This window comes from Anoplopoma fimbria, chromosome 8 (assembly GCF_027596085.1).
Source record: "Anoplopoma fimbria isolate UVic2021 breed Golden Eagle Sablefish chromosome 8, Afim_UVic_2022, whole genome shotgun sequence".
NCBI classification, from domain to species: Eukaryota; Metazoa; Chordata; class Actinopteri; order Perciformes; family Anoplopomatidae; genus Anoplopoma; species Anoplopoma fimbria.
Genome location: NC_072456.1, coordinates 21,227,566 through 21,346,682, shown reverse-complemented (window position 1 = coordinate 21,346,682; position 119,117 = coordinate 21,227,566). Strand labels below are relative to the sequence as shown.

General features: G+C 39.3%; 6 protein-coding genes across 6 annotated transcripts; 4 read left to right on the top strand and 2 right to left on the bottom strand.

The window, feature by feature from the left end:
• The first annotated feature begins 2,472 nt into the window (after positions 1-2,472).
• Positions 2,473-5,868, top strand: fpgt (fucose-1-phosphate guanylyltransferase). The gene is made up of 4 exons (XM_054602502.1): positions 2,473-2,597; positions 2,688-2,855; positions 2,979-3,071; positions 4,329-5,868. The coding sequence occupies exons 1-4, from the start codon at positions 2,525-2,527 to the stop codon at positions 5,735-5,737; spliced, it is 1,743 nt and encodes a 580-aa protein (XP_054458477.1). The 5' UTR covers positions 2,473-2,524; the 3' UTR covers positions 5,738-5,868.
• A 594-nt stretch (positions 5,869-6,462) lies between these two features.
• Positions 6,463-20,572, top strand: tnni3k (TNNI3 interacting kinase). Its single transcript, XM_054602501.1, has 25 exons — positions 6,463-6,502; positions 6,824-6,932; positions 7,094-7,179; positions 7,361-7,458; positions 7,817-7,927; positions 8,003-8,101; positions 8,208-8,346; positions 8,443-8,587; positions 8,681-8,785; positions 8,926-9,020; positions 9,123-9,272; positions 9,354-9,437; positions 9,525-9,581; positions 11,147-11,239; positions 11,334-11,391; positions 11,482-11,676; positions 12,710-12,814; positions 12,906-12,958; positions 15,260-15,312; positions 15,997-16,129; positions 16,814-16,923; positions 18,565-18,624; positions 18,698-18,867; positions 20,133-20,212; positions 20,493-20,572. The coding sequence occupies exons 1-25, from the start codon at positions 6,463-6,465 to the stop codon at positions 20,570-20,572; spliced, it is 2,508 nt and encodes an 835-aa protein (XP_054458476.1).
• A 1,279-nt stretch (positions 20,573-21,851) lies between these two features.
• erich3 (glutamate-rich 3) lies at positions 21,852-37,223 on the bottom strand. The gene is given in 15 exon segments (XM_054603463.1): positions 21,852-22,121; positions 22,124-25,338; positions 25,432-25,566; positions 26,762-27,136; positions 27,444-27,590; positions 27,680-27,912; positions 29,562-29,748; positions 30,003-30,183; positions 30,671-30,874; positions 31,294-31,452; positions 33,267-33,395; positions 33,581-33,652; positions 33,765-33,890; positions 34,838-34,931; positions 37,204-37,223. Coding segments are annotated over 15 exon segments (5,547 nt in total).
• A 7,613-nt stretch (positions 37,224-44,836) lies between these two features.
• On the top strand, positions 44,837-51,615 carry LOC129094925 (LIM/homeobox protein Lhx8). Its single transcript, XM_054603231.1, has 8 exons — positions 44,837-44,917; positions 46,216-46,341; positions 46,488-46,609; positions 47,408-47,628; positions 48,149-48,252; positions 48,921-49,016; positions 50,033-50,222; positions 51,539-51,615. The coding sequence occupies exons 1-8, from the start codon at positions 44,837-44,839 to the stop codon at positions 51,613-51,615; spliced, it is 1,017 nt and encodes a 338-aa protein (XP_054459206.1).
• Positions 51,616-52,263: 648 nt separating this feature from the next.
• Positions 52,264-86,621, bottom strand: slc44a5b (solute carrier family 44 member 5b). The gene is made up of 22 exons (XM_054602278.1): positions 86,419-86,621; positions 71,482-71,530; positions 67,442-67,515; positions 65,868-65,952; positions 65,471-65,555; positions 65,250-65,363; positions 64,208-64,268; positions 63,998-64,121; positions 62,037-62,120; positions 61,748-61,860; positions 61,422-61,553; positions 61,075-61,174; positions 60,864-60,956; positions 60,255-60,342; positions 59,377-59,639; positions 59,119-59,213; positions 58,928-59,031; positions 58,732-58,805; positions 58,347-58,417; positions 57,759-57,847; positions 56,774-56,858; positions 52,264-55,112 (listed from the first exon to the last, which is right to left on the bottom strand). Exons 1-22 carry the CDS (start codon positions 86,453-86,455, stop codon positions 55,000-55,002), a joined length of 2,133 nt encoding a protein of 710 aa, XP_054458253.1. The 5' UTR covers positions 86,456-86,621; the 3' UTR covers positions 52,264-54,999.
• Positions 86,622-94,620: 7,999 nt separating this feature from the next.
• st6galnac5b (ST6 (alpha-N-acetyl-neuraminyl-2,3-beta-galactosyl-1,3)-N-acetylgalactosaminide alpha-2,6-sialyltransferase 5b) lies at positions 94,621-109,588 on the top strand. The gene is made up of 5 exons (XM_054603286.1): positions 94,621-94,707; positions 95,209-95,412; positions 104,806-105,215; positions 106,984-107,091; positions 109,339-109,588. Exons 1-5 carry the CDS (start codon positions 94,693-94,695, stop codon positions 109,586-109,588), a joined length of 987 nt encoding a protein of 328 aa, XP_054459261.1. The 5' UTR covers positions 94,621-94,692.
• Positions 109,589-119,117: the final 9,529 nt, after the last annotated feature.

Below are 119,117 nucleotides of genomic sequence, written 5' to 3'. Positions count from 1 at the left end.
GGGAGGCAGCCTTGTCTGAGAGCAAAACTTATCAACAATGTTCATATCCAATCACAATGGAAGGAATCCTGTAATTTGCAGAAATCGTCAGATCTCTTCCTTCAAATTTCTAAACAAATTTCACCCCAGCTCACTCGTCTAGTATCTGTTACTGCCTCTTCCTCCTCCTTAGCACCTAGACATTCCCACATATTGTTGTCATGGAGATTCTTTCAATTTTTGACATATGTGAGAGAGAGAGAGTACATTTCGTAATGCTATTTAATTTAATGTCAAGCAAATAATAATTGAGCATCTGTTGCCACGACAGTGTGTGAACAGTGACACCTTTTTAAAAATTATGTTTATTTCTGATAAAAATAGCTAATATCATAGATTAATGATTTTTACAGGCTACATTCAAGGAGTAAAGTGTACTTTCTAATGATTGCATTTGTCATCAATGGATTAGCTTATGTGTATAGCAACTAACAGCCCCTATCAAGAAATTATGATTGATTTTGCTAATTTCCTGACTAGACCTGATTTGTTGACCTAATGATGTAGACATGATTGTGAGGTTAGATCAGTTGGCTGCAAACAATGGGGAAATAAAACCATAAAACAACATTATATAAAACATAAATGGATTACATCAAATCAGTTCATCGAATCCTAAACCAAAGTCCACTAACTGTCTTTTTTCATTGTTGTTTGAAGGGTCAGGATGAACTAACTACATTAGAGGCCCTACACAGTCATTGTTAAACTACAGAGGTTTTCTCACTTAGAAGAATACATTTACAGCAAATATCATTACACCATTAAATGAGGGAAATAGAAAACATGTTTAAAGAATCAAACAAACAAAAAATGATTACAATATGAACATTTTACACTATTTTTGGTGGTTAGTTTCTAATCTTTTTTCTTTGGTTGAACAATTATGGGGGTCATCAGTGGTCTATGTCAATATTACTACTACATATACCGTGATGTAAAAAATGAATAGATATGTAATAGTAAAAGCATAAATAATGAAAATAAATGTATAACAAAATCATTCAATATAAAAATAGAGACTGTCCTTGATAAAACATTTTTTTTTAGAGTCAACACATTTCAACTATTCATCTGATGTTTGTGTATTCTGATTATAATAGAAACTACTCATATGGCAATTATTTAGTCCAATTTGATCAACGCTACAAAAAAAATGCTAAAACACTGACTGAATTATTAGTAATAACCTACAAAATCTTATCTCATTTCTTTGGTTGAACAATTATGAAGATTAAACACTATTAAAAATGTTTAATGAGTCCTTGCATCAGTGGTCTATGTCAATATCACTATTACATATACCGTGATGTAAAAAATGAATAGATATGTAATCGTAAAAGTATAAATAATGAAAATAAATGTATAACAAAATCATTCAATATAAAAATAGAGACTGTCCTTGATAAAACATTTTTTTAGAGTCAACACATTTCATCTATTCATCTGATGTTTGTGTATTCTGATTATAATAGAAACTACTCATATGGCAATTATTTAGTCCAATTTGATCAACTCTACAAAAAAATGCTAAAACACTGACTGAATTATTAGTAATAACCTACAAAATCTTATCTCATTTCTTTGGTTGAACAATTATGAAGATTAAACACTATTAAAATGTTTTAATGAGTCCTTGCATCAGTGGTCCATGTCAATATCACTATTACATATACCGTGATGTAAAAAATGAATAGATATGTAATCGTAAAAGTATAAATAATGAAAATAAATGTATAACAAAATCATTCAATATAAAAATAGAGACTGTCCTTGATAAAACATTTTTTTTAGAGTCAACACATTTCATCTATTCATCTGATGTTTGTGTATTCTGATTATAATAGAAACTACTCATATGGCAATTATTTAGTCCAATTTGATCAACGCTACAAAAAAAATGCTAAAACACTGACTGAATTATTAGTAATAACCTACAAAATCTTATCTCATTTCTTTGGTTGAACAATTATGAAGATTAAACCCTATTAAATGTTTTTAATGAGTCCTTGCATCAGTGGTCCATGTCAATATCACTATTACATATACCGTGATGTAAAAAATGAATAGATATGTAATAGTAAAAGCATAAATAATGAAAATAAATGTATAACAAAATCATTCAATATAAAAATAGAGACTGTCCTTGATAAAACATTTTTTTTTAGAGTCAACACATTTCAACTATTCATCTGATGTTTGTGTATTCTGATTATAATAGAAACTACTCATATGGCAATTATTTAGTCCAATTTGATCCCTCTTTATATGTTTCGATAAAAAAAAATGCTAAAACACTGAAATATTAGTAATCATATATAAAATCATGGTTACAGACCTGCATTTTGTCCCTCACTGCGTGCTCCATGTGATCACCGCTGACGTTGTAAACAACTAACCACGTGACCCGGAAGTAAGCGCCGAAAAGGTTTCTTTACTACCATCTATAACCACACCAGTACTAAACGGATCTGGAAGCGACATTATGAGCCAAGAATGTGTCATAAAGTTACAACTTGCAACAAGAGAAAAGATCAGAAAACTCAACTCTCTGCGTGGTGAGTTTCATATCTGACAGACTCATTTTTAAACCATGCCTGTATTTTATTCCCTCTTATGCATTATCATTCATTCTTATTCGCCTGAAGCTGGAGAGGTGCAGCCCGGGGAGTTTTGGGATGTGGTGGTTGTGACTGCTGCGGATGAGAACCAGAGAGAAGCTTACGAGCTGCAGATCAGAGAGAAGGCTGACAGGAGAGAGCTTCCCCTCGGACTTCACTACAAGGTCTTCTCTGATCCACCTGGATGTAAAATAGGTGAGTCAGTCAGTCAGTCAGGCAGCATGCACTCTCTAGTTTCATTTCACTGTCTGTTGCAGAAGGGATCAACAAAATACTACATTGGTATTATTACTACTAATATGACCTTGTGTTTTGAAGGGAATGGGGGCTCAACTCTGTATGCACTGCAGCAGCTGAATGAGATCTATGGGAAGACTCTGGGAAAGCTGAGAGTCATCCTCATCCATGCAGGTTTGAGATTTCACTGGCTTTTTGTTGCTGTTAGACATTTAAACAAACTACAAATAAGTGATTTGTTTCACTGCTTTTTGTTCAAAGCATGCTGGTAGGGTTGTTACTATTTAGAAACTAGAAAATATATATATTTTTAAATGCACATTACAATTTTCCAGTGCCTGATAGCTCACAGTCAAAACAAAACCAAATAAATTGAATGTACTGGCTTTTTGTTGCTGTTAGACATTTAAAGAAACTACAAGAACATGATTTGTTTCACTGCTTTTTGTTCAAAGCATGCTGGTAGGGTTGTTACTATTTAGAAACTAGAAAATATATATATTTTTAAATGCACATTACAATTTTCCAGAGCCTGATAGCTCACAGTCAAAACAAAACCAAATAAATTGAATGTACTAGTATATAGCCTGAATCAAGTAACCAGAATGTTTTAATAAACCTTAAAAAAATAACTGAACTTATTAATTGATAATCAAAAACTGAGGCCAATTTATTAAATTCATTACTTGACAAATGATTTTAGCTCTACAGATTCATGCTATGAAGACCGCCATACCTTTAATTCAAATAATGGACTACAGAAAAAAGATGGACAGTAACATGTTATATTCTATTAATTATTATTGCTGCATGAAATCTGAAACATTTAAATCCGTTAACAGCCATGAATTGTTAAAGCCAGTTGCCAATGTCAGATACCATGTGGTATTAAACATGGAATAGAATAAGCAGCTTTGCTTTGACATGTTCACACCTGCTTTTTAAACTTCATCACTACTTCTTTCTTGTGAAATAGTCCAAATCACAACACCTCAGTCACGGTTACTGTTGCATCCATGTGAGCTCATTTATTTTCACATTTAAGAATCAAATATATAAATAATAAGAAGTAATTGATGAAATATGGCAACGTAACCGAGTCCAACACAAGGTCAAAAGGGTATCATCATCATGTTATTAACAGATCAAAAAATCCCAATAAATTATCTCAATGATGTGGCTTATGTGAAAATGAATATAGTGAACACAATTGCTCAAACACATGATGATGCCAAAACATGTGAAAAATAAAAATGTTCATAGTTATGTGATTATAGGATCTTCCAAATGTTTGGCGCTTTAAAAGAAAGTGTCTAAAACTGACTTTTCATATTTTTAATCCAAAATTGTGGGGGGTTCATTGCCAATGCTCAGACATTTTAGATACTGCATGTATTGTGTGTGATGTTTTTGACTTTATCATCCTTCTAGGAGGGTTTAGTCAGCGTCTGCCCAGCGCCAGCGCCTTGGGGAAGATCTTCACCGCCGTGCCGCTGGGCGACCCTCTCTACCAGATGCTGGAGCTCAAACTGGCCTTGTACGTGGATTTCCCGTCCCACATGAAGCCCGGCGTACTGGTGACCTGTGCGGACGACATAGAGCTCTACAGCACTGGAGACGATGAGAGTGTTCGGTTTGACAAACCGGGCTTCACAGCTTTGGCTCACCCGTCGCCGCTGTCTATCGGGACGACCCACGGAGTGTTTGTGTTGGATTCAAACAAAAAGTCGACTAACTCTGAAATGGAGAACGTTTCCTGTCTGCGCTTTCTGCACAAGCCGAGCATCGACACAATGCGAAACAGTGGAGCGGTTTGTAAAAGGCAGAGTGGTTGTTTTTCTCTCTCTGACGCAGAGTTTGTCTACACGGACAGCACCTATTATGTCGACTTTGATACTGCAAAGTCTCTTCTCAATCTGCTGAAGGAGCTGGGGCCTCTGGACTGTGAGGTGGACGCATACGGGGACTTCCTCCAAGCACTGGGCCCCGGAGCCACGATAGATTACACCAGCAACACTGCGAATGTCACCAAAGAGGAGAGCAGCCTGGTGGGAATACGCCAAAAGATCTTCCATCTTCTGAAAGGGACTCCCTTGAATGTCATTCTCCTGAATAACTCCAAGTTTTATCACATTGGAACCACATCAGAGTACCTCTTTCACCTCGCTGAGGATGCGGCGCTGAGGAGTGAGCTGGGTCTCCTGTCATCCGCCTTCAGTTTAAATATGAATGAAAACTCAGGATGCTGCGTTATGTACAGCGTCTTAGATCCCAGTTGCTCTGTGGGAGCAGGATCGGTGGTGGAGTACTCCAGACTGGGACCAGGAGCTTCCGTAGATGGGGGCTGCATCGTCAGCAGCTGCTGGGTCAGTGCGGGCCTCTCAGTGCCTGAAGGAGTCTTCATGCATTCTCTGTGTGTGAATTACAAGCTCCAAACCAGGTTCGTTACCGTCGTCTTTGGGATCAATGACGACCTGAAGCGCAGCGTGGAAGCCCCTGCATACATGGAGGAGCTGAATCTCTTTGGCTTCAGCCTGGCAGAGTGTCTGTCCCGCTGGGGGCTGAAAAGTGAAGTCCTGAGGTTCTCCGGCGACGCGTCCGGCTGTAGTTTGTGGAACGCTTGTTTGTTTCCGGTTTGCCCCGATCAACAAAGCTCCTTCTCTCTGTCTCTGGAGATGCTGCAGGCGGCCCTGAGTGGCTCTACGTTCACGTTACCCAAAGACACGACGCTGATGTCTATGCAAGAGTCCTTACAGTGTAAGAACCTGGAGGGGATGCTGAAGTTCAGGAAGGGACTGTATGAAGACATCACACAGAGAAAAATAAACAATCAAAGATAATATTCAAGATTATATGTCAGTTTAAATATGACATTATGCTATAAATCATTGATATATTTTATTATCATACAATGATTTTAAAGACTATGAGCTTTTGTCATCTGATTTATTCTGGTGTAACGTAAAGTGAACCCTTACATTTATAGTTTTTTAAGTTTTACTAATAAAAAAATCTAACTTTCTGGAAGCATTTTACTCATTGCCTCAACCACAGCACTGCTCTACATATACGTGTCCATTGTCTTATAACAGTGTGAGACAAAGGGGACTTCCAAACTCATATTTCTTAATAGGCCTTGGTCACAGTAGAATTTTTGGTCAGGATTAACCAATAACTGGATTAAAATTGCCACATTGGAGTAATGCTGGATTGGAGTCATTGTTACTTAGTTGCACCTGTGATTCTACTGCTAAGACGAGTCAACATATCTGTCAATAAAGAGAAGTATATACTTGTATATATATATATATATATAAAATATAAAATTAAATATAAATTGACACGGATCATGCACACAATCACACTGAAACACGCCTGCTGTTATTTAGAGGGAGCTCAGTTGTCGTGGTTGTTTGGCATTCCACTCAAAGGTGTTTATTTTTAGCCTACAGCCATGATCCCCCCCTCTTTATCTGGACCTGTGCAATTGTGGCAGAGTGAGGGATTGTATTACTGCCTCACAAAACTATACAGCAGATAATAAACGAGAAGAAAGACCTTATCAATGGGAAATTACAAATCAAGACCGTCTCAGACGTGCACAGGTAATGGCTCGGTGTGCTTTTGATTGTGGGGATATGATTTATTACAGATGTACCCGAGGGACTGAGAACGAGGTTTGATTTGAAGAAGAAAAAGAAAGACTGGAGGGTTGGGTGTTAATGTCGGCTGCCATCACAGTCACAAACACTGACAAGTTTCAGAACTTAAAGTCTGACAATTAAATATAGAAGAGTTCAAATACAGTTGTTTGTTTCATACAAGTCTATTTAGGAGGTAAAATATGAGTATGTCTGAATATAAGCAATGGAAATAAAATGTTCTAATTGTTATTCTTTTGTAACCATGATGGTGGGGCTGTGAAGATGAGTGGAAGAAGAAGGTGGGCGAGTCGTACGCCGTGATCGTGGAGAAGTTGGAAGACGACATCCTGCTCAAAGACAATGAGATCGTGGATCTCAAACTTGCTTTCAGGTTGACAAAAAAAACATTTTCTGTTTTTAAAAACTGGAATTTAGTCATTGTATGAAGTCCATTTGAATGAATCAAGTGTATTCTCCTCAGTCGGCTTACGTTTCTGTGTCAGTTGGGTTTCATTTCTCACAAGCAGGTGATGTTGATTTTCTTTGGCTCAGCTCTGATGAAGCGTTTCAGAAGGTGAACTTGAGCTACCGAACGGAGAAGGGGCTGTCGCTGCTGCATCTCTGCTGCGTGTGTGGAGGTATGCATGACCACTAGAGTCTATTAATAACTCCTCAACAAAACAAGGCAGTGTGAGGGAGGATTACTATGAACCAACTGACACTGCTCTCTGGAGATGACCGTTGGTGTCAATCACAATAAACATGTTTTTGTGGAGTGAATTATTTAACCGACACATAATATGACATATTTGTGACCAGGTAACAAGACGCACATCCGAACCCTGATGCTCAAAGGCCTGCGTCCTTCCAGACTGTCCAGGAACGGATTCACTGCTCTCCACCTGGCTGCATATAAGGTGACGACAAGGAGCAAATAATAGAGGATTTAAATATCTTCATCATGTGATCATAGGTGAAATCTGTGTCTTTGTCCTGCTTTTGTTATGTGCTGAAAAGCCTTCCTACCACATGGTGGAGTGCAAGTACCAGTGGTGGAAGAAGTACTCAGAGCTTTTACTAAAGTAAAAGTAGCAATACCACGGTGTAGAAATACTCATCAACATTTTAAAGAACCAAAAGTAAAAATGAGTCATGCAGAATGGCCAATTTCAGAATAAAATATATATGACTGAGTACATCACTTTAATGTTGCAGCTGGTACAGTTGGAGCTGATTTTAATTACTTGATATACCTGTGAATCCTCTGAACCACAGGACAATGCTGAGCTGTTGACCGCACTCCTCCACGGAGGGTCGGACGTGCAGCAGGTGGGCTACGGCGCCCTCACTGCCCTGCATGTTGCCACGTTGGGTGGGCACCACGAGGTGAGACATGGGCCTACAGCTCCAGACTTTTCATTGCTCTTATACACATGGTTATGTGCTATTTCTCTCCACCAGGCAGCAGATATTCTCCTGCAGCACGGAGCCAATGTGAATGTTCAGGATGCTGTGTTTTTCACCCCACTGCACATTGCTTCTTATAACAGCCACGAGCAGGTAAAGTGCTCGTCTTAACCACAGCTGCATTCATATCTGAGAGACATAAAACGCTTTTATAATCTGAATTGACATGCCTCCTCTCATCTCTCCATCTGCCCTTCAGGTGGCAAAGCTGCTGCTCAAGTTTGGGGCCGATGTGAATGCTAGTGGTGAGGTAGGTGACCAGCCGCTGCACCTGGCTGCAGCCAAGGGTTTCCTCAACATCATCAAGCTGCTGATGGGGGAAGGGAGCAAAGCTAACGGTGAGCCTCCAATAGTGCATACTCTAAACATTAAGATTTTCTTGAGTCAGTGTTGAAGCGATTAACTCCCATTAACTGTGCTGCGATTCTCTCCAGTAAACGCTCAGGACAACGAAGACCACGTCCCTCTCCACTTCTGCGCCCGCTTTGGTCACCATGAGATTGTGCGTTTCCTCCTGCAGGGCAACATCGACGTGCAGCCTCACTCTGTCAACATCTACGGAGACACACCGTTGCACTTGTAAAATGGTTCACAGTGGCAGTATCCTTCTAGATGTTTTTAGAAGATGACATGAAGCGGAGATGATGTGCTGTGTTTGATGTGTCTCATCAGGGCCTGCTATAATGGAAAATTTGAGGCAGCAAAGGAGATTATTCAGCTTTCTGGCACAGACAGTCTGTCAAAGGAGAACATATTCAGCGAGACTGCACTTCACAGGTGTTGTCTCACATGCTGTATTTATTCATAGTCTGAAATACAGAGTCACTGATGCATACACACACTGTGCATTGACCCAAAATGCATGCTTTTTGGCACAATTTAATCACCTTTAACGTGTGATTTGTCTTGTGTCACAGTGCATGCACCTATGGTAAAGACCTGCGGATGGTCAAGTTCTTGTTGAGCCAGAATGCTACGAGCATCAACAATCAGGGCAGAGACGGACACACAGGTGACTCTCCTTTAATAACTCCTCTAATCACCTGCAGTTAGATTAAGTGCAGGACCAGTTGGGGTTTTTTCACTACAATTGTATAATCAATACTCTATTTAGCTCTTCACAGTGCCTGTTTTCACGGCCACATCCGCCTGGTGCAGTTCTTGCTGGACAGCGGGGCTGACATGAACCTGGTTGCCTGCGACCCGAGCAGGTCCAGTGGGGAGAAGGACGAGCAGACCTGCCTGATGTGGGCTTATGAAAAAGGTCTGTCTGTATGGTGACGAGCTGTCAGGAAAGATTGAATAAAAAAACCAATATAACATTCTTGAGTTTTTCTCTTATCAGGTCATGATGCCATTGTCACATTACTGAAACACTACAAACGTCCAGATGACTCCCCCTGCAACGAGTACTCACAGCCGGGTGGGGGTGAGTTACCCCTCTACAGATTCTTATCTGGCCTAAATCACACGAATCCTCCCATTTCTCTGTCTGAACATGTCGTCTCTCTTCCAGATGGGTCCTATGTTTCTGTCCCGTCTCCGCTGGGAAAGATCAAAAGCATGACTCAAGGTAGTGAGGTGGAGTGAAGCACAGCAGGTTTTCCCACATTTCACGTCACTTGTCAGCTGACATGACAGCACACACCGTCTGTTGCTAAGGGAGGGGGCTTAGCTGCTGCTAACAACCAGCTGATGTCCTTACTACTGAAACTACAGATCTGTCTCTGACTGTGTGATATTCATACATAATATCTTAGTATCTATTGGTCTGAATTGGAATCAAGGGGTTGAACATGGAAAAAAAAATGATGCCATTTGGCCTAAAGAGTATTCTGAAACAAACAAGCATCTGCCTTCTTTTAGGATTTAGAGGAGAATCATATGTGGAGCAAATCACAGTATTTTCAGAAGGACTGTATTCGACAAATTCTAGATATTCAACCAATCGATTGGTCGATGGGGGTAAAACGAAAAAAATCTGCATGTTACAGAGCACTTCGCATAAATAAATGACAATAAACATAAAATACTATTTGCGGCATATTCAATTATTTCTAACCTAACTATTTTAACAATGATAGCTGACCCAAAGCAGACCAGCGAGCACCTGCCCATTAATATGATTTCCATAAATAGAAAAAGCTCCCGTTAGGCCTGAAGGTACATTTTAAACAAAACAATACGCTATTATTTAGACCAAACATATTGAAATAAGCCAATTTTAATATGTTCATACTCAAAGCCTATCAAGTAGTGATGCACGGTGATGTTTCTTTTTAATATTCGCACTGTTCTGACCTGTAATAAGAGCCAATACACTCCGTCTGTCACAGAAAAATATGAATTAATCAACCAATCCTGACCCGCAAAACTCCAACTTTATGCATTTTAGTAGCACAGTTGTCAGGACTGAAGCATGAAAGACAAGGACAGATACGCTCTCTTTCTCCATCGCTATCAGTAGTGGGACGTTTAAGGCTAAATAATTGTTAAAATGATGTTGTTCTTCATTGTTGAATAGCAGCAAAACAAATAACCCTTTATTAAAGACATGAACTCTGTCTCTCTCTTTCTCTGTCACACACAAACATCCCTCCTACCCCCAAAAAATAATGGATAAAGTGACACCAGCTATTATCAGACCAATGAGGATTCGGTCGGACAAGAGATTATTGACCAACCAACTGATCAGGAGGTGTCAGCCATAATTATCACTACAGCTGTAGTTACTCAAATGTGGTGCACACGCCTTACTTCTAATTAACATCATACACTGAAGACCACGATAGTTTCATGACAATAAAACACTTCTTAACAAAAAAAAATATGCATTATGATGTAACTACTATTAGCGTTAAATATATTACTCCTCGGCATACATGTATTTTGTGCATATTTCTACCCAGTTTTATAAATTATATCCCTGATCTGATTATTATTTGATCTTAGTACACAACAAGTTTAGTTTACAACAATACAACATTTTATAAGAAGGAAAAGTGATTCTCATCTGTGCCGATTGCAGATTACATTGGAGAGGGCATTGAATTAAAAAGAGCAACTTTCTTTGTGAATGCATTGAACTCTCCATTGATGAGATAAAAGTTTTCTAAAAATGTTGCGTTCTGTTTTCAGAGAAGGCAGAAGTTCTGCTGCTCAGGGCCAGCCTCCCATCTCATTTCCATCTTCAGCTGTCTGAGCTGGAGTTCAATGAAATTATTGGATCAGGTAACTATGTTTATACGTTTTCTGTTCCATTTGCTACATGCTTCAGATAATCAGATGATGATTTTACTGATGATTAAATCTGTTTCACAATCAGGCTCCTTTGGAAGAGTCTACAGGGGCAAATGCAGAAACAGAGTTGTTGCCATAAAACGGTACTTCTCCACTTCTACAGATGACATTTAACATTCCATCTTTGTTAAGGAAAAATGTATGAGTTTTTCATTTTCTACTGTTGATCGCAGCTATAGAGCCAACACGTACTGCTCTAAGTCAGACGTGGACATGTTCTGCAGAGAGGTCTCCATCCTCTGTCGCCTCAACCACCCCTGTATCATCCAGTTTGTGGGGGCGTGTCTGGACGACCCCAGCCAGTTTGCCATCGTAACCCAGTACGTCTCTGGAGGCTCCCTGTTCTCGCTGCTGCACGAGCAGAAGAGGTGAGGAAGTTTGCGTTGCACACCAGGAGTTTACAGTATATTATACTGACTGTAGTAGGCCTCACATCGTGTCCTTTGACACACATAAGATACTAAACTTTAGAACAACACGTTGAATGATTGAAGTCACAGCAGGATTCAAGCTAGAAATTAGAAACAATTGTACATCGTCATACAATCCAAGTCTTTTCATGTGTTAGTGCTAAAAGAGCCGATTAATCAAGTCGTCAATGGACAGCAAATGTTATCATGTAAATCAACAACAATTTTGATAATCCAATAATTAAGTGATTTATCAAGCATAAATGTAAAATAATATTTGTTCAGTTTCTCAAATGTATATGCTACTTTTCTCTCTTTTATAGCATTAAAACTTTGATTTTAGATTGTTGATCAGAAAAAAAACAAGCAATTTTAAACCATCAGCTTGGTCTTGGGACATTTTTGACTATTTTCTAATACAAAAAAATGAAAACATAAAAAAATATTGAAAATGAATTAAATTCTTAGGTGCAGCTCTGTAATAAATGCCATCTTTGCCATAAAGAAAAGTAAAAAATAAAGTTTGTATTTATTGCAGGGCCATTGTATTGCAATGCATTCCAATTCAAAGATGTTTCTTTCAAATTTCTATTAAATTCAACAAATGAAGCTTAAAAAAAAAGCTAACAGTTCCAGTAAGTCCCATGCAGTCAGGTGTGTTTACATCAGGTCCGTTTGATTCTTAACACACTTTGACAGTAATTAAATCCTGATGTTGAGACCTAAAAAGAGCTCAAACTACCTTAAGAAATAACTCAGTGTTTTACAAGCACATGTTTGCACAGCACTGCCAACTATTTCAGGTCTCATTATCCTCCTTGGAAGCAGCGAGGATCGTCATTGATCCAGATGAGGTGTTCCGCTAACTGTGTGGCCAGGTGCTGTCTTCATAGACCGTCCTATTGATCCGTGTAAAGTGCTCTGTGTGATTGGCAGGGACCATTGATCCGGCACTAAGTGGCTTCTGCTTTAATGATGTGTCAATGCACAGGCTTATCGACCTGCAGTCCAAGCTCATCATTGCCATCGACGTGGCCAAGGGCATGGAGTACCTGCACAACCTCACCCAGCCCATCATCCACAGGGACCTGAACAGGTGGGTGCCACAGCAGCAGCCCATGAGGTGGGATGTACCTATCAGAATAGAAAACTGTTGTCTTTACTAATGATACATGTGATCCTTCCAGCCACAACATTCTGCTGTATGAGGACGGACATGCAGTGGTGGCTGATTTCGGAGGTGAGATACATTTTGCAGCGTACAAGAAAACTAAAGCCGCATTAACCATTTTTTCAAATGTACATTTGTAAGAGAGAGAGAGAGAGACTATGTTGATTTCATTAGCAATAAAACTCACCCTCACACACTTTAATCAACTCAGGTGTTTTGCAGCTACAGCCACACTTGGTCTGGTATGAGCAGTAGTTTATGATGCTAATGTCCTTCAACCGTTATTATTAAATAATTGACATTACTGAGTCAGTTTACTTGCTTTAAGAGTCTTCGCCATTAGTGCTTCTGTTCTGTTTTGGGGATTCCCTTTGTCCCCTGCTTTCTTGTCAACTGTGACCACAGTGGCCACTGTTCAGCTTAAATTGATATAGCTTCACTTGAATGCAGCTTTAAAGTCATGGCCCAATGTTGTTTCTAGCACAAGAAAACAAAGAAAAAACAGGAAACTAGGAAAGAGAAACTTCCTTCTTCCAACCACTAAGCTTTGTTCTTTATAGTAGACAGAATGTCCATGTGCCGTTAGTAAACAATACAAAGTGAAGTAAACAGCATCAACTAGTTCAACGTCTCACTTTTTTGGTCAATATTATCATATAGTTTTAAAAAATGATTGTGGTTATATGTAATATCTTTGATATCAGCCATCACTACTTTCACCCACTCCTTGGTAAGATTTGAGTGCAATAACCGTAAACACGACAACACAAGTGAATTCAGTTAACTGCAACTTTAGTGTGTGGCTGTGGCACACCAGGTAGAGTGCTTGTACCGTAACCACAAGGTTGGTGGTTCAAACCCCTCTACAGTCAACATGCCGAGGTCTCCTTGAGCAAGACACCAAACCCCCGGCGCTTCTCTGGGATGGGTTAAATGCAGGGAATTGTAATTTCCCCATTGTGGGACTAATAAAGGCTTAATTATTATTATTATTATTATATGAATGGCAAAACAAATGCAACATTGATATGGCTATGAAAAATAAAAAAGTAAACTGGACCCTTTAAACCAAAATAAATTGTCCTTCAAATAAGAAGGATTTGGTATTCATCTTAATTCATTATGTGTTTTTGTCCTTAAGTAGGATTTCTCCACAGTTTTAAGTAACTTATAAGTTAGTGTCTAATGGCCAAAAGGAATATTGCTCAAATTTTGTTTTTAAGTTCAGCTCAGATCTGTGTAGTCTGATGAGTCAAAGTGCACTTTTAGTATATTGGATGTTCGAGCTGGTGACTTGCAGGATCCTACCACAAAGCAGATGGTTCATCAACAGAGCTGGGAGGATTGCCAACAACCCGAGTTGCTGGATCTTCTTTACTGGGGCTAAATACCTGACCTGCATGTACAAACAGACACACACAGTCTCTGTTCTGCTCTCCTTCATATTTCATAAATCTTTCTCTTTTGTTTTTACAACATCATACAAGATCATAACGACACCAAAGTAAAAGCTTTATATTATTAGACATGAAAATAGAATTAGTCTGTTACAGCTAAGCAGATATTTTAGAAAGTAATAAAACGCATATCTCTACATATTACACATTAAACCTGCAAACATTAGTCCATCAAAGATGCAAAATTGTACTTTTCAGTAGAAACCCAGTGCCCTTTTCACTAATTGAGTAAACACAATCATTTTGATGAATACTCTTAGAAGTGAAAGTAAAATTTAATTTCGTAATTCACTTTTTCATATCAAAAATTCTGCTTGACAAAACACTTAATGACCTCTAGCAATATGAGGAAGAAGTGATTAAGAAATCCAAATTTTTTCTGTAAACTAAGTAACTTACACCTGACATTTAGACACTTGAAATTTAAAAACTACAGTAAATTGCTAGATTAGGCTTTATATGGAAATAACTTTGTTGCTAACACACAAGAAAACTAGCAAAATAGAAGTTAATGTTATCTTACCGAGGCATGTAAAGTGTAACAAATTAAGATTAAAAACATTTCTGGGGTTCTCCTGGCTTCTTTGCATAACTTCCGGTTAATTTTAGTAACTGTAATGTCTAATAAAAGGTATGAAATCATAGTGTTAAAACTTAAGTCAATAGTTTAATTATTATTAGTTTATATTTTAAAACATTTCGTTGAGGTAGTTAACTCCAGACTCAGTGGATTTTCTTTTTTAGTCTCGCAGCAATGTTTCTGTTGGTTTCTCTTCTGCTAGTTTCTTGTAATGTAAGATTTTTTTTCAGCTCAATGTGAGTAAGTCTATATGAAAGTCCAGCTAAACTACTTAACTGCAACATAATGTATCTTTTTTTTTTTATTATTGCACGACATACTCTTCCTTTTCAGAATCTAGATTCCTACAGTCTGTGGACGAGGACAACATGACCAAGCAGCCGGGGGTCAGTGAAGTTTTCGTTTTATTTTATGACACACACAAAACCTTTTGGAATTAGTTTTTCCCCTCTCTTTCGCCAAATACGCTCACACCATCCTGCAGCATCCAATAAGAAAAAATAAGGCAGGAGATCAAGCAGGAGCTTCTGCTGGCACCTGTCATCAATTACCCACCGGCAAAAAAAAACTGCCTTCATGCAGATTTTGTCTTGATGTGCTGACTCATCACTACCCAGAGTGCTTGGCCTGCAGTTTGGTGTTAAGTGTGTTACATCTCTTGAGGACTGCCTGTTGTGAGGAACTACTTGCCCTTGCTGGGACACAGTGTTTATGTCAGTAATTGGGCCTCATTTTGTGTGTCTCTGTTTGTGTGAGTGTGTGTGTGTGTGTGTGTGTGTGTGTGTGTGTGTGTGTGTGTGTGTGTGTGTGTGTGTGTGTGTGTGTGTGTGTGTGTGTGTCGTGTGTGTGTGTGTGTGTGTGTGTGTGTGTGTGTGTGTGTGTGTGTGTCTGTGTGTGTCTGTGTTTGTGTGAGTGTGTGTGTGTGTGTGTGTGTGTGTGTGTGTGTGTGTGATGGCCTAAAAAACTAAATCTCTCTAAGGCAAAAGAGATTCACTTAAATTTAGAGCCTAACTGCATTAATCCAGTGTGTTTGTGCATATACGTGTGTGTCTGTGTGTGTGTTTGTACAGAACCTGCGTTGGATGGCTCCCGAGGTGTTCACCCAGTGCACCCGCTACTCCGTGAAGGCGGACATGTTCAGCTACGCCCTCTGTCTGTGGGAGCTGCTTACTGGAGAGATTCCATTCGCTCACTTGAAACCAGGTATTTTGGCTTAAATGATGATAGTTTATGTGAATACCAGAGTTCAAACCGGAACAAAATCCCCCCAAAAAGACCTCTGACATCAAACACCTTTTTCAAAGCTGAATTTTTTTTTTACAACACTCTATTGATGCGTGTATTATGCAAAAAGGGCACCAATCAATAGCAGAAAGGTAAACAAACAGTAAGAATAAAGAAAGAGAAAGCACAATAGCCCATACACAATATTAAGATTAAGAAACAAAGATTTCAAAACATAAGCAAATAAAATATATGAGACATTTTGACATAGCATAGCAGGGGTAGCTAATACAATAGCACCGGAATCTTCACTCTAATAAGCCTCAATTTTAGTTTTCGGAGAATCCACTCAACATCACCCAAAACCACAAGTGTCAAGCTCATGGTGGCACTAACATCGTCTGTCCACCATGGACGTCTCTACAAAATCTCTGTTGATCATGTTGTAGATTTTGAGATATTTCAATCTGGACCAAAGTGCTGGACCGACAGTTTCTCTCCAGAGAGCTAGCATGGCTGCAAATTTTTTGATTTTAAAATGTCGAAATATATTGAAAATACAAACAAACTATTACAAGAAAAGTAAAATAAAACACAAACATAGAACAAAAAAATGCTGTTTTACTAATCTAAACTAGATTCAAGACGTTCTTCTGTCCACAGCTGCTGCAGCAGCAGACATGGCCTACCACCACATCCGGCCTCCTGTTGGCTACTCCATCCCCAAACCCATCTCTGCTCTTCTGATGAGAGGCTGGAACGCCTGCCCAGAGGTAAACGACATGATTACACCTCTGAGCTCTGATCAAATTATTGTTCCCAATTCATTTACAGTACACACAAAAAAAAACCACTATGAGATCAACCAGGTGTTACTTTGTAGCTTCAATCTGCAAAATAATCTCACCATTAGCATCCTTTTACTGTCATTAGCTATTACGACATACTGAGGCTCAGAGAGACAACTGATGCTGAGTGAGCTGCTTCTGCAAACGCGTCCCCAGACGATACATTATTGCACGGCTGTTCACATATATGAGCACACATGGCCTGTACGATCCTCCCCTCAGTGCTGCGATGTTCACAATTAGCCAGGCATGTTTTTGTTCTCTGAGCCTCATTAAGTCACATTATAACACGGCCGAGCATGCTGGTACATTTCTCCCCCTCTGTGGCACGTCTCCTTCCTGTTTGTCAGTTAGAAGATTGCCAACCGGTTGCTTGCTCCCTGCTGTGTTCGCCTTGTCCCAGTGCAACTTCGTCAAGACACTTTTAATAAGAGTGTGATCCTAATAGGACGTCACAAAGTTTCATGTGCATGCGTCTTCCATTTCTGTTCTGTGTTTACAGTTGATTGCACGAGAGAAGCAGAATTTACAACAATGCTCTCAGATGTTAGACACAAATATAATATGAAATTGCATAATGTTCTTAATAGGCTTAAGAAAATCACCACATACATGATCATAATAACTTTCAAGACCATTAAAATTCAGTGCAAGTGTTCTCTCTGTAGAGTGCTGCAGGAATCTTAGTTTTCAAACATGGAAATTAGTTATAAATTTTGCACTTCTGGTTCGTTCATCTCGAAGTTAATGTGTTATTTGAATGGGTTTTTCGGTTAGATTCCTCTAATAAGATATGTGGTTAACACAAGATTAAGATATTTGAACGTTTTGTTCTACAACATAAATTACCTTAGTAAACAACCCACTTGTGAATATTGAAGCTTTTATGAGTCTTAAAACAGGCGGTTGCTAACAATAGGCTGAATGAGACGACTAAATGTCATCACGCCGAACACTAGTCCGCCTTTAGCTTTTGTATCCTAAAGTTGTGTTCATTTGTGACGATTATCTTGCTAAACAAAATGTGCAAGTATCATATTTGCCAGAGAGCTTATTTTCCACAAACGTATGGAAAAATTCCTTTGTTCGATGCTAACTTCCAGGTTGGCCTACAAAAATACGTCATCACTGCAGCTTTCAATAGAGCAGTAAGTAATTGATTACTAACATATAATATGTGAACAAAACAGTAAGAGAAAAGTATTTACTGAAATCATAAGTAAAATGTGTTTTCATCTTGACTGTGCTGTTCTTGTATTCTTGTTGTTCTTTGGTCTTGTGTATTAAAGCAGCATGCACAGACAGACCTTTGCCTCTATCTGAGGATGTATAATTGAACAGCTCCGGGGGGGCAGTGTTTGTTCTTTTACAGTGAGGCAAGAGATCTAAGGACTGCTTTTGAAGCAGAGTTCACCTTTGCCTCATGTGTGGGTGGACTGAAAATGAGTCCATCATACTGGACAGAGTCTGAGAGAATACAAGTGTGTCTGTCTGTTGTGGGAAACAAATGATGCGTTTGATTGTTAAAAAATCGCATTTAATTATAACCTGATTTTTCAAATTCAGGACAGGCCCGAGTTCTCCGAAGTGGTTTCCAACCTGGAGGAATGCTTGTGCAATGTTGAGGTATTTATTATACCACATATTCCTAAATGTTTAACACTGCAGTGCATTGATTATAATGTTGTTTGTGCGGCAGCTGATGTCTCCAGCCTCCAGTAACAGTAGTGGCTCCCTGTCGCCCTCCTCCTCCTATGACTATCTGCTTGGGCGAGGAGGACCCGGTCGGAGCCACGTGGCCGCCCTGCGCTCCCGCTTCGAGCTGGAGTACGCACTCAACTCTCGCGCCTACGCTTTTTGGACTCAGAGGTTAGAGAGCTCAGGGCTCACACTGAAGGTGGAGAGGGCGAGAATAGTCTACTGCACAATGGCAACATTCACTATGAACCAAGAACCCACCCAGTCTGAGCCGAACCAGAGTTCAAAACAACATAATTACCTTGTGTTTTGATTGACACAACAGTTGGCTTTTAGCTATGATGTTTTTTTTCTTGTTTAAGAATATTTACAGTACAACAATATCTGAGATACTTTCCTTCAGTAAATAAAACGTCACTGTAGTTGACCTCTAAACTCTCCCTCTAAGAATCTCTCAGAGCTTTGATTAGTTGAAAATGTTTGATGTTGTCTCTGCAGCCCAAAAAACTCAGATTAAACTAAATATATAGTTATTATGGTCGTCATTTTAGAGGGAACACAAATGTTAAAAATGATTTCGTTAATGATCTTTACAATTAACAGGTGGATAAGACATAAAAATGGCCTTAAAAATTGTTTTAAAAGTTATAACCAAGAAATCTCAAGTTGTTTTCCACCAGGGGGAGGTCAATTAAATGTTTCGGCTTAAAACTTTGCTAACAGGAATTCCCAAAAACATTTTGTCTGAGCTTGCTATAATTTGGACAAGCTTTTGGAGAAAAGACTCCCTCTGAATTGTTTGGCCTGTAACACGTAGACCAGTTAAGATACTTACTGCGACAGTGAGGATTGGAGTTGCCGGGATACTGAACAGGAAACAAAAGGAAAGCAAATGCAATAAAACATGCATGGCATTCTGAGCGAGGAGGAAGGCCTCTTTAAGTCGCCTGGCTTTCAGTGTCTGTGCTGAGTGTGTGTGTCTCAGTGTGTGTGTGTGTGTGTGTGACTGCGCTTGGTAACAGTCGCTATGAAACCTAGAAACAAGATGTGGGGTTATTGTGGTGTGGCAATTACTTTTTCAGTAATTCCCTAGTGCTCTATCAAAAGTTAGACACAACCTTTTTAGGTCTTTACACCCGAGTTTATATTTTACAGGTCATGAATATATTGTACAAAATGTTATAAATATCAAATGCTAGGCAACATGAATGGTATGCAGATTGTGTCATCAATTTTGTATCATGACCTCCTGAAGAGAAAGTGAGAGCAGCCTGGTATTATGTCGGCCATTACATATTGAATTTCTCATGATTCTGTTCTGGCTCCATCTCATCTGTCTCTCTCCATGTAAATTGAGGCTGTTTATATTTCTGGGCTGGTGTTGTTTCGCATTAGATTAATGAGGAGGAGTTGATTTTATGTGTTTTATTTTTCAGTGAGAGGCGTCGTGCTTCCGGAGGCCTTTCACTGGAGGAACTCAGGAGGAACATGCAGTTTTCTCCTATTGATCGAAATGGTTTGTTTGCAGAATACATGTATAGTAGTGTCACCTTCAGATGTGCTTTAAATGACTTGTTCTCATGCAATGTTGATATTTTTTTAACTGATGTCATTTTTTATTTTATCATCTATACAATTTCTGTTTCATTTCAGTGCCATTTATGGTACTTTTTCATTTTTAAACCTTTTTGCAAAGTGTGATAGTGGAATAATACTAATGTTGTTTGGTCAATATTATTATCATAAACAAAACTGGCCATAAATGGTGAGTCACAGTTGATTTGTCTCTTTTTCAGGGTACGTGTCTGATCCCATGAGCACCATGAGGTTCTGCTCTTCTTACAGCAGCAATGGCAGCTTTGAGGACAGTAACTAAACCCAACTATGAACATATTAATGCCTGTTATTGACAGTTAATTTTAATTACAACTGTATAAATAGATAATAGAAGTAGTAGATATTGCCTACTAACTTGCAAACCAATATGTTTGTTGTAGCATACTGTATTTGTATGAGTTGGTTATGAATTTACAGTACATTCTTATTTCCCAATATCTAGGCTTGAATTATAAGAGGTTTGTTTATAACATACATTATGTAAATGTTTTTTTAATATTTTGTTGAGGCTTTTGTTTTGTAAATACTGTATTTGTGACAAGCAAAATCAGTTTTCGCATACATGTTTTGCATAAAACTGAAATCCAAGTTCCCAGTCAATGTGTGCATTATTTCGTCTTTATTCAGTAAAAAAAATAAAAGAAGCAGAAAGTTGCCTTTCATTTCACTTGTTTTATTGTTTTGAGTGGCCAAATCACACAACCGTTCAGTCACTGACAGATGAAATGATGAAGCCTACCCAAACTAGCCATTAAAATCAGATGAAGTAAATACAAATAAATATTAAGAATCTTTTTTCTTTTTTAAATAAGAGGTAGTGTTAGCAGCAATAATGACACAACTCAGTGCCTACATTTGACATTTCATAAAGTTTCATTTTACTTATTAGTAACCCAATTATTAATGAATTATTCAGGTTGCATTTTTATCTAAATGAACAGATCTAAACAGATAACTTTGTAAAAGCACTAAAATTGTAATTAACACAGACACAGTGCAATCACAGATCTCTGATCAAAGCCGAAGAACCGTAACATCAGTGGAAATGTAAAGTGTACTTGGGACAAACTAAGCTGTGGGAGTCCAACAACTATGAATTATTCACTAGTTTGTCAGCGTGAGTGGATGAGTATCTGTTTACGAGTAATAGGTGATAGCAGCTGCACTCGATACCTCACACAAACTCCTAACTCTTTGTTACCAACAATAGGAAGAGAAGGTCCATTGTAAACATTTCTATACCGCGATCAAAACTCATCATGCTGCTTCTTCTTTTTGGTGATTGAAGGATGAAGACTGTTTAAGAAGCCTTTGTGATGCAAACACAGAAACCACAAGACACTTGAGAGCTTCTGTCTAAACTAAAATCATCTTGTGTTCACTTTTGGAAAACTGACTAATAAACCAAATTCTATTTTTTTCTTTTTTAATTATCTGATTTTATAATCAAACTTCTTTCGTATATTTTTCCTTGTAAACTAAATGAAGTAAAGTAAAGCATCACTGTACCTTAGTGCCACTCTGAACTGTTTGCAGCTCTAATGTCCACTCTCTGTCCTCGCAGCGGTCAGCAGAGGATATGAACTTCGACCGAACATTGTTTCATCCACTGAGAAAGTGCTGAGTCGGTCTTTACTGAGCGTGTGTTTGATGTCTTTGATCAGCTGCCCGTCTCTTTTGTCTCCGTTGATGCTGGCGTCTGACGTTTTCGGTTGCATGTCTTTATGCTGGGACTCCTCCTGGCTTCCATCGTCGGACTTGGACGTCGTGAAATCTGTTATTTCCGTAACTTCTCGACTCTGGTCGTCACTTTTTCCTGCGTTTCTTCACTGTCGTTCGGTTCATCCGCTTTCAATCTTGAGAGCCCTTCTGGACCCGTCGAATGTTTGTGATGCTCGTCTGTTTTGGACGACGGTAGAAGATCTTTCACCTCTTCAATCGTTGTTGGTTTTTCTGCACCATTATCAGTTGTTATCTCCTCAGTTTGGTTCTCAGAGACACTCTCAGGTCTTCCGCTGGTTACTGAATGATGAGTACCTGCAATGCTTTCCACTTCAGTTTTAGAAATGTCAGTTCTCTCAGAGTTGTCCTGCATTAAACCCTCTTGCACCTTGTCTTCTTCCAGAGATCCCCTGCTTCCTTTGTGCTCTGACCTCACGTCTTGCCTGCTCACAGACTCCTTATCATTTTGTTCACTCTCTGTTTCTGGGATCACGTCTTTCACCTCAGGCTCCTCCTCCACTTGCAGTTTGTCTTTCTCGCGCTGTTCGCTGTCTTCGGAGTGATTGCTCTCGAGTTTTGACACCACAGTTTCCACAAGTGTGTCCTCTTGTTCTAAGTTCTCAGACACCTTCGCCATCTTAAGTGGACTCGCTGATCTCGTCAGCTCTGTAGATTGCGTCGCTTCTTCGTTAGAGTTGGACACAGTGTCTGAAGTCGAGTCCTTCAAGTCTTCTAAAGGCTCAACGAACGTCTCAAAGTACTTTGACGTTTGATGCATGGTCACCCAGTTTGTGACCAGATCTGTGTTGTCTTCTCTCGCCAAGGCCTCTGGAGTGTCGTTACCTACTGCGACGCTCTCTTCGGTGTCCTCGTTGTTTTGTGGGAGCTGTGACGACGGCGCTTGAGGTTTGAGCAGCACGCTCGCTCCTTCCTCCGAGGCCTTGCTCGCCTCCTCCGTGTCCGCTCCGTTTTCTCCATCGGCGGCACAGAGGTCAGCTGCAGCAGCGTTTTCATCAGCGTGGGGTTGTTTGTCGGTCACAGAGTCAGACGGCGCCGTGGACTCGTCTAACTTGCGAGGTGTATCGTCTGAATCCACCGCGTTGGGGGATGAAGATGGTGCCTGATCGACTGCAGAAGCAGCTATGACCTCACTGACGTTACTCTGGACGTTATCGCTCTGTGTCATCAAATCTGAACCTCTGTTATCATTTTCAGGGTCAGAATTGTTGCCATTTCCATCTTGTTTTGTTTCACCGTCCTTGCTGTCATCTGATTTAGATTCCTCTTTTACTTTCGTGCCAGATGTCTCCGGCTCTGAGTCATTTTTAGTGGATCCATCTTGCTTTTCCGCACCATCGTTCCCATCCTCTACCTCAACGACATCAGCTTCAGGAGCCTCATCAGCTTTGCCATCTTCATGTTTTTCAGCAATATCTCCAGACTCCACAGTTACTTCTTTAACCTCGGAGCTCTCACCTTCTGTGGGTTCCTCTGTTTTTCTCCCTTCTTCGGTATTCACCTCTGTTTTCACGTCGTCCTTGCCCTCAGTTTGAGCCTCTCCCTCATCTTCATCAGCTTTGTTCTCTGCTCTGGTAGAAATTTCTCCATTTTCAACATCAAGTTCTCCCTTGTCACTCTTGTCACTTCCTCCTTCAGTTTCTTTCATAACATCTTCAGCCTCCACTGCATTGTTTGGCTTCTCTTCAGCCGTTTTAGTCCCCTGTGCCACATTTGCTGCTTCACTGACAGTAAAATCCTCTGACTCAGCAATATTTTCCTCAGATATTTTCACATTATCCTTATCCAAGTCTGCTTCTTCACTTTTCTCGGATTCCTCTGGAATCTCTGACATTTCTTCTCCTTCTACAGTTTTATCAGTTACAACTTTCTTCTCTTCAGATTCTTCACCATCTCCATTCTCCCCAACGTTCTCATCTTTGTCCTCATTCTGATCTTTCTCTTCCTTTTCTGCTTCATCATCCTTTTCTGCATCAGCAGCCATGTTCACCATTTCACACTCGTTAGTTTTATCAGTTGCTGCTCCCGTTTCTTCAGAGTCCTCCTCGTCATTTTTATTCTTGGCACATTCAGCATCCTCGTCCATCTCTGTCTTTTCTGATTTGTCTTCCTTCTCTTCATTTGCAACCTTCACTTCTTCTTCACTGTGGGGTTCCTCTGCTTGTTCTCCGTCAGCATTTCCTTCAGTGTTTGAGTCACTTTTAGTCAACTCGGAAATGCTTTCATTGTTTTCTATTCTTTCTTCTGTCTTACTCTCATTATTCTTTTCTTCTTCTGTCTTTTCTTCATCATGCTTTTCGCTTTCCTCTCTATTTTCACCCTCTGCTTTCTCATCTGGATTTGTTTCCTCATTACCTTCCTCTTCACATTTCTCCTCTATTTCATCATCTATTTCCACAGATGATTTTTCTATCTGCTCTTCTCCCAGCTCACTCCCGTGGTGTTGATTATCATCTTTACTATCCTCTACTTCTGACACTTCCTCCTCTTTAATATCATCTTTGCCGCTCTCATCCTTTGCATTGCCCTCACTTGTATCTGCTGTTTTTTCAACTGTGGTGTCTGCGCTCCCCTCCAACGAGCTGCTTGAATTCTCTGCTGTGACTTCTGTCTCTGATGCTGCGTCTCTGTCCTTGCAGTCTCCCTGCTGCCTCTTCTCTGCCTCTGTTATAGGTGCCTCTTCATAGTTGAGGGCCTCTCGCTCCTTTGAGGGCTCTGCTTTCATCTCCATTGTCTCGCTCGCTGTCATCGCCTCCTCCTCCGCCTTATCAGGAGCTGCTGTCTCATCAGTCTTTTTAATCAGCTCTGATACCGATGACTCATCCTCCTCGACGCTTTTTGTTCCTTGCCCCGTCACGTCAGCCTCCCCTGCAGTTTTCTCCTCATTTTCTTCGTCTTTCTCTGCAGCCTCACCATCAGTGGATTTACCTGCAGCATCTTCTTGAAGAATATCTTCTGAAGTCTTGTCTTCAGTCATTTCCTCTTCAGATACAGGATGCAGGGATGTATCTTCTGTGTCCTCTGGTTTATCATTCTCTGCTGTGTTTTTGTCTTCGTCTGATGAAGCCTTTTCATCTTCCTCTATTTTGACCTTCTCTTCTTTAGTGCTCTCACTGCTCTCCAAGGGCTCTTGTTCAGTTTCGTTCTCCCGATCTTTTGGTTCAGACGTCTCGTCGTGATCCTTTTCCACTTCAGCTTCACCAACAACACCTTCCTCACACTTTGTCACCTCTTCAAGGGTCTGTTGCTCTTCTGTAACTGTCACAGATTCCACTGCAACTGCATCTGCAAATACAATGGAGAGAATGTTTAGGAAAGTCAGTTTTTTTACTGCAGGAGTTGTCTTCATTCATTTGAATGCTGATAAAAGTCTAGTACCCTGGCTATCCTGTTCAGGGCCTTTATCTGTGGACTCCTCATCCTCCTCAGTGCTGGTGTCGCTCAGTTCGGGCTCCGAACTGCAGTGGGACTCCTTCAGTATGGCTTCTGCCAGCTTCTCCTGCACAGATTTGGCTTGAGAGAGAAAAAGAGACATTAATATAAGTTCATTTTAAAGCAAGCTCCATATGGACTTTTGCGAATCACTCATGGTGACAAACAATGTTCGATTGTTATAAGGCAATGAATAAGGAAATATTTGAACAAAGTAAATTAAATGGGAGAACTGAGCCAATGAAGAAACATAAAGCCATAAATGAAAAAAATGTCTTTAATCTTTCCAGGTGCAAACAGAACATGCAAAATGATAGATAGATAGACATGAAATTGACAGAAAGAAAAAACAACAACACATAAACAAGCATGATTCAGTACACAACCAAAATGGAAACACAATGCTCTTAAAATACCTATTTTATGTAATTTTACGATGGGAACTCTTGATGATAAAAGATTAAAACAACGAAAGAAACTTTGGCACTAAAATGTGTTTTGCAAACCGATTCTTGGAGCACAGTTCGGTTGAGGAAATCTACCGAAATCTACAGTACAGATATTAAGAAAAAGAAGAACTCTGCTAGAAAGAATTTGTTTGGTTACACTCACGACTTTAAGTGGGACTTAAACCAATTGAACTTAAAGTGTGTACAGTATAAAATAATTTGTATTTTTACATCTGTGGCAGCTTTATCCTCCTTTTCTGATTGCATTTTCACCTCCCACAGGCTTTTCCCTTTGTTTTCCGAGCTGTATCTTGAAATTTGTATTCATTTGACATAATTATTCCTTTAACCAGAACTACAAAGTGCAACTTTAAGACAAATAAAAAGCAAGCATAAGTTAGAACAGGCTTTCTTAAAGTGATAAAAATACAATTCAAATATAGTAACAGGTGAGAATTTCTTATTGAGATCCAAACATCAGGAAAGTTATTGCAAATAAAAATGAACTTTGACATTAAAAAATGAATTAGACAGAAAATCATCACACACAATCAAAAGAAAAACAAGCAAAGAAATACACACAGTAATTTTTCCACTATCAAATTTTACAACGTCACAATCTTACTTTGATCTCACAAACTGACAACACAGTACTGTGATAGTTATTTAGTTGTTGTCAGGTCTGAATTTCTATATTTACCTTTACACACCACTTTAAGTGGACGCCCTTGTTGTGATAATAGTGGAAAAACCTCCATAAAAGATGGACTGATCCATTTCTCACTCAGATGAAAGCTCCAGAGTAATACCTGTTGGTCTGTACTCACCTCTCTCCTGTTCCTCCTCCTGTTTGTTCTCATCTACCGTTTTCTCCACCTCTTTGTCTCCTGAGGTGTCGTCACTCTGTTTATTCTCGTTCCCTGAGGGGACGCTGGTTTCGTAGACCTCCATCTCTGTGCTGCTCATAGCACTGTCCTGTATGTCTGAGTCTTTAGGCACAGCAGACTCGGCCTCAGTGGCAGCGGCTTCTTCTGGATTTGGTTCGTCTTCTTTCTCATCTGGTGGAACAACAGTCTCCTCCTGATCGACCTCTTTGGGTTGCTCCGCTTTCTCTTCCTCTCTGGAGTCTTTGGTGGCTTCAGCATCACTCTCCTCCCGGTCGCTGCCTGAGGAGCTAGAGCCTGAATGAGACTTTATGTCCTCTGTGCAAGAAAGAACAAAAAAAGAAAAATCCTCTTTGAGCTTCTCTCAAAGTAGGGACATGCATGATTAACCCTTTAAAAAGATGGTCTACTACTTTACAGATGACGCTGTAATTTATCTATATACATTTCAACATTTCATTGAAATCTAAGCTGCAGAAATGATTGTTTGAATGCCCTATAAAAGATGGTTCTGATTCTGTTTTGCCTTGAAAGCAGTTGTTAAAATGAATGAATAGAGTGTGATTAAATAGCACTTCATTATCAGTAATTTCACTCATGTGTTCAAACAAGAGATTCAACCCACCATCTTTCTCGTCGTCTTCAGACTCAGAGGCGTCTCTCTCTTTAACCTGCCTTTCATTTTCACCAGACGGAGACAAGGTTTTCTTTTCTTTTGCATCGACGTCTTCTGGAGGGCCCTCGTCGTCTGCTTCAAAGTCTTCCTCATAATCTGAGGTGGAAGACATGCATATAGTTCATTATTTATTTCTTATTGGCGCAGTGGTGCTTTTTTGTACTCATGTGTTTCAGACATTATACCATCTCTGACTTTGTCCTCCTTAGCTGCTGTTTCTTCTTGGATTTGGGTCTCGGTGTCCTGGGGTTGGCTGGTTTCACACTCTGAATGGGATGCAGCGTCGTCTCCAGTCCTCTCTGTCTCCATCTCTGGAGCGTCTTTATGGCTGGAGACTGACTCCTCTCTGCCTTCATCTTCTTTGACCCTCTTTGGTGGAGGAGTGGGCTTCTTGTCTAATCCCATTGCTATAATGCACCTGGAAAAAATAGCATGATGTACTGTAAGAACTTAGTTTAGAGGAATAGTTCAACATAGTATTCATTTGGAGTCGTGTTTCATGCCACCTGACTCTGTTATACTCACTCTCCTGTTATTTCTGTTTTCATTATATAGACAACAAGTCCTGAAGTGCGCTAATAAATGCTGCACTATATTCACTAGCTAGCTTGCTTAAGTACATCTGCTGTTAGCTTATTTGTAGAGCTTTTTTGTCACTCCGTTTCACTCAGCTGTTAATATACAGTGGGTACCCATTTTTCACCCTTTGTTTCATTGCAGCCATTTGCTAAAATCAAAAAGTTCATTTTTTTTCGCATTAGTACACTGTTTGACAGAAAAAAACAGAAATGTAGAAATTTTTGCAAATTTATTAAAAAAGAAAAACATCACATATCACATGGTCATAAGTATTCAGACCCTTTGCTTTGAGTAGAAGCACCCTTTTGAGCTAATACAGCCATGAGTCTTCTTGGGAATGATGCAACAAGTTTCTCACACCTGGATTTGGGGATCCTCTGTTCTTCCTTGCAGATCCTCTCCAGTTCTGTCAGGTCAGGTGGACAGCCATTTTCAGGTCTCTCCAGAGATGCTTAGGTTCTGGCTGGGCCAGTCAAGAATGGTCACAGACTTGTTCCGAAGCCACTTTATTTTAGCTGTGTGCTTCGGGTCATTGTCTTGTTGGAAGGTGAACCTTCGGCCCAGTCTGAGGTCCTGAGCACTCTGGAGGAGGTTTTCTTCCAGGATATCTCTGTACTTGGCCGCATTCATCTTTCCTTCAATTGCAACCAGTCGTCCTGTCCCTGCAGCTGAAAAACACTCCCATAGCATGATGCTGCCACCACCATGTTTCACTGTTGGGATTGTATTGGGCAGGTATGAGCAGTGCCTGGTTTTCACACATACCGCTTAAATTAGCTTTAGACCAGAGAATCTTATATAGTTTGGGAGTCCTCCATGTGTTTTTTGGCAAACTCTTTTCATATGTTTGCACTGAGGAGAGGCTTTACTTTAAAGCCCCGACTGAGGGCTTAGTTGACTTTATTTCTCCCATCTCCCTACTGCATCTCTGGAGCTGGAGCTCAGCCAATTTCAGTTGGGTTCACATACACGAGTTTGGCTGGAATTTTAAGGAAGAGTTCTGGTCATCCCATACTTCTTCCATTTAAGGATTATAGAAGGAACCTTGAGTGCTGCAGAAATATTGTTCACTTGTTTGTTTAATCCACACAAAAACGTAAAAACGAGTTGTGGTTTTACAGGAGGGTTATATGCAGGACAATTTCTAGGATGGGGTCAGTAACGTGTCGTCACATACCAGGACATAACCCCCATGTTAAATAGTGAGCTTTAATAGTTTTTTAATTTTTTTTTTGATTTCTTATTCTATGACAAAAAACCTAGTGCCTACACTACCCACAGTGCAACTTGACTGCTGACAGTTCACTTGCAAACTTCAAGCAGAGATGAGCAGCAGTCTTCAGAGGTCATTTTCAAACCTTTGAATCCTCAAAAGATTTTACGCAACCTTTCTTTACCTTAGCAGTAGTACTCCCCAATACATATAAACATACTTTGATGTGTTAAATCAGTGGATTTCTGCTTTAAACACACAGCAGGAGACCTTACTTGTAACAGGGAGAGGCTCCCTCTACGCTGCAGAAACCAAAGTGTCCGTGTCTGCCACCGAGTCTGGAGCCCTTCCTGTGTTTGAACTCGCAGCAGGAGCTCAGCCGCTCCACCTGCAGCCCGTTCAGGAAGAAGGTCAAGCTGAAGGGGAAACCTCGGTGTCGCCTTGAAATGAACTGGAAAGTCTCTGAGGGAAAGATTGAGGATGTAGACGAGAGTTAGACGTAAAGTTCAAATTAATCAAATCAGTGACCTTGGTGTCGCAGATCAACCCTAAACCATCTTAAATGATGTGAGGCATCTATACATATCCCTACAAATAGTTCATTTAAAAAATATTGTAACACAACTTTATGAAAGATAAAAAAAAGAACTACATTTAAAGTTAATTTATAAAATGGCAGAAATCTAAGAGACACAATCACAGATCCTCACACTGACCTCCCTCACGGAGCTTGCCCTTGAAAACACACAGGTTCTCTCCTCCACAGTGCTGCTGAAACACTTTGACCTCGTCCCCCATGTCCGTCAGGTCGTGGGAGAGATGCACCGCTTTACCAAAGTACATCATGTTCACACACACTCTGCTCTGGTGCACAGAGCTCCTCAGCATGGTGGGGTCCTGGATGGGGGGAAAAAACAGCAGGTTGGGGTCAGTATGATATCAATTGAATCCAGATTAGGGAATTGTTTTAATTTCCCTAATACCAAATCTGATGTGACTGATCTATACAGGTAGGTGTTATCGGTGTCTGGACGAAACCTACGCTCTAATCTCTATAAATTAATATCATGCAAATGATTGCATAATATATGAATTCATGTTTTTTGTTATTTGGTTGTCTAACGTCTGATATTTTTCTCCTGATTAATTACAATATGACCAGTTAAATACATTTAGGTCAGGAAGAGATTCATCATGTTGTTAAATTGATACTTCATTTGATTTTAGTTAATTTGTTTAACTAAAATCAAAAGAAGAAATCAATGCATCTCCTAGAATTTCTTTTTAATAAAAACATCTATTTAATCAATCCAAAAGGGCTGCAGATGGTAAGCTTGTTGTGGAATGTTTTGTTGCCAGGGAAAACATAAAGAGAGATTAAGACCTCATTGACGTCAGCTCCGCTGGAGGTAAGACGCAGTCTGCGGCCTCTGAGTGTGCCGCTCTGATTGACCTTTGCCCCCCTCTCTTTCCTCTTCGTGGCCGGAGGCACCGGGGTGACAAAGTTGTTGATGACTGGGAGGCAGTAGGGAGAGATGCCACGGGAGACCTCCGTCGTGTTCAAACGTCTCCGGGACGTCTTTTCCATCTTTGAGAGAGGTTAACAAAGTGAAAGACTTCAGTTTTTTTTTTTTACTGTTTTTGCAGCAGGGTAATGTCATTTTAAATGTTTCTAAAATCAGACAAAAGTTTATTGGAGTGTTTCTCCACAAGCAATGTGGAAACACTGACATAGGGTAATGTTGTTTTCTAGTATTAACACCTGAACACATTGAACATCTGTTCAATATAATGTATGATACAGTTTAGCATTTTTACCCTCCCTTTACAACTGCAGAGTTTTCAAACAATGTTACCAAAGGAAGATAATATTGATCTCACCCCAGATCTAAACCAAAAATTGATATAATTTTGTCCGTATAGAAAAATCTGTCCTACATGCTCTCTATACAAGTAGGCACATCAATGGGTGAATGAATGAATGAATCTCATGAGTCATGGTCTCACAGTGGAGTTGAACGGCAGGTCGTTCTCATTGGAGGACTCGAGGACTCTGTGAGGGGAGCTGCGTCTGAGCGAGGTCGTGGTGCTGTTACTGTGGATCGGCTTCAGGCGCACCGGCCTCTGCATCTTCACTGGAGCCGTGTTGGGTCGAGACGAGCCCGGCTGCAGCACCAGTAACACACACACAGTCAGCATTCTGCTTATTACAAACTCTGTTTATGTATCGCTATGGAAACCAATAGAGTACAGTGTAAAATTAGAGTTAATGAAGTGAAAGGAAGGCCGTGAATTCAAGACATTACTGAGAGGAATAAATGTGTCCGATCTGTGGTGCAATAATGCTGTTCTATAAAATATTTGTACATTTTCATAATATATTCAAATATATTTAGATTGTATGTTTATTCTTGACTTTGGAAAACGCAGTTGATAAAACAATGTCACCGTAAAGTCTGATTAGTAGCCTACTTGTTCTGGAGCATTCTATCATATCATATGTTGCTGATTTTTGATTTTAAGTTGTGTGTGGTTAAATGCAGCTTATTTGCCTGGTGCTATTATAGTTTTATTTGCTTTATTTAAATTAATCTTTGCTAGAGAGAATGTAAAAAATACAGTACGTGTTGGAGGAAGAGGCCTTTTGTTATCCTACATTTTGATATTTCTCACTGTATATTTTCATGATTCCTTCATACAGCTCACCCTTTTGGATTTTCCAGTGTGTGTGTTTGTGGTAAACTGCTGGTTTTTGACACAAACTATACATGCAACAACATAATGTTACACACAGTATGTTGTGGTATTTTGAATTAAATGTTATCTGCTCTATTATATCTTATATATACTTATTTACACTATGCATAAATGTCCCCTTCCTTTTATATATCAACTCATTATAAATGACACAATAGATGTGTGCAAATGCAAATCAATAATGTCTTTACATTTCCCCCAACATATCATTGTTGGTGTATTTCTAACAAGTCTCTACCTGCTGAAGTGTGAGATGTTTGCAGACATAAGACGGGGGATTTCACAGGGTAAACACAGAAATCAAGGGCAGGATTATCAGCTCTATTAGCTCTCTGTGACTTTTTATGTTTCAAAGATAACACACCACTTAAAACACACTCGTCCGCACACACTGCTGACAGCAGCTGAGCCAGCTTTTCAAACACAAGTAACAGTGTAAACATGCAACTATCAGCATGCACAGATAATGATTTTTATTACAGACATTCCTCACCTGAAGGAATGTCTTGGACTTAAATTTAGCTTTTTGGTTGAAGGGATGATGCATCATTGCAAAGTTAACACTACACCGACCGGGCAAATGCTACAATTGAAGGAATAGTTCAACATTGCCTAGATGAGAGGACAAATACATGTCCGTATAGTAGATAATTCTGACCTGGAGTCAGCTGGCGCTTAGCTTAGCAAAAATGGAAACTAGGAAACAGCTAGTCTGGTTCTGTCTTTACACTTTGTTTTTATTAAGTATTAAACCAACAAGATGAAACGTGTAAATTAATGATGTTTAAAGGTGCTAAAGGGCTGATTTTGTTACCTTTGGTGAGCGCTAGGCTAACTGTGCTAACAGCTGTCAGGTTTTATCAAAAGTTGGATGGATGATGACATTTTTAACTTTGTTTTTTAGCTAATAAAAATATATCGTACTAATGAAGACGCTACAATTAAAGTGGAACCTCATATTTTTATCTTGAAAAAAATAGATGTGATTGATCTATCTAAAACTGATTGGCATTATAAAAGGTCTTTAAATAAAGGTTGAAGTTTTGAACTCAGACATTATATCTCACAGACCATGTCAGGGCATTTAAACACCTTCTTTGCATGACAGACATGCTGTGATTAAAGGTCAGATTTCAAAGGCACTTGATTAAGAACTTGGGTCAGATTATTAAACGTGATGTTACAGCAATACACGATCAATCTACTGGTGCACCAAGACTCACGGACTCTGAGGATTCAGAGTGCTCTCCCTCTGGACCAGAGTGTTGTTTTCGGATGCACCTGGCACCCGAGGGCGGCCGTGGAGACAAGATGCGGATGATCTCTTCTTCGTACCTTTTAGAGCGGTCCACCTTCCAAACAACACCATTCATTGATATTGTTGCCATTTTTTTTGTCGCTATATATTTATATATGATTTATTCAAAATGGCACTGTAAATCATGGTAAATGCTAATTATGTTACTTTTTGTTTCATATGATTCGAGAGTCATTAGTTTACAAAATAGGGCAACACATTTAAATGTAAATGATGTACTTTGATCTTATGCACTCTTTCCCTCCTTGCAAACTCCTCCAGTTTCCTTTTGATCTCTATCTGATGGACACGCTGTATGAGAGGGACACAGAACACATTTGCATAATTTATTATTCAAGGAGAAGCACAGATTCGCTGACATTGTTTTTACTTTTTTGTCTCTGGTACAGTATGTTCCTCCCACCTCCATCTCCAGCACCTTGTGGAAAATGGCCTGGGCGAGGCATTCTCGAATGTGTCTCTGGTGGGTTCTCTGGATCAGCTTGTGTCTGTACTCCTTGTCTGGGACGATACGCCCACTCCTGGTGATCTGAGAACAACGATAGTGTCAGCAGAGTTCAAGCTACGATATGGGTCTTTGAAGACAGTTAACAATGTTTCTGTCACCAACAGCTGATTGTTCAGGGATACAACATCATTAAAGGCCCTGAAAATGTATTCATCATCAGCTTCTTGCTATGAGTAATGAAGTCCTACACAGACACAATTTCACACAGAAAAATCTTTGTACACTGTTCACAGGTTTGACGTTTGCATAAAAAAGATGATATCATGCACTTCAGGCCGAGGTCGGAAAAAGTTTTGCCATAGTTTTGCTGGTCTCAAGCCTTTAAACTAAAGTCCCAAGACTTAAACTTTGAGTTTCGAGTCCTAAAAAAGTCATAATGTGCTGTTCAACAAATGTCTGTTTCTAAACGTGTATGTTTTGCACACTGGAATACATTTTTTGTTGACCACTTTCTTGTGCAATTACATTTTTGGCTCTAATGATGATAATTTATCTCAATTGGCGCTAACTAACCTAATGTTAGCTCTTCTTGGTTTTGTGCTTCAACTTCATTTGATGCTGTCGGATTGGTTCAAACTCAGTGGTTCTGAGGTATTGAGTGTCGACTTTCAGGAAATTAATTTCATGAAAAACATGCATTTTAATCAGTGTTGATTAAAATGCAGTGTTGGATTTTGTCAAGTCTAGTCTAAGGAAGTCTTCTGACTCGAGTCTAAGTCTGACTTCAGGATTTAGCGGCATTTGAATCAGAAACTGAAGACAGTTATTGGTTGGTTGTCTCAGAAGTAGGTTAGACCACTTTTGTGGCCTGTTTTAACTATATTATGATAATTATCATCATCATCATCATCAGAACCATGATTTCATGAATACTAAATAAGGTCATACATCCATACTGACATCAATTTAACTGTTGTTGTGTTTTTGTACTTTTTATCTACCTTAATATCATCAACCTGTAAACGTACCAGTCCTGCTCTCTGCAGGTGTCTCCTGATCCGAGTGTTGCTGAAGTATCCAGCCAGATGTCTGTCTGTGAGACTGTTGTAGGCAGAAATAAGTCTACAGAAATGAGACCAATAAGAAAGAGACACTCAATTAATCCCAGCCAAAGAAACGTAATTAAAAAAGGCTTAACTTAATGACACCCAGACTTTAAGTTCTGTCCTCCTCTAGAGTAACTGGAGAGTTCTAGATTACAGTTAACAGAAAAACAGAATCTCAATCAAATGGTTTATTGGGGCACAACACCGTGTTTGTTTGTGGGTTGTTGTTTCTTGTCATCATTAATGAGACATCAGGTCGTCTGCAGCCCGGATCGTCTGAAAGTGTTTTTTCCAACACAGATTTTATTTCCTCCAGCGTTTGTGTACGAGACAACAGGATCTTACAACTATAGGTTCTATTACCGGCGTCTCATTACATACAGGAGTTGGAGGGGATGGCACACTTAACCCTGTCTGCCTCCTCTTTGTGCACCTGGCCTGTTTGTCTCCGGTGCATTTCAGCTTTGTCTGCAGATTTCTCTTTGAACCACAACATGGTGGTTGAACTATCAAGTGCCATTTTTTTTTTTTACAAGACTTTCTCTGACCAATTGATGCTTTGAGGAGACATGTGGCACAACAATATATCATTCTAATAAGTCACAGCATTGATCCTTTAGTTGGCCTATTTGTACACTAGCCTAACAGTAGCATCAGCATATATTGAGTAAACACAACAAGTGGTCCATTATGCCTCTTTAGTGACCATAATGCTGTATATTGTACTTCTGGAATACATTATCATGCATCATATATCTGGAGCAAACTCCTGAAAACTGCAATTCCAATCCAACCCAGTTTTTCTAAACTAAGGCTGAATACTTTTAATTTCTTAGACTGCATTGTAACTTTTATTCTTGTATTTTATAAGTCTTATTCTATTTAAGCTTATTTAAATGACCTTTTCCTGACTTGGCTCTTTAATGGCTGTTTTTAATTGCATTTGAATGTTCTTTTTTAATGGGTTTCTTTTGCTTTTTATCTCAAAGCTTTTGATGTTTTACGTAAAACACTAAATTGCCTTTATGCTAAAATGTGTATAAATAATCAAGGACTAAAGTCGAATTTTACGCTTGAAAAATACTTTAAAGTCTGGCAAAAAAAAAAAAAAAAAAAAAAAATTGACTTGAGTACAAGTACTGTTTTAGTATTAGTATAACACATACTTAGAAGTTTAAGTACTAATAATGCAAGAGAATGACCCCCATCAGTGTGTTATATTACTCTAATGTTGCAGTTTTATCAACTTCATAAAGTTTAGTCCATAATAATCATATTTTATAAATTGTTTTGAATGTAAAATCTTAATCTGTAATGCCACTATAGCTGTCAGAAATGTGTGTTGGAGTAAAAAGTGTAGTATTTCCATCTGAATTGTGGTAGAGTGGAAGTTTGAAGTAGCACTTCATTAAAAAACTAAACATTAAGTAGTTTGAATGTTTACTTAAGTACTTGAGTAAATTGAATGTTTAGGGGCGGCTGTGGCACATGAGGTAGAGCGCTTGTCCCGTAACCACAAGGTTGTTGGTTCAAACCCCTCTACTGTCAACATGCCGAGGTGTCCCTGAGCAAGACACCTAACCCCAAGTTGCTCCCCGGGCGCTTCATTGCAGCCCACTGCTCCTCCGGGATGGGTTAAATGCAGAGAAATAACTTCCCCATTGTGGGACTAATAAAGGCTTAATCATTATTATTATTATTATTATTATTATTATTAGTATTATTATTATTATTATTAAATGTACTTATCTACATTCCAATACTGGTAACAGAGTCAACTTGCATTTTATGTAAATAAAGAATACAAATGTTTTATGACAAAAATAATGTTTTCATCACTCTCCATTTTCTGTTACTGCTTGTCTTTTCAGGTTGTGTTCTATGTCACTTGTTCACCTGAGGCACTATTTTTTTTTTTTTTTTTACAAAACTGTTAAAACGTTTTGGATCATTTGTTAGTTTTTAGTTACTTTATTAGTACAGTATGGCCCAGCATAAAAGTAGAAGTAATGACTATGTAGCTAGACATTATACTCTCATACTGCTTAGACTCATTTTGTGAAACACTGTTGTTTAAAAGTAGTATTATCATAATTTTAGAGCCAATTAAAAGTAGTTAATTTTGGCTCTGTAGTGACTTTATTACTCAATATTTTTCTCCAAATATGTACTTGTATCAATGAGTTTGTTTACCTGTTTTCAAGTAATTGCATAAATAAGAATGACAAGATAAAACAAAAAAAGAAATTTTAAGAGTATATAAATATTCAACATTAAAATGAACCTACCCTGGGTTGAGGTGACTCATGGTTTTCAGCTCGAGCTCTCTGTGAAAAACAAACAAACAGTACCTCAGGTAAGAATGGCCGTGGGACTCTCTGGAAGACACCTGTGCCGTTTTAAAGTCAAAGTAACCCTGCAGGGTTGTTATAAAAGTGTCTCAGTTTATTTCCAGTGGAGAGGGACTGAAGCTGCACTTCTCCCAGAGCGGAACTGATGACACTCACCGGTTGCCATGGGAGATCCACGTGACGATGCTGCCAATGGGGCTGGTTTCCACTTACAGAGAGAGTCCTACTAACATCTAAACCAGGATGATACCAGATAATACCATGATACAGCCTCTCACACACTCTGAAGTACATGTTTTTAGACAGATTTATTACCAAGTTTACTTAAATGTATTTATGATCATCTGATAAGTAGCCTAGCTGGTCCACTTCTTCAATATTCCCCTGTGTAGTAAAATGCTATAAAGCTGTAATCAGTGGCTTTTGTCATTAAAGGGTAAAAATACTTAAAAGTAAAAGTCCTGCATTCAAAAAAGCAAAGTACATAAATATTGTCAGCTTAATGTACACAGAGTATCAAAGTAAAGTACTTGACCTGTCAGTGATATATTATTATATGGAATTATTGTAAATACTGATGCAGCATCTTACTTTTATAGTTGAGGTGCAGCTAGATACTGTAGATTAAGTTAAGTAACATGCTGTGGGACTATTTAAGGATTATCTTATTTTATCGTATGTTTTTATAGTGTAACATCTTAATCTGTAAAGTAACCAGTTACTGCAGCTGTTAGATTGATTTAGTGGCATAAAGAATAACAAAAGTTCCCTATGATGTAGTGGAGTAGAAGTGTAAAGTATTGCAGATAATGAAATAAGTACAATAACCTCAAAAAAATTGTACTTAGGTATTTTCCACCGTTTGATTCAATTAAAAAATTAAAGCAGGCAGAAAACTGACTACTATTAAATACCTAGGGATCTGTATTCCAGTGGAAAAAGTGTGTGTGTGCGTGTGTGTGTGTGTGTGTGTGTGTGTGTGTGTGTGTGTGTGTGTGTGTGTGTGTGTGTGTGTGTGTGTGTGTGAGTAATCTTAGAGATGTGTGTGTGTGTGTGTGTGTGTGTGTGTGTGTGTGTGTGTGTGTGTGTGTGTGTGTGGGAGTAATCTTAGAGATGTGTGTGTGTGTGTGTGTGTGTGTGTGTGTGTGTGTGTGTGTGTGTGTGTGTGTGTGTGTGTGTGTGTGGGAGTAATCTTAGAGATGTGTGTGTGTGTGTGTGTGTGTGTGTGTGTGTGTGTGTGTGTGTGTATGTATATATTTTTTTGCTTTGACTGCAGGTCCTCTGTGGCCCTCTTGTGGAGATGTTGAGAACTTGTTTTTAACAGGTCGCACCACCGTTTTCACATTTTCTATTAGTGTATGGACAATACACAAGCCACGTCTATCTTTAACTCATTAGAACTACATTAACTCTATGCAATAGATCATCATCGGTGTTTTAAATGATCACATGTTCTGTTTTTATATATATATGAAACATAAGTGTGATGGCTTTGCTATCTTCGGTCCATCTTCCATTGTCTCACTGCCCTGATATTATGTTGGAAGTATCTCACAATATGCCGAACATAGTCTTTGAATTTTATGGCATAAACTGCTCGTTTTCATAATTAATTGAAGTGTTATGTTCTAGAGTCTCAGCATGCGTCAAAGTTTGGAGGTCTTATCACTTGATGATCACTGATGAGCACATTGGGAAAGAAGAGAAGAGGATTGTTCTGTGCTTTGTCTTCTGGTGGACATCCTGTTCTGAATATGCAACAGCATATATTATGTGTTATGTGTTTTATATATATATATATATATATATATATATATATATATATTGTTTGACCCCACATGTTCAGGGTCTTTCTATATATATGCTGGAGGTTGAACTATATGTATATGTCCTGGTTCAAAAGTGTCAGTATGCAAACATTTAATATTTTGACATTTTGGGCAGATTCAAAATGTAACCCTAAATCATGCACAAGTTGGATCACAATAACACAAATAATATAACCAGCACTTAGCTTTTTTTTCTGATCAAATCCATAGTGCTAAAAGCAAATGTGCCAAAAGCAGATTCATTCCAGGATAAGAGGCTGTCTGCTACATGTTGTTTGATCATTTATGCATTTACTTATGCAAAGTATTTATTTGGTGCTAAATGGCTGTGTGTACCACACAATAATGCTTTGAATTACTTATTTTTATTGCATGTGCATTAATGTACAGGTTAAATATAAGTTCTGAAATCCAGAGGTGTTACAGCCGTTATTAAGTCATGGCCATGACCACATTGACCCATATGTGTCAACGTGAGGAGACACACAGAGCACATAGATGGTTGATATGTTTATTTGGTAGTTCCTTAAAGATAAAAGCCTTGTGATTTAGTTAAACTTTACCCGTAACTTTTGGGAACTTTTATTAATTCTGATTGGGATACATCAAGCAATACGGTGTGGAAACTGAAGATCGGAGTACAGCATGTAAACAGAAATACGGGTCACTGTTGTGCTAATAATCATCATCAATCATCATAATAAAGAACATTTATTAATGTTACCCTCCTTCAAGGTTACAACCATCTTCTATAATTTTATTTTTTCAGCATATTTTGAAAATACTAACACATAAAAGCAAGAGGAACAGATACAGTAAAGTAAGAGCTAATTTAATACAATTAGTTGCTGCTCATTTCCACTCACCACAATCGCTTTATCGCTCTTTAACGCCGACACACACCTGTGGATGTCTGAGACGACCAGGCTGCACAACCAAAAAGAAAAAAGAAGCAGAGAGTCAGATGAGAGGGCAGAGGAGGGATGTTTACATGAAAATAAATGTTCATTTACTGTTAAATTAGTGATAAAATGAGCATCTGTTTACATAGAGGAGGGTGAATCAATGTGCATGTTGTTTGTGTAGCCACAAAGGTTTTAGTAATAAGACATTTCACAGCATTTGTGTGGAGAAAAGCACAGTTTGAATCTTTATTTATAAAAAATCTTACGGCTTGAGCTAAAGAACTATGAGAGAAAGTGTTAATATTCAAATAAGATACGAAATACACACAATTATAATCATTTATTGCAATGTCCTTATATATATCCATCTGACTACTACTACAACTACTGCTGTTGTCAGTGGTATAAAAAAAGAGTAGATGACAGCAGGTTGATGTAACAGTGTGTACTGCCAAATCAAGATACACATGAGGTACTGTGTGAATGATAAATGTGTGTGTTGTGAAATGTAATAAGACCCTATAAAATGTGTTTTTAGACCAAAGTGATATAAGACCTTATCAAAGTCGAGCTAAAATATCTGTTGCATGTCAGAGTATTTCATCAATCATCAGAGCAGCGTAGAACATGCTCTTCAGAGATGAATCACTACTACAGCAGGTCTCCCTCACACTACGCAGTGGACACGAACGAGGAAGAACAGCCAGGTAGATCAACATTCACTACCTGTATAGCAGGTGGAACTGAGATGGATACGCCGCAATAAACACAGTAATCAAGGCAGACATTTTTCCCCCCCGGCATTAAATTGCCTAATACTAATACTAAGTCTTAAAATAACAATTAGCGTAGAAATGGAAGAGGGGTGATTATAAATTCCATTCAGGAAAGGGGTCTCGGCTGTAAGCTGGGAGGTGACAGGGAGATGTTGGGGAGTCATGCGGCTCTGAGTTGGGGGGGGGGGGGGGGCTGCAGTTTTTGCAATCAGCGTTAAATAGAGCAGTTTTGTGCCTGTGTGATTGTCAAGTGGGCCATTACTCGTTGATAAGAGCACTTTTTCCTTGTCGCCCTGATTGGGCTGAGCATGCTGCTCCCTCTCGCACGCTGTCCCAACGCAATCAGGCCCCTCTTTCACTGCACTGCCATTTTCTACTGCTGTGATTTCCACCCAATCCCCCATCGGCCCCCAGCCAACGCATGCTCAACCCACCCCCCCCCCCCCCATCCCTCCTCCAGCACCCCCACCCACCCCCCTTCAGATTCGATGAGTACCCATTTACAGCAAGGAGAAAAGGTCATGCCAAACTCGTTGTGTCAATTGTAAACCACCCCAATTCGGACTGATTTCAATGAAATAAATGAGTAGGTGCAGCCACCGGAGAAAGCAAAGGTCCATGTGGAAGTAGCGAATTAGGAGATTTTGTCAGAGGCTCACCGAGGCCAAACGCTCAACGCTTCTCTGTCACATTCCTTGTTCTTTATGTATTTGAGCGAGCGGTGCATCTTTTTAAATGTAACTTTTACAAACAATTTCTCACTTGAGATATAGAAACATGCACAACAGTGACAATTTTGCATCCAGTTAGATTGACAATAAAACCTTAAAAGTTATCCCTTGTTTGGTGAAAAAGATGGATTTCACCATTAGATATTTGTGAGAGCGTACTGTACTTTGCTCTACTTCTTAATTTGATAATTGCCGTTATCATCTTCTTTGTTTAAGCATTTATGGTACTTTGTTGACCCTTGTGTTTTGTTGATACTGGCTTTACTTCCTCTTTGTTTGGGGTCTCAGAGGCTCTACTGCTCACAAGAACAATCATTTTTATTTTAAATATGTAGTTTATTTTTTTGACCTTTTTAAAACCCTTGATTAAGAAAAATATCTTCTTGATTTCTCTTCCTTTTGCCACAAACAGGACTGATGAAGAGGACAAAATACAGAAATTTCCATATTACACCAAATAAGGAACTATTACATGTTTTATATTATATACGGGTTTGCAAAAGAAACCTTCAGAGACAAATAAAAGTTTGGGGTCAATTAGACCCGAGAGAGGTCTGACCTGTCTTTTTCTGTAAAGGAGGTATCTGATTTCAAATAAAAATGTTGTTTATTTGAAATTCTCATGAAATAAGGGAGAGCCATGTAAGTAAGTAATATTAAGTATGTTTTGGATGTGTTAAGTGATTTCCAGGACTCAAAAAATAACATCAGGGCAAAGAAAAGTGCTTCAAAATGTTGTTTTTAAAAACATAGCAATTTTAAATTCTCTATCTTTCTAGGGAGATTTCTAATAATGGAAATATTAGAAAAATAAATAAAATCATAATTCTCCAAAGCTGTGTCTGCATATTCCTAAAGCCCATTTTACCATCGTCTTGCATGCCATCGCAATCACTGACCTACTTTCTACGTCTCATACTTATTGATGGAGTACTTGTAGATCTTACTGTATATATATCGCAGCAGAACAAGGTTGTAAGAATTGTTGATAGATGAGACATTGTTTTTGTCCGGTCCATATCGCGGAAAAACATTTAGGTATTGAGCCATGCAACCGTTACATACTCAGATGTTCATCTTCCACAACATATGTGGTCATATCAGACATTCTACAGATGGAGCATTGGAGCGGTAAAGACTTTAATGTCTGAGAGAGGATTAGTCTTCTCATGATGAGGTAGGTATTATTTGTTTTGATATCGTTATACTTCTCAGGAGGTCTAGCTGGCATTACGCCTCTCCTCTCACCTTTGACCTCTCCAATAAAGAAAGGACTTTTTTATATCTTAAAGTGTTCAAGGAGCTCTGCTGTTATAAGGATAGAGGGAGGAGTGGATGTCTCACAGGAGGCTTTTGGTGAAATGTCTGCTCTGCAATGTTTGAGATATGTTGTCTGATAAAGAGCATTCATCTCCACCAGGTGGAACAGGACACATCTCGATGGAGGCACGCTAACTTCTTTATCCCTCTGAGATGGAGCGATAACGGCCGCAGACTCATGCCGGTGCAGGTCGGACTGTTATCCCGTCAGAGGATAGAAAATAGCCTTTTTACTGTTTGTGTGTGTGTGTGTGTGTGTGTGTGTGTGTGGCGGTTGGGATGGTAGGGTGTGTGTGTGTGTGTGTGTGTGTGTGTGTGGGTGTGTGTTTGGTGATGATGGGTGGGATTGCGTGAGCGCCTGGGTTGAATGAGTTTGTGAAAAAGATAACAAAGAGTAAGCAACTGTGTGTTTTCTTTCAAGTAACCCAAAGGGTTTTATATTTACAAGACTCCTGTACTCCTAATCCCTCTAAAGTATCTGCTTGACCCCCCCCTTTAAAGAGAACGTAGACCTAAAACGTTCCCCTGTCACCGCTTGGATGCAGATTACCAGTTAACAAGATTTGCATACAGATTTAAAGCAGGTGGGCGGCCTGATTTTCTGTTTCGGGATGATGCAAAATCACTTTGAGGGCTAAACAGCAGCGATGGAAAGTACTTGAGTACATTTACTGAAGTACACTTAAACCTTGTATTTAGCTGACATTGACTTTACTTCCTCGTTGTTTGGGTTCTTGCAGACCACCGCTGTATTAGTGGACTTATAATAACTGTAAAATCAAAGTTTCCCTGATTTTTTTCTTTTCGGCAGACTTTGATCCATTATGTTGAATATATTATTAAACTGGGCTTGGGCATTTGAAAAACAAAGCTGAAATAAAACATAATTTTGCAACATAAATCATGCAGATTTATTTTCAGATTTTATTATAATGTTTGATTTTTCTTCTTGTGAATAATGGAATATTTTTTTCTCTTCAGGCATCCTTAAGTTACTCATATAGAAGTTTGCAAATACACATTTCTTCGCTCTTATAGGTCTAAGAGCGCTTAGATTGGAACTATACTGCCATAACAGGTTGATCTGGCCATGCATGGTCTGAAACTGTAAATGAAAAACATACATTTTTAGTAGCCTAGAGGTACTTTAAGTTCTGCTGAGAACTGGCAGATTTACAGTGAGTGCTGTAAGCCTTCAATAAACAGATCACATGTTGCTCAAAGAAACAGTGTAATGTTCATGTGCTTATTATATACAGTCTTTGCTAATTACAAGTAGTAGAAGAAGAATTCCCATAATAGGCCTATTTCCTTACGTAAAGTAAAAGTCCTGCAGTACATTTTTTACTTAAGTAAAAGCACAGAAGTATTATCAGCCAAATCCATTAAAAAATAAAAGTATTATCCTGGATGATTATGGTTAGTGTAGTGAGCATGGTGTAACTTGTAGTGGTGGAGCTCATTTTGAGTATTTTACATCATATTGTGTAGTTAAATGCATAAGAATGCACCATATTCTATTAGATAATCATGTTTTGAAAGTAAAAAATAGAAAAACATAAGCTAAGTGATTAAAGCTGTCAGATGAATAAATAGTTAAAATGACAACTTTGCCCTAAGAAATGTATAGAGTAGTACATGTATACTTAAAGCCAATAAAATACTCAAGTACAGTAGGCGACAATACTATACAATTACAATTATGTACAGGGCTTTGGTAAATACTTTCACCACTTGTTGTTATTATTAAATTATTTATGCTGCCTCTGTGTCATTTCAGGAATTTAACCTAAAGGCAAAAAAAATGGATCCATACAGATCCATAAGAATAAAACACACAATAAGTTTATTTCCCAAAGGGGGAGGCGCGGCCACAAAGGGCAGGAAAATAGGGAATTATGATCCGCCCTCTGAGAAACAGCTCACAGAGGAATCCTGGAGGAGAAAGAAAGAATAACAGCACTTTATACTTTGGAACTGGGGGAAGCCTGACAGTCCTGGACAAAGACATGCGCTGGAAAAGTGAAGTCAAAGTCGAGTGCTGCGTCGTTAACGAGTCTGCAAACGGATCTCTGCTGTCCAGCCATGAGGTGAGTAATGCAAAGGAGAGGCCGGCCGGTTGATCCTCATCAGCAGGCCGGTCGGTAGGTGTGAGTCGGGTCGAGTCGGAGATTAAATACATTCTAATCGAAATTGCTTTGCCAATTAAATCAAAGTGGGCTTCTGCCTGTCGTTACAGCCGGGCCCTCCTGCAGGCTGACAGCTCTCACTAGTTCCACAATTTTGAAGAAAATGTCAAAGAAAATTACCCCTCCCTGAATTCTGCAATTAAACAACTCAAGTAGTTAATGAGACCTCTTCACCTTTCGGTGGCCCCGGGTAGACGTGTGTGGCGAACTTAGCCCCCTTTTTTTAATTGCTGTTATTAAAAAAATCAATCCCACCCCCCACACACACACACACACACACACACACACACACACACACACACACACACACACACACACACACTCCGAGAGACCTCGAGCTGTTTTTGTTTCTGATTGACACGTGAAATTGGTGTGTCTGGTGTGTTTAAACACAGTCAGTTTTTTCTGGCTCACAAATGCAGATCTGGAGAACATAATGCACAGAGGATGCGCATTAGCTCCAGTGTTTGTCTGTTTGTGTGCGTAATGGCTATCCTTCACTTTTTTTTTTTTTTTTTTTTAAATGTCATTTGTGGGTAATCATCGTTGTCATGGTGAAAAGTGAAAGGCATGATATTTATGGGAAGGTGCGGGGGGGCATTTAAGGCAGCTGCGAGCGGCCGACGGACCTGCTGCATCCTCTCCCCGTCATGAGAGACGAAGAGCTGCTCGGACAATGCACTGAGGACAGGAGGGACATCATGGTAGGGAGGACCTGTGAGGGATGAGAACACCTCATGGAAAACAGATCCAGAGTGAACTTATTTGGACGGATAAAAGTTTTTAATATTCTTGATTGTGGACAACAAATATGGGCAAATATGAGGAATATTTCTGCTCCATTTAAACCAACTACAAATCTGCACTTTAGATCAGCTAACTTTATTTTTGTTTGTTAGGCAATGAGTGAGAAAAAAAAAAAAAAATTAGATTTTTGTTTTTAGAATTGTCATTGTGTTATGGTGATAATTGCTGCTGATATTTTCTTTATTTTGTCACATTTTAAGATAAGATAAAAGCAAATTTAGTTGATCCAAAAAAACTAGAATATTTTTTTTTTTTTTACAGTTTGTGATGAAGTTGGCGGGCAGAGTTTAAACACGTTATGCTGGCTGTAGGTTACCGTACATGTACCGTAAATGCGGGTAAAAGGCGCTCCTGTGAGGCGGCTCCTGTAACCGCAGGTCTGATCCCCGCAGGGCGCTCCGGTGGAGGTTCTGGATGAGGACGCGTCGTCGCTGCAGCCGATGGCATCTGCGCCTCTGTTAGGCAGGACGGTGTGTGCGAGCTGCGACGAGGAAATTGTGGATAAATATTTATTAAAGGTAAACACTTTTTCAAACATTTTTTTTTTTTTTTTTTTGGATTATGATTTTTTTTTTTTTTTTTTTTTATTTTTGTGTTGCGTTTGTATCTCTGTGTGTAACTAGTATTCATGCTTTGTCTTGATTGACTCCTCTCTCTGCTGTAGGTTAACGACCTGTGCTGGCATGTGCGCTGCCTCTCGTGCAGCGTGTGCCAAACCTCACTTGGCAGCCACACGAGCTGCTACATCAAAGAGAAGGAGGTTTTCTGTAAACTGGATTACTTTAGGTATGTGCACCGATTGTTATCAGAGCCGAGGCTACCTGAACCAAATGATTAAAACCAAATAAACTATGTATTCTGATGCGTGTTGAGGAATATTAATTATTATAATAATAATAATAATAAAAAGACACAGGGCCATGACCTTTTCATTTGAATTCCAGACTAAAAACTTGCTGAGCCAGGTTAAAAACTCTTTGACTCATTTAATTTAACATTACATTACAGTCATTTAGCAGACGCTTTTATCCAAAGCGACTTACAGGAAGTGTATTCAACATAGGTATTCAAGAGAACTACTAGTCACCAGAAGTCATAAGTGCATCTCCTTTCTTAAACAAGCATCTTAAAGCATAAACCAGAGCAAAAGTATAGTGCAGAGGCAAATTACTACGCAAACAATAATTGCAACAGACTAATACGAATACAATAAGTGCTACAAACTACTACGAATAGGATAAGTGCAGTAAACGAATACGAATTCAATAAGTGCAGCGGACTGATACGAATACAGTAAGTGCAACAACTAATAGGAATGCAATAAGTGCTACGAGGAAGGCTCAGGGTAGTGCTTCTTGAAACTAACAGGGACTACTTTATCTCAAAATGTAACAGGGGCAGCTGTGTGTCGGAGTGTTACATCAGTGGTCCATGCAGGTTACATTCTAGTTCATTCTGCTGGATACAAAAAAAAATAATAATTAAAGATGCCAAAAAAAGAGCCAACTCTTCATCATTAGACTGTGAACGCCGTCGGGCAGCTCCTACACGCGGGTGTCTAATCTGCATCCCCTTCACCTGCAGAAGATACGGCACCTGGTGCGCTTGCTGCGGTCGGAACATCCACTCCACCGACTGGGTCCGCCGGGCGAAGGGCAACGTGTACCACCTGGCCTGCTTCGCCTGCTTCTCCTGCAAGAGGCAGCTGTCCACCGGGGAGGAGTTCGCTCTGGTGGAGGAGAAGGTGCTCTGCAGGGTCCACTACGACTGCATGCTGGACAACCTCAAGCGGGCCGTGGAGAAAGGTGAGCCGGCTCGGACAGAGGTGTCTGCTGGAGCACTCGGTCCTTGCTGTGGATTTTTTTTTTAATTTTTTTTTATTTTATTTTTTTACTTTAAGCCGTTTAGCACTGGAGGCCGGAGGAGTAACTTAAGTGACCTACAGGGCTTTTCAGCAGATCTGTTACATTTTGACATAAAAAAAAAAAAAAAAAAAAAGACACAATATTTCTCTAAAAAATGTGATAATAATATGTTTATCACAAAATTCGGATTTGTAAAAATCCCTCAGGTCAAAATTACATTTATTTAAAGGCCTAATCTGAACATACAGCAGTTTTATCAACATGTAGGCCCTTTATCATGTCCTGAGAATTGTTTGAAATTAAATTGAATTTGTCCCCAGCCATTTTTAATGGCTTGGTTTATTTTTATTTAACAGGTTTAAAATACTGTATTTCAACAATAATACAAATGTCTTAATGATCTGCTGAATATTTCAAGATGTTTTAATCTAAATATGAATATCTGCTTTTTTTTTTGCAGGAAACAATGTAAACATGGAGGGGGCTGTACCCACTGAACAGGAGATTAACCAGCCTAAACCCTCCAAGAGAGCACGGACCAGCTTCACTGCTGACCAGCTGCAGGTGAACCTCCATCCTCACATTAAACTGACAGATAAATTATACATAATATAATTATTCTTTCATTTATGGCCTAAAGAACTGAGCCTAAAAACATTACCCCCATCCTGTTCTTTTATTTTTATCATAATTACAAATGTGTGTAGTTAAGATTTAACATACAGAGTAAAAACTAAAATAAGGTGTACATTTTAATAAACATGATAAATGTTGTACGGCATTTATTTTAATTAAACAGATGTGGTGCAGGTAGAATGGTACAATCAAGGATGCTGATTTTTAAATCATAGCACTTTTTTTTCACAGTTGTTCCCCACTCAATAATTATAATTATGTTTCATTGTTAAATAATATATATAATAATCATATAATTCCATTGTTCAGGGAATTATAGTTCCCTGAACTATAATAATAATAATATAATTCCCTGAATTATATTATTTACCTATAATTATATAATTTAGTGTGAAAATATTTTTTGTTTTTATTCACATTTGCCTTTTTAAATATATATTTCAAAAACATGATTTGTTAACAGCAGTGCTTCTGATACAGATAAACAAAATGCTGGTCCGATCTCCACACAGCAGTTGAACATGCATTTCCTCACATGACAACAAAGTAAACCTGTGTGATATTTAAACACATTTCTTTTACCTCTGCACATGCAGGTGATGCAGGGCCAGTTTGCTCAGGACAACAATCCAGACGCCCAAACACTGCAGAAGCTGGCGGAGCAGACGGGCCTCAGCAGAAGAGTCATACAGGTCAGTGAAGGGAATGGATGGAGGAATACAGTATGATGCTTCTACTTAGAGAGAAGCAACACTTAACATGTAACCACTAACTGCTGGGTGAACATGCACAAAACCAAAAGAAAAACATAAATTATAGCATTAAATATACCTTTTTTATGCTTTCAAATAATACCGGTTTGTGTAAAATGATACTGAATAGAAGAATAAAGAAAAAAGCGCTACACGGCTTCAGTTTATCCTAAAGTCTTTTTCCCTCATCGCCTATGCTTTCTTCAACTTATTTAAATATTTTGCATATGAATAGTCAGCTTTGCAAATCATCCATTATATGTTGTATTATTGGTTTATGATTATTGATGCATTATTGTGCATTTTACTAGCTGCTTGAGGTGAAGCTAGTTTTACATATTTTAAATTATGTTTGACAGTTTGATTCACAACAGTGCATTGTATTCAATAATATGATCATGTTTTTAAAATATAAAATATAATTTGACAAAGTATAGTGACACAAGTAGTACAGTACAAAGTACTGAATTATCCTCTGAAATGTAGTGGGGTAGTAGTACAAAGCAGCATTTAATTGCAATACTCAAATGCAGTAATACCTGGAAATCAAGTACAGTAGTTCAGCGTATGTATAATCATGTATATGAGAACCAGAACATATTTTATTATAGAAAAACTTTTTTGAAAAAAAGATGTGTTCAATGAGTAGGTCATAACTAAACCACTAAATGGGAGTGTTTCATTGTAACTAATTGCAAACTATTTGCAAAGTAATTTTTGGGGTTTACAGAACTGTGGTTTCCAACGCTAACAATGTTTTGATAGTGACGATGGTTTAACTCACCCGGCGCAGGAGTGACTCCTCGACTGTCACGGCATGAGATTTCTTGGCAGAGAGATAAAAGTTATACCGGCGACCATAATTACCCACAATAATCATCTTTGGGTTTTGTGACAATGGATGCTTCTTTCATGGCTTGTTATTTTATAAATTCATCCCTCATCGTCCCGTTCAGGTCTGGTTCCAAAACTGCAGAGCACGCCACAAGAAGCACGTGAGCCCCAACCACACCTCCACCACCCCCATGAGCTCACTGCAGTCCAGCCGGCTCTCCCAGCCCACCCTGACCCCCGAAGAGCTGCAGTACACGGCGTACGGAGGCTCGGAGGGATCAATGCTCTCTGCACTACACTCCTTCATAGACAGTGAGCACCACCAGCCTTTTGATGATCTAAAGACTGTTTACTGCGCCTACTATAAGAACTATATGTCCAATTCCTATTTTAACATTTGAAATTATTATATTGTTATGGCTTATTTAAATGAAAGTATTTCCCATTATCTCCTTGTTTATGTGAGTTAGTGATTGAACCTTTGGCTCTGAAGTGAGTGGCATATAGTCAAAGAAACCAATAAGCGTAGTTCATTTGCTGATGATTTGAGGTTATTTAAGTAACATTTAAAAAGTTGATTCAAAAGTTTGAGAGCGTGAAATATATTTCGAAAATATCATGTTATAACAGGGGTCAGCAACCTTTTTGATATGAGTGAGCCATATCAACAGTAGGGTTAACATTAAGTCTAATTATGACAAAGCATCAAAATTTAAATCCTTAATTGATCTGTAATTTCATTCCATCCATATAGGCAACGTGCATAATCAGGTCATTGTAATTATATGTGAGAGAACTTTACATTCATAGGGTTGAACTCATCATCCCTATGAACCTTCCACCAATCTTGTTCATCAGGAAAAAACTTGAGAAATTTTAGGCGACAGGTAGTTGCCAACAAGAGAGCATAGGGCGGGTCCTGGTGGAATGAAGGTGGTGGAAAAAAAACAAAGAAATTACTGAAACATAACAGGCCGTGCAACTGCCAGTGGCTGGTAAAGAAGTAACTTGGCATGCAGATGAATGCAATTTAACATTTCCCAAAAACTCATATGCACAATTATTGCTAGTGTGCAGCTAAGCTACTGCGTGCCAGCGGTGGCAGGCGTGCATGTAAGGTTGCCGACCCCTGGGTTAAAGGATGAACATAGGAAAATATGTCCATCCGTAAGGTCACAGTGCGCATCACTGCTCATCAAATGTACCCGGCTCTTGTTGTATTTTTTTCCCCAGCAAATCAGTTTTGCTGCTAATATAATAATAATGATAATTATAATTTGGCACTTTCTGTATTTTTAAGGAAAATCCTTTAACAAGTAACCAGGGGTTTTAAGAGGAAAAATAGAAGCTTTAACAAAGTGGTCATTACAACTATTTATTTTTGGTGAAAATATAGATGCTTTTAAATAACATTACTTTCAAATAATCAGGATTTTTATATTGCTGTGATTAATCTATAATAACCTCTATCAAATAATATATTTGATAAGACAAAAGTAGCTTCAAGACAATACTAAAGCTTTTACTAATGTCCAAATAAAAAATAAAAAATATATATATATATATATATATATATATATATTTATGGAAAGTGTAATGACTCCAGCTCTCTCTGTGCTTGCCCGCAGTACACTCCCCTCCATCCATGTTTCAACCGCTGCTGCCGGCCCACGCCATGACCTCCCTGCCTGTGTCTCACGCCTGAGCTGCTCTCACACACACACACACACACACACACACACACACACACACACACACACACACACACGCACGCAGCAGCCTCAGTCATCCACCAGCCGTCGCCGTCATTAGCTGCCGCTGTATTCAGGTCTTCATGGTAAATATAAATTAATTTTAAGTGAACCATAAAACGTTTCCTTTTGTTGAACTGCCAGTAATTCATTACATGTTGACATTCTTTAAAAAACCACTGTTGAGCATATTATGGATGACTAAAACTTGTACTGTATAATGTGAAAAAGGAAAAGGTTTCAGTGTACATCATTGGATTGTGACATATGACATCATAGGTTTATATTTGTTTGTGTAGTTGGTGACTCAGTTTGACCGTGCTACTCTCAGTGAAAGACACCAAAATGAAACAAAATGTCATATCATTATGAAGGTGAACTTGAAATTGTTTATATAGCAGTGTTTGGATATTGCAATTTAATTTATTTATTGTATGTGAAGTCTGTTTTGAAAATAAATGTCTAATTTCACAAATCCATGCTGAATGAATGAAAACTCATATTCTACTGGTCACATTCGGTGACAGATGACATGCTGCAGCGTTTAGAGCTGATTGTGCATATTCAAAATTTGGGAACAAAGAAAATGCATTGTAAAAAAAATATTTATTGATAAAAAACAGAAGTAACAAAACATTTACTATTTAAAGGCAATAGATTCTGTTAAAAACACATTCAAACTCTAATATATAAATAAAGATATAACAGAGGCCTTTATACTGCCAGCTTTCTGCACAAATAAACCTCAATAAATAAAACGGATTGGGGCATCGACAGGTTTGAGCACTGCATCTTTAGAACTTAACTTTTAAGAGTTTGCGGTGAGAAAACTGACGCACATTCTAACGAGGAGAGCAGATTTACTTGTGTCTACTTGTTGACTGTGGTTGACCAAAAGAATCTAATTTCCAGACATGCGAGAGAGGAGGGGGGGGAGGCAATATGAAAACTGTTTTTACTTCACTTATCAGATCTCAGGTATCCACCCTCATTGGAATGAAACTAAAACCTGAGCAGCGTGAACATAAAGATACACAATTTAACTGGCGTAGCTATTCAGTATAAAAAAAAGATGTAAATAAGATGTGAAACCCACTCGTAATATGCCACAGCGAGAGCTACATGCATCATTTCTCTCCTTTCAGATACATAACCAGAGTTGTTTTGGTTTTTGCTGAATGGTTACGTTGTACGTGTCCCGGCGTGTTCAGCTCAAACGGCGGCAGAAGGTGTGTTCGCCTGGCAGTGCTGTCACTCTGAGGCACCATGAGGGCTCGTTCTCAGGTTGGACAAACACGACACAAAGACTCACAAGCATGAGTCACATCTCGCAGATCTAAAAAGCGAACATCATTTCAAGTGATGCATGGATCCATTTAGGTAAAAGGAAGACATCACCAGAAGTTTAATGTCTGTGAAGCACAAGGACACCGTTTGTGAAACTGCCAGCAGCTGTGTCACTCAATTATTTCATCAGTTTCCTAGATTTTGAATGAAGGACAAAAGATAACCCACAGGATTGCATCAATAAATCAAAAGATGCCGCATCTTCCACACTACTGGCTCACCAGTAATACAAACATTCACACTGACGTCAGTTGTTTGCATGTATGCTCTGTCTGAAGCCAGAAATGTGCTTTAACGTTAGAAAGCAACAATGTTAAATGGTTAATGAAAACATTTTTTTTTATCTAAGGAACAGAAAAGGTTCTGGACGACTAATACTTTAGTAACTCAACAATACCTTCCAGGACCAGCCCCACTTTGGATCAACACGATGAGCCATAGCGATGAAACAATTTAACACTGTTTAAAATGAAGTTTATGAATTCAACGAGAAAATGTTGGTGTTATTTGTTCAATAATCTTCAGAATTAAGGTTATACTCTTCAAAGATTTATCTTGGCAGAAGCAAAGACTGAAGCTTCTTCCTTCAAAGGGAGCACAGAGGTTGTTTATGCTGGGTAATAAATATGAAAATGATCATAGAAACATCTCAAACTCTATTGCAGCTTAGACAAACGTCTCTGCTTTGAAGACCCTTATTTATTTGTTTGAATGGCTAAATGAAATGCTTGTTTTTAGCTCATGCAGTCAGTTGTATATTTTTTGCCAGATGTTGCTTTCCTTCATCACAGCTGACCGAGTAAAGAAGCCTCATATTTAACCGTATTATTGGTACAAACATACAAAGGGACTGCAGAAACGTGGATTATGCTCTAAGCGTAATTTTAGTTCTATCAAAATTCGCCACCTTTAAAAAGGAGGTGACTCTTTGATACTGAAAAGATACATTTTTGGGAGAGTATAACTTTAAGAGCACTCAATGTAATGGTAAGCATGAGTAACACGTCAAGGGTGTTTTCTTTGCTGGTTGGATTCACAAACTGTAGCTGAGAATAAAACTTGTGACTTTATGGTTATGTGACTTGCTTCCAAACCACCAAACACAGAACATTCCTTCTACTTCACCTTCATTCGTAGCCCTAACATCTGGAAAAGCCACCACAGGCTACAGATTATCCTCTTAACAAGTTCTATAAAAATGTCAAAAATTAAAAGCATCTTCAAATGTAAATTATGTAGCTGCAGGATGCAATTAGACACTCAATGAGGAATTTCTAAGAAAAAGGCACTTGAAGAGTGAAGCACTTTGAACTGCTGTACCATTATGTCCTTGGCAGTTAAATATGAACACAGCGGACGCAAATATGTTTCTCAGTGTGAGACAATATGAGGTCACAAAATGTGGTAACACATTACAGAGGTGAGCTGATGTTTGACCATTTCATGGAAAAACTAGTTCAATCAGCAGTTGCATTCACACCTCAACAACAGCACACTTATGACTTCTGGTAATGACTAGCGCCACTAAGTGGTGAAAACCGGCAACTACAAGATATTACATGTAAAAAAAAAAAAAAAAAACAGCTGACATTTACCACAATCTCAATAAAGAAAGAAATCACTCATTCCAATAGGAACGAGTGAACTATGACTGCGGCTGTAAAAAAGTATGCATATAAATATATATATCTGTTATAACTATGACATGAAAAAATATATTAACAAGAACTTGGCGTGACATTTTACACCATCCAATAAAAATACTTTGTATACAAACTGATTTAGCTATGAATACCAACCATATATCAAGTCCATAAATCATTAGTATGTGGGTGAATCTAATTATTAAAGTAAGTTTGTCCATTATAGTGTACATTTGCAACTCGTGTACACTTAAATTACATTTGGCAAAATGCTTACTGCCACATGGGCTTGTACCACGCTTTGGTAAATGACCTTGAGTTGTTCTGCTTCCCCCACCTTTGGTCTTTTCAGTTTTTCTTGCCGGCCGGCTGAAGGTTTCTCTTGTTGAGGATACGCTTCAAGGTTTGGCTCATGTAGAAGGGCCGGTCGGGAGAGCCGTCGTTCGCCTCCAGGTCCCACACTAGGAGGCAGCAGTAGCAACAAGTTTAAATCTGAGATGGAAATCGCACTGGACAATACTTACTTAAACATTTATGTTTATTCAAAAAAATTATTCACATTTTCATTGGATCTCATTGATAAAAAAAATGCTCCTATACAAAAAGAACACTGAATAACCTCCAGATAGATGCGTGTAGTATACTTAGTATTAAAACAGCAATACATCCGAACCATCCAATAAAAAAATTACCAAAAATGGCTTTGACATCCTTATATAAACTGTATCGCAAAAGGTTCCTGGTGTTAGGTCTAAAACCACAGATTAAGAGGAACATTTTTTTTCACAACTAGGCACATAAACTAGTGGCTGCATTCAGAAGTGTCCTGAAAACTGTCAGGTTCTGTTGAAGTTTTAAGCAAAAACCATAAAATGTATCTTGAAGTCTTGACCTCCCACAAAGTCGGTGTCTGGTTTACAGTACGTTTATGAGCATGATGGAAACTTTGAAATGATTGCAACCTTTTTTTCTTAATGATGTAAAATGAGAGAAACCTGTTTTGCTGAGTGCAGAATTACACACTATTTTTGGATCTGTGTGTTTGTGTTAGTATAAATACTGTGGATCAAAGCAACCTATAAAACCAATGGTAAACATCAACAGCCAGCAAAGTAATCATGCTCGACAGAAGAAATAAATCACATGGTTCTTTTCCCCATATGTGAAAGTGCATACAAAACATGATTTTACACTAGAAGACCAAAGTGCGACAAGAGGGTGTTCCATAACTCCTCCTCTTTTTTCATTGTGAAGCCTTATGCCATAGTCCATCAGTGGCATCTGTACATCTTAAGGTCCTTAAGTTTGTTTATGCAAAAAATGCTCTTATCATATTAATCTAAGTCTGTGCGTCCGTCCTGCGAGTTGACATGTACCCTCTCAGTAAGGCAGAGGTCAGCAGAGAAAACAGAGAAGAAAAAAGAAAACAAGCGTGGCAGAAAAAAAGGCAAGTATCTGAGTTGGCTCTAGAGGAAGTAAACTGGTCTTTTCTAGTCCCCAGTGTCTTTACTGGGAGGAACTGAAGTCAGTGCATGTCCTTTCATGTCAAGACCATCCCTGACCAAGCTGGGATGCGTCCAGTTTTGATGTTTAGCCCTACAGTACTCGCTGTCAAACGTCCGGACCCTCACACATACAGCAGATATGGAGAAGTGAGTGAGAGAGTCAACAGTTCAATTCAAAATGGACGCACGTCGCTCAGGATGCGGCGCATAATTTGGCACCCTCTTCTCCTTTGCGCAGGATCTTGTGCAGGCCAGGAGACATGTAGTAAGGCCTGGAGGGAGAACCATCGTTCCTCTCCAGGTCTTCACCTGAGACCGGGTGTCAGCACAGCAGAGGACAGGGGGGCAGCAGGAATAGCAGACAGAGTGATAGTCAGAAAGAGAAAGCAAAGCAAAGACTTAGCAGAGATAAATATTCAAAAAAGGGCCATGCAGGAATTAGAGAGCTGAATGAGAAGGAATCTGCTTCAGTTGTCATTTAGGGTCGGTTTTAAAGAAGGAAGGAGTTAAACTCAGGTGCTGATAGGCTACCTCAACATTGTAGCAGCGCTCATTACAAGAAGTCATATTTTCACATTGTGTCATGTAAATTACAAAAGAAAAAACAGCATACTTACAAAAGCAGAGGAACAACGTGTCCACACACATCGCGTAGACGTTAAAAAAGCCATGTGCAATCATGTAGGATCCAAATATCACCGTCTGAAAGAATCAACAGGTCGAGGTCAGCATGCTACACGGTCAACATTTATTTTGAAAGCCTGTTTCATTTCGGACAACAAAAACATCGAGAGTAATATGAACCACTGAGTCATGAATCCTTCAAAAGAACTTATTACCAAATGTAACAATGCAATCTGATTTGAAATGGTGTTAAATACAGTTTAACTTCTTTCCATAATTAAGAAAAAAATATGTAACCCAGTGACCATAGTAATCTATGCCAGACGTTTGCAGAGACAAACTTCATCCCTCACACTTTACTTTACACCAGAAAGTGTGTGTTCTCTCTGTTCTGGGGACAGGTGAGGTGTAAGACATGATTTTATGGAGGATGAGGAAATAAATCAGATCCCACTGCCTGGGCCTACCTGTCTACCTACCTTCATGAAAATGAGCAGAGTCGCCAAGATAGAAACTACTTATTATAAATACGTTCTAAATTGTTCAATTTAATCAGTGCCATGCGTTGCAAAAATGTGACGAATGTAAAAGCATAAGATAAGCTTTATAATTAATAATGCTATTTTTTTTATTAAATAATTTTTATCATCATGCAATATCAAGTGACAAAATCAGAAGAATTTTAATACATTTGCCAAACTAATGCTATCTCTACAGTTATCTAAACCAAACACATTTAACAGGTGAAGGCTGAGCTAGAGACATAACATAGAGGAGAAGATTTCCGCTTTATCAAAAGGAAGGTTTTGAATAAAACTAAACACCTCCGAGTGTCTGGATAAAATCTTTTGTGTGCACAGTGAATAGTCCAGGTCAGAATACAAACCTTCCTCTACCTCCCAAATAAACTTGATTCAGTCTTAGTTGTTATTGCTGGGACAATTACTCGTTAAAAAGCCCAAGTTTAAACTTCCTTACCAGAAGGGGGACCCAGGAGTAATTTAGGGACGGCACCTCCTGTTGAATGATTGGTATTTTACGTGTGAAGAAGAAAAATGCAAGAACACCTGGAAAACATGAAAAAAAGAGTGGCAATATCAATTTTTGTCATGTCTTGAAATGGTTAATTTATAAACCTCTTTATGACCAAACATAAATACATAAGTCATTCTTGGACTAATCAACCAGGACGGTATCCGTCAGCAAGCAGAACAAATCATGCTAAAAATATTTTTAAAAAATTGGTTGAAAGGGGAAAAATGAAAGCACAGATACTTGTTCTGCTACATTTAGATCAATAAATCAGACATTAGTGAAACCTAAGGACAAATAGCTCAATATTTTCTGGGATTAATTTGACATCCCGTTAATAAATGTAAGAGATTTAATAATTTAACACAGACCAGAAGAACGGCCTTTGCATCAATAAATTTCAACTTGAGTGGAAATAGAGTATGTGCACAGCAGAAAAAACTGGGAGTAAGACGATTCATCATCCACCAAATATTCAGGAGGAAATCTCATCTAGTCTGTCATTTCACAGACTGCGTGTGATATGAAACTCACCAACACTTCCTGAAATAAGCAGTTTCCCCAAGAAGAGCAGAAAGTCTGTCACCTTGTCCAGGACAGCCACCCTACAGAGGAGGCAGAGAAAAGCCAGGAGGAGGAGAGACAAAGACACCAGAGAAACAGAGAGAGAGCAATGTCACACACTGAGACATAGAACAAGGAAATACCATTCAATACACGATGAGGAGGCTAATAAGGAAAGATTTTCTGCTTGAAACACACATGTCATGATTGTTTCACAGATATACATAAAGAAATTTACAAATCTTTTTTTCTTAGCCTTGCATAGTTAATGTGTGTGTCTCAGCTGCAAGTAATCTGTACTCTGACCTTTTTTTAAACGCACGGATCTGACATAGAACTAAAAGAAAGGCCTTACCGAATAACGTTCCTCATCAAGAGGAAGAAAGCATCCTTGGAAGAGGTGCAGAAGTTCTTTCCATATATTGCTATCTGTTGGCGATAGAAAAGTAAAGAGTATTGAAGCACCGAGGAACAAGCCAAGCAAACTAACAACTGAACTACAAACAGATATTTGCAACAAATAAGTCCAAAGCAGGGGTTTCTGAACTCACCATAATGTATGCGTTTCTGTTTATAAACCTGATGAAATGTTCCAGGCACCAGAAGCAGCATTTGAGGCAGCAAATCACGAACCGAGTACATGCGTTTTGGGAACCTGGGGGAAACATCATAAACCATCAACGTCATGTTTAAAATAACCATTCAATTGTATGAGGTTTGTGTTTTAAGAGTCACAGTTTACCTTTCAGTTTGTGGTCAAGGTACTCGAAAACAATTCGGATCATCTGCACCACAGTGAGGATCAGAGAACCGAAGGCAAGAGAACCTGTGTGGTAACTGTGACACGAGAAACCAAATGGTTTAACAGACATTTGAACATTTGCGTAAGGTTCTTAGCCTATCCAATAGATGCTCTCATTTAGAAAAAGCAGTGTCCCAAATTCATACCAAACTATTTAGGGCTAAAGAAGTACATTTGTAGCCTGGTACAGCTCCTTACCGTATGGCTCGGCTAAAAGAGGAGTAGAGGGGGCATGTAGGGATGTCCTTCGGCTTCTTCAGGGCCCAGTAATAGGATGCGAAGGCCCCGGCCAGGGTGCACTGGCCCAGCGCGATGGTAAAGTTGACCAGCCAGAGGAACACAAACAGGTTACACAGGTGGAGGACCAGGATGTAGCGGTGGTACACACTTTCCCCACCGTAGAAGGCAAACAAGCACTGTGACCCGGGGCACGCTTTGGTGATGTTGGACTGACTGAAGGTCTGAAAGAAAGCAACAGATTTGTTTTTTGATGTGTAGTCGGACAAGAGTACTGTGATCTCGCATATGCTTCAATATTTCTGTTACTCGGAATTCATAGCAAGACAAACTACTCAATCACAGAAAAAGAAAGTCGTGCCACTTTTCTATTCTTGGCTTTTTTCTCCACTATACTTCACTTTTGAATGTTTATGAATAATTGTCGCTAATGTATGAGGTAGTGCTGCATTTGTTTAAGGTTGTGTGATCACATAGCATATAAAAGCTTTTCGATTTCAAATTAGCTTAAACAAACCGGGGGGGGGGGGGGGGGAGCAGGCTGGATGATGAATAACATTTGTCAAATAATCGGTCTTAGCTTTCAGCTACTAATGTGAACTCTATTTACATTAGAGCATTAGAGATTGATTCTAAGAACTCACTGCCAGCTATCAGATTTTACTTGTAGGCAATAAGAAAAGCTATTACTTTCACTATGTTTGATGACAGTCTGATCACAAAGTATTCACAGAGCAAGGAGTGGTAGAGAAATGACGAGGATACAAAAATGAAGAATGAGTGACCCCAGTATTTCTCCATGAAATGGACTTCATTGTGTAAGAGAGTAGAGGACTAACCTTTGGACTGCATGTGAGGTTGGCATACTTGCAGTTTTCATCAGCAGGTGTGACCTTGTACACTGCATTACCCGATGATGCTAAGAAGCTGAGGACAAACTAGTTAAGGGCAACACAAGGGGATATCTTATCCGCACAGCAATCACTGACTGCTGATAAAATAAGAGTCAGTTTTGTTATAATACTCCAAATGTAACTGAACATACACAAACAAAACCGGCTGTATTTTATCCACTTACACAAGGTCATCTCGTCCATCCAGGCATGACAATGCTAGGTCTGCGTTAAATGATTCACTGAGAGACAAGGGCACAAGCTTTCTCCCATTTTGCTCTTGCTTAGAAAAACAAAAAACCCAAGTGAAAGTAGCACTATCCATTTTCCATTACTATAAAATTCAATTCAATTCAGTTTTGGTAGCCTGTCATCAGTGTGAATGGGTGAATGATATGTAATAGTACAGCATAGGTTATTATATAAGATCTTGTGGATAATGTTAATGAACTTGATGTAGTGTGTTTCTACAGTAAAACCACTGCAGACTATATTAACGTAGCATAATTCTCTGAGTGAAACAGTTCATCAATGTTCCTGCAGCTAGAAGGATACACTGCTGTGACGGCCCAGTAGGCGATGCAGATGGCCAGAAGGAAAAAGGTGATGATGGGGTAGAAGAGAGTGGACATGATGTAGCTGATGGCCCTAGAAACAAAAAAAGATCAAACATCTTCTTGAATCGTGTTCTATTATAAGAAATAAAAATGTCAAACACTATTTCATTTTTAAGGAGTCAACGGAGATTCAATCTATCGGTACTTACTTGCTTCCCTCTTTCAGTAAAGCAATGGCGATGCGCAGCCTCGTCCTCAGAAATATCAGCATAACCACAACGATGGCCTCAATCACAGAAAGAGAGATCACTACAATAGAAAAGATATGTTTCATTAGTAGTCAGTGCAACAAATATGTTTTAACATGTCAATTAAGCATTAAAAAAGTTACATATTTGTAAAAAACAATGACTATAGGGATGGAAAATGTTATTCATATGATTGTGGTTGATCAAAACTCAGCAGGACGAGCATTGCCCTGAGGTCATAAGTGTTTGGTTTTACATATTCAAATAGAAAGAGTGAAGCAAATGCATGGGAGTGCATAAAAACATACTGAAGACGAGCCACGTTTGGCTGAGCTGAAGATAAATGCTGAAGTCTGTGTGGAAGCCGATATCAGAGATGGTAACATTAGCACCTGGCCTCCCGCTCAGAGTGCTGTACTCCCAGTAGCAGTGCCAGATACCTGAGAGAAACAGAGGGAAAGATGCAACAGATGAGGTAAGACCAATCTAAATCTGCCACGGTTTGCCATGACAACAGCACTGCTCATGTCACGATAGGCGAGGAAGTGAAATGTAAAAAACATCTCCAAACATGTGCACAAAGTCTACAGTAGCCACTGGTAATGTGAGGCAACCGTCTATGGTGAATACTCACCGAAGCCGACCGCAGTGATGACACCAACGATGATGAGCCACAGGAGCACACCAGCAGTGTAGCGCAGCAGCAGGATGAAGACCAGACTGACCACCATGGTTATCACCAGACCACTGCAACAACACAGACATATATGTACTGGGTACTGACCAGTATTTGACAGGCAGGACAGTAGGAATTATTTGCAAGTAAGAGTTACAGGGAAAGAATTCATAATAAGTTTCAGCATGTATTTCACTGATGGGTCAGAGGAGCACATAATCCATTCAGAGAGTGAAAACATTCTTACACGAGGATCCAGTCCCAGGAATTTGCATAATCCTCAAAGATCTTCATGCCAACTTCTTTGGCATTCAGCAGACTGGAGATACCTCTGTGATGGAGTAACAAGGTGAGATGGGAAGAAGTGGGAAAGAGAAGAGATGCAAAAAAAAGGGAATTTAATAAGGACCAAGAGAACGACTGTGGCAGGTTTGTGATACTGCTACTAAAAATGTGTTTACTACTACTCATCTTTGATGCTCTTACGATGAAACAAAGATGGATACAGTTTAAAAATGGCTTTTGATATTCTCAGCTTTACGAGTTAATTATTGGGTTATGAGGGTCTGGAGAGAAATATTCTAACTTTAATATCAAACAGCCACAAAACATTATTAGTGTTACTGAAGCGCTATGGTGCAATAGTTCCTTTGGTATTATGGTAAATGGTATAGCAGGGTGTTACTGAATGTGATACAGAGGGGCAAATAGTGGAAGAGCACTTATTAATGGATGTGTCAGATCAGGAACCCAGTTATTTATATTCAGAGTACAGGTTAAGTGTTCGATAACAAACTAAGTGCATCCAAAACTCAGCATAACAGACTCAAGATAAATTGTATTGGTTTTTTTTATCTGTTTTACTTAAAAAACTCAAATGACTCAATCCTTTTTGATATTTTAACTTAACCTTTCCCTGTGCAAAAAAACAAATCTTAACCAAAGACAAATGTTTGAGCATAAAACCAAACACGTGTCTCGTCAGTGCATTTAAAAGAACTCTGGTAATGAAGATCAGAAACAGACTTTGATGTTGAGATCTCCACAGGGAGAATTTAACTACAAGACTGGTAACACAGTCAGAACATTGCTACTGCAAAAATGTTGACCGCAGAGACACTGCCCTATGACTCAGATAAATATCTGAAGTACAGACAGAGGAGGGAGAGAGGACAAGCTCACATTGCTACGGGACAAACACAACGCTGAAAGTTGTTCTGAAACCAAGCATTAAATGAAGAGCTGTTGTTCAGCTCCCTAAAGGTCACTGAAACCATGTTTATCGACACAAGTTTGGATCATATCCAGGACTGTTATGCAAACCTGGATTCATATCTAGATCCAGGGAGAAAACCAAATGACCACCAGGGGGCACCACATCACTCTCCATGTTATCTGACACCAAAAGTAGTAGATGACTGGATGTTTTGAGGTGGATATATATGCCACAAACAATCGTATGAATCTGTCCTAATTCCTGTCCACCGCTGCAGGTGGAGGGAAGCAGGAACGGTTTGTTTATAATGAAGAGGCGGGGTTAGTCTACAAAAAGCTACTGGCTACAGCGGAGGCAAAGTTAAAAAAGCCATAATAAATCATTTTTTTGAAACCTTTCCACTCCTTGCTGCATGGCCGTTACTTGGCTACGAAAAGAAAAAGCATTAAAAGCACATTATCTTTAAAGTTCAATCAGGGCAAACACAAGTTGGTCACAGCAAACACAGAATCATGTATGTTTTAATATCAGCTCACTGGTTTAAATACATGATTTCTCTGCTTATCCAACGTTTGAAGCTATCCCAGCCATTAACACGGTGATGGCGTAGATCTACAAAGCAGCTATCGAAGCTCGTAGGTACACCTGAAGTTCTAATCTTGAACTTGCGGGTCAGATGCATTTTCATGCAATAGACATGCAAAACGACTTTGAATGTGTTTGGACACATTCCTGGGCATCAGTGACATGCCCACTTGTCCTACCCTGTAATATCTGTCCAGAGCTCTCTGGGTGCAGAGCGGGCAGCCCTATTGACAGTACAACAGTTTTAAAACACTTAATTTTACAAGGGGAAAATATTTATATGTATTCTTTTACTATAGTTAAAATGCCAATTATCAATCTAATGTAAAGTACTTTTATGTTTTTTCATAACTTAACTGGTTGAACAACAAGGATAAAGATTCACATTGCAGGGAAGCAGATCTTACTTGGCAGCATCTTTGAGGTCGTTGACACTTCTCCTGTTATTGTCACCGTCTTTGAAGATGGTCTGATTGGCTACAGTTAAAATTCCATTTCTTGTAATGAAATCAGGGAAGCACCGCTGAAGGACTGAAACACATTTCTTTAGTGGCCCGGCAAACAGATAGTGAGCTATTGTGTGTTGTTGTGATTACACTTATTCAGGTTTTACTTACAGGGTCGGCTTGGCACGATCATAGATGGGCAGTCTTCATCGCGTATGACTTCTGCAACTGACTGAAAGGGAAATAAAGGAGATGGCACAACAATTGAAAACAAGATATTTATCATAGTAGTTATTATCGTTAGAGACGGAGTGGAGCACCTTTACCATTTAATGAACTGATCTTTCTGTTTTTTTTATCGGAATCCATCTTTAGGTTTCTGTAATTTTCGAAAATCTTGTGTGCCTGGCTGCCATTTTTGTTCGGGTAAACAATGACTTAAATTCACACTTAACAATAACATAAACAACATAAATTCACAGTTTCGTCTTGTATGTTTTACAAAAATTTAAATAATACCAATTTTCAGAATTACAATCTCACTTCATGCAGTGAGCCTTGGTATCAATATTATCATTATTCCTGAAGACCAAATTTGGATTGAATCCTTTCTGATGTAACGCTGTCATACTTGGGATGATGTGGGAAGGGAAATCAGTGATTCAGTTCTAACAGTATGGCTGAGCTGTTAGGTGCTCCCACACGCCACCTCACTTTCTGGTCCTTACACACCACCGCGCCTACGTCACCGTCACTGAACTGCTGCCAGCCGACAAAACGGGGCTGTGATGTGCATCAGCGGCCGCTAGCTCACTTCCGGCCGTCTCTCAGGGCACATCCAAATGAGCTTATCATTAAAAACCAATCTACAGATAAAAGTGATGAAATCTCATGATGGATTACTTTTTTGTGTTGAGAAGCTTTTCTTGTACAATTAGATTTTCCAAAAGTGGGTCTAAAGCAGAAGAAGGTGTAAACTCTTTTAATTTAGAACCCCTTTCTGCCTGAATCAAATTCTGAGGATGAACATTTCCGAGACCTGCCCAAAAGAAATGACAAACTATAATACACACATACCTGGGTGTCACACATGAACTGGTCTCCAAAACAATAGCGAGTGAGCACTGATTCCAGACGTGACATAGGGTTTAATAAATATATTTTCATCTAATTTGCAAACACACAAAATAGACCGCTAACCACTGTCTCTCACCTTACTGCCAATCTCAAAGCCCGGCTTGCAGAATTGCTTGTAGTATTCCCAGGTTTTGGTATTCCTTGCATCCAGTAGAGTTGAAAACCTGTCAGGGCACTTGGAGACGCAGAGCTGGGGGGAGACAACACATCCTCTTAATGAGAAAGCCCATCAATCTTGCATAATCAAGCGTGGAGGACAGGTTGGTGAGGAACACAGAGCTTCGTTCAGTCTCTTACCTGGGTTGTAGGGCACTGGAGGTTAATCAAAACTGCAGGATTGGCACATTTCAACAGGTTGAAGTAGAATAATATGGCTTTGTTTCTGTGGAGACAATTGGTGACGATAACAAGAGGAGTCTGATTAGAAGGATTCAAAAGACGGAGAATCCAGTCCATTACTGCAATGTCTTATCAGCAAGTATTTAAACACACACTCACTCAGAGAGAGAGGGAGAGAGAGGGAGAGAGGGAGAGAGGGAGCCTTGCAGTACAGCCTGCCATAATTAATCACAAACTATCACTGTGCATTGTGGTGAAATCCTTATGTAAATTTAAAGATAACGACGGGAAGCTGACAAATTGGGGAACATAATTATTCCAGTGTACAGTCATTTAAATATATTTTTCCACTCACGCATTGGGGGTGTTCTGTTGGCCACAGAACTGGCCGTGGCTGTCGGTTGGATAGACGACCTTCCTGGGGTCGCCATGGATCCAGGCTGAAAACACAGCACAGCACAATTTCAACACGTTGAACCACACTAGACACATACTCCTGAAAGTGTCATCGTTCTACCTACTGAGGAACACAAGGCTCTCTTTGGTCTTAAATGACACATGCTATCAGTTTGGAATGTGTGTGTGTGGAGTAAGTGTGAGAGCTTGTGTTTTTTTTTATGTATCAGCTACCTTAAGACATGTTTTTCATTATTATTAGGTACAGCGGGGTCAAAGAGGGTCCTATATGAATCAAAAGGAATCAGATCTATAAGTGCACCAGGCCAGGGCCACATCTTTTAGTGGACTAACCAAGAACAATAAGCAACACAATTTAAAGACAACAACAGAAATTTATTTGGGATGTAATTATGTTAATGAAGAAGACACATCTACACAGATGAAAAAATAAACAAATCAACCCATCTAATTTGTTTTGCTATGTTTTTCTACCCTGAAATTCAATTTACTAAGCAATTCTTGTGTTTCATTTGTTTGCCCAACCTTAACAACAACAGGCCTTTTACCTTACCAGTCAATGATTTCTGAATGTGAAGCAGTACAACAAAGACAGTCTAAAAGTCTTTGACACATCAAGGATGATGAAACTTTACAAATGATACAGATAGAACAGTTCTTCAGCTGATTTCCGACAATGGAAGTGTGTATTTGACATCACATCTATTGTCGTGGCTCCTGCTCTTTTTAAATCAATGGGTAAACAGTGACTCCTTCCTATGCCCAGATTGAGATGTGACTCCACTGACAACAAGCTGACAATAGACGGCACTTTGGTGACAGCATTGGGATTTCATTTCCTCCCTATTGATGTTTATCATATGTATAAAAGAGAGTGAACAGAAATGTGCAGTCAGGTGTGCTGGATAAAACAGGATATGTGTTCTGCATGAGAAAGCAGTAAAGAAAAGTGGCAGATTGTGGAAAAATGATACAGTGAAATAAAAAGTAGAGAGAGGAAAAAGCCAAGAAGATTAAATGGAAAAGGAAAACTTGAGGCAAGACAGAAAGAAAGATAAGCCTATTGAGAAGATTCACTGTACTGGATGCAGACAAAGTGGACTTTGTCACACTCAAGTGGACTAGACAGAAAATGTGAATGAAATGAGAGCCAGAGAGACTCAGTGGTCATTCAGTTAAAAAAAAAAAAACATACAAGCTGCGTGTTGTGGTGAATCTCCCACTTATTAAAAAGACTAGCCCATTCTCTGGGGGAGCTGCATTTCTCAACTCCCACGCAAGTTCAACAATCAGACATCTTGTCAAATAGTACCACCATGAAATTATGAATAAATCAAACAAAGAAAAAAAAAAACATTTTATTTTCTCCTTAAGTGCATCCTGTTGAGTAGAGCAAGCCCATTTAGTTTGTGGTAAATTAAGACAAATTATTGTCACAGGCAGACTCTTTCACCATATCAAATCCTGTTTGTGTGTGTGTGGTTGTGTGTCATTGCAATGTGTCAAACTTACCCACAGTGCCCAGAGCGATGTAGCCAAGGATGACAACGATGAAGATAACACAGCAAACCACATCAGTGCAGCTCCTGGGAGGGGAAAAAAAAAGTGTGAAAAAAAAAAAAAAAAAGATGAGTGACACCGTAAAGATTGAAGAAAAAAAAAATATGGCTTTTTATAAATGTTTGTTTTTTTTTGAATGCCTTTGTCCAAATCATTAACGTGAGAAAAAGACATGTACACTTGTATGTTGATTGTGTGTTTAACCATTTCGTTGGTGGTAATCATGACAGAGCTGCTGTATGGCAGGTGAGTATGTGAACCAGGTATAACTAAGTGTCATCTGTATACTCTGTTTACAGAGAAACTGTAGTGGAGGTCTGCTGACTTTCTAATGAGACTCTGAATCTCCCCCAGAGTTAACTGTCCCACAGGCACAGACAGCTATTTGAAATGTGCCTCTCTCACAGCATCCTCTGCTTGCTAGTTTTAAGCAGCGTCTCAGAGTCTCTCTCTCTCTCGCTCTTCTTCTTCTTTGCTGTCTCTCTCTCACAACAAGCTTTCTTCCCCTCCTTTCCACTCTGAGAGAAGCTGTCAGTCCAGCCTCTTCTTAGCCCTCTTTTCAAAACTATTCATACTAGGAGTACTGAGCCCAGCCTTGAATAAAGCCAAGCTCAATCCACTGTGCCCAGTAGTCCCATACAAAAGGACATGCATAGGCTCCCTCTAACACCATACGCGGCACAAATTGACTTGAGATCCTCATCTCCTCCAGCTTTCAACCCTTCTCCTCTTTCATCCAGAGGAGTGAAGCCAATGTCAAAAGGAGCCCTGTGCTCAGAGATGTGACAGTGTTTCCTCTGTGTATTTCTTTGAAGAGTGGATTGTCCTTGTTTTGTATGCAGCATGGTTACATGGTTCTATACAGGGTACTCTTAAGCCTCCAAATACAATTTCATGATCAAGCAGCAGACAGTGAAGAGAGACCAGAGCACCGATGCACACAGATCAACCCATGCAAAGAGGGATAAATATAGCTTAAAATAAACTCTTATTCATGTATATTACAGTAAGATGGAAACATGAAACAAACATGACTATTTAAACTGTCTGCTCAAGAGTAGCCTCTTAGAATCAGTTAATAAATAACCAATTAGGGTGAGCTTTGTAATTAAAGCTTGCATTGCAAATGATCCCAGCCTGTTTATAAGTTTAAGAGCTACTTTTTATGGTCCTGCGTTAATAACTGCAGTAAAAGTTGCAATCTATGTTAACAGGCTGCTGTGGTAGACTGGTTTGCTCTGAGCTTTGCAATATAGAAGGGTTGGGAGTGTTTTCTGTCCCAGCAGGGCTGCTAATTCTCCTCGTTTCTCATTTCAAAATAGGATGACTCCATTATCACTGCTCTCATCTGAATTACAGAATTAGTATGGATACCTGCAAATTCAAAATATGATATCTCGACTCACAGACTTATGCTTTCTATCTCCAGGCAAACATCCCAACATGAGCTGAAACCACCAATAACTGACACTGGAAGACAAAAGACTAAACAAGCAGTTGGTTGCCATATGAAATGAGGCTTAGGGACTTGGTGTAAACCATTTTTTTGTTTGTTTGTTTCTTGGAAAAGCACAGTAATTATTTTTGGGAGATAATAAAGAAACAAAGGCCGCAAGTGGGCACGGCTATGCCCGGGGAAGACAGCTACAGTTTTACACCGGCAGTGAATATGAGGAGTATAATAACCACCTGACACACTACAAGCAAAGCTGTTGCTGATATTGTGCATATTATTAACAAAGAGAGACAAGGGAGTACTATTTCATCACATTCAAAAAAAATAAAAAAAGAACAAGGGGAAAGGCTGTCAGGGTTGCCATGGCAATGGTTGCATTCCTTGTCTTTGAATCCCTCTCCATCCTTTTGCTGGAAGATAAGTTAGATATCACTCAGCAACACATCATAGATGATTAAAGGGGGAGATCTGAGGGGTGGGGGTTTAAATCCCACATTGCCTCTCCTACGCCGTTATATGTTACTGTAGATCCGTCTGCATTATTAAGACAAAGTGCACACAGCACCAGGGTGCTAATACAAAGTCACCCTTTGAAGCACGAAAAAAAGGTGAGTGTTGAAGGGAAGCCGACGAAGTGAGGGGAGTGAAAACAGCTCTGCTTCATTTTCTTATCTCAGAAAAGCAGGCCAAATCCAAAACTGCAAATCTATTTGGACCCCGACCTGGCCCCCTTCAGATCTGAAGTGGGACCAAAGGGACCAAAGCATTGCCCTGCTTGAGTACTGAACTGGGAACGCAGTGCTGCTTTGAAAGAAAAAAACCCATCAGTAATGGAAGTTATGTCAAAGCAATTAAGAAACTTTTGTGTAAGTGTTATACATTTGCTGGACTGATATTCTGAGAGAGCCAAGGTGACACAGATGGCAGCAGAGCCACAGATTAGCATGGGTTCCATTGTGGTGTTAATCTGCCAGCCTGCCATGCTTCGTAACAGACATTGACAGGAAAGGACATTTGGAGGGTCAGATTTGTACACTACAGGGATATTTCTCACGGTCATTAAGTCAAGAGGGATTTCTCTGACAAACACAAGCCTCCTTTAAGTAAGTTGTCTCACATGCTTTGGTGGCCGGAAGCAACTGATTTGTAGTTCAATTGGTTTGCGAGTTACTACATTGTAATATACGGTTGTGCAGTTGTGGCTCCTCTGTGGATATTTTGGACACAGATTATATGTGTGTATTTTTATTGTCCCAGTTTGAATGAACACTACTCTGTGTCCACTTCTGTGTGTCCTTTAGAGGACTGCTCAATAACCACAGATATGGCTACTTCATTTAGGCAGCGAGCTTGCATGAAAAAACAAGACGACCACAGAGTCGGTTCTCTCCCAGTTCTCATTAAGAAAAGCCTCTGAGCCACAGAAACATCAAAGTATCCATGGTGCCTTCACCCAGCTGTAGCAGTGAAATGGGCTGGAGAGGGTGGGATAAAGAGACACAGGAGGACTGAAACATGCTTTCACAGCAGCCTGCCAAACTGACGTTGAGCATAAAAGAGATAAGAGCCTACATTACCTCAGAAAATGATTAAATCATCAAAAAAACAAACTGTGGTGACACCCTCGAAGGGGTTTTTGGCTTTATTTCAAAACTCTGCTCTTCATTGTGCAAGGAAATCAGGCTGTCATAAAATGTAGATTTCATTTTAAATAATTCTCAATCTTCAGTTTTTAGTTCTGCAATTCTTAACGAAGATCACATCTGTAAAACACCATCATTGTCAATCTTTTTTGGCATATGTGAGCTCACTTTCTAAGTGCCTAAAGTATCAAACAAGTTGCCGTGTGAATCAATTTATGACATCTTTATTAATCCATTTTCAATATATTATATAGAAATGTTGGCTTCGTAGAGTAGAATTGTAGCCCTTATGAGGCAGATAGTAGGCTGCGTTCATCAGCTGCATCAGATGCTATCGTGCTTCGGGTTGAAAAACCTGCAGACATCTTGATGCAATAGCCGCGGTGATGTGTGGACTACATCTGTTTGTGTGTATCTGGCTGGTTAATAGTGTGTGTCATTGGGCTAACTCCAGCCACCAGCTTGACTTATGGCCATTGATCTGTGTGGTGGAGTGGAGAGAGCTGCCAACACTCGGCCTCAATCTTTATTAACATGGCATGACAAATGATCAATCTATCAGCGCTCCGACTTGGGCGTGTACCAAAAACATTATACAATGGACAAAAATCTATATACACGGAAGACAGTGACAAGTAGTTAAAGGGTCAGACCACGAGTATATTCTAACATTTTCTTACAAAGTCATAGCGATATGTACATATACACATATAGTTTTAAATGTATTTAAGTTTTGAGGTATCTGTCTGGGATTTCTGCCGACATGTCTCTATTTGTAATGCAGTGACTTAAATGTTCATTGAAAGTATTATTAGTTATTATTATACTGCTACATTGTTAGATGCAACAACTGTCAATCAAAAGGTGGTGGTGATGTTGAGTATGTGCAGTACCTGTTATGAACCGGCCCTCTGAAGTTTGGGTCAAACTTGCGCGGCTCACCTGGAAGAAAAGCAGAGTAAGGTGAGACTAGAATGTAATAGAACAAATATAAAAATTGACAACATATACTTTACTAGTAAAGTGCATCAGTAAAGTTAGCCTGCTGTGATATTCAAATGGACAGGACAAACTAACAAGGCCATTCCACAGCGCATGTCTCATAGCAGGACTGCGGTGAGGATCATGATAAGGTAAAGCAATACAAGCCAAAACAATGTAGCTAACACAGAAATATAATGAATAATTTTAACAACTCTAAGGCCTGAGCCAAACAGCGTATATGGGTCACAGTGAGGATTCCCCAATTGACCCGGCAAAGTGAATACTGAACCACTGTAGCAAGCACCATCAGTCACCCGAGGGGATAACTCCGACGGCATGCTCTCGCAGGTATGAGGAAGCATTTGCATTCATCACTGGCTTCTTCTTCGGTGCCCAGGTAGTCTCTGGCCCAGCTGAAACTAAGTATGACGTGACTGAGGGCCCATTAATCACCACACATGGAGCGTAATATCTCCAAGCAGCTGGGGCAGATTTAGGGGCAGCATGAGTGGGACTATCTCCCATCTGCCCATTCTCCAAAATGATCCGGTCGAGAGACGATCAACTCAGCCCTGTTTCTAAAAGTGTGAGGAATGAATGTACTGTAAAACTGTCCTAAATCTAACAGGCACATAACCCTTTTATTTCTATCAGCAAAGACGATTAAAAGACCAAAGCCAACAGCAAATTTATCCTAATAACAAGTATTGGCTGTTATTGATGTGGATCATGCTTCCATCCCTTAAGGCTCCGTAATTATCCAAAAACTATTAAAAGCACATTAAAAAGCCATACTGTTGGACTGGGTGATATAATATTCCACTACAATCAACTTGGCCAGTGTAGTTTGTCTGGAAAAAGTCCACAACTGTAGTTTTGATCCTGAATATGCTTATAAAGTTGTGTGTGCACTGGTTGTAAAACCGTGAATACATTTTTTTTGGTGCATCACAACCCCACCCGACATGATTCTTGTCAGTAACTGCACTCCCGGCATTAAAATGATCACATTTTTGGAAAAGTAAAAGCTATTTTAGAGAGAAACAGACAGAAGGGTCTGAAATATGCGTTTGAAGGATGGATCCAGGATGTGAATTCATGTTAAAAAGATAAAGATAAAAGCTAAAGCCTACAGATCACAGTGTAAAAATGAACCACCACACCATCTGGCAATCGAGCCAGAAGACAATAAAATTAAGGAACAACACTGTTAAAGCCATTGAGTTTATTCACTTTTATCATTAAAAAGCGAAGGCAGCATGTATAAATTCAGTGTACCTTCAGTAGCTTGCGTAGCATAGAGCTGCTACAGCCCGTGTGCTAACATACTTTGTTAGCTCCACAGGTTTTTACGTAGCAACGAAATGTTTTAGAAATGTATATATCTCCTTTCAACCTCTCCGGCTAACGAGTATCAGTATTGCACATGCTCCAGGCACAACGTTTAACTATGAATTGTTAGAAATCCTCAGAATCAGCCGGAAATTGAAGCTACTTTTGCCAAGTGAGCAACTTTCATAGGATTGAACGGGGCCCTATCTTTAAATATACTGTAGCTAATGTCTTAGATATTATTATCGGATATTTATTTTATTGTTGGTTAACAAAATTTGGCATTGGATGGAAATCATACACACCTCATCCTCTCTCGCTTCCTTGCACACATAAAATCAACACTGACCAAACACAAAAGTCACATTGCATAATTGACTTTCCGTTAATTGGATAAGGTGAACATTATTATTTCATCACTTTACTGGAAAAAGTATACTTCTTTTTAAGAAAGAAAACTACAAAACAAAACATGATGCCGTTTCTTGTAACAACATCATGTGCACGTTGCATCTCGAGGTGCAACGTGCACTTGTCTCTGCCAAATAGTGAATTTATTGTGATGTCAATACCATTCATACTTCCACTAAATGTCTTGTTGGTCTGCAGTACAACACTGTATTGGCTTTCCTTCGTCAGCCCATAAAAGGTCATTAAATAGCCAAATACAGTAAATGCAAAAAACACAGCAACATCTCTTTCATTTTATGTGTCCGACAATTTTAACAGAGACATTGGTTTTAAATCAATTATGACATTGTGAGAGCACGTAACATCCATCTGTTTGTAATGAAAGAACTGCGGCTAATCATTGTATATGAAATTAAAAGAATTGAGGTCAACCAAAAGTAGATAAAACATCATTATCATAGATGGAGTAAAAGAGTTAAACCTAAAGAAAACTTCTCTACTGTTCAAAGATTATTTTATAATTGTATAATGCCTGGACTGGAAACAACTTCAAAATGAGAAACGCTATAATACAATATATATATATGCAAAGAAAAACCCACAACAAAGTCACTGCCTAGAATAACTGAATCAGCACAGTAAAGCCTGGAGGCTGCTTCTCACAAACCGCCAGCTACACATCCCATAGTGACTGAGTAAAGTTACAACAATCATCTGTCTATAGTGGAATTCCTTTGTGTTGTGGCAAACAAGGTTTATAAAGCCTAAATTTCGGCATAACGTTAAGGCGGATGTTACAAACGTGTGCATGTGTGAAAGCAGACGTTCTTGCCTGCCTTTCCCCACTGGGACCTTTTATACCAGCCTCCATACAGCAGCGGCAGTCTAAAGGACAGAGATGCGAAATAGCTGGGCCAAAAGTAAAATTAATGTCAGGAAAAGTGACAACAGTTTCGCTCACCAAATGACCCTGGAGCCCTTAAGCTGCAGAGTCAGCAGCAAAAACAAACGCACTGGTCTGGAAATGCACTTGAATCTAGGTGAGTAATTGTCACATTTCTGTTTTTGTTCATTCTCACAAAGTGCATCCTGGAGAGCGGCAAGAATCGTAGCAGATGGAGGACTGCATGTGTCAAAGGTCACAGTTGGCTGGTCTCATGGACCGCATGGCGCTATGTGCAGCTATTAGATCGTGAGGAAATTCCTTACATGCACTGTAGGTGTGATTGAGACCGTTTTAGCTCTTTGTCATGGCAGCAGATTGAGCGGCTAGCCTTGATATGAGAGGCTCCATGTGCTTTTTTTCTTTTGTCCTTGCTGTTAAAAACCCTACGAGTGTGCCCAGCCATCTGTTTGGCCGTCACTGAAAGCCACTCACTTTAGTTGCGTTTCAGGTCTAAAAATGTGAGATATTCTGGGTTAAGTGTGTGAATTCCTAAGCCAAGGACACAATGTCACAGGACCAGGTGCTCACTGCAGCACTTGCAGAGCACTAGCACTGAATTTAAGAGGATGCTACGCTGTATTTCAAATGACCTACAATGTTGAGAGCTCAAAGACGTTTGCATAAATGATGCGTCATACATATAATCCTGTATAATGACACATATTCAGAAATTGAAACATTTTTTTTTCAATAGTTTCATACAACATGGGATAATGAACCATGCTGCTAACAAACCAACGACCACAGGGCAATTGAAGTGCGTCAAATTTCAAGAACCATGGTGGAGCAACCCAAACTTACATTCAATTTAACCATGTGAACTAAAATCAGCCCTATACCACTTTCATTTTAATTTGTTACATTTGATTACCTTTTGTATCGAAAAATTGAAGAAATAAATAACTGTGTAGTTCTATGATATTTTATGAGACGGTTAACATCCGTGAAAAACTCAAAACGTTACGTCAGTGAGCTATTCCACTGTGTTGTGTCGGAAGTTGCCTCCGATTGCTTTTATATCCCGGCGGTTGTTGCTACACCCACACGGCCAGCAGGTTGCATCACATTAACTCACATCAGAGCTAATTAGAGATACAGCTGCTGGGGGTGAACAAGATACTTAGCTGGGTACTAGAACGTAAGCTGAATTCACATGGATTTGAAAAAAAATAAATCATTTCATAGATCCTCATCGGTTGTGTAAATAATCAAAACATAAAAGGTCCCCACAGTGCGGAAGAAATTGTGACACAAACAAGTTGGGTCCATATGGTGAGTGCAAGTTGAATCACACTGAGATCAAGGAGAGCCAGTGGTGAGGAGACAGATTGTGGTGCAGTGACTGAGAGTGTTTTTTTTCCAGAGTCATGTGTGGTTTCGTGATCAGCTCACTGTTTGGAGTCGAGGAGCCTGACAGCGTGTCCAGCAAGAGGACCAGCAGGCCAGCAGCATGGTCGCCCGCCAATGGTCAACTGACGAACAATGAGGGCAGTCGTTATGGTGTTCAAAACCCAGAATAAGGAACGGTCGATGCAGTATGACGGAGGGAAGTCAAAAACAAACATGTGATTGTTGCGTACACCCCGACGGCAAAAACATATTAGTTTAGTGTACATCATACTAAAGGATTGACATGCCCCTGTGCTCTAACACAATAACATTCAGGTGATAGAGATTGTGCTTATTCAGCACAGCTAAAATTAGCTGCTGCTCCAACTCACTATATCAGTGTGACTCCTTACACCCAGGCTGTTGTACTTTTCTCTGTCCCACAAGACAGATTTCAATGAAGGGGTTTGAAAGAGAGCGGTGAAAATCATCAGTGATCGCCTGGATACAAGCAGACTCTGCATTAGATGACGGCTGTTTAGACTGCACTGCGGTGTGCCGGTGCAGGAGACGAGGGTGGTGCACTGGATGTGTTGTGCTGCTGGCTGTAGTCAGGCTGAGAGAGGGTCTGTGGTCAACGACATTCGGAAAAAGCCTGGGAGGCATGCTACACTGGGACGGTTAAAAGTCACCGTTAGCTCCACTTACTGCTGGTCCTCTCTATTGACATTGTGTTGAATAATGCCACGTGTCCTGCTGTGACCGAAATATTTACCCGTAACACAACAATCATGGTGGTAATCAAAGGCTCCGAGGCAATGAGGCTGGACGGGGTGAGGAATTACACATCAGGATCAGACAAAAGGCATTTGGCAGTAATCCTCGCTCTGAAATCCTATTTGCATTTACAGCGAGTCTGCCATAGCAACAAGATCTATGGATCAGTTTACGGTGATGATGAGCTTACACTATACTCTAAGGCCACGTCCACACTAGCCCGTTTTCAAATGTATCCGCATATCTTTTTCTCCGTTTGCACCGAGCGTCCACACTACACAGCGTTTTAGGGCACCGAAAACGAATAAGTTTGAAAACGCCGCGTTTTCATGATCGTGTGGATGACTGAAAACGAAGAAGTCCGAAAACGATGACGTAGGCACCGGCGTTCGCTATTTGATTGGTTCTTAGCAGTTATGACGTGTCATTCCCTAATTCGTCACCCCCTTACCACGTGACCCTTTTCCGGAAGAGCAGCCTTGATACCGATCGAATACCAGGTTAATTCAACATGGATAATGTGGTATTTGTTACAAATGTTTGTACATAGACGTTCAAACATGTAGGGACTTAGGACCCAGGGGAGCACAGGTCACCCATGGCAACCCGGAGGGGTTCAAGGTCTTTGTCTTCAGCTGGAATCAGCTGATATGGAGAGATTAGAGGGGCGTGTCCCGCGGTGTTATGATTGATTATTATCAGCCCTACAGAACGGACTTCTGACGGACTTGTGTTGACCAGATGTATGGACCCATAATCTAGTAAACTTCGTTTAATGACTGTTCATTTAAAGTACATGTGCTGTCTGTGTGGGAGAGATAGAGTTAGACCTGCAGTGTTGTAACTAAGCTTGAAAAATAAAACTTCCACGAAATGTGTCTGTTTGAGTTCATGGAGGAAGATTTTAGAGGAAGTTCTTGAGTATCAAGCACGACGAGTATCAAGAGTAGTGTAATCGTATTATCTGTAACCAAGCAACCAATGTACTTCCTGTTTACACCGGCATGCGCATGCCCACTGTACGTGAATAGTCACGTGATATTCGTTTTCAGGGGAGCAAGTCTGGACGCACATCATTTCGAAAACGATGCTGAAACGCATGTGTGGACGGAGATCTTAAAACCCCGTTTTCATTTGAAAACGAGTGAAAACGGGTTAATGTGGACATGGCCTAAGTCTGTGACACACAAATATTTTGTGATAAAGTGCCTTCTTCAGACAGAGGTTTAATAAAAGCTCTCCAAAAAGACGGAAAGGCAGTGTGAGAACGCCTCAATTTGAAGTCAGTACCTCCTGTCAGACGGATTCTAAAGCATGTGCTGGGATTGACTGCTGAGAATCAACTTCAGAGTGCCTGTGCAGGGGGAAAAAGAAAAAGCCAGATGTAACAACCCAGCCTGGAGAGATAAAGCTCCAGCGGAAAGTCACAGAAGCAGTTCATCGCCTTGTATTTTACAATTTGGGAGGAGATTAAACTGCACACTTATCTCCTGCAGCTCACTTTATCATACGGTTAGGTACGGCTCAGGGATTATGTGCACATCTACTGAGTCACGTATATATTTATACTTCCTGTAGCAAACATCACCGTGAGATCTATTAATGTGAGAAGAAACCAGTAATTTAAATGGAATCAACACAGTAAATATAGAAATCTTGAAATCCAAGTCAAGAATTGAAAGCACATAAAGCACATTATCGTCAAATATAAAACGGTAGGAGTGTTAATCATACAGTACAGTACAGTGCTGTAATCACACCCTCCAGAGTGAAACTTTCTTCACTTACTCTATCCCGTTTCCACAACCTCCCCCCCCCTTCCGTAAACACGTCCAGTACACAGACACATCATCACGGGCAGACACAGGCACCAGTGTGCCCAGGCCCCACCTTCCAACACAGGCCTCTTTCATACCGTGGTCAGGCAAACAGCTCGAACACTGCAGGTGCTCTACATGGGCTGGGTCAGAGGGGCCATTTGGGAAGGACTTTTGTTGTTTTCACTCTGCTGATTCACAAACATTCCTTAGACCTGGAGAGAGCGGAGTGCTGTGAGTGTGCATTCCTGTCAGAGCTACATTGGGCTGAGATCCAGCTACAAATAAACAAAACAAAAAAAAGTAAAAATAGAAATAGAAATGTTAAAAATTCAGCATAATGATGTTTCTCTGCAGGGTAGGCACACCCTGTAGGCTTGAATGCTGTATACAGTATGTTCATTCATAATTGATGCAAGCACTGGCTTCTGCCAATCCAGAAAGGAAAGCAACATCAGTAATGCTCTAGGCTTTTACTCTAGTAAAAAAATTTTTTTTAGCAGTGTTCAGGTCTGTCCTGAAATACGAGTGTTATTAAGAGAGCTTGTCATAAAGATAAAAGGGGGCCAGTAAAGCTGTGATAGGATAAGAGACTGGGAGGAGGTCATAGGTTAGTCTGTCGGGTAGAGAGTCACTGTCAGTGTTTAACAGTTCAATCAGGGAAAAACACACACACACACACACACACACACACACACACACACACACACACACACACACACACACACACACACACACACACACACACACACACACACACACACACACACACACACACACACTCAAATATGGATAGAGAGGGTCATGCTGGGTGGCAAAAATGTTCTGTCAAGGTTTCACTTGCGTCAGGCTATCCTTAACTCACACTGAAAAAAATACACACATTGAGTTTTGGGAACCGCAAAATTTTTCAAGGAGGTCTCACACACTCGCCAGAAAAGAAAGAAGAAAAAAAAAAGACGTGTTGAAACAATCAAAGCAGTTAAAAAGCTCCAGGTGGCTCCCCATTTTCATAATATTAAAAATGAAGAGAGATAATGCACACAAACACTCTCCATGTAGCACCATCACTCTCTGGCTTCCATTGGCCCTTTGTATCCTAAAAAAAAACATTCCTGCAGCCCCCCCCCCACCCCCCACCCCACCCCCACTGGACAACAGTACAACCTTTCAAGTGCTTGTCTCCCCTATTTGAAACAAGACAACGACTTAGCAGAGTCCCCCGGGGAATCCTCTCAACTATTAGAAGATTGCTCAAGGAATACTCGGCATATCTGGTTTGGTAGCCCACTGGGTTGACTCCTATCAGTGCATGAACAGTCTTTACAGTGCATATTTTCAGAGGCAAGAGACAAGACACAGTGCTATCTGACATTCCCCTCAAATGCAGAGGATAGTGGGATCCGGGTTGGGATTTGACCCCCAGGAGGGGAGTTAGCATCCGAGTGTGTCAGACGCTGACAGCGAGCCTGCTGCTCTGCGCGGAGAAGTGGCGGTATTGTGGCTTTGTGACCTTGGTTACTTCTGTGGGAGCCTCCAGGCATTTCAGTGGCAGCCCTGTATCCCTGTGAAACGACGCTCGCTCCTGCTACTGTAGATCAGTGACAGGCTCAGCCGGCTTCAGCCTGGATTTATAAAGACTTAAACATAAGAGGATATTCCTCTTCTTGATATCCACACTGGCAAAACAATCCACCGTTACAAATAATCACACTTATAGACACCAACATACGTATGCGTCTGCACGCCACTACAAAACCACACATCCTTTCTCATGCTCAGTATTCAAGACCTGTCTTGAAACCTTAATGAATTACTCTTTTTCTCGTATACCACTTCCTCATAAGTGTTGATATCCTGAAAAACCACAACAGAATAAGGCAGATCGCTCTGTTAGTATCACAAAAGTATGTTCAAATTAATCTGCACTGAAAACTGAGTACTGTAAATAATCTCCCCCTGTAGCCAGATTCATTTGCATGTTTTAGAAAAATAACATTTTCAAGCCTCTGTACTGATCTAAACGACTAATTACACTGAGGGTATTTTTTTTTTGCCGTGTTTGTTAACACTGAAAAATCCTCATCTCCCTTTGAACATATACTGTACGTTTTATGTTTTATGTTAAGCATCTGGGCCCAGATTCGTAATGGTAGGGATAATGAAACTTTGCTATTGCACATTTCATGGTAAATGCGTATACTTCAACAACCCCGTTTTTGTTTTATCAATTGCTTACTCTATGTGTCAACGGCTGACAAAAACTAGCAAAAAGCTGAAGGTCATCATGTGTGAGCAACATTTCCCAATAAGGAAATTCACAACAACAAAGTGAATCTCTCACTGACTGTCAATGATGTGGCTTTATAGAAGTGCATATATGTGTGTGTCACAGCACACCACATCACAGATCTGGATTCTTTGCTAGAAATGTTAATGCACTTATGTAATTTAATGACTCAATGCCACTAGTTATAAAATGAAGATTTCATAAACCAAGTGATGCTCTTCTTAAGGCAGCAGTAAAGCCAATGTCTTCATTTGGTCAATATAAAAAGGCAGGGTTTGTTATCGTGAGAAACTAGCAAGAGTACGCTAGATTTTTAAAAATCCTCCATCTAAAAAACACAGCGCAGTGTTGCCAACTTCTTTCTGATGAAAGTACTTATCAACGATATCTCTACAAGTTGCTAAATCTAACAACTAAGTGGCCAAGTTGTCACCGCTGACAGCTCGTCCCTTCAGGCTTCCCTCCAAAGCCACTTCCCCAAAATGATCATAGTGAACACAAACAACAAACATGGCTATTGTTAGTATGTGACAAGTTATGAGCACGCAAGCAGACAGGCTTTCTTTTTTTTAATTTTAAAAGTCTTATCAAAAAAGAAATGGTTGATGAAGATTACCAACCATGCATTTAACATCACTTTACTGTCTGCGTGTTCTCTCACAAGGAATCCTCTAAACCTCTGCCTTTCAGCACTCATCACACATCAAACTCAGATTAAACTACAACAACACCAAAACCCTGATACATCAAAGCAAACCCCTAGGGTGCAACGCAAGGCCCTCACCTGGGCAAAAACAGCATGTTTGCAACACCCGAACACCATGTCTCTTCTGTTTTGAGGATAATGATTCATTTGTTTTGATCAAGCTAGCCGCATCATTTAGCAGATTAAAGCTATCAAAAGTCATTTCGAGGCGCGCTGTACACCCGAGACTCAAAACCTAGGTGTCTAGCATGAAGGCATTATCTCTCACTCGTTTTACAGTGTATCTTTGTCTTGTGTTCCATAAATCACTGCCAATGTCACCTGGCCTTCTAGTCATAAACAAACACTAACTGTATTTGTACTGCCAATGAGACATTTTAAAGTCTCCTTGCTGTCGCCAACAAAGACGCTTCGCGGCTAAATGTCCCATTTTTTGGCGGACTTGAACAAATCCCCATCCGGTGCTGTGCCGAAGTGAATCTGAAATTATTTATTGACTCACTCTATCATTAGTGTGAATAATATACTTCAAACTTCCAGGCACTGACATTGCTATCTATTGAGAGGAGACACATGAAATTAGTAGCAGAAGAACATAACCTTGTTAAAAATAACGAGCAGATATGCCGTAGAGAGTAATAAAATGTGAGGGAGCACTATGTAGTGAGCGTCGGTCTCCATTTGAGATGAGTATTTGCAGAGGACGGTGACACTTAAAAAGCCCATGATGGTACTTAGTCCTGGGTACAAAATGGGCCATTTGTGCCTCAACCTTCTCTGACTGCAATTTCACAGGAAGAGGCTGTGAATGTTTGATTTTAAACCGAGGCTCTCAGCTTTCTGTCATTGACTCAGTATAAAAAATGCAGCGTTTAGGGGAGCTGCCCATGCGAGAAATTTGTTAATTAACAGTGTGCCCGACTCAACACTTTCTGTGCTGAATGGAACTCATATCTAAATTGTTACTTACAAACCTGTCACAGAATGATTATGAGCTATTTTCTTCTTTTATGACTGACTGAACATTTCAGCAGTACAGAATGAGCCCAGCGAACCCATGCTACATAGTTAGAAACGTTATATAATATACTAGCACTTCAATCTGGCTCAAACGGCTGAATGTTAATGATGGGATGGCAGGTAGTTCAAGCAGCTGCTTAAAAACATGACTAAACTTATTACATTACATTACAGTCATTTAGCAGACGCTTTTATCCAATCAATCAGGTTGCCATCGTTACATATCAATTCACCCATTCACACACTGATGACAGGCTACCATGCAAGGTGCCACCATCAGACTCTAACTAACATTCATGCAACATCCAGTCCACACCGATGGCAAGCCTTCAGGAGCAACTTGGGGTTAAGCGTCTTGCCCAAGGACACATCGCTGCTTAAAAATTGGAGTTCAACAGCCTGCTCTCCACTACACCACAGCCGCCCCACTTATGAGTGCTCACAAGGTTTTTGCTGCTTTTTTATGACAGAAAGGAATTTTTGTTCATCACAGTCAATCATCCCACCTTAGCGACATCTACTTCAGTTAGTGATTCCACCATTTCACAGAAATATACCCATCACCTTCGAGAGAGTGGGAGGTGATGCGTGAGAACACTAGCAATACTTCAAAAGAAAAAAAAAAAAGCCTTGTGTTTACTGTTCATTTAGGAACAGGTGTCTGTGGTTTTTCTATTTCCTCTTGCATGGCACTTTATTGTCACTGCAATATGGCAAGTCTAGAAAGAAACCCTTTTGCTTTGATTCAGCTGCACTGACTTCAGAATCAACTGACACAGGTTAGCAAGTTGGACAAGATAAATCCCAGCAGCTGAAATGAAAATAATATACTGGATAGAATCATTCACTTCCACTTGGAATAAAAGCAGTAAACTACTAAAGAAAGCCAGCAATGGTGGTTACATCACAGGCAACCGTAAAAAAAACATTTTTGTTCCCATGCACTTAACATTTAGTGAAATATAAGTTTCTAATTCAATTTGTCAAACACTATGGGGTAGAGTATGCTGATGAGAAATTTGCCTCGTCGTTCTATGCTAAGCTCTGAGGCCAACATTTTCTGAATTGCTCTTTTGCCGAGCTAGCTGTTGGAAAGAAAGCACCAGGGAGCCAATAACATAAAGCAGCTGACCTAAACACAGTGAGGCCCCATAACTCCATCCAATGCTCCACTAGCCAGGTCGCTGGATGCTGTTAGGCAAAATTAAGTTCCTTAATTAAAACGCCTAAATATATTCCATGTAATTATCAGGAGGGTAGCACTTGACTTGACCCAATATAAGTTAATGCATTAATATGTATTATATTAGCCTCTGTAATAATGCATATAACAAAAAATAATGATACGCAGGCTCTACTTTGTGTTTCACACCTAATCTGCGCTGAGCTGTTTACTTTACACTTCACACATCATCTCTAGAGTGAGGGTTATGGTGATATGGTTTGAAGGCCCCGATGGTGAGCTGCATGTCTGCCGAGAGCAGTGAGAATCAACTACAGATGACAGGTTGCGGTAGTGATTGGCAGAGTGCTGGAGTCATGGAGTCTGAGGGACATTTGGGGTCAGCATGTAGGAGACACAGTAGTTTTTCCATCAAGAGCAGTCAGGAGCAGACTTTGCAATTCCCAAGTCACTCTAAAACTGTCGAGCTGCTGTATCTAACACTCCCTGACAGTCATTTTGGTTCTATTACATACAACTTGGAGTTGGATGATACCTGTTTGTAAATGATAATGATGTGGAAGGCTCTGCAGACAATGAGAAGCATGACATGAAAAAGTTAATAATTATACAAATTGAAGCGTTATAACTGGGGTTGGACTGATTAGCTGATCATGTTTTTGGGTGAATCTGAGAAACTAGATGAGTGTAGACATGATTAAAGACCCTCCTTGAAAATAACCATATAAAAATATCTTTATATTTTTTTTGCAAAGACATTTTTCATTGAAAGGAGACATTCATTCCCCTGTCAGTGTGTGGTGGATCACTTAGTCTGGATTTCAATAGCTAGTTGGTTTCACATGATAGCCTTGTAGTAGCCTGAGAACAGTGGTACACTGACAATTAAATTGTGAAAGAAGTATGAAATATGTATTTTTTCAATGATTAAATGGAAGATTACTAAATATAGAGAACAATATCTTTATCCGTTGAAGAATTATTACTAACATCAATCCTCGAAAAGTCACCAGTGTGGTAAAACATCACCAGTGTAAGTGATCCTTTGTCTCTGTGGATTATCTTGCTTTGATAAACAACATGATTACTAAGGCAGGCTAATGGACAGAAAATCTGCTCATGTATTACACATATCCTGGAGCATCAAAAATGCCCCCCGGAGACAATAAATCCTTTGTTATCATCAGCATTCACAGAGGACCCTGCTTTAAATCTTCATTACCAACAGAACTACCAGGCCTATATTTGTGACGATGTTGTATAATGTATAATCTAGGCGAGAAGAGGCAGAGAAAAAGTGGAGAAAAATACTTATTGTTAACAGTCTACTGCAATTGTTTTATTTATGTAAAAAATACCATGTAAAAAACATCACATTACAGGAGTTAACTGATCCAAGGTATAATCTTGAGCCAAAATAAGAAACACTCTGAAAGGGCCATTAGAGTAACCTATTCATGAAAAAAAAAACAGTTAAAGTTGCTGCATATTTGACGTCAACCTTTAAATAGACAACTGAATGAATGTGTACAGCAAGGGGTTATTAAAAGATTAACTAGTCTATTAATCGACTTCTAAAGAGATGAATCGACATCTTTTTTTGTATTGTATTTTTCGGGTTACACAAGGATATGAATAATACTTGAGATGGATTTAAAAAGACGTTAGGATACTTTTTTTTTTACACGTAAATATCCGTTTAATACATTATTCTACAGTTAATGCTCATGGATGACAAATCAATTAATCATTTGAAGTCTTTCAAGCTAAATTGCCCTAATTCTAGTTTCTCAATGTTGAGGATAAACCTTAGCTAGCTTCTTTTCTTTGTCCTATTTGGGGTCTGGTGTTAGGAAAAAAAACAAAGATAGAACAATACATCTGGTAATCCCAAAAATAATAGATTAGATTATGGAGATAATGTTAAGGTGAATGTATGTTGTCATACTGTCATCCTATTGTTACAAGGGACATATATCTGCGTTTACGACAAAGATGAAGTGATGACACTGTGCAATAATAATAATAGTTATAAGTTATTCTGTCTGTATATATAATATTTCAGTTATTGTGGATTCTTTACTGTTTTTATGCTTATGCTCATTTTTTACTGTGTACCTTGTTTGCACTATACTCTATGCTGTTGTAATCCTGTAAATTTCCCCGCTGCGGGACTAATAAAGGATTATCTTATCTTATCTTATCTTATCTTATCTTATCTTATCTTATCTTATCTATATCCTTCATTCCTGCTGCTGTCAGGCTGCACATCTGTCTGCCATCCCAGTAGACCACAAAACAAAACACATGCCGCTGTAATCCTGTAAATTCCCCACTGCAGGACTAATAAAGGATTATTTTATTTTATCTTATCTTATTTTGTCTTATCTTATCTTATCTTATCTATATCCTTCATTCCTGCTGCTGTCAGGCTGCACATCTGTCTGCCATCCCAGTAGACCACAAAACAAAACAGATGCCATTGTAATCCTGTAAATTTCTAATAAAGGATTATTTTATCTTATCTTATCTTATTTTGTCTTATCTTATCTTATCTTATCTTACAAGTGGAGGAGGAAAGTGATGAGAATCTTATTGTCTCCTATTGGGAGGACTTATTACCTTAACGTTATATATATCACTGCAGTTAGCCAGGTAAATACACACACACACACACACACACACACACACACACACACACACACACATACATACATACATACATACATACATATATATATATATATATATATATATATATTTATATTTAGCAGATTTACGACACCCACAAAAAATACGTTAGGCAGACGTTACTTATTCGAACGCAAACAGCCGTTTAAAACACGAGACAGCCGTTGACGTTACTGCGCATTCCATGTCAACCGTTAACCGTTAACCGTTGGAATAAAAGCAACGGACAACGTCAGGAGACCAACGTCTCTGTAAATCACAGCGTCACTCGGGCTGAACTACACACCGTTACATCACGTTGTCATGTCTAAAACACACGTTAGCGTTGACAACAAAGACCTCACCATAGTAAGAGGAGGGGGTGTCCGTCTTTCTAGCCATGGCACTTGGTAGGACAGATGCAACGTCGTCTTGGTTTTGGAGACCGCATAAGAGAGTCGACGTGAACCGCGGTGGTTGTGGTGCCTTTCGGCGGTCCCGTCGAGAGATAAACACACAGGAGGAGGAGGAACCCTGGAGAAGGTCTCGGGCTCTTGGAAGGGATGCTTCGGCCACGCAGCGGAGCGTCAGTCGTGTTTACAGCGCGACGTCATTAATTATTCCAGAACCGTCTTAAAGGGGACGTGCACCGTTCACTGCGCTGTCTCCCTTTGTTAGGATGTGTTGTGTGCAGTTCATCCACTGACGTGAATATATGTAGGATTTATACAGATACTTAAGCACAGAAGGCTTAGTAGACTGTCTGGGTCTGCAATAAGAGTGGTGTATTCCAGGATGCTTCATTTAGTTGATAAATAATGATACATAATGATCAATAATACAGATAATATTGCAGGCACTGACGTTTCCAGTCACAGGGAGGCGCCTGGTGGAGAAACACTGCCCTCAGCTGGGCTTTCTGTGTCATTGCACATATAAGATAAGATTAATTATTATTATTATTATTATTATTATTATTATTATTATTATTATTATTATTATTATTATTATTATTATTATTATTATTATTATTATTATTATTTATTGATCCCCATGGGGGAATATTCACATACTATACAACTTGCAGCAGATACAACTACACAGACACAGAGAATAAATACACATACTATACAACTACACAGACACAGAGAATAAATACACATACTATACAACTACACAGACAATAAATACACATACTATACAACTACACAGACACAGACAATAAATACACATACTATACAACTACACAGACAATAAATACACATACTATACAACTACACAGACAATAAATACACATACTATACAACTACACAGACAATAAATACACATACTATACAACTACACAGACAATAAATACACATACTATACAACTACACAGACACAGACAATAAATACACATACTATACAACAAAATAAAGATAGAATACACATACTATACAACAAAATAAAGATAGAATAAGATAAGATAAGATAATCCTTTACAGCAGCATAGAGCAGTGGTTCTCAAATGGGGGTACGTGAAGGCACTCCAGGGGGTACTTGAGATTTCTAAAGAATATATTTAAAATTAGCATCCATTCAAAAATCCTTTCAAAATAGTTATTTAATAAATATTCAATAAAATATACATTACATTACAGTCATTTAGCAGACGCTTTTATCCAAAGCGACTTACAATCAGTAGTATATTACATATCATTCACCCATTCACACACTGATGACAGGCTACCATGCAAGGTGCCACCATCAGACTCTAACTAACATTCATGCAACATAAGTGTAAGTTCATGAACTGAATTCAATGCCACAATGCAATCTTCAGTGTTGACAGTTTAATAAATCAGACACTGATGGCAGAGCGCTGTGTGTTACATCTTTTTTTTTCAACCAAAAATGCTTTGCGCTGGTTAGGGGGTACTTGGCTGAAAAAATATTTCACAGGGGGTACATCACTGAAAAAAGGTTGAGAACCACTGGCATAGAGGATAGTGCAAACAAGAGACATAGTAAAAAAAAACAAGATCAAAATAAGTATTATAAATAAGCAAATGAGCAATAAAAACACAGTAAAGAATCCACAGTAACTGAAATATTATATATACAGACAGAAACTATTATAACTATTGTATTGCACAGTGTATTAGTATTGCAGAGGTTTTTAGTGTCATGTGGTCTACTGGGAGCAGAGCTGGTTGTGCAACCTGACAGCAGCAGGAAGGAAGGACCGGTATATTGGTCTCTTTCTGCCTCCCCCTTTATTTTTAGTATTACATTACATTACATTACAGTCATTTAGCAGACGCTTTTATCCAATAAGTGTATTCAACATAGGTATTCAAGAGAACTACTAGTCTCCAGAAGTCATAAGTGCATCTCATTTCTTAAACAAGCATCTAAGAGCATAAACCAGAGCAAAAGTACAGTGCAGAAACAAACTAATACAAATACAATAAGTACAACAAACTAATACGAATACAATAAGTGCAACAAACTAATACGAATACAATAAGTACAACAAAGTACAAAACAATAATATGAATACAATAAGTGCAGAAACAAACTAATACGAATACAATAAGTGCAGAAACAATCTAATACGAATACAATAAGTGCAGAAACAAACTAATACGAATACAATAAGTGCAACAAACTAGTACATATACAATAGTACTGACATTAATGCATGTTTTTTTTATCTCTTTTATATGTTGCTCAAAATAGTTTCCACTTGTTCTAGCTGATTAGTTGGATGTTGGGCGAAGATATGCGGGAATTATATAAGGTCAAGAATTCTAATAATGATAAAAGAGTAAATACTCCCAAACAGAGGCAATAAAACTAACAGGAGGGTCAGAGAGACGTCAATCAACCACATTACACGCCCACCTGTGTGTGTGGTCCAGATACTTTATGTAGAGGTAAAGAAAATATTACACACATACATATACATACTCACATACTCATTCAAACACAGCTGGCCATTGTTGGGTAATTTAAACAGTAGACTACATCACAGTATATGAGTTATGTGTTTTTACATGTACAAATTTGTTCTCCACATAAGTGTAGATAAATGCAATGGAGGAAATAAAAAAAAATCCTCACTTGAAATGGAGTTAAAGTATTGAAAAAATACACTCAATTATAAAAAAAACTGTCAATAATAGTACTAAATTAAATAAAGTAGACTACGACACTTCAATATGTACTTTCCATATTAGTAGACACACATTGGTTATGGGTTTTGAGAGTAGTGACTACGACCAGGACGTGGCAGCAGAGACTGAAAATGATGCACAGTAACCGGGGGATCCAAGAGCTGCAGGGCTCAATTTTCTTTTACTATCAGCAAAATAAGACCAAGAAAGAAGAATGTTTTATCTGCGACAGCTCCAACCGAAGGGACTCAGCTTGGATGTTCCCTGAATAATAATTGCACATCGCCAAGCGTTATCCCTTTTTAATGACAGAATATGTAAAACATTAAATATTTCATGCATTTTAATATTAGATTAGATTAGAAATGGGACAGGTAATTTGTACTACACACTGAAATCAAAAAGTGATGTCTCTCTCTTTCAGTGCTCTGAGGATAAAAGTAATGGAAGCTCAGGTAGCCAAAGGCCAGGCATTAAGAAAGGATTGACTTCCCCGGGACCGATCATATGTTGATGTCAGAGGATCAGTGCCAGTAGCACACGGAGAGAATCAGGATCACGTTATAGCCAAGTGCAATACGATAAATGAAGTGCCATTTTTCTTGATGACACAGGCTTAGGACAGTGGTTTTCAACCTTTTATGGCCTGGAACTGTTCTTACTGATTTACATCCTACAGAGACCTGCCGGTGTGTCTGGTTGTGTTATAAAAAAAGGAAAATGACACTGAAACAAAAACCATGCTATAGATGTAGAAATGTAAAGGATTGTTTATCGGTCCTGCTCTATGTTTCTCAGATAATTTGTAATCTATCTTTTGAACTTCTGTTCATCAACATCTGATGCAGTTGGGTTTGATGCTATAAATAGAATGAAACCACAGCCAGATGGACCCTATTTGGAAACATACTGCCTGCTTTTGTGTGCATTCTTACAGCTTTAGAAGTGAATAATAACAATAATAATAAAACATTTTAATCATGTGCACCTTTCATGGCACTCAAGGTTACCTTACATAACATAAAACCAGTAATGTTAACAAAGAGCAACAAAGAACATGCAATAAAACATACAAAAATCAAAAAAAGCATTACTCAGCAAATGGTATTGATGTGTTATGTCTCCATGTGTGTTATTTACTTATGTCTGAGCTGATTTGGGCTGAACCATAATGCTATAACATGTCACAAGGTCAAGCAAAGCCTTTGCTAATTGCCAGCAGTGGGAAGGTTCACAAATCCTGCAAGGACCGAACAAGGACAGTGACACATTCCATAGCTGAACTGTGTTCCCCTCTGGGAATAACTGTATTTTTGCCGCATTTCTCCTTTTCCAGTTTGGAAAGTGAGTTTTTATAATAAGAGGCAGAAGGAGATGCTCTCAACACAATCACTCTTTGTCTATTTCATTCAGCGCTTACAATTGCTGCAATAGCAATCAACCCCGCTGACTCCTAAAAAATGTAAATCCCCCCCCCCCAAGTCCCACCATTAAAAGAAAGCAATCCGGTAACTCTGTGCAGCAGGCGCATCACTGCAAAAACGAGCAACAGAGATACACACGGTGATTGGAGGTATTTTTCTCCCCCAATCACTTGGATAAACACAACACTTCTCAGAAACGTTGGATAACAGGAAATTGCATCTGTGATTGGTGGGGATGCCAGTCGATGAGTCGATGATCCGTCTGTAAGCAGAGACAATTTGCAAAGAGAATGAAGATGTTTTATCTCCTGGGCCTGAAAATGAAGGACATAAAGCTTGTATCTATCCCCCCGATTCCCTCTTTTTTAAAAGATGTCTCACAGCTGAAGTGCACAGTATTTGTCTGGATCGGAGGATACAATAACATTCACCACACCACCACCTCCACCTCTGTTTTCTGCAATCGATTGGAGTGTTGTATTGGTATTACAGTTGCAATGATGCATACTGTTTAATAAGTTAATATTGCCTGTTTAATAGAAATAGGTCCAGCGCTGTTTTGCTTATATTGACACTCCCCTTTCCCTCACATGACTACATATCACTCTGCAATTAGAACGTTATAATCCACTGAAGGTTAATTTACATAATTGCTCTTTTTAAGGTATTTCTACTCTGCCAACGGTTTATAATTTTGTATATTTTTCCATAAAACTAACTGAGAGAAAAGTCACTCTCAGTATAAGCCTTTATTTTATGTGCCAAAACACACTGAACCAAACTTCCAATTGTCGAGCCTCTGACACATACAGTGCAGACATGGTTTTAGTATAACATATGTTGCACCCACTGTTATACTCTTTACACTTTAACACAAGCAGCATTGTAAGTTAGTAACATACTCAAAGTCCCTTGACTTTCAGTCTCCGCTTAGCTTCATCCGGAAGCGTCTACTCTTGAAATTGGGGACATTAAAATGAGTAAAAACTGTTTTTGGTGCAAACAATGCAGATTATTTCACACTTGTATTGATTGTGGCCCAGCATAGGCATAGACGTCTTGGAGTTAACTCAAGAAAGTTTTCTTCCATAAACATTTGTCTTGCTCATGCGTGGGTGTTTTGAGATGTGTTCAGGACCTCGGGACAACCTTTAATCAAAACACACAGAGCGTGAGCCACCCAATCCTCTGAATTCAATATCATTTGCATTATGAGGTGCTGCTCCTCAGTGATATAGATAATTTGGTGACTAGAATTAGTCTACCAATGACATGACCATATGGAACACTGAGACATGGGGAATGTTACATACTGCATATGTTTTGGAAATAGTGTTTCCAGCATTGTAGTTTCATATGAAGATGTACCTTAACAGATCTAAAACAGAGAGCAGTGAGTCATTAGATATTGTCATAATTTTCTCAGCTACAAACTCAGCGACTGTAACAGGAGCCCTAAAGAAATGACGGTCTCAGTTTTAGCAACCCCACACACAAGTGAATATGTTAGACTTAAATTAAAATGGTATCGATCGCTGTCAAACCAACAAATGAGCTCACTCTATAATTCTATTTCTCAGTTGGCTGGTTCTATTTCAGCTGATGCCCTCAGAAGCTTGGATCAGTTGATAACCTTTAACTGTTTCAGAGGATTAATGAAAGACGAAAGGTGGTCAAAACATTTGATCTAGCTCTAGGTCTCTTTTATAAGAAGCTACATGAACATTTAATTTTTTTATCCCCCTTTCAAATGGCCGTGTGATAGTTAAGTGTCATTTATTTCTTTGTTTGTATTTCTCTGTCTGATGCATTCTCTTATTTTGAAGCAGTTTTTACTTTGCATGAGACAAATATTCATTGTTTCCATGTATGTGGTTTAATTACATGTACTGATGTTGATAGCCTTTTTTTTTGGCTTGTGATGCGGACACTACTTGTCTATCAGCTGTAAAAAAAACATCCAAAAAGTGGCAATCATTTCAAATGTTTTATTTTTTATATAATATAATATAATATATAATATAATATAATATAATATTATATTATATTATATTATATTATATTATATTATATTATATTATATTATATTATATTATATTATAAAACTGTAGCCGATGGTATCATAACTCATTATACCATGCATGGCGTTGTGTTGTCTTGTAGTATTCTATATGAATCCCTGAACAAATAGGAAGCTAATTAGTCTGAAAATGTGCTGTTTGCACAGTAGCTTATAGGCTACACTGATTTTTCTTACAGCATCTGGACTGGCTGCAATATTCTGTATTGCTTTTGGGATGGATTACTTATTAATTCCCACAAAGCCAACAGATCCATTTCAGTTTGTAAAGTGAATCTTACTGAGGAATGACTAGAACTTGAAAGACAAATTAGAAAACTAACACAATGATACCAGCTCAGAGGGCGTCTATAAAAAGATTCATTCCCTATATCCCAGCTCCTCCTCACTTGATTACAGCCTCCAGCAAGTTTCCCACGAGGAGCTTTAGCTGCTCAGGTTGCCGTGACAAACGAGTAAAATACTTCCCTGTCCTTAAATGGGATGTCCCCAAATCAGCTTGAATGAAAAATAAATGGTGATGCATTAACACCCTTTGAAGAACTATATATTCTTATCATAACTTATGGCAGGATGCAATAAAAACAAGATGAGACAGCTCCATCAAATGTTTCCTCAATATCTCAAGCACATTTTATGAAACACTGTCACCACGCAGAACAACAAGACTTCACCTGACCTACAAAAGTAACTCACTAAAAACACTTAACTCATGTTGACATTTAAAATGAATATCATCAGCCAGTGAATCACTGCCTGCAAAGAGAAATGTCCTCTCATCTAAGAAATGGTGACGATAAGAGAGAGTCCACTGAAGTTGTGTTTCTGTATATGAGTTCCTATAGCAATTAGCATCAAATATGATTAAATAAACAAATAACCTTCATCAGAACATGTGTTTTAACAAAGTCTCTCTGTCAACGGGTAGCATTGTAGTCCTAAGCACACATTACACTATTTTTCCTACACTTAAACTGAAAATAAACATGAAAGCTGTGGTTCCATTGTACTGTAAAAGAAAAAATATCTGATTGGAATAAATTCATGTAATTTAAGAACTTTGGTAGAAATATAGGAAAAACAAAAATGCTAAATATTTTATCTACCTCATATCTGGTGAAGCATAAGAAGCATGCATTGCTTCCAACACACAGACTGTATGGTCATAAGAATGATGATTATACACCTGTCATCTCCGTGTAAAATAGAAATGTTCAACTTGATTGAAGAATGGGCAGCAGAGTGGGAGAAACTCTGATGAATGTCAACAAAGCACTTATACACCAACATGTGCTATGTTGTGAAGTTTGAATAGACACGGAATTTGGATGTGAGGACGTACACAATGGGCATATTGATTTACACATCACAGAATAATACATTTCATAAAAAATAAAAAATAAACATTTTGAGACTGAATGCATCACAGAATAATACATTTCATAAAAAAATAAGATTTTCTTTTGAGACTGAATGCATCACTGGGCCATTTGAAAATTGCTATGATTCTTTACGAAAGAAATGGAAGCTTAAACGTGAAAATGAGCTATTTCACAAAGTGTGTTGACAATAATGACTGTTGTTTGATAAGTGTGCCAAGAAAAAGCAGTAAAGGAACAATTTAGTATAAAAACAGAGATACAAATATATAATAAAGCCACTGTGAACACACATTTGAGAACCACTCAGACCTCCCTTGATATTGACCATAATAATTACTGCGTTGCACATTCACATAATGTTAAGTGTGTAATTAACCATCCCATGAACCCCCGGTGAACCCTGAGACTGAGGTGTGCTGGGAAGCGGAGTTCTTTAGGACCATGAGGAGCCGCAGAGTCGAGAGAGGAGTAGTGGAGCGTCGTTCTCTGTCGCTGCCGCTCGCCGACCTGCTGATGCTCAAGTGTTGCATGCTGAAGAGAGCTTTTTTTAAAGAGGATGATAGGATGAAGGTTGGAATCCCGAGGGGAAATAAAGATGAAGATAAGAGTGGTAATTATGAATGAGACATCACTGTTATGTTCATTTGTGGGGGAGATTTGGTGTTTTCTCATGAGTTACAGGCTGTGCTGTCATGATGCACTCTACTATGACCTAATTTGAATTGTGATCAATTAAAGAATCTTAAATTGATCTGATTATCTATAAGACAATCCTGTAGGAGCGCACACCTCTAAAGATCTTCTTTTTTTTCTCCAAGAGGGGGAAGGTAATTATGAAACATGTTTGATTTCAGCTGCTATTTCTGCACTGTTGACAGAGAGTGGCACAGCTGACGTTTCCATCTGCAGCCTTGCATGAGGAAAAGAGCAGCTGCAATTACTGCGTTGCCCCTGCTTTGAAGGCTGACATTTAATTAGCAGTGATCTTCTTGATCAAAAATAAATAAAAATGTAACTCTTGTCCTGAAGCAGATTGTCTAAATCAAATGGTCTGACTTGATTTTTATGGTCTTCATTTATAACTTTACATCTCTCATGCGTGTTTCTCCAGTGCCAAGGGGTTAGTGGCATCATCCTCGTCACCATGGTTACCAGTCTCATGTTGGTGTACAACAACAGCGGCTCCGGGGACAGATCCCCTTCTTCATCATCCCAACGTCTAGATGCTCCTGCTCCATCCACGAGAAAGCCGGAGAGACCGCAGCGTCTCCCAGCACCAACACTCGAGGGGTACACAGGTGTCATGGATCATAAGGTAAATATGCACCATCTGTGCACTGTGATCTGTCCCCTTATGCCATTTCATCATTCACTGCACAGTGATGATGTCTAATGTAAAAGCTGAGGAGGCCAGATGGAAGAGGCGCATTCATTTGAGTAAACAGGACGTAAATGCCAGTTTATTGTTTTTGTCTTCCTTGAAAAGAACCAAAATCTCTTCAACTTCCAAATAAATAAATGATGCAGGAAAGTGGTGCAGGTTGGTTCACCCACCAGCACAGAGATATATAAGGGTAAACCTCAGCTTGGTTGTGTGTTCCATCAAACCCAATGACAGTGTTTGCAGTGAGGGATCAGGTTTGTATCAGTGCAATAGGTGCCTGCATGGAGACGGGAGAGGGATTTGGGGGAATAGCATACTGGCAGGTGAAAAGTGGCTTTTAAGACTTTTGGACGAGTGACAAGGGCACATGGGACTTTGTCGTAAACAAACCGAGGAGGAAAAGCTGCAGCAAAAAGAAGCAGCAGAGTCACTTTAAATATCTTTATATTCTGGGATGTGAGGCGGACATTCCTTGCTATCCTTTAACATGACGGTTGTACCCTTATTCTCTTGCAATTCTACATCAAGGAATTTGGCATTGGGATATATTGTGTGTGACATGTGTTGTGTCGAGCACCCAACCCCTTGAAAAGAACACTGATTGTTTTGGCACTTTTGCCACATATATAATACAAAGTGCACTTAATCTTTATTCAACTCATCCAACGGAGAGACGAGCATGTAAATGTCAGATTCAGTTATGCACAGCAAATGGCTGATTGAAGCTCCTGGTTCTGCCCTGGTTACAGTGAGAACTGAAAAATCCCCCTCTGTGTGTTTGACATGTCCTTAACAACCTCACAGCTGAATGCGACAACCAGGTGTTTTAGTTTGAGTAATACAATGATTATTGGCATTTTTAAAAAACATTTTATTTATTATGTCTTTGAGGCAAGAAACAGTAAAGCTCTCTGAATGTGATTAATGGAATTGTGTATCCATTTTTATTAATGTGGAAAAGCTACAGGATGAAATAGGAGTTTATTTCAGCTTTATTGTCCCCTGTAAGGCTATAATAATATCAATTAATCTCTTCAACACTGAAGTCAGAAACTGAACTTGCTGTGGTAGAACACTCTCTAAATGATCTCTGTACTTTGCTCTGTTTGTTGGTTCATAATTGATGTTCCCGCCATGTAATATTTAGTGACAAAAGCACCTAAAAAAAGGATGGATTCTACCAGAACGGCTACTCAAGACATCACCGCTGTAATCTTTTGGTACAGTTATTATAATGCAGAGGCCTATCATTCAGAAACCAGCACAGTGGTACAGACGGATCATTCAGACGTCGTCGTGTCTCCCCCTCAGTGAGAGAAGATATGCAGCGACAGCAGAGTGGGAAGCACATTGCTCAGGCAGCTCTGGACAGGAGAGGATTTGGAAGGGAAAAAAAGTGTTACATTTCACCTTTCAGTGATTAATGATCAGTGATAGGAGAGTGTGAGAGCGATGAAGGTTTCATCCAGCTGAGGCTTCCTGGACTTCTTGACTGAGCCAGATTCTATGTTCAGGACTCTTCTGCCATGTCGGATCCCTTTAAAGTCAATGAAAAGATTTTTACAGTGGCTCCTAAGAGAAATGAGCGTTTGGAGTTTTTTTTTTTATAGGCACTACATTATTCAGAAATCTTTCATGTTCGTCCATTTCCTCCTGGCTGACAGCTGATTCATGATGGATCCACACTGCGACATTTTCAGTCTACTTAGTGTCACTATGTTCCCACTTCCCGTGGGGCTTCCAGCTCTCTCTCTCTCTCTGCTGCTGCTGCTGCTACTGCTGCTGCTGCTGCACCCTCCGACAGACGGAGCCGGGGAATGACTAACCATGAGCAGACCTGCTGTAGGATCTGTGGAGTGGGTGGATCCGTCTGAATTATTTCATTCAGGGTCATCTGAGGTCCACTGCTGCTGCTGCTGCTGGAGTGAATCTTGGCTTTGACTCTTACAGGGTTTACACACACAATCACACGGCTCTGGCACACGCATGCAGACAACCTGCATGCAAATGCCCAGACGTGTTGTTAAAATTTGATGCCCTCATCAGAGCCAGGGAGGCTTTAAAAATTGCGAGGGGAGCTCTATCTAATGTGCCTGCTGGAATCTGTTTATCGTCCGTATTAACTTGTGCATATCTTGATGAATGGGCTGGGATTTCACAGAGGTTTGGTGATGGACTGTAGTTTCTTTCGCTGATTTACGTGTGCAAAACACCCAGCACACATAAATTGCTAACAACGTACTGCTTCATACGGCAGAGGGTTAAAGGTGAAACATTTGGCTTTTCCTTCAGCTCCTTCAGCAGAGCAGCACTGATGACAGACATTTATATACTGTGAGATCAGACTTCAAAGTTCTGGTGCACATTTACTGTATGTGGGATATTTTGAGCGACTTGCTAGGAGTCTCAGTGTTCTTTATCTTTCTCTCTGTGTGCCTTCTGCAATCTCTGCAGGTTTTTGTGAGATGTTCTCCTCTAGCATGTATTTCTTCCCTTTGACAAGCTACAGTAATTAGAGCCGCAGAGTTGAATAGACTCTTTTAAACACACACACACACACACACATTTAAGTTTGAACACCTAGACAGCCTCTCCGTTCTTCTGCTTGGCTCCTCATCTCTCCTCGCTCTCTGATGTTTTGCCAATTCCAGTTAAAGAGATGTTGACCTTTGAAGAACTGTCAGCAGAATCAATCTACATTGGCCTTTATACGCACTAATCACAAAGCCTGTGTGAAAGCATGAATGTGGATTGTGTGCCTGTGCCAGTTCATGATGTACCTACTTATTATGGGCAATACCTCTCTGTGCCTCTTACAGCCTACAATAAAGTCAGCCCTGGAGAAATAGGTGTCATTAGAAAGTCAATTATGCAAAAAGATTCTCCCATCTATGCTGACCCCGTTCTATGTAAGATTTGCTATACAATTGGTATGTTAATGGGAAGCTTGCTTAATGGATGAGGTTCCAGGATATGCAAATGTTAGCACTACTGGAAAGACAGAATCAGGTGTCGTCTTCAGACTTATATTACGTAGCCCAGTTTGTAGTCCTGCTTCTACACTTATAAACTACACCTCCTTTAAACATGTAATATTTATCCGGGTGATGACATCCAACCCATGGGTCTTAGCATTTAGGCCTGATATTAAAATGCTTTCCTTGTTCTCGATTGTGCCTGCATTGTGATCAGATCTTTCTGACCATTTCCAAATTGGCTCTGGCTGATCCGATGGTGTTGCGATCCCAGCCAGTTTTTCCTAAGGTGAATGACAAGAGCTGACAGGAAGTCATGATTATTGACGTCTTTCCGGTCATGGTGGAAACCAGCCAGACATTATTTCACTTCTCCCCATCAATTTGCTGCTAATGAGGTTCCATACTCTGAAGTTCAGCCATCCCCCTTATCTCAGACCGAGAATGACTGGAGGAAGAAGAAGAAGACAGGCGCTTTGATTTTCTCGCCTTTATTCCCTCAAATCGAGAACAGAGCAGGAGGAGCTTAATGAGATGTCAACTGTCAGGAGGGTTTCTGTGTAATTAATTGCTCTGTGAGAAAAGAAAGCCGCTCTGATCATTAAACCCTCACTCCACACAACCGGTGCCACTTAATCCACCTCTGCTCTCCGTTGAGCCATTAGCCTAATTCTGCACGCTTCAGAAAGTGTACAGTTACTGTTAAAGTAACGATCAACATCTAAATAATTAATATAATACAGCGGAGTCTTCTTGATCGCACACCACTGCTAACTTCAGAGGATGTTTGGCTTTAAGTGATACAGTTGGAGATATTCTATATTTGTTTCATTGTCAACAAATCCCATAATAGTAGTGTACGTGTAATTGGTCAAAAAAAAATCTGCCAGGTAACATTAGCTCACATATCATCTGAACCATAAAATGTACCAGCTTCCAAATGAAAATTTTCAGCCAGTTCAGTTAGCATCTTTTCTGATTTAGCAGGCTAACACTCAAAAACTATGGACGACTGCTTTCGGTCGGTGTCAACTATGACCAATTCATTGCTGCAAACCATTTCTGACGTCTGTTGTCTTCTTAAGGTAGTCTACAAAATAAAATGCTACGGGCTCATTTTTTGTTGTCACACTCACTGCACAACACACTCATCAAGTTAGAGAGTGGGCCTAAACTTGTAACTCATAATGGCGGCGGCCAACAGCCAGCAACAGCCCACGTACATCAACCTTTCAGAGAGAAACACTCAGAAGCACAGCAAATCAGCAGCCTAAAATAGTCCCCAACAATGCACTTGAGTAACATTTCCGAAACACTTAAAAATGAAAGATTGTTGTTATTTTTGTTGTTGCAATGACATGATAAAACCAAACCAAACCCATCATCATTTTTGCATCATCACTGCAGGTAAGATCCCCCAGCAGACAGTATTTTCATCCATCTATATATTTGAGATTTTATGCAAATTGAACCAATGCATTGTGGGATTGTAGTTTACATAAAGGGGCCCTTTTTTATTTGCTAATCACTCCTTTTTGGCCTCTAAATAGCTCTATTGTTCTAAGTATTAGAACTGTAGGTTTGTACTCTCCACCCCTCTTAAACTGAAGGGGTGCAGGCAGAGACTGGTAGATGGAGGCTCTGGTGTAATATCAGAGGCTGACTGATGGGGTTTGCTTTGAAACCAATTATGAGTCTGGGATCCCCTGAGAAGTGGATAAACAGGATCATACTGATGAGTCTGTATGGGCGGTAGCTGACTGGGATTGGAACCAGAGCCACAATCCTAACTGCTTCTTCTTCCTCTTCTTCCTCTTCTTCTTCTTCTGCTTTCTCTTCCTCTCTCCCTCTCTTATTAACCACTTTATTTAATTTATATACAGATGAAGGATCTCAACATACAACAACATGCATGGAAAAAAATCTCGCAATAGGTCTTCATTATGAAATTAAACAATAGGAAATACAATCTAGAAAATGATATTACAAAAATAAATGACATAGACAGACATAAACTAATACGTTGATATTCATTTACAGGACCTAAATACATACACGTCAGGGGCAATATTAAAGTCTCCATTTTTTTTAAATCCTTTAAAAAAAATAATAGGATATGAAAAGTTTACATATTTTTCTAAAACTAGCAGAATTGACTCTTTTGATTAATTCGATTTTCTCTAGTTTTAAATGAAACATGACATCTTTCAACTACTTGGCATTAGAAGGGGGCTTTGGATTTTTCCATTTAAATAGGATAACATGATGGGCTAACATGCAGTTATATGCAACAGCACAAGTAAATGGTCCAAATCGTAATTCCATTGTACTTTAAATATATCCATAGATTAGAGATTCAACTCAACAATCCATCTGTGAATTCAGGAGATCTTGCCCTTAGTTTCTGTATTTAATGATAGCAAAGTGTAGCGTTTAATGGGGGCTCATGTGAGAAAGTTTGAATTGTGTGTTGATGAAACCCCTCAGTTGTGCGAGGTGCAAAAACTGCAGTTCCATAAACTGGAGACCATTTTTGATATGTGATAAGATCTGCTCGATAAGCAACCAGTTAAAATCTCCCCCTATTATAAGAGAGTGAGAATCTGAAATGAGTATTTCGAATTAAGGAAAATTAAGGCATATATAACATTTTCATCATCCCAGTTGGGAGAATAAATACTTGCTTGTGTCGTAGGTTTGTTAAGGAGTTCCCAGAGGCAAATCAGAAACAATTTTGCCTGCATGTCTTTATGAATAACTGACTGTGCCTCTGGCCTTAGAATCAAAAAGTAAACTTTCCCTTCCCAACAATTCCCCATAATTATACATCCTTCTAACATATCTTTACATAAATGCTAGGCCTACATTAAGTTGAAGGTGGGCTGAAGTTTGGTTCATTTATGAGTATCATATGCCCCTTTAATATGCAATGACATTTCCTATTGCTTGGGGTTAATACTATAAAAAAGTGGAGATATATGGCGCCAGAGTAAACAGTATGGTTGCTTTAGGTACAAAGTATATATAGAATCTTTACTTAATCTTCCTTAAACATAGATTATAAAAATACTGATTGCATAATAAAGCCCTGTTTTTTATTAACAGTTAATTTCTGGAGTCCATCTACACCTAAAATGGCACCTGTCAGATTTTGAAATTAATTTATGAGTTAAGCTTGTTGTTGACTTGATCCAGCATATCCCTAATAACTGGAGCAAACCAAAAGTCTTCATTGCCCTGCTGCTCTCTTTAATTGGTAATCACATCAGAGTTCACTGGATGGCCTTGTGAAGTTGAATAATCCAGGAAAATGTTATTTTATGAGGTTATGCATCATTGATCAAGGCAGACAACCCTCTCTCTGCATGATGAAGTGCAGACTGAGTGTGTCTGTGGGAGTCAGTGAGTGTTCAAGTGCTAATTGGTTCACAAGTTAAAGGACCTCTGTGTTAATTCAAGGATAATTATGAGTAAAAAATCAACCTGTAATATGCGATGCAGCACACTCATTCTTTTATTCATTCATTCAAAAGTGCGTGGGTCTCATCTTCAGCAGCTTCCCGTCCAAAATATATCCTCCATCTGATTCTGAAAGCCCCTCTCAATGTGATACACCACGGTCCATAAGTGGCTATTTCCCAGATTCATCAAGCTGTCAGAAGCTTGGGGAGCCAGCACTGGAGCTTCAGCATCACTGTCAAGGACACTTTTAGCATTTCACAAGCACTTTAAACCACAACACTGTCCGTGTAACCTTCAATTGCCTTTTTCCTAGTTTAACAGATTCCCTGACTTTTAAAATGATTAAAAGCTGCTTTGGCGTTATTGTTTGGACGGTGCCGAAGGGGAAAATGCACTTTTATCTTTTGTATGTAAAAGAAAAACAGCTAAAAGGGCCGGGATATTTTTCCCCCCTAGCTAAGGCAGCGAGGGTGTTGAGGGTGTGCAGTGAAGCGCTTAATTTGCTCCAGCCAACTTGTTATTGAGGGAGGAGGTCTGTGTACACACACGCACACACGCACACACGCACACACGCACACACGCACACACACACACACACACACACACACACACATACACATACACACACATTGCAGGACATGGTTTGTTTTCAGCAATGTGTAGGGGAATGGAAAATACCTCTTCCTCACTGTGATTGTGCACGTGTGTGTAGAAGGGATTACTACTGGTTTTGGATTTTGACACTTTTTAGACGGATGCAGACTCTCGCCGGAGAAATGTGATTGTATGACATTTCTGGGTCGACTTTGCACAAATGACATCCACAGATGCCACCACCTGTACACACATATACAGACACACACACACACACACACACACACACACACACACACACACACACACACACACACACACACACACACACACACACACACACACACACACATACTAGGCAATCAGTCAGTGTGGGGTCGCAGAGATAGTGGGAGAGTGTTATAAATATAGCAGGGGGAGCAGCAAAGCCTGTGGCGCTGGTAATATCACCTGTATTGCAGGCACAAACACACACACACACACACACACACACACACACACACACACACACACACACACACACACACACACACACACACACACACACACACACACACACACACACACACACACACACACACTCCCACTTCAGGACTTGATGGAGGGTGAAGCTCAGAGCACAGTTCAGAATGCCAATGTAGCTCTCTATTAAGGTTCAGAATAATTCATGTGAAGAGTTTCTTTTTTTTTTTGCTGTCGGATCACTCAATACGAGCTCGCCCTTTTTCAACTTGGAAAAAACACAAATACCTGGTCAATATAAAGCCAACCAACACAACAGCACTGCAATGCACCTGGACAAAGCTTATTGCGGAGTCAGTAATCGCATACTATGCAATACTTACATACTACAATATGTGTACTATCATTTATCTTTAGTTAATTACATAATAGTAGGTTTCCTTTCCGACGCACTGAATTGCAATTATCACCTCACTTCCTGAGAGCCTTTTTGCCACTTTGAGACACGTAACCATGGTTATCCGTTTCAACCTCACGTGACAGAATGGGGAATTGTGAGAATTTATTCTGTGTGAACCAATTTAAAAAATGTATTATGCATAAAGTAGAATATTATACTCACACCTACATTCCTGTGTTGAGACATACTCAAAGACAGTTTCAGCTAAGCAATGTATGTGCTGGCCAGTACTGTACAGTTACTCCTTCCATTGCTCTGATTTGGTGCTTGACTGAATAAATACACCGGCTTATGTGTATTCATGATGTTTAGAATAGCCTCTGCTCTACTGTCAACCTGCAGTGCATTTGAATAATAGGATACCTGAAAGAACAGACCATTACCAGTCGAGCTGCTCGACTCTACCAGTTACACTATATGCAGGTCCTGTGTGAATACAGATGGCAGCATAATCATGGTATTAAAGGGCAGGAAATCAACTTTAAGTGTGGACTGTTTCCTGTTGAAGTTGTGTGTTATATCCACATTAACCTGTGGATATAACACTAAAAAGCCTAAATTCCAAAGTTTTGATTACGTTATCAGAGATGCTTTATATCAATCTTGGTGGAAGTGCTGTTGTCATGGCTGCGTTTCCACATGTGCTTTCTTACTGTGCTGAACTCTTTCAGGGTTATTTGATTTTTCCTCCCTGCAAGTGAGACTTCCCCTTAAAGGCTACATAGTGCATACTTTTTGCCTGTTGCTACTTTTACTTTTGATACTTTTTCTATTTTACATTTACTACTACTTTGGTGATCCACTTATTTTTCCTCTTGCACAGAGGTTTTCAAATTGGGAGGTAAATATTAAATTACTTATCAAAATAAGATTGCATAGACCCACAGTCTTAGACTTTGAAAACCCCTGCTCTATCACAGTTTAAATTTTTTGGGTTTCGAGGGAAATGTCTCAAATAGATTTCCATGAAATATCTGGACAGACAGTCCTGATCCCCTTTGGATGAATTATAACTTAAGTGAGCCCTCTACTTTTCCTTTAGTGCAATTAACATGTCAATTTTATGACCAAATATTTCCTGAATCAACAACAATCCCTCAGCTTTATTTTGTGACTAGTGCAAATGCTAGCATGCTAATGCGCTTAATTAAGACGGTTAACATTTGTATGGTAATACATTCTCGTGGTGAGCTAGTTAGCATGTAGTCTTGTCTTTTTATTACCTCTGAAAAATACGTCATGCTGTCATTTTTTAAAAGGCTTTTGCTGACAGAAAAACAGAGCTGATTCCATAGAGGACATGTAATGGCTTGATAAGACTATACTCTTGATTGGAAAAACAATCTGACCTTTAACCTTTCATCTGTACAGCCTCTGAAGATGCACTGCAGGACTTGTGCCCTGGTGACCAGCTCCGGCCAGCTGACTGGGAACAGGAGAGGTGAAGAAATCGACCGCTCTGAGTGCGTCATCCGTATGAACGACGCTCCCAGCATAAACTACCAGCGTGACGTCGGGCGACGCACAAGCCTGCGTGTCGTAGCGCATTCCAGCCTGCAGAGGGTGCTGAGGAGCCGGCAGGAGCTGCTCAACGCGAGCCAGGACACGGTGTTCATCTTCTGGGGACCCAGCAGCTGCATGAGACAGGATGGGAAAGGCCACGTTTACAACAACCTCAGGGTTTTGAACCATCTACTGCCCAAACTTAAAGTCTACGTCATCTCTCGGGTCAAAATGCTGAAGTTTGATGAACTATTTAAAACGGAAACGGGGATTGACAGGTAGATGTTCACAGAATCAGTCCTGTATTTGAGGGGTTTTTTTCTCCGACTTTTTCAACAAATCAGTGTGTGTGAAAAGAAAAGAAAGCAAGAGAGCAAAACACACAAAAAGTGTTTTCAGCTTATGGGTTATAGTCACTTGAAATAGAATTTTCAGTGAGGGAAGAGTCTTCTGAAAAGCCTCTAATATAGCCTTTAATATACTACCTCACAAAAGAATAAGTCAGAGCTCTAAACACTCACTGCATTATTAATAGGATTAAGATTAAAACTTGTCTATTATCTCTGCAAGGAGTTTAAATTCACAGTTGACCCCCTAATGCCAGGCTTAGGGAGAGGATTGTAAAGCACATTCTTTTGTGGTGCCATGTTGCAGGACTTTTACAGAAGTGGCTCAACATCAAGAAGGAAACACACACATTTTGTTTCAATGTGTCAAGATGTGTTATGTTTCCCAAGTGATGACAAGCAGAAAATATTATGATGAGTAAACATAAATCACTATCTTGGAGAAAGAGCTGACACATTATTAATTGAAAGTGACAAATTAAAATCTAGGTAGCTGCATCACAAAATAACTCATTTTTAACAATTACAAATGTTGTGTGGTATGTAAACAGAGCAGTGATAATGTGGAGTTGCTGGATGTCGAGCCCTAATGGACTCATCCTGCCGCTCCACATCTTTAAGTGCCACAGCTGACAAACTGTTGTTGCTTCAACGGGAAATCAGTAATGCTACTTGTTTTGTTTTTTTGACTGAATTCAGCTTAGGTACTAATTTTTTCTTAAACTTTTCTTAAAGTAAGGACCTTTTATCCAAATATTATATTGTATCAGGATTTTTGTGGCCTCGATGCAGAGACATAAAAACATGTACATGTTTTTGGTTTCAACAAAACAAATATAATTGCCATAAATGAAAGGAAATTGGCATACAAAACAGGGTTTTGATATATTGAGATCACCCTAGGCAAATTTCTTTCTTTTTATTCTAAATATGAAACAGATGCAAGTTTGTGATAGCCATATCACTCTTTACATGTGGTGAATTGTTTTGGTCAGTGATTGTATGCATAACTCCGGTGTAGACGGCTTTCTTACAATGCGTGGCTCTCTTTTCCTTTGTTATCATCAAAAAGACAAAACCTAATATAGGTTATATTAATCCATTTATTTACTCAGGCTGTAAACACCATAACACTGACTCACAGTCAATAATCATGTGTATTATAATAATCAAATGAGTCTACACATATATAGGCTCATGGATTCTCACAGCGTCACTCATTGGTCAACATTTAAATGGCTCCACCAACATGTACTGTAGAAAAATGGCTGACAATGATCTTACAAAATAAGAGCTAAATATAAAGACATTTTGCCAACATCACTCCATAAACTCATTTGCATGTGAAGAATAAGCTAACAGGAAGATAAGAGGATGTTGCATTTTGATTTAGAATCCAATCCCTCAGCCCACAAGTATAGTCTGTGTCAGAATAAATCTATTTTTTATGATGTTTCTTTTATTGTTGTGTACAAAGCGTAGAATCAAAGAAAGTCTTTCTTTAATCTGTCTTTTTGCCTTCGTCTGTTTATTTTCTGAAAAGATGATTCATCAGATAAATTCTAGAATTATGGATTCAAGGCTTTAATCTGTTATCATTTGATCAGTTAGTCTCTTGGAAGGAGTCAGTACGACAAATATACTTACTCTATATGAGTGTAGATTTTCATAAATATGTTGATTTTCTCTTTTCTTCCAGGAGGAGTTCCAACTCCTGGCTTAGTACCGGCTGGTTCACCATGGCCATAGCCGTGGAGCTGTGTGACAGGATCAACGTGTACGGCATGGTGCCTCCTGATTTCTGCAGGTAGACTCAGATTATTTTCTAATCCGAGAATATAAGTGTTCAGCAATTTGAACTCAACTTTTCACACTAGTGGGAAGCTAAAAAATACCAAAATATCAAACCATTTACTATTTGTAAATTTAGCAGCTTGCTTTGTAGGCCAGTCTATAATTTTATACCAAAGGGATGAGATTAAATTCTGATCATTTACTTAAAAATATGTGTAAAAAATCCAAAACAAAGAGCTGAAAAACCCCAAAGCAGAAAGAAACATCAGAGTCTGGTGATAAATATTTTGCGTCTCACCACAAGTGACACCTTTCACAAAAATAAAGTAATTAGTTTTATTGGCAATATTAAAATATTGATTATGCAGCTTTAACTTTATTATCCAAAAGGGAAATTGGTCTTGCAGTAAGGTGAAAAATAGATAGTAAAATAGTTTAAACATGTAATATGAATATGTAAAATCACAATAACATATTTAATTTGCATTAAATATAATTCAGTCAAAGTTACAGTTTAACATTAAGTCATACGAGTACATCAGGCCATTATCATCCAGTTATATTATTCTTACCAGTGACTTTAAGTATTTAGCGTTAAGCGTGTTCTTAAGAAGCAGACAATTAAATGTCCCGGAACATGACTGAACATTCATGAGTCGTAATGTATGGTAATGTTTTTAAAAGTGGTGGAGCCTGCGAAAGCTTTGTTTTAATTATTTTCTCATTAATTGTTTTTGACATTTAATCTGAGAAAACACAAAATCATTAACCACCTGTGAAAAACAAACTGAGCAATGTCCCGTTTCATTGTCAGTTTCCTAGCAACGGTGTTCACATGCCCTCAACGCCAAGAATATTGTGTCTTGGACTTTTCATACTACCTCACAAGGTAAATGGTAAATGGACTGTACTTGTATAGCGCTTTTCTAGTCTTCCGACCACTCAAAGCGCTTTTACATTACTAATCATTCACCCTTTCATACCCATTCATACACTGATGACAGGGGCTACCATGCAAGGTGCCACCTGCCCATCAGGGTCTCTCTAATCATTCACACCCATTCATACACCGATGGCACAGCCTTCGGGAGCAACTCAGGGTTAAGTGTCTTGCCCAAGGACACATCGACATGGACTCGAACCGCCGATCCTCTGATTGGAGGACGACCCTGCTCTCCACTGAGCCACAGCCACAGGTTCATTTGAAGGCATCATGATAAAATATATAACTCAATTTCATGTACACATTTTTCACATATTTCACCCACATTTCACAAATGTATTATTAAATATTATATTGACTAATACAGGGAAACAAAGTCAAGAAACTCCACCACACAACCAATCAAGTAAAAGCATATATAAGTATATTAGGGATTTTTGACTAATTCATTTGAAAGACAGTAGCATTATGCACAAACACTTCTGTTCAGTTGTTCTCTGAAACATCTTGTTTGATTTTTTTAAATGATACATCCACGACACCAACGAATTCCTCGTCCACTGGACTTTTTATTTTTTCACTTCCTGTTTGAGCAACTGGGGCAACGAGTGCAAGAAGGTGGATTCGGTTCGCTCTCTTCTGCAGCAGAACTTCAAACTCCACTCTGAGTGCTGAAAACATGGGTGTGCTTCCACATAAAAATCTTGTCTAGTACATCTTTAATGGGGTCTTCAACTTGTGATGACAATCGTTCATTTACACCCTGCGGTTACATCATCAAGAGTCTCTTATTGCCACGCAGTCAGGCTGGTGGATGACTGTGATTTTAGCACCAGTGGAAATGTTCATCTTGACAATTTAACAGGAAAAACAACACATTTCAGCGAATAGGTTAGAAATGCAAAGTATAGTCATTTGATATGGCTTCAGGTTCACTGGATGTAGGAGAATCATTTGGCTGATAATGTTCTCACATGGATCTACAACAGCATAAAGGACAGTTTGACACATTTAGATATTCAGAGAGAAAAGCAGGCTGGATTGAAACGACTCTCAGTCTTCAGCTGAGCTTGGCGTGAGCGTGAATATCAGAGGAATAAGACGGTGAATAATGAACACATCTGTGAGCCCAGATTCTTATGATCTTGTTTTTTTTCCCTTTGTTCCTCTCTTTGTTTCTCCCCCACTGTGACTCGCCTCCTCTCCCTCCTCCCCCACCCTGGTCTCATAATTATCCCTGCGCTGTTTCCCACATCCCTCCCTTCCAATTTTGACTTTCATGCCTTTTCACGCTTTGCTTGCTCTCCTCGGCTCTAGATCCTCCTCTCATCCCTCTCTGCCATATCATTACTATGAGCCCCGGGGGCCCGACGAGTGCTCCATGTATCTCTCCCACGAGAGGAGCCGGCGAGGAAGCCACCACCGCTTCATCACGGAGAAGGCCGTGTTCGCAAACTGGGCTCGAACCCTCAACATCCACTTTCACCAGCCGGACTGGAAGCCAGCCGCTGTCACTGTCACCGCCAGCGTGAACAGCTCCCAAGCACCGTCTCCAGCTGGAACCTGAGATTCACTCCAGAGACAATCCCCCAGTGGTGTTGAAGAATATGTGTGTGGACGGTTTTCCAGACTCCCTCTCAGGAGGATGTGAATGCATGAGACAGCAGAATGGGACAGAACAGACGACTGTTGTGTGGCTGTTAGCCGACTGCCTAAGCAGCTTGGCAGAATGGGATCATTGCATAATAGCAGCACAAAGCCCCGACAATGATTTGGTAGTGTAACTATAATTGGATGAATTTCATACTGGAATCAAAGCCATGGAGGTTGGCTCAAGGGTTTTTTGTTGTGTGTTGTTGTTTTTTTACTGCGTAGAGCTGCTTTAACAACACTGTAGCTGTCAGAGAGGAGACAGACAATGAAGCAGTACACCGCTGCATCATCTGCAGAAGGACCGATCTATTTCAATAACTGAGGACACTGAGGTCATGTCCTCATTATTTCTGCAGAATAAGGCAGTTTTAAAGATCTGAGTTCTCAATTACACACAAATTAACGACATTGTCATATTTTTGGAGGTTCATTTTCTTTAACACTTTTATCCCCTTTCAACAAAACAATATTCACAAATCAGAAAAACAATGAGACAAAAAGTGTTACAGTTACAGTTGCATACTCCTCATATTTAGTTGTAATATACAACCTATTCCTACTCTATTTGTCAATGACAGAACAAACCCATCATGTTGCAGTAGGGTACATATATTACGTGCGTATACTGCAATAAATTCAAGGATCCTTGAGGTCAGAAGAAATAAATTGAACAACACAAAAAGGCAAAAAAAGGAGAGGTAGAAGTGTTTATGTCTATGTTGTTGGTTAGGAGAGATTATCCACCAAACCAGTGAAGGCACATCGGCCCACCATCTTTATCTTTCTTATAACAGGCAGCTTTCAATGCCAACAATGAAGCTAATGCAGTCAAATGATTTGAAGTAATGCAAGTGCTCTGAAGGTACACCGAATATTGCAGTGAATTGATTGGGTCCATTGTAATAGTATTATCAATTAATGTATTGTTTCTTTTAATGACTTGATTCATTGTTTGTCAGAAAATTGTGAAAAAATACTTTTATACATTCTTAATACCTATACAGTAAGGTCCTCACATGCCTTGTTTTGATCTGACAACACAAGGATTCAGTTTATAATTATATAACACTGAGAAAAGCAACACATTGTCACATTGGAAAAGAGGGAACCAGTGAATGTTTGTCATTTTTTGCTTAATAAATGACTCACACAATTATATTGATCATCAAAGTTTCGGCAATTATTTTTCTGTCGATTGACTTCTCACTTAACAGACTTATAGTTTAGTTTTATAACAAATATATGAAAACATTTAAAATATGGATGTGCAACAATGATTTAAAGAGATGCATGACCAGAACATATGGTCCATTGTTGCTGATGACTGGTGATCAATGAAATTGAGATCTAGTTTTTTAGACCAAAAAAATGAAAATTACAGTAAAGGAATGTATAATTCCTGCATCAGTTGTACTGTATATTCCTGAATTAAGCTATAACCAGCATCTTCTAGGGATATGCAAAGCAATTAGACAATAATCAGTCATTTTTATCATTGTTAGTGACATCATTTAGACTCTTGACATCAGTAGTTCTAAAATCCTGGTGACAGAATCCAGGTGGTATAATGTTGCATAAAAATAACATTAAATCCCTGAAAAAATTTAGCAAACTATCACTCAACTCAAGTTCAGGTCAGACACACATTTGGCAACTTTAAAAGTACGAACGTTTAAGTGTTAAAGATGTGAATGTAAAGCACCAGAACTAGACATGTTGTTCACATAATCAAGATTTTGTGTGGTAATTTGATCATAATTCAGATGGATTTAACAACCAAGTGTGAATGGAATCCTTCTTAACTCATATCTAGACTCGATCTAGATTAAAGGGACGTGTTAATAAGTCATTATTTGGTTCTCCCACTCTGTATAACAGATGGCCACCCAGATAGGGACCATGTGTCTGATACTGGAGGCCACGATTTGTCCTGCTACTAAAGCCAAATGTCGGAACAAACCCTTAAGGGAACTTTCTCTGTAAAACTTACAAAATGATTACATCAGAGTGTAACAAGCAGCCTCTTCGGTCACGACCCACAGGCCTCCTCCTCTTCAGCATACAGAGGGGAGCTGCTTGTTAGCGAGGGATTACACTGTACTATCCAACCGTATCTCTGGGGTAAGGGGAGCAGAAAGACTATTGCAGGATTCAAGAAGTGCCGTCTAGCAGAGGGGCCTTAAAAGACATTGACTGCTGCCTGTTTGTGTACTCAGGTGGAATCTTAATGTTGTAATTCTCTCAGGTGCTCTGAGAAAAGCCCATGCAGTGCTTGAGTGTCATGCTAACTGGCTGCTCCTGAGTTCTGCGCTGTGTGCTCTGCACACCAATTACCAACTCCTCAGGTAGAAAGGTTGGATCTCAAAGGCTTCAAAGGACAAGCTGGCAGCAAATGAGCCTGCTGTCGCTGTCTTAAACACATGCTCGGGGGGGGGGACATCAGGATTTCCATTGACCTTGGAAACCTGCGGAGACGAAGGTGGTTGAAGCCAGGGGGTTGTAACGGGCATTTTAAAAAAGTCTGCCTACTAGCAACTCTTCATGCTAAGCTAAGCTAACCAGCTGCTGGCTTCATCCAACATTGACTCCATGCAAATATGAGCATGGAGTCAATGTTCTTATTTAACTGAAAATATCTGAGAAAGAATGTTACGGTTCATTAAATCCACATTTTTAATGCTGGTTTTAATGATTTAATATGTTTTGCAGCATAAAGAAGTACTTGCATTTCACTTTTTAGATCGTTATAACATTCAATGTATTCAGCAAAATACATTTGGGATTACTTAATAAAAAAGTGTGATCCTTGTACTGAAGAGCATGATATGATATTAATAGAAATGATGTATCAAAGCAAGTCTCAGAAATGCAGTTTTAAGTTAGAAAACCCTTATTTCTTTCTTCAAGTATTAATTGCAACCTGTCTGATTTCTTAATTTCCATTTCCAATGTTTTACACTTTGACACATCCCTGAGTGTTTGGCTGTGACGCGCTGTAAACAGAGCAGCAGGATGAACTCACACTTTCATCTCCTCAGCAGCGTTAATGACACACATCACACATACAGGAAGCGGGCTCTGAAGCAATAGTGACGCTTTATCAGTGAGCCTGATAAATACTATCGTGTTTTAGAGATAATTATTCATGAATGAGCTCTTTCTGAATCATAACATTTCACCAAGTAATCCCAAAGTATTTTTTTTTTTTTATAGCCAGAATCCAATAAAACAAATGATCAAACTGAATTTTTCTTTTTTTAAACAGACCTGTGATGTGAGTCTGCACTGACACCTGGTGGCCTTGTGTGTCTCAGCCTTTTCTTTTCAGGCTCGAACAACCTGGAACCACTGATTTGGAAAATGTTATCAAGTGTACAATAGATATGTAACATAAGAGGTGCAGCAGTTTAGTAATGTGTAATAGTATAGGAGGTATAGGAGGTTTAAACAGAGATGATGAGTAAGCTACAGAGGTCTGGCAAACTCACTTCTTTCTAACTCCAAACCACCAGACTTTATTTTCAATTTCATGATGCCTTAATTTCATGATGCCTTAAGTGACATCACTTTAGGCAACTGAACGGACTTCAGGCAATTTACAACCAATTTAATGTGTAAAATTGGTGTTCCCTTTAAAAAGGCCCTACTGTATGTGAAATATTTAAAAATGTCTGACATTAGTGACTACTAGTGGTAATTTAAAAAAAGTAGTACTAGTATATAAAACATCCCCTCAAAGTAAAACAAAGATGTGTTTTGACCATTTGCCAATTGTTTTGTTTTCAGTGGAAGTAAGCTTTGAGTGTTTTACTTACGGCAGTAATAACATTTCCTATTTAGTTGCCCTATTTCTATTGAATAAATGTAATCGTTTTATTCTATTCATGTTGTATGTGTCTGTAAAGTTACAGGGATTGTAAAAGACTGAAGACAGTATCGATCGTTTCACCAAACCCAGCAGATGGAGACACAATAACAAAGATTCTCTTCTTTTGCTCGGGTGTCAAAGAGCCACTTTGTTTGCAACACACTGTTCAGGTTTTCACTTTCTGCAAAATCGAAAGGTTTCAAGTGTTGACCCATTAAATTGAGGTAAGCGATTAAATGTGCCCCCACTCTGTTTAGTCCAGGGCAACAGTGTGAGGTGTTCCCATGATGCACCTCTCTAATAAAAGCTGAACGTCTTTCAATGGACCAGCGTGTTTGTTTTTCTCCAAGGGTCATTACGTTCTGTGAGAGCGCTGAACCTGACAGTCCTGTCGGCTTAATGTTTAAACTACTCGCAGAAATCAGAGTCGTTCTGCAAACCTTGTGATGCAGAACACAATTCAGAGAAACTAGAGACCGTCTCGCAATGCAATCACACGCCAAATCGGGTCAAGGGTGTAAAGTGTGTGAGTCTTCACATCTTCAACTTGACCTTCAGTTTGATCGCAACTACAAATAGCATGTGAGCAAATATGGAGACCATATTAGCATGCAGTAGTTAGCATATAGCTCAAAGCACAGCGCCTTAAGAACTGACCCTCCATTAGAATTCAAGCGACGGGGCTCCAGACTAACTTTTTCACTGGTGCAAACAACTGAAAAACGTTTCTCAGCTGGTTTCACCATCGGTTGATTTGGTACAGCGGTATTAATCAATGAATTTACATGCTGATGAATAGTTTTTTTGATTTACATACCCTAATTTTGCATTGATGACAGGATTAACAGAGGCTTGTAACATTTTACTGTGAAACTAAATCTGCAACGAGCAGTGGCTAACATAGTTTATCTCATATAATTAAAAAAATAAATAAAAATTGCAATTCAACCCCACAATGCTCCGCGATACCTCGTCCTTATTCCATTAGGATGGTTCATAACAACAGAGTCTGTTATGATTTAATGTACCTATAAATATATTTACCTGAGCATACTACTTGTGTACATGTAATATTGATATTCAAATTATAAATATTTTGAAAGATATTGTTACATTGGGACACTTGAGTGTTTACCCTCGTTAACTAGTGAAAAAAAAGGTAGACAGAAACTGAATCAGAATTTGTAGAGCTTTTTTCGTCATGCATCGCTGTGATTGGCTGGAAGTGTATTTTAATGATCACTGCACCCTTTGATCTATATTCTACTTCACCCAGACCCATTGCACTTTGCAGTGCACATGAACCAATAAAGCAGATACCACTTTGCACTTGATGTGAGCGTGTGCCATTAAAGTAGGGCCCAAAGGTGAAAATATTTATTTTCTATCCCCACGAAATAAAGTTGCTATGGTAACTTTAAATCTTTAAAGACTTGAATAGCACAGCTCTCGACAGAATAAAAATATGGAGCTAGTGTCCACCACTCACCTGGCTGACAGACTGCCGTAGTTTCTGGTGCAGCGGTTTAAACAGTGAGAAGTTCTCTTTGTTACAATGTTAAAAAGTTCCTTGTTTTAACAGTTGTTGCCGGTGTAATGTTCTACTTCCCTTTTTCTCTTCAAGTGATTGAGAGTGTCAATTCAGGGTTTGATACCACTACTGCAGATTAAAGGGTTATTGTTTTACAGGTAGAGAGAGATGGAGGAGAGACTGTAGAGGACCATGTAGCCTGTTGGATGGTAAGTTACAACTGTTTTGTATTAGAAATAGAAAATGTCAGCATGCTTAGATGCTTCACATCAGCATGTAAACATAGTCAAGTTTAAGCCTCACAGAGCTGCTAGCATGACTGTAGACTCTCATTTTGCCCCCCTGATGGTTCTCTGTTTATTTCTCTACATAATGATCAAAGTCAAAACAGAAGAAAAAATAACATCTATTAAATGTTTTAGTGGACTTCAAGAAAACAAACTAGAATGCCTAATGTTTATTATTCAATAAGAAGCATCAATATGATTTGTAGATATAAAGTGGCATGCCAACATGGAAAACGCTGACTCGCATTTCTAAGTTAAGTAATTCAGTCAAAATTGTCAAACAGTATCAAAAAGGCAAAAATGAAAATAATAAAACAAAGATCATAAAACGTAGATGATCTTATCTCTGCACTCAGCATGCCGCTGGAGTTGGTTTCCCTCCAGAAGGCGCCTGTCTGCTGGGTGCTGGATCCAGCTTTGGCTGCTGCACTGGGAGAGACCAGCAGGGAGGTGGAAGAGGCCAAACCTGCATTGAACACAGATTAATGTTTATTAGTAATGGGATTCAATTGTCTAGTTATAACGTTGTTAGGACACAAGTTTCCCCCCGCCCCATTGTGCTTTCTTTTCTTTTTTGTTCAGCATCCAGCAGTGTGCTGGGGTGTCCACTGGATACGGTGGAGGTGGTGGGAGACAGGAGGATGATGGCCAAGCTGTCATCCCTGATGAACAACACCTCCCACCCCATAGGGGACGCCCTGGCAGCTCTGTGCAGCTCCTTCAGCCACCAGCTGCTTCACCCCCGGTGTGTGAAGGAGAGGTACCGCAGGTCCTTCCTTCCTGCTGCTGTCAGACTACACAACCAACTCTGCTCCCAGCAGACCACATGACACATGACACTAAAAACCTGTGCAATACAAATACACCGTGCGATTATAGTTATAATAGTTTTTTTTCTGTCTGTAAATATAATATTTCAGTTATTGTTGATTTCTACTGTTTTTTATTGCTTATTTATAATACTTGTTTTGTTTTTTGTTTTTTTTTTTCTTTTTTTTTTATCTTGTTTTTCTTTTACTATGTATCTTGTGTGCACTTTACTCTATGCTGCTGTAACCCTGCAAATTTCCCCGCTGCGGGACTAATAAAGGATTATCTTATTTTATCTTCTCTCTTTGATTTTGTTTTCCCTGTCCAGCCTGTTCCATTTTCTGTTTTGATTTGGTGAATAAGGTCAACAAGGAAGTGTGAGCCACTATTCTGGCTTTAATCTGGCTTCAGGGTTTCGTGATTGATGCTCAGGAAGAATGGGAGCTTCTTGCTATGAAGGCTGTGTCATGGCTTCATGCTCAGCATGGTAATAAACATTATACTAGGTGGTAATCTGTATTTTTGCTGGTTACAATCAGCTGTTTGACTACATTCAGTCTGCTGATGACCTGTTTTGGGTGACAGAGTGTGTGGAAGCAGGTAATGCTCTGATTGTTTGAATCACAAATTACAAATTTGCCTCAGAGGGCTTTCTGTGCAATGCACATGTCATGTCAATCTGTTTTCTGAAGCTAAAACAATTGAACAAACGTACTTTGTACAAAATGAGCATTCGTGGCTTGATTTGAGGCTTCACACCTGATCTATTCATTGTGCAGTAAAAGCTGTGAGATCCCAGCCTTACATGCACTTCAACCAACACTGACCATACAATGTCAGCATATTTCTGGCCACATTGTACCAAGTTTAAGAACTGCCTGCTTTACAGTTGCTATGTTTTATTTTAAAACTAACTTTTAGTAATGTTTAGGGATGGTTAATCCAAAATTAGTGCTGAGACTGGGAGATGTGTTAGCTTCAAAATTATCCTAACACTTAAGTTGACTTCATGCCCTCTGTAGGTAAATTATTAACATTTTTTTCAGGTTGTGATGTGTGCATTAGTTTAACACTTTTGCACCTGTTCAAATTGCTTGGTAACTTGGAAAATGCATTTTTGATTACGGAAAAGCGCTGAACCCATTTCCAAATCTTATTTTTCATTTGTAGATCATGTAATACATAATTTATGACCATTTTAAGTATTATTTCACCATAAAGATTCACAGCTAAATACAAAGGCCTGTCAACAGTCCTGTAAACATTTCAGTGTTGATATGTTAGTAAAGTATATCAACTCACCAGGTATGCTGCTAAATCTGTTTTTCCTGCGTTTCACTGTGAACTCTCAGGTCTACGGCTCTTTGCAGTTTGGGTTCACGGTGGCTGATTGGTTGACCTTCTGCCAGCTTTGCAGTTCCACCTATAGTAAGGGTGATTTCCTGTGAAGAAAAATGAATAAACTAATTCAATTCTTAAATCACTATAATAATGACAAAGTCAAAACACTAAGTAGATTTTATTTACATTAAATAGACATCTTATTTTAGTGTAACCTGATACTTTTAGCCCAACTCCAGTTCATCCTCCTTTCAGGTGGTCCTGCTCGTTTATAGCTGACAGGAACTGCTGTAAACTGTTCTGAGCTCTGAGGGTTGTCATCCAACCCTGGTTTTAGGAACGCGCTCAAACTCTGTTACACGTTGGAGAATAAACACGTATACAGGCTGATGTTTTACTAAACCTACCCGTGTCATGCAGTGAAATGGGACAACAAAAGCACCCAGCCTCTGCTTGGAGGAGGGATATCACGCCACCTTTATGGCCCAGATATACAGCAGCTGCCCTAATGGCTACGGTTTCCAGCCATTTAACACATTTATCTCTGCCACAACCGAACAAGCAGGGTGGGTCTTGCCAAGAAATGCAAACGAGAATCATGAAGACGCCCAAAATTTATGTCACCACTAATCTGGGCTTTGCTGCTCAGATTCAGTCTCTACCAGAGCGTCATGCCTTCATAAAGGTCAGATTCTAGGTTCAGTCTTTGCAGGACAGCACTTTAATTATACACACAGATCAGAAACCATGTTCGCTATTGTTTAATTGAAGTCTGTTTTGATTCATCTGGAAAGCCAGTGGATGACAGTGACTGTTACTGAGATATAATTCAGTTGTTACAAAGCTTCCTCACCTTTTCGGATCAAATTTGTGTTCTGTCTTAACACAAGGGAAAGATGTGATACAAGCAAAGGGTCAGAAGGTAGCACATAGAAGCTAACCCAACCTGTGTTCAAACTGCTGAGGATTTTATTTTCCTCTGCACTGACCGTTTGTCCCTTCTTGATAACCAGCATTGACACGTTTTGCAACTATCTCACATATGGCACCAACTCTGCTCCATTAACCATTTCTAAAATTGGGGAAAACTGTTTGGTCGAGGTGACAAACAGAAGAAAAGAAATGATGCAGGGTACAAGATGAGCGAGAGCAGAGGAAGAGTACTTTTGTTACCTGTGAATCTTGGCACAGGGGTGTTTTTGTGATAAAGGCAGAGATGCGAAGGAGGAAGCGACGGTGCTGCTGGTAAAAAGCCAACATTATGGGTTATTTTCCCATTTCGCTCATCTACTCCCGGCTCCATATGAGGGAGGCAGTCTATTACAACAGCCCCATTTGATGCAACCAACAAAAGAATGTGATTGCGCTCTCATGTCTGCACTTCCCTTGCATTGTGACCAAGCACTCCGCTGTCATTACAGCAGATACTGTATGACACCACACTTGAAGGTGTAATGTCACCTGGGAGAAGATTTCCTCGAGAGTCACCTTGTAGGATAATTAGTGAGAATTTGGGCACATGAGAAAGCTTAGAATCAGGTTTTAACAAGTCAATTACTGACCTAACAATAAATCAATTCATTGTGAATTAAAAAGAAAAAGCGTT

Excerpts from the sequence above, each read along its gene's own strand:
- fpgt (XM_054602502.1), top strand. The coding sequence starts at position 2,525 with ATGAGCCAAGAATGTGTCATAAAGTTACAACTTGCAACAAGAGAAAAG. Across the intron at positions 2,598-2,687 it reads AAAACTCAACTCTCTGCGTG|CTGGAGAGGTGCAGCCCGGG; the intron begins GTGAGTTTCATA and ends ATTCGCCTGAAG. Across the intron at positions 3,072-4,328 it reads AGTCATCCTCATCCATGCAG|GAGGGTTTAGTCAGCGTCTG; the intron begins GTTTGAGATTTC and ends TCATCCTTCTAG.
- tnni3k (XM_054602501.1), top strand. The coding sequence starts at position 6,463 with ATGGGAAATTACAAATCAAGACCGTCTCAGACGTGCACAG. Across the intron at positions 15,313-15,996 it reads ACATGACCAAGCAGCCGGGG|AACCTGCGTTGGATGGCTCC; the intron begins GTCAGTGAAGTT and ends GTGTTTGTACAG. Across the intron at positions 18,625-18,697 it reads AATGCTTGTGCAATGTTGAG|CTGATGTCTCCAGCCTCCAG; the intron begins GTATTTATTATA and ends TTTGTGCGGCAG.
- LOC129094925 (XM_054603231.1), top strand. The coding sequence starts at position 44,837 with ATGCGCTGGAAAAGTGAAGTCAAAGTCGAGTGCTGCGTCGTTAACGAG. Across the intron at positions 47,629-48,148 it reads CAAGCGGGCCGTGGAGAAAG|GAAACAATGTAAACATGGAG; the intron begins GTGAGCCGGCTC and ends TTTTTTTTGCAG. Across the intron at positions 48,253-48,920 it reads TCACTGCTGACCAGCTGCAG|GTGATGCAGGGCCAGTTTGC; the intron begins GTGAACCTCCAT and ends CTGCACATGCAG.
- slc44a5b (XM_054602278.1), bottom strand. The coding sequence starts at position 86,455 with ATGGCTAGAAAGACGGACACCCCCTCCTCTTACTATG. Across the intron at positions 60,343-60,863 it reads TACTGGGCCGTCACAGCAGT|CTTCTTAGCATCATCGGGTA; the intron begins GTATCCTTCTAG and ends GTTTGTCCTCAG. Across the intron at positions 58,418-58,731 it reads TTGATGAGGAACGTTATTCG|GGTGGCTGTCCTGGACAAGG; the intron begins GTAAGGCCTTTC and ends CCTCCTCTGTAG.
- st6galnac5b (XM_054603286.1), top strand. Across the intron at positions 95,413-104,805 it reads CAGGTGTCATGGATCATAAG|CCTCTGAAGATGCACTGCAG; the intron begins GTAAATATGCAC and ends TCATCTGTACAG. Across the intron at positions 107,092-109,338 it reads GTGCCTCCTGATTTCTGCAG|ATCCTCCTCTCATCCCTCTC; the intron begins GTAGACTCAGAT and ends CCTCGGCTCTAG.